General features: G+C 39.8%; 2 protein-coding genes across 13 annotated transcripts; one reads left to right on the top strand and one right to left on the bottom strand.

The window, feature by feature from the left end:
• Window positions 1-817: 817 nt before the first annotated feature.
• Window positions 818-10826, top strand: parvg (parvin, gamma). Of its 2 annotated transcripts, none has more exons than XM_084364133.1 (13): window positions 818-1009; window positions 1736-1820; window positions 3085-3149; window positions 3755-3857; window positions 4053-4196; window positions 4961-5076; window positions 5165-5220; window positions 5306-5343; window positions 5457-5518; window positions 6068-6136; window positions 6282-6383; window positions 7705-7777; window positions 10555-10826. In XM_084364133.1, exons 2-13 carry the CDS (start codon window positions 1757-1759, stop codon window positions 10629-10631), a joined length of 969 nt encoding a protein of 322 aa, XP_084220259.1. In that variant the 5' UTR covers window positions 818-1009; window positions 1736-1756; the 3' UTR covers window positions 10632-10826. The 2 variants fall into 2 exon arrangements, with proteins under 2 accessions (XP_084220259.1, XP_084220258.1); XM_084364132.1 differs by having other exon boundaries at window positions 1721-1820.
• A 13102-nt stretch (window positions 10827-23928) lies between these two features.
• Window positions 23929-129755, bottom strand: shisal1b (shisa like 1b; the record flags this gene model as incomplete). Of its 11 annotated transcripts, none has more annotated exons than XM_084363729.1 (7): window positions 129527-129754; window positions 85042-85162; window positions 65750-65994; window positions 44215-44425; window positions 39065-39278; window positions 35600-35902; window positions 23929-28243 (listed from the first exon to the last, which is right to left on the bottom strand). In XM_084363729.1, coding segments are annotated over exons 4-7 (585 nt in total). In that variant the 5' UTR covers window positions 44282-44425; window positions 65750-65994; window positions 85042-85162; window positions 129527-129754. The 11 variants fall into 11 exon arrangements, with proteins under 11 accessions (XP_084219855.1, XP_084219857.1, XP_084219858.1 ...); XM_084363731.1 differs by lacking the exon at window positions 23929-28243 and adding an exon at window positions 121777-121926 and having other exon boundaries at window positions 35596-35902; window positions 129527-129755; XM_084363732.1 differs by lacking the exon at window positions 23929-28243 and having other exon boundaries at window positions 35596-35902; window positions 129527-129578; window positions 129674-129738.
• Between the last annotated feature and the right edge of the window lie 1074 nt (window positions 129756-130829).

The raw sequence follows: 130829 nt of genomic DNA, 5'->3' as shown, positions 1-130829 counted from the left end.
AGACCCGGCCCCGCGGTGCCACCTGGAGACCTGCTAAGATGTACAGTGCAAGACTACTCATCCATTTTCGAGCCGGGGCTAAATTATTGAGAGAGTGGATGAGTCAATCTGTACTGCGCTCATGCTGGATGGCTCACCCCTGTGCAGTTTTTTTTTTATCTTGCCAATCAAGAAATAAATGCCTGGAATCAAACAGAATGAGAATTTCATTTTACTTCTTACTTGTGTGATAGGTTAGATTTGCTTTGGCTTTTGAGCGAGATTGGTTTGGAACAGCCAATTCCTGCAATTTGGGTTTAGCTAAAGGAATTATGGGTTTATTTTAGGCCTTTATTTTCTTGTCTCTTTCCTTTGTTGCTATGGTAACCTTCCACATCCCCCAAATTGCCCCTTCGTCTGGCTGATGGGTGGTCCTTTCTCTTTTCTTCAACAAGGCTGGTGCACATAGCCTATAGAGCCCGTTGTGAGCTTGTTGTGCCGTCGTATCTTGCTTTTTCTCCTCTTTTGTTGTGTTTGTTGGAGACCAGACGACAGCAAATTGATCCGGCCGGTCACAGATGGAGATGTGTTAGTGGAGCCTGAGTGGTTCAGGCCTCTGAGCGTCACGTTTCTTCTCTGCCCTCCTGAAGTGTGTCCAAACAATACCCGAGCATACTTATTATTAATCTCTCAACAGCAGTTTGCAACACAGAACATAAACGCCCTCATCTGAAAACACTGTGCAAAGCCACTATCAAAAAGAGGAAGTGCTACCTTCATCTCTGCCACATCCTCTCATTTGTGCTTATCTTCCCCGTCGACCCGGTGACATGTTATTTTCCTTTAAAGCAGCAGTTTGAAATTGAGTGCAGTCAGACCTTTTGTGCTGATAGAATTCACAAGAGGCTCTATTCCGATTGAGTTCAGCCCTCCACTTCTTATTTCCCTGTTTTGACAGTTGACATCAGCTAAGGAACTCAATTTTGCTGAAGTCGCCCGATTCTGTCGAGCCGCTCTAAGAGTGCTGAAGGTAAGCTTATTTAAAAAAAAAAAAAAGCGCTTTTGTTTATGACCTTGTTTGAAAGTTACTGTCAACCCCCAGGAAAAGAACGCCACACGCACATAAAACACGCACAGGAAAAGATAAAAAAGTTTCTCTCTTCTCCAGATCCAGGAAACAACAGCGTGACACGTTCCAGGTCACGTCTGTTTTGTCAGACTGTGTTGCTCTGTGTGTTTGCTGCGCTTTGTCTTCAGACCATGTGGTTCAAAATGTTCAGAGGGCGAGGAGCAGCTCTGCAGATCTGTGGGGATCTACAGTGCTTGATCTGTTGAGTGTGCCCACTGAAAAAGCAAAAAAGGAAGTGAGGAAATGTAACAACTTCCTTTTTTAGTTTGACGTTTTTGACCAGTTCAGTCAGATTCTGAGCTCCTCTGTGCTTTTAGACGGAAACGCTTTCAAAACACAACTCCAGAAATGCATTGGAGTCGAGCTGTGTTTCTTTGTAGATGAAAATCAGAAATCTGGACTTGCGAGATTTTCACACAACAGTAAGCAGCCTGGCAGTGCAATCAGCATCCACTGCTGGTCAGTGAGTAACTCCCCCTGCAGCAGCTGAAATTCAAGCAATATGGTCAAGGGGCTCCTGTTGAGAGAGAGAGACTTCCTGCCAAAGATGTTGATGAACAAAGAGTTTCTTCAGGCTTCTGTGGTTTAAATTTAAGCATTTTCTTCTCACAGTCGACTCCTCTGCAGGTTTCTTTGACAGGAGAGGCGATGGAGGCTGATATCTTTGAGTATCACAAAGAGGAAGACACTGTGGACTTAGAGGCTTTTCAGGGTACGTGTGCATTCGTCAAACTGATAAATATCCTGGCATTATGTTCAGATAACCACTTATTAAATCGATCAGTCTCTGCCAGTCAATCATGATTTGTATTGTACATTGAAGTTCATGTTTCAAACACATCTGCTTCCTCTCATTTTTTTTGATATGAAAACCAATTAGTACACTGAGTAATCCCTCACAGTGAACATCAGTTCTGCATCGGTACTTTTTTAGTCTTCTCAAACATTATCATTAGGTAATGCAGAGGAAGTTTTTCAGGTCAATCTGTATCCAAACGTGCAATAACTGACAGCACTGACCCACACTATAAGATGTCGGGTGAATTGTTAGCAAACAGAAGCATATTTACACTTCCTGCAGTTAAGGGACAACGTCCTAAAAGCTGCTAAATCCCTCTGTACTGCAGAGCTGGGTAATAATTCCCTGTGGGTTTGTCACTATGAATGATACCATTCACATTTCACACAGTCGTGTGATTTGTAATTAATATAAAAATATTGATTGCAGCAGTTTTAAACTGCGATATCGCACCCAAATAACGCAGAATGCAGATTAAATGTCTGGTGTGATTTATTACACAGCTCAAAGAAGTTTCAGGGCTCTGCTGATTGATTTTTTAATGAAAGGAAATTAATGGAAACCCGCTGGCTGGAACAGGAGGGATAATACACGTGAGAGGTGTATTAGAAAATTGGCAACAAAAATAAAAAGTACATGTGCAGCTGCGGAAAATAGATTTCCTCAAGTACTGCGCTTAAATACAGTTTAATGGTACTTTTACTTTGTACGACTACATTTAAAAGGAAATACTGCACTTTTTTCTGTCCTGTAGATTAAATTATCACACAGAATGTAAAGTAGTTCAGTTGAGCTCTACCTCCACCAGGTTCAACATTAAAATGCTGCTTACATATTAGACCATCAGATATAATATTCCAATAATTCACTCCAATCCTTTTGTTGTATGTTTTGCTGAGTGATCATCCCAGTTGTTTGCAATAATATTCAGACCCAGAGAAATCTGTGAGTTCACTCTGTAGTTACAACATCTAGTTATAACATATGGGAGAGAGTCAGAGAGTGAGGAGGGAAGTCGTGACTAAATGCAACGTGAATAAAACTTAAAATAAAAACATTACCTCATCTCTGAACACTTCTGCCTGGGTCACATGATCGATTTTCATCAGTCATAACATGATGTCATGTAAAATAAGAAAAACATCATTTGACCAATGCAGTTTGTATATTCACACAGGAGGGAAGCAGAAGCTGATTCAGCCAACGTCTTTAAAAGACCCCAAACTTGAGAAGCTTAAGGAGGTAAGAGATTCACTCCTGTCATCCACATATAGACATTTGTCTGCATCTCCGGCCTGTTCTACATGTACTGCGACATCAAAGCCTGTCCTGGACCACCACATGATCCAAGACTCCCTGAGTGGGCTGGAGATAAATGCTACACAGGAAGTACATTACAGAGCCTGCATGTATGTGTGCAGTGAAGGGCATGAATAATATGTGATGCAGGGAGAGAGGTGGCAGGATCAGTGAAATTTTAATGAACGTAATTATCAGAGGTGACGGGAGACAGATCAAGAAAAGGAGTCGGCGGAGGATCTGACTCTAAAAAACACATTTTGATTAGGAAAGATGGCAGAAGAAGTGCTTCATGCAAGCGGAAATGATTGAATCAATAACATGTCTCATATGTAGAGCTGGAAGGACAACCAAATGAAATATCGGTTACTTTGGGGTAGTACTTTGAATTTGTCAGCATTTCCGTCTACGTCAGGATCATATTTTATCTCTGAAAATTAATGGAGATGGTTAAAAAAATTAGGCTTTCCTGCTATTTTTTTCCATTTGGCAGCAGAAGATGAAAGCATTCGATGTTTCTGACTGTGTGATGAATTGTGTCTTGGTAGGTTTTGGTTTCTTGGATCAACAGAACTTTGAAACAGGAGCACATAGTGGTTCAGAGTCTGGAGGAGGATCTGTACGATGGACTGGTGCTTCATCACCTGCTGTGTGAGTTAACAGATGTTTGTATGATTGCACAGTCGTTTATCATCACCTCACCTCCACTTAATCGTTATTTTAGATTTGTAGATGAAAACTAACAAATGATTCCTCTTGTAGTGGACGAAGAAGCTGTCACGTTCAACGTCCAAAACTGTCCTTGCCAGTAAAACCTTACAGATGATAATAACCTGATGTTTGCAGCCAGGTTGGGCGGTGTGCACGTGCCTGTGGAGGAGATGGCGCTGACCAGCACTGCTCAGATCCGCAAGCTGGAACTGATCCTGGAGGAGTTGGACAAGAGACTGGGCCTGCAGGACGGCAGCGGGATCAAGTGGAACGTCAAACGTGAGTCATGCAGCTGACTGAGCTTCGACAAGAAGCGACAAGTCAACAAATGTTCTGTTCTTCTGGCAACGACTTTGATTACAGCAGGATTTGGTGCTAGCTCAAGGGTGCCATGTTCACTTACACCAACTGTGGGGGATTTGGCGGAGATAGAATTGACTGGCATCATTTTTCTGGAAGCAAAGAAAGGCCACAACAAAAGTTTTAGGTTCTCATCCATATTGTCCTTCATGAATCAGGACGTAACCTGATTGGATTGGACAGAAATGTGATTGTTTCCATGCAACATCTATAGCTTCTGCTTGGTGGCTCAGATCTTCAATTTGAGCATCCTAATTTGGATTGAATTTTGACCTTTTTTTCCCCCACAACTTAAAATTTGTAAGGTTTCAGTTCCCTGCTGTAATATTATAGTAAACACTCAGTGAGCAGCAACTCTGTCAGAAATACAAAATAAGTCATTTGATCTGGATAAGTCAGAATCTGACCCGGTACCAGGCATTAATAATAACTGTAACTGTGGAGAATCTTAATGCTGTTTGCTTATGGAGGTTAACGAGGCCTCAGTATTAAACTGATAACCAGTTACAAGTTCATGTAGTACATTTGAAGTATTCAGTAGTAATCAAATTACAGCTAGGTCTTCATTTTTCTAGATTCACATCCTTTTGGCATTTCTTTGCTTCTGTACCAGGAGGTGATGAGTTCTGTTATCCCCGTTCAAGTTGTTTCTCCTGTGTTTTATTCTGCTGCTCGCCTGTCAGTCATCCACAACAAAGACCTTCTGGCCACTATTCATCTGCTGGTTGCCATGGTGAAATGTTTCCAGCCTGAACTGGATTTGCCACCGAATGTTAAGGTTGACGTTGTAGTTGTGGAAGTGAGTTTCAGCTCAAACTTCAGCACTTTTTCTGATCCAAAATTGTTTTAATCACCCTTTGTCACAGCTCACTTTAATTTTCATCCAGGTCGGAAAAAGCGGAATCAAATCAGATAGAGAGACGGAGGTCCTGACAGAGGAAAGGTGAGCAGATGTCTGCGTTGTTTGATTTTCTTTTTAATGTGAGGAAAACACAGCGTTCACCTCATATATTTTTTGGCTTTTTCAGCAGAGATGCCGGCTCAGACTCCCTCAGCAATACTGAAAGTGAGTAGAGAGCTGTCGGAGGTTGAGCCGACTTGACATCTTGAATGTCATCGAAACAGCATTACAGCCTACAATGACTTTAACGCACTTTTCTGGCTGTCTGGTCACCCCAGGGGAAGATCCCATCGAGCAACTGCTGAAGCTTGAGGCTCACAAGGTCAACACGGTGAAGCAGGTATAACAAGGAGAGGAGGAGAAGTGCTGAGGTAGTGCGAGGAGTTAACTCCCTCGTCACCACCGGCAGCGGGACAGCAGATGTTTTGGTGTTAAAAATGGAAATAAGTATATTGTTTGTGGCCTTTGTGGCCAAGCAATTCACATTTATCATGATTTCACAAATATTTTATCACACAGATGTTGCAATGACGTTTAATAATTTAATTGCATTTATAAATTTAGACAACATTAGTGACAATAGTGAAAGTAGTATTGGTTCTGTTGTTTTACATAGATTTATTTGTTAATTGACAAATAATTTATGACGAAAATGTTGAATAATGTGTTTTCATCAACAAAACTGTATTTTAATAACAGAAAATTACATGTTTTTATGAGGTTTTTATTATAGTATTTTTAGTTTTTTACAGTGTGACTGTAACAATCTAAAGCTTTTGTCAAGTTCTGATGAAAAATGAAATATATTTGATACCTTAACACGTCAGCTAAACAAGGCTAACTTGTGTTTCAAACTATCTAATCTTAGTTTTTTTTTTTCCATTTCCAGGCCATCGTACACTTCGTCAACCAGAATATGTCGACCATGGGTCTGCAGGTGGCTGATGTGGACAAACAGGTGAAAAACAACACCAAGTGAACACTGACTAGGAGCTCTGGCAGACTCTCCTGTGAAAGAATAACTACGACTAATTGATTACTTCCCCTGAGATTATATCACCTTCCTTGGACGGGCTCTGATCTCCCTCGTGTTCTCTGTCTAGTTTGCTGACGGTGTGATTCTGCTGCTGCTGATTGGACAGCTGGAAGGCTTCTTCATCCCACTCCATGACTTTAACCTGACCCCTGTCAATCCCTCTGAGATGGTACAGTATGGATTCAGTATGGATTCCTGAAACACATTAGCAAGGGAGGTGTATCTCAGAGAGACGATAGCACACACTTATCATCATCATCGTCTTCATTGTTACTCTGTCTGTAGATGCTCACAGATGATGTGGGTTTCATTTGTAATGTATTTATTCATAAAAATCATCTTGTCAGAACAATAATTCACCAACTTCAATAAGAATTCAATTTATTTTTGACTGATATTTTATGAAAATGTAGAAATACTCCATTAATCTAATTCAATAGTAGTGAGATCATGACACAGTTTTTTCATCTCTAATTTGAGCTAATCTAATTTCCCACTAGAGCACATTAGATAATGAGCTACAGTACTGAAACCTGATCCACAACCGAGCCTATTACAATACATTATATGATAAAATTAATATTTTACAATTCCGCATAATAAAAGTAGATGCATAATTACTGCTGTGTCATGGCTCACTTATAATGATATCTTTGATCTCACTTTACTTGGAGCAATAGGATGAGTCTATGAAAAAGTTATGACTCTTTTATCACAGATATGATGAGTTCATGAATAACTTACCGTATAAGGACTCTGTGACACGATGTGTTAAAATCCAAGAGGCTCCTGGTGATAGACACATTATATATTAGCCATGATCTGTGATATATTTTGGTAGATTATGCCTCATACATTTATGATGGGACTATAATGTGCTTATAACGTGATTTATAACGCCATAGTTTAGCAGTTACCCACTTCTCTACCCGTTTATAACCAATATATTAAATGCGATTGTGATAAGATCACTGTAACTCAACAAATCAGCAAAAATATATACGTAAATATCTACGATTGGGTTTACTAATGAATACAATTTTAAGGAATCAACATTTTCGGAAAGTTGCCTTTTACTCGTTATCTTGCCAAGAGTTGAGAAGACTGTTGACGAGATTGATACCACTCTCATGTCTTTAAGTGTCATTTCTGCCACTATTGGTCTCTCAATTAAAACAAAACAAAAGACATAAGTACTGTCACATCATGGGAGTAACGTGGGAACTGAATAAAGTATTTCTAGTTACATATTTTGGTTTAAGTAGGCTATAATAGATAGTTAGTTATAGGCCTACTTAATGCCACCTACAAATAACTATGGTAACCACACAATATCACCATGCATATGGAGATAATACAGAAGGTTTTGCCTAAAGAAAGTATCTTCAGTATATCAGTGAGTGGAGTAAGATGTGAACATATTGAATACATTTAAACAGAATTTAGTTGTTAATGTAATTGTTAAACATTTTTCTCTCTTTGACCTCCAGCTTCACAATGTGACCTTGGCCTTGGACCTCCTTAACGACACGGGCCTTCAGGTGTCCAGCGTTGATCCACAAGGTGATGACATAACACACTGTTAACTTCACACAATACACACTCCGCCTAGTATGCAACAGATTTCACTAGAATTAAAATGCCAGGCACAGAAGCTGAAAGAAAACAAAAACCAGAAGGAGTGAAATAATTGTAGCAGAAAAAAACCTTCAGGACGGCTGCATCAAACTAATTCAGATGATATCCTCCATCAGGAGCATTTATCTGTATGACAGGTGAACGCCAAAATCTGTTTGTACGTGAGGCGAGGAGGGGGATCGCTCCGGCAGTTTGAGTTAATCTCCGCTGCTCGGTGGAGTGTGGGTTTGACAGTGTTTTGGAGGGAAAGATGGAATTGCTTGCTGAATATGAATGAGTGCGACTCTTGTCTCTCTGAGTATCACTGCAGATGATTGGCTCAGTCCGAGGTCATCATCATTCATTTAGAGAGGAGCAGCGAAGGAGACAGTCTCAAGGGGACGATGTCACTCTGGTGCCCGCTGATAGACACAGGAATTTAACCTCTCCGCTATGACTATATCGACTCTGTGTGTGTGTGTGTGTGTGTGTGTGTGTGTGTGTGTTTGTCTGGAGGAAGATATGTCATCTGTATTCATGAGCACTGCGACTGTATACCACCCAGCTATCAGACAGATCCCAGAAATATTCTGATTGTATCGGTGCGCTGAAATTTTGTGTTTGTCAGGTTCAATTTGTAACTGCTGGTTATCAGATCTCCAACTGTTAACTCTCAAGTTTATCATTTGTGGTAAAAACTTATTAGTTTGAGCTTTGCTCCAAATAAACGTACAACAAATCAGCATGAACAGTAAGGGATATTCCTAATGAGAAGGTTTAAATGGAAGTTTAAATTTAGACCTGTCAGCTAAACTAAAAAAAAAGAAAACACTGAAACGCACTGAAAACCACCAGAACACCCTTTAACTAAATATTCAGCATTGTTGAGTCAACGTGTAGTTCGTTGTGAATAGAAATACAACGTCATTATGTCTGTGGTTGCCTCTGTTCTATTGTGTATAGTTTGGGTCTGGCTAAAAAATCTGGAACGAGGGGCTCACATGTTTTTTTCAAGTCTTTCTTAGAACTATTGTCAGGTGCTCAACATCCACAATCCTCCAGTTCTGTGCAAAGATTAATTCAATATGAGGCTTTAGCGGTCAAATATCTGATAAAGTTACAGACTTTTTAGTGTGAAACTCCCTCTTTGTGTCACTATCTCTCCACCAAAGCTCAGCAAGGAATCAGCATCCAGGGAACCAAATAGGGAACATTTTTGGCAGACATCCACTTGATTTGTCGAACTCAGACTGCTGAGGCCAATAAAAACTTCAAATAAACTCTGGAATTTGTGTTTTTCTGCAGAACTAGGACTGTGGTTTTTGTTCATCATTTACATTTAATTCACATTAGGAAAGATCTTTTAATGGCCAATATGCTCAGTAGGAGTGATTACGGCGAGCACAGTATGTTTTTATATACTCATGGGCACGTGAGAATTTTTACAAGACAGACTTTATATTAAATATAGGAATTGTAGACGAATATTATATGTTACGATGTGTTTACAACTTTAGGGAAGGCTGTTTTTCTGTTTTCAAGACAATATATTTATAGAGCACCTTCAAAGAATACAAATTCAATCCAAATGCTTTACAGAGGAATTTAAAATGTAATTAAATGGATTTAATAAAATAGGAGTACTGCTCAAAGGATCTGAGGGGGTCTGGATAGAGATTTATATCCGAGATGTAAGATGTTGCCCAGTGCTAAAAAACAAATCTTTCAACACGACAGTGCACACAGTGAGCTCCATGTTGTTGTGGAAGAACTTGACAGGTCTGCACAGAGGCCTGACCTCAACCCCATCCAGAACTAAAGCCGGCCGTGTGCCAGGCCTTATCTCCCAGCATCAGCGCCCAACCTCACTAATACTCTTATGGTTGAATGAGAGCAAATCCCTGCAGCCAGGTTCCAAAAATGAAGGATTAGAAAGCTGTTGTAGCAGCATATTAAAGCACATACTTTGAGAATGAAATGTTCAATAATCACAAAGAGGTGTTGTGTTTGGGTGTCTACTTTTAGCCATGTGAAGCAAAAAGAGAGGAGGGAATTAGAGCGAGGGAGGAAGTGAGTTAGTGACTTGTCTCAGTGTGTGAATCAATCAGCTGCAAATGGATCCACTTCACTTCCCTGCAGATCCATTATTGACAAAGTGCTCTCTGTTCTCCCAGAGCTTGAATCTCACTTTCACAATCACTAAAACTTCCCTGCAATATTGCCTGTCAGCCGTATAGCCGGTAAAATGTGAATTAAATCTTTAACACGATAACTGTTGATGTAAGGACCGGCACAATTAATCTAAGCCAGGAGCAAGTGGCTAATTTAATTCATTTTTAGTGCCTTTTTAATTACCGGCATAATTGCTGTGATGGAATGAGGAATCCCAGCACTCAAGGTCTAAAACTGGAGCGTGCTGCATGCATTAATTAGGTTAGCTGGGGGTGGAGTCAATCTTTATGTCACATTCATTCAGTTAGTGCATCTCACAACAGGGAACAATTTTGTTGGGATCTCATCTCACCAAGGGCGTATTGATTAAATCTCCTTCTAATGCTATTTTTTGTCTTTCTGATCTATGACCTGTTGGGATGGATTGTGAAAATAGTTATTAGCTAATGTTGCTAAAAGCATCCTCACGTTTTCACTGCCTCAGTGGCTGGGTAGATGCTGATGGTGCGTTATAAATACTCACTAAATGTTTCTTGTGGATTATGTGACAGATATCGTCTCTCAGGACGTCACTGCCACCTTGAAGGTCCTGTACGCCTTGTTCAAGAAGCACAAAGGGAACAAATGAGAGAGGTGGAGAGGGACTCTGCAACCAGACAGTCTAGTTTTAAATCACTTTTGAAAACCCACTTTTTAAAAATTGCTTTTATGTGACATACTGTTCTACTTTCTTCATGTTTTATGTGTTTAGTTTTTTATGGCTTTTAACTTGTTTTATTCCCTTTGTGTTTTATTCTGTTCTGTAAAGCACTTTGTAACTGTGTTTTGAAAGGTTCTCTATAAATAAAATGTACTATTATTATTATTATTATTATTATTATTATTATGGGAGGAGTGTTTTTGGTCAGTAAATGGTTTCTTTTGTCTCTAAACTGTTGCAGATGCTGTACATGTAATAATTTAAAAGGTGCAGTTGACTGTTTTTAGACATTTTCTCAAGCTAATTTGTTGTTATCTTATGGTATCTACTGTAATTCATTTAACAGTATATTGCCGTAGTTTGGATTACAACATATTACAGTAGGATACAGTAGGGATGATTTACCATTATTTTACAGTATATGACAGCAGTTTGCTGTCTATGTAAAGGTAACAGTAATACAATCTGTTACCTTTGCATTAAATTTCTAATCATACATAATGAAACGCTATCTGAAATGTCAACAGTTCAATAATGGGGTAGGGTCGAAATAATATTTGACACTGCCAATTTTGGGGAATTAGCGTAACATTACCTCTTTGGTTGAGCTCCAGCATGGACTGCTCTCGTTAGAACAGCGGTGTTGACTACCAAGCTGTGCTGTCCACATTCCCAGTTGATGGATAGAGACTTGACTTGTAAGAAGATGATAGGACATATTTCCGTTGTTGTTAACTAAGTGCATTGACTGTTAATATTCAGTTATTTGAAAAGCTGTAAGATACTGTTACAGTTAGTGCATTTACTCATTGGGGATAAGTTAAACAGCTCAGTTCTTTATCACTTAGCTTGATTTTGAAGAACTTTGACATGTGATTTTGTGCTATTGACCAACAGTGACCATCTTGCTTCCATACTAACTGTGCTGCACCACCCACATTGACTCAGATGATGAGGCAGAGTACAAGGTGCTCAAACAAAAAAAAAAAAAAAAAGGTTTGGTTTGCAGTCGGTGGTAAGGCAGAAGTATGTGGCTAACAAGCATGTTGGTGATTAGCTCACCACCTGGCACATGTCACTGAGTCACCAATCCTCCAACACCACCTGTTTTGTTAGGACAGGTGAATACAAGGCTACCAATAAGGCAAAAAAAGCAATACAGGAAACTGCCCCAGGGCCACTAGAGCCCCATGTCTCCAGTGTGTCAACTAATTGTCAGTAATTTGTCTCATTTCAAAATTTCAATTCAATGCATTTCAAGTTAAATACTGTAGGTGCACATGCATGTGTTTTTTCTACTGCAACTCACCATGTGGCCATGGCTTATATAGGGGCCATGTGTCGTGATATACTGATATTGATGATTACAGTGATATAAAAAAAAATTAGATATTGATTTTGTGTTAATATTACACATGTGATAATATCGTTTTTATCAGTTTAGGTGGTTGCCATTTCAACATTCAACAAGTGTAAATGTTCTTTTTATAGTTATGGTTACAGACTCTCTGTCCACTTCCCCACACATGTATTTTTAATCTAATGTATTTGCTTAAAAAAAGACAAAAAGACAAAACACATAGTAAACAGAGTTAAAAATTAATTTGACTGATAACATTTTCTTTTTAAAAATTTTCTATAGATATATTGTATATCATGATAATATTGCAATCTTGAATATGTCTGGCCATGATAATCGTGTAGTTAAAATCATATATCATGACAGCCCTACCTTCAATTCTTATTGTTAGTGTAAGTGCAGTAAGGGCTGCGGTATACTCTCTCTCAGAGCTTGGTTGTACATAATCGTTTTGTTCCCGTTATCTCTGCTTCTCTTTCCTTCACTATATTTTCTTTTCAGTCTGACATTGCTGGAAGGTGGTGATTTTCATTTTTACTACAGAAAATCATCATTCATGAATGCTACTTGCCGTAAACAATGTGAATTTCTTTCCTATCTTCTTTCATGTGTCCCCGCTGACAGCCTGTGACCTCCTCTGTTTCTTGACTGTGAATGCAATTGTCATTTCTTCGAAACGCTGTGCTTTTTTTTTGGCATTGCATTGTTCACAACTCAATGTCAAACGCATGTGGAGAGGGTGAGGCAGGCAGCGATGGAGGGAGGCATACAGAATGAGACAGACAATAGATGTGATTCCATCAAAGCATATTTTGCAAATTATGTATTGAATTAAAAAAGTGGAATAGAACTGGGGGGAAAAAAATCACTTAATTTTCCTTTGTGTTGCAAAGAAGTGTAATTTATTTATTGAAAAGAAATTTATGCAAACCGTTTGTGACTTTTTTATCAGCAAGTTCCTGAGTGTTAAATAATAATAATCTTTACCTCTGCTGCCTGTCTGCTTCAGTTTTGAGGATATCGTTTGTGTATAAGCAACTTGCAAAGTGAGTTTCCTTGTTTTTGTTTTTAGGGTTAAAGAAAGATGTTTAGGGAACACTAAACAGTAACAACAACCACTGTATCGCTTCTTATTCCCTCAAGTTTGCATGCAGATGTGTTGGTTGACATTCAGGAAGCCAATTTACTGTAAATACTCTAAACTCACAGTGTATTCTCCCTGACATTTCATAAAGTTTGCATAAAATTAGCTTGGAAGTCAGACAGAAACATTGCTGCTGTGTCGAGAGAAACACTGAGGTGTGTGTGCGTTGCTCTTATTCATCATGTTAATTGGCCATTTTAGCGGACGACTGAAGTATTATCAAATTAAAGTGGCTTCTCTTCTCTTTTCCAATTTACAGCTCTTGTACGTCTCATCCCGTGTGACTGTAGATTTGCTTGTTGAAAATTGCACATTACTTTATGAAAGGCAAAACCTATTGGAGTACTCAGTCAAACCATGCATTAACACAGTTGTACTAAAGTGCTCTTATTATGCATTTTTAGGCACATATTGCACATATATGTGTTTGTTTATTATTGATAATATATGTTCATATTCATCAAATGTTGTGTGTTTCAGTCTGAGGGGTTTGGAGCTCAAGGACAGACTGGATAAAGCTTGTTTCAACGTGTTTCGGAGCATAAGATGTGTTTTATTTCTTCCGATAAATGGTTAAAACCTTTATGCAAGTGTCCTGAAGTGAAGTGTTTGTGCAGACCACTGAGCTCTCAAATAGGCTGAGTTATTGCCATGAGATGAACTATATTCATGGACAAACCAATTGCCAGAATAAATGTCAGCTCAGTATGTTTCTGCAAAAGCACAGATAAGTAAAATTTTACGTTTGTTTATGTTTCAATTTTAGGTTTGATTAGGGTTAAGAAAAAGTTAAGAAAAATACCTGTTTTGGTGCCACAGACATGGCTGGAAATGTCCCAAGGTCTCCTTCAAAACATTTGGTTTTGTCGCCAAGAAAAAGAAGATGGTCCGACTTTCAGTGAAAACAGTTTAGGTTGCCACAACTACAGCTGGAGATCCTCCTTAATTGCCATTCATCTGCTTCCCTGACACAATAGATGTCTTTTGAAATATTCCTCATGTCGTTAATATTGTGCATATTTGTTCTTTTAAGTGTCCTTCCCTCAATCAATGAAGATAAGGATGTGAACATTTACAGAACAATGACACAAGCAGGATAAATCCCAAGACCGTGTACGTGTATACAGTATGTGCAAACGTTTGTTTGTCTTTGACATGCATGAGCGATTATCTTTAGGACACACACCAACGTGATTGAAAGTCAAGAGAGATTAATGTCTTTTAGTCACTGTGTGCATATCGGCAAAAAGGTCACAGCTTAGTCTGTCATCAGTTTCTAATCCATCAGAACAAACAAGGATAAATTTAGGGAAGAACGTTTGAGGGATTAAACCTGTTCCGGTCCAACAACACCCTCCTCTTCTTTCATTAGGAAACCCTCCTTGACACTGTAAAGCAGTTTTGTCTAGAAATACATTTTTTGAGTGGGCCTGTCTCTTGCCTGGGGTGACAACGCCAGAATATTTCTCATAAACTGACCATCTGTTTGGGAGAAAAACAAATGATGTCAGCCAGCATATAAACCCACTTGTGTCCATCTAAAATGTTGACAGGAAACATGAGTAATAGGTGCCTTCATTGTCACAATGAACAGATGCATCTCCGAGCTGACAGAGCAGCGTCACACCTGCTGTTTTATATATACGTACATACAGTATGTCGAGGTGAGTTAAGTTTATGACTTTCTATTATGAATTTTTGCTCCATTGAGGGTTTATAATGGTAAAACTTTCCTCAATCCCAGAAAAGGGATTTGAAAACGTGATGTTGTCACAATGTAAAGTCTTTGGACTGAGTAGAAACTCACAGTTAGGGCCAGTGGGAGAAACTCACACATATTCAGTGGGCCGCATAACCAAGGAACCTAAAGAAAGAAGGAGGGGTCATTACATCACTGAATCTTTCTCTGGTACTACACTGTGGTGGCAGCTGTATTGAAGTCAATGGGAGATTAATGGGGAAACACACAAGCTGTAAGCACATCACTCACATATTAAAATCTTCTTGAGTGGTGTTTCTGCCACCTATAAAGTCCAATTTTCACTCTCCTCTGAGCTCTGTTTTGGTTTCCAACATAGATTTAATAGCAGAACTAGATACCCAAGGCAATTAATGTGTTTCTCCATGCGTCTCCCATTCACTTCAATACAGCTGTCTGGCACCAAAGCGAGATTTGGTGATGTAATGACCCTGATTTCTTTTTTAGGTCCTTTTTGTATACCCAGGATGTAAAACCAAATACAAGAAAACCTTTTTTGGCGTATGCAGCTGGCGAGCAATTCTCATTGGACTGAATAGTTGCCATCTTGCCTTTGGGTATCTAGTTCTGCTATTAAATCTATGTTGGAAACCAAAACAGAGCTCAGAGGAGAGTGAGGACTTTTTAATCATCAGGCGGCAGAAACAACACTCAAGAAGATTCCTGCTGCGTATCAGCTTTATAAGATTTTAATATGTGAGTGATGTGTTTACAGCTTGTTTCTACTGTCCCCAAGTGAGCAAAAAAGTTATTGCAGGTTTATGGGGTCATAATGTAAAAAGGGACGAAGAAAGGGGTAATGGCAGAAATGAATCTAGAGAAAAGTAGTCTTAAATGTTGACATTTAAAGGCGTGGCTGAACCAAAGGCTGGTTACTAATGAGACTGGACAACTGGATTAAATGGCACAATAGATGACAGATGGCACAGATGATGATACAGGAAGTGAATAATCCTTCATGTACACCTAACAACACAAGACCGAGCTGAGGGGAATGGTGCCTTTATGTTGAACTGTCAGTCTTTGTTTCTAGAATGAAATCAGTGACGAGCCGGAGGAGCTCAATTGAGAATCAGAGGCTGATAAAATGGTCAAAGGTCACCTCCCCCGTTGCTTTGGGTGAAGCTGTGGAAGCCACCCAGTTACAGGACTGTTCAAGGCTCCAGTAAAAAACATTGACAATCAGACTGCTTTACTGTTTCTCTGTTCATAATGTGTCTTAAATCAGTGTTAAAGAATAACAAGCACTTAGTGTGCGCGGCTACACTCAAGAATCATTATGGAGGTTATGATTATGTTTCAAATGCACTCAAAGTGGAGCCGGAAGCAGGAGAGGAAAACCACAGGAGGGAAATCAGTCATTTACAATAAATAGCGTACAAAATCTCTATGGATTGATCAGTGTATTTACTAATAAATTACAGTCTTGCTGCAAAAAAGTGGTGATTTATGATCAGGTTTTGTAAGCTTAAACCAACTTTTTAATTAAGTCACAAAATTCTTTGAAAGTAAAGAGCCCTTAATGTCCGCTGAGGATCCTGAACGTACAGATAGTCACGTCATTAATGCCATTTTTACCTGATCTCTAAGAGAATCATCATCAGTTTCTTCCATCAAAGCACATCTGTGATATTTGAATAATACCAGCAAAAAAACCCAGTCCCATTATTTTCTCCCGAGACTGAGCTGCTGAAAATAAATTAGACTGAATATCCACACTTCCTCTTTGGTGCTGTGACCTAGGAGGATATAATGAAGAGTGATGTAAGCTAAGTTCTGTTTACACTCATTTTTTAGACAAACTGCTGATCCTCCTGGGGGAAACTTGTCCTCTATATTTGACCCATACTCAGTATTAATAGTGAGCCGGGGCTTTAGCAGCTGATACCAAACATGGCCGTCCTTTTGAGGAGATCATAGAAAATCCACAAGGACGAGAACAATACTGAAATACAAACTCAGGACCTTCTTACTGCAAATTCATTCAGAGCTGTTTTACCACTGAAACACCTTCATATTTGATTTTAATTTGCAAAATAAATTGTTGTGCAGCTGAATCAATACTTCTTATTAAGTAATGTAACTGAAGAACTTGTGAATGATTGATTAAGATAAAGCAATTTGCTCCACTTTAATTTCTAGTTTTCAGAGGTCTGTCCTTATCTCAACCCTCACATCTTGTGTTGGAGACAGAAGTCAATGGCAACAGTCTGGAAGAGATTAAAGCTCAACCACCTGCGAGGTGCAGTATTGAGCTTCTGATCACATCCTACAGTAGGAGAGACACACTGAACACAGACATCGATCCAAACACTGCACTGACGCAACACGGGAGCTGTTGCAACCATCATCAGTGTTTTCATTTGAGGTGTAGGCTAGCTCAAAAACCCAGGAGATTTTAAAGGCAAGTTAACTTTCTTGTTTAATTAAAGAATGCCTCCTGTACATCCACAAGAGACAAACAGGCCAATATGTGAAAGACTGTTGGTCTAAATTAATGACCAGCTTTATTTTGTCTTGCTTTTTGTGAGGCGATCTGTGACAGCTTTACAAGAAAGGTGCAATGTAAAGAAACTTCATATAAGTGGCTCTGCTCTCTCTGACTCTGTGGTGAAACTATGACAAAAAAGTAATTGGGAAAATGGCATTGTGAAATATTACTTCATTTTTGTACCCAAAGTGTCCTGGTCCTGCCAGTGTTTTGTGTTTTCTGGGTTTTGTGGTGGTTTTTGCCTCCTTTTCCAGCATTTCTGCTTCCCTCCCATGTTCCCCCCCAGTTTGCTTTCCCTCCACACCTGCACTGCATCTTCGTCATTAACCTAGCCCGGTTCCAAGTGTTTTCCAGCCTATCAGCACCTTCCCTGTTTCCCTGTTTTTCCACTCATTCCCCTCACCTGTGTTTCTTCGCCTCACTCCACCTGCACCTCATCCCCCCATTAGTTAAGTTTGTATTTTAGTCCAGTCTTCAGTTCAGTGCTGCTGAGTTTCCCCCATCTTTGTTACCAGTATCCCAAATAAAACATCATCCATTGCACTTCCTGTCTGCCATCTCCTGCATTTGGGTCAACCTTCTCTGCTCCAGTGTGACACAAAGCAGTGCATAAAGTTAACATTTAGGACTGTAATCAGTAAAATCTTAGCTGAGGATTGATTGATGGGTGGATGGCATGATATTTGGTTGAAACAGGTTAGTACAAGCTAACATGAGCACACATGACATTTTGTTTTCCAGGAAGAAGATATGACTCGATTTTGATCGCTTTTGAGTAAATACTTCTGATTTAAATCGTTTGTTTTCTCTCCTGTGTTTATGACTTCAGAACTGGTAGAAAAAAAAGTTCTGCAAGGATAATTTTTCTAAATTCATTTGTTTTACCATCTGTGATATGTTTTTTTTTTCATGTGTGAAACCAAGTGAATTTTTTGTTTTTTCACTCTTTCACAAATTCCCCTCAAAAAACAATTTTTCGTATTCTGTTTCACACATTTTTCAAACATTTTCACAGATGGGGAAAAAAAACAATTTAGACAAAGTATCCAGGCAAATTTTTTTTCCTACCAGTTCTCAAGTCATAAACAAAGAACGGAAAACAATTTAGATCAGACTTAGAAAATGTATCACATTCTTCACTTTCCCCTCAGGGCTTTCATACATGAATGTTGTCGGATGATGTGTTGGCCCTGTTGTGCCGGTGTTATATGCTCTTATCAATAAGCTATGAGACATGCTTCTTTTATTTTTCTCTCAGATCTGCTCGATGTCTTTGCCTGTGCTGGCTGTTTACTTCCTTCATGCTGTTGTAGATTTATTTAAAGGTCTGGGGATGGTATGAAATGCAAATTAACTTCTTGAAGTGTCGACAGTGACACAGTTTTACTTTGGGTTGATGTTTGGCACTTTTTAATTCTGATGCTTTCATGTTGTTTTACACGCTGGTGAAATATGAACACTTGTTTGAGTGTTATGAATCTTAAGGGCTGAATTGATTTTGTGATTTTGCTTGTTGCTGTTGTTTAGAGGGCTCATTGCAAGTCTCGTCTGTTTTAGAAAATAATATTGTATTTTGGCTTTGGGGCTGTAAACATGACTGCACACAGCACATTCACATAATTACTTCCCTGTGATATTGGCTTCATGGGGAGCTCAGTCTGCTTTAAGTCACATTTTCTCCACACATTTCATATTCAATTGAGCATTAAAGCGATATGTCAACTCAAAGCGATGCGTTTAAGTGACAGCTTTTACTTATATTTATCCCAACATATTGATTACATCATATTCTACATTTAGCTGCACTCATGGCTTACACAGTATCTTTCAGCGAGGGTGATTGCTTTGCATTTTAGTGAGTTTAATGAGCTTAATAATAATAATTCCTCTGCATAATTGACGCGTCTTAGTTTGCTGCAGATCATGTGAACTGTGGAGTTTAGATTTGTCTATCTGAATTCACTTGATGGTACTTTCCCTGCAGTTTTGGGGGAATTAAATGTTTTTACTGTCACTCTTGATCGCTCAGCTGTGTTGTGAGCTCGACGAATGTTTGTGGGGAGTGACGACAACGTCCTATGCCAAATATTAACTTTGTGGATTATTTGTATTTACATAATAAATCTGTTCCATGTGAGATAGCTGGTGGAGCTCTTTTGCACACCAAAATCCATCAACGACTGCAGCTTGTCAGAATGTTAACTAATATAATACTCATAAATACGAAATATAAAACATTCCAACTGTTAAATTATATCAAATTAATGAATCTGCATAAAGTATATTTCAATTCAATTGTAATATATATATGATGACATTTAATGTTTCACAGCCTCAGGTTTTGGTCCCCTCTAGGGGTCGCTGAATCAGTCTGAAGAGTCGCAAGATAATTAACAGGATTATTACCTTTTTATTTAAGGTCATTGAAGGCAGGCCCTGATTTACAATGATGTCAAGTGAAAAGATCAAATTATCAAGAAATACATAAAATCATAAGTTAAGTATATAAATACACATACCAATATGAATACCATTATAAATACAGTTCATAGAAGATGCAAGATAATCTCATTAAAACGGGTATAGACAGGAGCTGAATGGTTTAAAATCATGGCATCATTTAGGACATTCTCTAACAACTTGTTCGAGGTAGTTGGGGCATTAAAAATAAAGGCAGATTTTCCAAGTTCAGTACAAACTCGAGGGACTTGCAATGACAACCAGTCATCACGCTGACTTTGATAAGGACCAGTGAAGCAGAGCAGATAAATACGGTGGCAGCTTCCCAGTAAGGTCCTTAAAAGATAAACAAAGTCAAAAGCATATTTTTTGCTGCACAAATAGTAATGTTTTTTTTAAAAGAGGTTTTTCTCTTATCTTTGCATTTTATTGTAAAATAGTGTTTGGAGGACCTTCAGACCTATAAAAAACTGTTCAAATGAATCAATGTGAATACTTGTCAGCCCACAGATATGTGAAACATCTGGGAAAAGGTTGTGAGAAGTAACTGAATTCAAAAGCAGGATTAGCGATTCTCCTGATATTTAACACTTAAGAGACGACAGCTTACTGGTAGTCTGCAGCTGCACTTTCACTTATCATGTGTACACAAAGACGATCGACTCAGACGGAGGTGCAAATGCCGTATTTATTCTCTTTTTTCGAGATCCTTTATTGATTTGTTTGGGAAAGAGGGTTTACTCTGGGAAGATTTGAGAAACCAAACTTTGCAACAAACTGAATGTCTATCTTTTGTTGTTGTTGTTTGTATTGTTGAATCCCTGAAGGGTGGTGAACTCTGGAACATTTATTTTTGGTAAATATTATTTGAACTTGCTTCACTCTAAATTGCAACCCATTAGAATAAAGTCAAGCTGCTGTCGTAAAGTTCCCCTTTTCTTTTTAAAATGAGATTGTCATGTTGTGGGTTTTGGTAAGGCATTTCCTGTCATGTCAAGCATTACTTTCCACTTCCTGTCTTTGTCTTCTTTCTGTGACTTTGTTCCATTAGTTAATCGCTCCCTGTGTATTTGAGCCTGTGCTTCCCTTCACTCTTGGTTGGTTTGGTCTGTTCCCCAGTCCTCGTGTGTTCCCTGTGTTCCTGATTTGTTCCCCATTGCTTTAAGGTTTGTCCTCTATTTTTTTTATTACTCGTTAGTTTTCTTAGATTCTTAGAAAAAAGTTGATAATGTTTCATGTGATTGAAGAAAATGTACAAGTAGACACCTCGAGTTCATCATCCTTTTCATTCAGTCTTGGTTTCTCTGTGTTGGACAATAACGTCTTGCATTCAATCTTGCATTATCCTGTTTATTGTTCTCATGTTCCTTAGCCTCAGTGAGGTGTGGTCCACTGCAGCAGCATTAACATGAAACATTGACATTAATATCTTCTTTAGATGGATCTTAATGCCGCATTGGTGCCACAGAAGATCCGGCCTGTGCAGACAGGCCAGTGGAGAGACGAAGCCTAATGGAGTTTTAATAGATAAATGTTGGCAGGATGTATCTCAGGCTCCTCGATAACAGCAGGATGCGGAAATCCAGACAATGTTTTTTAAATGGAGATTAATGGAAGCAATTGGTTTCATATGCTCAGATGATGGGAAGAGCGTTGGTTACAGGCTTACTGGAAGAAGAAGGACTCAAATGGAGAGGAAGCAGGCGGATCAGCAGAACATGGGCGGGATGATTGACAGAGGTGGACGAGCGCTGAGTAAAAGTAGAAGTCAGAGCTTATTAGGAAAGCTCAAAGGGACCTTAACAATGTGGTAACAAACTTCTTGGTTGCTGGGGGACTTTGACGCAGGCGAGCAGCAGCAGGTGCCTGATTGGAAGTGAGGTGTGGAGGTCTGACATGGCCTGTCGCTGTCTGTCTGTTTTTAGCCATCACCCCTCTGTTTTAATGATGTTTCTATGTTGGGCAGCTTTGGATGTGACTCAGTCAGCTTGAGAGAGTCACTACTTTGAGGCCAGGTGAATCATCTAATAGTGTATTGATTGACATTTAAAAAAAAGAAAACGCATTCAGAGGCTTTCGGAGCTCCACACAGACAAAAGGAAGTAAAAGGTCGAGTCGGAAACACTTCTGAATACGTCAATAACATGAATGACTGATGTTTTTCAAAAGTTGGTTAAAGAAAGAAGTGTTTTTTAAATTGTTTTCCTGTATCTGACATCATTTGATAAAATCCCTTATTTTACTCTTCATTTGACCACATGCTGCCACAAAATGTGAATGTCCAATCACAGATAAGCAATCATAACTAGGCACGGCATGCCTATTTAGCTCTACATTTCTCTATGGGACGTTACTGAAAGAGTTTGGATGATGGGGTCCATTTGTCGTCTTTCAAAAACTAAAAACAAAGAGCAGAAGTTGGCCTAGTTAAAGGAACAGTCCACTCCAAAAATGAAAATTTCAGTCATTATCTACTCATCCCTATGTTGATGGAAAGTCAGGTAAGGTTTTGTAGTCCACATTTCTAAAGCTTCACAGCATTCCCTTAAACAACTAAAATAACCGGGGTTTATCATAAAAACAACCGAAAAAAACACATTAAGTAACTCCATACAACTCATCTGGTGTAATGCAAGTCTTTGGAAGCCATGAGATCCCAAACTGATTTAAAATAAAGGTAATTTACAAGCTCAACATTCAGTCAAGCTTGTGCAGCTACTTCAGATGCTTTTAGCCTAGCAGCTACAATGAAAATTTTAATTAAAGGGTTTAAATAAAGTCTTTTTTGGGGAAATGACTGGGTTTTTGGGTGAACATAAGGTGCAAATGTTAGCATGTTGGGCTAACTAGCTTAAAACTATGTTAAAAGTTGAAACTTAGCACATTACTTCCAAGGCCAAGTGTTGGCATATCATAAGCTAATTATTTACTACAGTAGTTTGCGCAGCTTCTGTTTTACTTTACAGCCTGCTTCAGAACCAGCATATCCTTTGTGTGGGGGCCTGTCCTGAATGCTGCTTTATCATAAAGTACTGTAGGTAACTTGAAGGGTAAGTCTACTAATTTTACACATTAAAGTGTGTTTACAGGCCTTGTGGAATATGATAAATCTGATAAATCGCCTCCAGTGATGTCACTCAGAGGCTAAGTTGCATTGTGGGTAATGTAGGTACCACCTTTTGAAAAGGAAGACTGTGAAATAAAAAAGGCAGTTTTGATCATTTGGTGTTTAATTGTCTATAATGAGTCCAACAGTGTTACAGGAGTGCAATGCTAGACCAGTGGACTTCTTTTCAAACCTGGCACCTACATTACCCACAATGCAATTTACCCGCTGAGTGACATCACTGGAGGCAATTTATCAGATTACATGCGGCTTCCTCTGCAAAAGGATTTATACTACTTTTTCACATATGTGAAATGTTTAATTTAATGTGTAAAATTGTTGGACTTACCCTTTAAGTGCCTCTATGCTGCTCATTTTTGGATTTGGGAAATTACAGCAATTTCCTGAGATATTACACAAGCCATTCGTTTGCCAAATACATCAGTTAGTCCACCTATTTTCACGTTTCAAACTAAAACATGCTGTTTGAAAACACTAACAACATGGCATAAATCTAAACATATAAGCATTGCATTGAGTCCACTGGTGAAGATGCAGACTGTTTGCCTGCGACATTCTGATTTGGCCTCAGGCTTTAAACTTAAATCATGTATGTAGCCATTATGCGCATATGTGCATGGGAAACAGTAACTAAGGGGGGCAGGGCAAAGTAAATGGTCAAATGCTCTACCCTGTGTTCACCACCGATGTTAAACATACCAAAGGACTTATTTCTGTCCTAGACTGGAAATGTTGTGAGGATAATAGTAAACAGATAAATGGATTAACTGTGTGGCATCACCCAAAAAACTAGGAGAAAGGATGGGCAGAAAAATAGAATTAGCTGGTGGAAGATGAACGACGTTTTCTTTTGCCAAAGAGCACTTGACACAGAGGGATTTAAACACACTGGAAAAGATAAAACTTTATTTCTCCCTGTCGTGACAATACAAAGTCAACAAGTGCAATAACAATCCGACTGAAAACGGTACTTTACATTCTATCTAGTAGTAAATACATAGACAGAACGTGGTGCACATTATCATCACCACCACACCCAAAAAAGTGAGGTATCAACCACTACAAAGCTTCTGTGTACAGGTGGGTATTCAACTGTAAGGCAACTGTATACCATGACAACCTGGAGAGACTGAAACAGATGTGCGCTCCCTCCTTCCCGTCCTTATTTTATTTATTTTTTTTATTATTATTATTTTGTTTTGTTTTTTATTCAGGAAGAAGGTCGAGCTGATACGATTTACAGTACCACATCACATCAGGCCAGAGTCAAGACTGTTTTTTAACAAAACAGAAAACATCACAAAACAAAGTTGTAACATTTGAAGAAATGGAGGAAACATTCCTCCTTTGTGAATCTTGAGGGAATCCATTTGTGACCCTGCTACTGCATGTCAGAGGCAAAATGAAGTTATTTTCCCTGCGTGTGACTATTACTTTATAGGTGATAAGAACAGACCTTCTTTTACCTTATTCCAGGTCAGAACACACAGTACAGAGCCCTGAAAATAGACATGTTCTCCAACATAAGAGATTTTCCCACTTATCCAGCATTGGGGACTAATTAAATCCCCTTTCTGCTGCTGCACTTGCTATTAGAAACCTCTCCTCCCTGTTTTCTGTTGCTGTTCACACTCTGGGAATAAGGAGGCAGCTACACAGAGGGAGCATGAGAGTGTAATTTAGAACCACTGCTGGTCTCCGGGCCAATTATTTCACTTGGACACTTCCTATTCCTCTGCCCCTGAAAGTGATGGCACGAGCCTGCTGGGGCGCACACGCAATTAAACTTTAGCCACTGAAATGGGAATTAACTTGCTCTAACAACTCAGCAAATGTGAATATTATTGCTGATAACTGAGGACGACGAAGACAGGCCCCGCTTGCAGCAGCACTTGACTAAATCTGCTCAGTGGGTCCACTTAAACTTCATGAAACAGAGAGGATAAATATGACGGCAAGACCCAAGTTACATAGCTGTGATGGCATTTCTGTGTGTTAAAGCGAGGGTATTGCCATCCAGTTACCAGAATATAATGTTAATGTTTCTGCAAACCACAAATACGTCCAATGTTATTGGTATCAAACATAGCATATTATGTTGACAATATATGCTTGTTAGACACCCTTTACATCGGGAGGTGGAGGGGATGGAGTTGGCGTAATTACAAGCCAACAATGCTGCCAAACATCCACCGCAGACCAACTCACACCAATGGATATTTTTAAGGACACCTGGGAACTTTTCTAGACATTTTTGTGGCAGCCAAATCGGGTGTTTTTTAAGGAGACCTACAGACATTTGCTGCTGTTCTTGTGGTGACCAAAACCAGCTAGGTATAGGTATTTCAAACCAAAGCAGTTCAGTTTGAACTTGTCCATGGTTTTGCAGAAACTTATTTAGCTAACATTTATTCTGGTGATTCAGTTGACATTTCATTGTGTGCATGGACCAGAGTTTGTGTACTCCAACAGGCTCTGCAGCTGCCAGATTAACAGTTGCAGATGTAAGATTGGGACCCTTCTGCACCGACCGTCTGTCCACCTGGTCCTCTCACGCTGTCGCTCAGATTCAGTCTGGCACCAACAGCTGCATTGTTTGTTCTCAGACATAAATGACAACATTTCAGGGATTACAGAGAATTTATCCCAGTAGTTAATTCTGATTCAATTTGAACAAATTGTCAGTTTATGTAAATAAAACCATTCAATGCCGAACAATCCCCTAGTTTCAGTTTCTCAAATGCTTCTCACATTGAATATTTTTGGATTTCTGACTGTTGGCTGGATTTAAGACATCATTAATAAAATGATTTATTGATTAAGAAAATAATTGGTATATTTAGATGAATCAATGATGAAATTAATCTTTAATTGCAGCGACTGTGATTTGATAGTAGATTAACTGTTTCACTGGTTCCCAATGTAAAGATTTTATGCTTTTCTTTGTCCTATATGATAGTAAACTAACAATTATTGGGTTTAATTGTTTTCTCTTTTCGCTTTACAAAGCTCACACAGAAATAATTTGAGACCCTTTTCAATATAAGTTCAATATCCAAAACAGTTTGTCTGTTTCATCAACCTCACCTTAAGAAGTAAGCTGAGCTGAATCATCTGTGATAAACCTCAATGATTACCCAGCCCTCATTGGGCTGGCACATCTGACTTTCACATACCATGTCATCCATCTGAATAAGCTACTGTACATTATTGCTGACAGTGAAGGGGGTTTGAATGTGTTTTTGTCACTTTTCCATTATGGCTAATCTCTTACAATTGTCTATTACCAATGTGGGATGAAGAGTGCTCCTTATAAAGGAACCAAATTGATATTCATTTGCACCATATTGCTAATGGAGCTGTTTGTCAGGCATCTCCGGTAATGAGGAAGGGCAAACAAGTCGTTGGATGAGGATACCCAGGCAACTGTCTCACACTCACTTTTATAAGTCATGGTCTCAAATGGGCTTGTAGGCTTGTTGCCAAGAGTTAAAGGTGTAACTTGTAAGATATGGCCACTTGTCAAAGGTAGCTCCCAAACTATAGGAGGCGGCATAACCGCAAACCGCTGCTTGCTATACGCTTTGCTGTCATGACAGACTACCATCAGCTTGGTTAGCCATGCAGATCAGAGCTCCTATTAGCTGACTGTAGTCTGCTGCATGTCTGGACCGCAACTTCAGATCATGGGGGAGTCACGGTGGGCAACAGAGTTCAGTTCAAACTGGCTTAGCTGCCGACCAGTGAACACGGCTAGACACCATACTGGAACCTAACATAGCCTCCAAGACTGATAGATGCCAAATTTAAGACAGGAAACTATACTGAGGTGATTTAAAGTGGCTATGACCAGGACTACAACGCCGGAGATGAGAAGATACGGCAGGCGCAGACAAGAGAGAGGTGAAGTGAGAGAGTCTGGCATCAGCAGCGAGGGGAAAAGTGCGTCGAGCCTGAATATTTTCACATCTTACTTGTGAAATGAGAATTTATCTCGATCAAACCAGAATAAAGTGTGTTTAATGATGAGTTAACAGGGCAATTAAGCTCATCTTAGTTTGGTAAAGTGAGTGTCTTAGACTATCGCCTCTTGAGGTACAGGGTGTTGCAATAAAGGACAGGCTGGGGCTAGCTGGTTAGCATGCTCACTTCAGTAGACATTTCTGTAACACAACACATAGACGTCTTGATGATGTTAGTTAATTTTTTTTTCATGTTTTAAACTTACATTCTGGCCATATCTTACATACTGCCCCTTTAAGGTAATGATTAGCTAAGCATAAAGCTCTGTTTTTGTTGTGAAAGCATCCCTGATCATCATTAATGTTTCGGGTGAATAACTTATTGAGAGTCAGCTCCCTTTCCTCGCCATCACTATACCAAAGTGAAACCTTGAAGTCCTAATGTAAAACCTTTAGATCTACAGCAGTTTAACTGTATGGCGTTTGTGTCCTCGTCAGACACGTTACAATATAGAGAAAGTACTTGCTCTGCAGAAAGGAGACCTAAAACATTTCATACAAGATATTGTTTTTCAACATGGCTGCAGAGACATTTTGTGTCTGGTTTCAGTAAGTAACAAAAACACTCTACTCTAAGTGAGATGCTCAGCATCAACCTAAACTGTTACATGTTCCGAATGTTAACCACTCATATATTTCTCTGACTAGTTCACATAAATTAATCACCAAATAGATAACCCACGACTGTGTCTAACTGCTACTGAACACAAACTGACACAGCAGTGTAATAAACATTTTATATCTAGAAAGATGAGCTTCTTTTTAAAAACAGGCAAGCCTCCTCGCTTCTGAGTACAGTTAATCCAGTTCAGCTCGGATTTGTTTGGGACACTCCAGGCCTTGGCAGCCATTTCAAGGGATCACTGAACACCTGCGAGCAGTTGAATGTGTCTGTCGTTCATCCGCTGTGGCGGCAGCACTAAGGTCCTCTGTGTTTCCTGACAGGCTTTCTTCAGCTGGGTTTCTAAATGCCAGATCAGCCTGCGTCTGTCAGTCCATGGGTGATTTGTGCTCATTAGAAAGGGGGCAGTAGTCACTTCTAACTACTACAGTATGGCTAGCCCACCACTGGTGTTTGTCTGTGGTCCAGAGAGGGGCATCTGTGGGGCATCTCCTCTGTACCACGTAAGGAAACAAGGTGTTGCTACTCTTCAGTTCGTCCACTCGCAGCATCATTCTGCCCGGAAAGAAAAACAGAAATGAAACATGAATGTACATTGATGTGCACAAAACATTGTTATCACAAGGTCAGCTTTATTGATTTTTTACGAAGCTTTCAACCACATCTCTTGAGTAAGGAGTTGACGTATTGTTATGGTTTATGTGTGATTCTGTGACCTTGGTAAGGGATTTCTGTACCACAATAACTGGTTCTGTTTTTGGTCTGGATTCTGGTTTTCATTAAATCACTTTAATATCCATAATGAACCCTTCTAATCTTTTTAGGCTGCTTGTTTCCCATGTTTGTGTTTTTCTATTCTTTGTATATATATATTGTGCTGATCTTTGATTCTTTGTGATGTGCTGTGCTCCCATCCACAGATTGTGGCTCTGTACAGCATTAAAATCATTCTGTAGCCAACTTCCCAATAGATAGACGAATATAGATATAAGATAGTCCTGTCATTCCATAGACCATATTCACACAGTGGCCATTTCCCTCTGACGTCAGGTTCAGGGTGGGAAGCTCGAATCCTGGGATCATTTTATAATGCTTTTTCTGACAAATCCATTTCCTGATAGATCAGCAACTGAAAAGATGATGGATAGTGAAAACTTGGAGAGACATCGGGCTATACTTCAAGGTATAATAACATATCTGATAACCCATTAGCTAACATTAGCATTTAACTTCTTTTTTGCTAACATTGCTGTTTGATTACATCCAGTGTTTAACTTCCAGGCTCACATAAATGTGCCCAATAAGTGTATTGATCTTGTTGAGTCAATCAAAAGACTATGTTAGCTGGGAGCTGGTTGGATGCTAACGTTAGCTGTTGTCTGACAGAAGCTAATCAGGCAGCAAATATGTTGTTATACCTTAAAATACGGGCCTATCCATTGTCTTTTCCTGTGCCGATCAATGACCAAGTTGTGGTTGACAGCAATTTGTCAGATTCCCACTTTTATATGACCATCTCTTTTTGTGACACTAAATCTTCTGCAACCCAAGAAAGAACCACATAAGAGAGCAGAAACAGTAACAGAATAAAACCGCTTCAAGCTCATACTGAACATCTGCATCATCAAAGTTCCTTCATGAGTTGTTTGGAAAAAAAACTCCTGGATCCGTCTCAGCATCAAGGACGTGGCTTTTAGTTGCATGGCTAAAATTGTCTCAGATCGCAGTGTGTGTGCTTTACAGGCCACATTGATCTTTATTTAACAACATATTGGCTTGAAAATCAGCTCAAGGCCCGAAAAACACAAAGACCAATAAAATGGGGCAGCTTTGCTTTTCAAAAAGCAATCAGATTTAAAGGAATATTTTACAAGTCTGTAATTCTCGTAACGACTTTTGGCTCACCCCACTCCATGAATCACATCCACCGCACCCAATCATGCTGCTCAAAATAATGTAACTGCATTTTCATGGGAAAATAAGTTTCTACCTCCTCACCCTATTGATTTAACTCTTATTGTACGGAGCCAGGAATACGACCTGAAATGAATGCTTTTGCTCATTAACATGGGTGCTTCAAGGACATGAAGGTAACTCTAATGCACTCAAGAAAAATGACTAAAATGCAAAGTAAATGAGTGACAACAGATCTAATGAAAGATCACAGGCACAGCCCAAAAATAACATTGCACTTGCTCATGGCAGTCCTAGAAGTCATTCAACAACTTGCAAAAAGAGCTAAACCTGTTCTCCTGCTCTTTCCCTTCAGCCTGCAGCACAACTCTGAGCCTGGCTGCCTTTGTAGCATCTATGATGTTAATTAACTCACACCACATGGAGTGTTGCTTTAATTGGACAAGGTCTTGGCATGCCGCTCTGTGGACAGACAGGCCAGGAATAATTTCATAATGTACAATTCTATTATTACCACAGAAAGCCAACCAGGGAGTTCAAAGATGGATGTGAATATGCAGGAGACACAGCCTGGCTTTGATCACACTCGGATAAAAAAAGATGTGAAATGCTAGTTCAGCTTCCAGGGTAGAGCTAAATGTCATTTCCCGAGCAGACAGAGCTGCAGATGTTTAAAGTTCCCATAAAGACAAAAATCGATGTTTATGTGTTTTTATCACATAAGTCTTCCTCTATGTCTCACCTGTACACCGGTATCAGCCCCAAAAATGGAAAGTTGTTGTCTAGGTATTCTTAGTGGTATTTTAGAGTTTGTAACTTCCTGAAAAATGACAAAAAAATGGTGATAACGGTAGCTTTCTTGCTAAAGTAACTGCTCACTGAGCTGCTGTTACTTTGTTGGCTCGGTTAGATGTGCAGCTAACTTAGCGCTCAGCCCTGTAGGCTGATAAAGCTCAAGAGTGTCCTTGATAAATAGCAGCTACCATGCTCAGATGAGGGCTTGAAAACTGTTTCTATTTTTTCTTTTCTACTTTATCGACAGTGACAGATGTTGTTTCTTTCTTGTGTCGCTGTGGACAAAAGTGTCTGCTAAATGCCCTAAATGTAAATATGTCAGGAGTCAAAGAGCCGGATGGCAAGAAAAACACCAAGCTACTGTAGTCCCTGTTGTCAAATTGTCCCTCCATCTTCTCTGCCAGTCCGAGTGATGAAGGGGGGCGTAGCACAGCGCACATTCAGTGCAACTGGCTGCTGTAAACACTTACAATATCTGCAACAAGTGCCTCCCTAGCTGCCTGTTTTTATAACAACCACATAAATGTGGCGAAGCAAATAACACTCCAAGAGCTGTTTCATGGGAACTCATTACACTAGTTTTAGAGATGTTTATCTATAACCGAAGAGATGTAACAGACAGACCGAGCGAGTGATGGAGACTCCGTTTACTAGACTGGGTGATATCACCGAATCACTGACTGTAAGAGGCAGTGTTACCATCGCTGGTGAGTCAGGTATGTGCTGTATGTAGTGTCAGATGCCACCTCACATGGACTGCTCTGTCCATGGATGAGATCAGCTGACCAAATAAGCTCTCAACCTTGAGAGAGTGGGTGTGTGGTTACTGGCACGAGCTGCTGCTGTTACTTGGCCAAGTGATTTATGAATCACCAAGAGACTCTTTGACGTGTTCTGGTTGATGCACAGTGGTGTCATTTGATGTTGCCCAACATCTCGTTTCTCACCACCTAACACGAGCCAAGGAGCAGCTTGTTTTTTTATCTTGATTGCACAGCAAGTTTTGATCACCTCTGACTGAAGACTAACTAGCTAAATGTATTTAATATATGCAGAAATGACAGCAGCAGATCAAATACTTCATGCAGTTCTTAGAAGGTAGAGCATCAGAGCGGGCACACTACAAAAAGAATGTAAAATAAGTAATAATATATAGGAAATTCTTACTTCCACTGCCAGCTTCGTTAAATTTTCCTTCTGGTGTCAAGATTTCCAGATGATGCTGCTGCTCCTCAGTGCTACTAATTGGTAGGGGTGGACCACTGGGCAGAGAGGGTTGGCCATAACTGGGAACAAGGCCAAGCTTTTAATGTCCTAATAGCCACGAGCGGACAACCAATCAGGTCTTTAATGCTGCTGAGCACTTTATGGCAATAAGACACGAGTTTCCAGGAACAGCTGAGTTTACTGCTGTTTAAGGGTAGCATGAGAGCCCTGCTCGGATTTGTGATGTCTTGTTTTCCCTTTCCTGTGGCAAAGTGATAGTTTAGTGCAGCTGTTTCCAGTAGTTTTTGTCTGAGCCCCCTCAGCCCTGCCAGATGAGTTTAAGTACCCCCGACATACTGACCGCTAGAGAGAGAAAAAAAACGCTGCATGTTGGTTCTGATTGATATAAGTTAATACTATGGTAACAGAGGGCTGAATACACAACTAATAATGAGCATACGATGAAAACAAACGGTCTTTTCTGTCTCTGTCTGATAAAGATCAGGATAGACAGATACAGCCAGAACTATTTTAAAGGCCAACTATTTTCATAATCGATTAAAAGTTTGAGTCATTTTCCAAGTGAAAATGAAAAACATTCGCTGGTTTCAGCCTCTCAAATGTAAAGACGGCTTTTCTTCGTCATTTATAATAGTGAATAAAAGGGTCGTTGGGTTTTTGACTGTTTGTTGGACAAATGAAGCAGTTTGAAGATGTCACTTTGGGCTCTGGGAAACTGTGATGATCGTTAAAATGACCTGCAGATTAACCAATAATGAAAATAATTGTTAGTGGATGCCTTAATTAGAGGTGCATAATGCGAAGTTGCCCTATTGTAGCTGGTATTTAGCTGGTTGATTATTGTGACACTAAATCTACAAAAGATTGTAATCCTAGTTTAGTATGCTTTTTGGCCTCACCAAAAGTACGTGGCTATATTTTGTTGTTTCATTTTTTAAATTTTATCTTTATTATCAGTGCTATTCAGCAATCTTTCAACTGCAGAAGTACCCCCTTGGGTAAAATACCTCTGAATGGGTATAGAGGACTAAGGTCTTAATTCTCTGACAGTATACCTGCTTTGTTGTTCTGTGTAGATCAATCAAACTAGCAGCACTGACTGCAGGGATTAAGCACTTCCAGTACCAATGCCATGTGCTGCTATTGTAGAGAAAGACTGACGTTCAGATGGCGCAACTGACTGTGCTGTTGCTGTCATTAAGTGCCACCCTGTGAGTAAACGCCCATCTGCTGTCCATTCCCTGCTCATAAAGAAAAAATGCATTCTTCCTATCAAGTGAAGATAAACTGTAGTATCTGGCTTGACAGACCTGTCGTTCTTCTCTCACCTCAATTGCACATCATTTGGTGAAGAATGACACCAGTTTAGTTTCTTTTATTTGTTCAAACTGGTCTGAATACATCAATAGGAGATTTTAATAAAGATAGAAAGTAATAACAGTTACCCAGGCCACCCATACTGAACCGCCAGCAGATCTGCAGCAGTATATACCAGCACGCTCATGTACCGATATGGTAAACAGTATTCCCACATGCTGAACGGCAAGCTGCACTCTCTCTGAAGAAACAGATCTGTGCGTGTAGAGAAATTATTTGACACTGACTTGCTCTCAGGATTGCTCTGCTGAGCTGGTAACCATTTCTGCTAGATTCCTTGGAGTTGCTGTGCGACTGGGTTGTTTTTAGTTGTGGGACTTGACCCCATCTCTGTTTGTTTACATTTGGCCAACAGATGTTTAACTTGGTGGACCCAGTTTCTTGAGCCATTTACTCGGCATCCTCTCTGGGGAGAAAGATCTGTACCCCCGCACATAAACCATAGGCCAGCTGATGACGCACTGAGTGGGCAGAATCATGTGTGGTGTACGTACAGTATCTTCCAGCATGGTGTCTTAACACATTTCTTCAAAAAAAGTGTGAGCATTATCTAGATTGTGAGAAGTGCTCCACTGTGTGAAACTGCTATTCTAATCTTGCCCCAGAAACCGCTCGTGACCAAATTTAGCTCCCTGCATCTGTCACATTTTTAACTGATGTGAGTAATTTCCTGAGAATATTCTTAGTTTGGTAAATGCCGTCCTGTTTATTAAAACGCGGTTACGCTTTTTATAAAAAAAGAGATGCACAAGATTCTCCCTCAGTGCTAGGCGCCCTGCAGCAGTTCCCATCAGTCATCATAAGCATGAATTACCATGAACTTACCGTGCTCTCATTTTCAAGGCCCACTTTATCAATGAGCATCTTGCTGCAGCTTCACACACCTTTTTATAGATATCTTCTGGCTTAAAGCTGGAGAGCTGTCAGATCAGGTCAACCTCATAAGTCTAGGATTGATGAGTCCTACAACACTGAACTGACTTCGTGTCTAATGAGGAGGCTCCATGGATATGTCCATTCTTAGCTAACCATGTTTCCAGCAGCGAAGCGGCCCCAGGATCCCTCTGCAGCATTCCAACTCCTCCTATCTATGGCACGCACAGTCCACACTGCTTCTAAGAGCCATTTGTCAAACCTCTGCCCACATTAAATTATCATGACCCGAGAGAGATATCTACCTCTAGGAAGAGACTCTGAGACCCAGTCAGACAGATAAGGAGTACAGTATGGTGTCTAAGACGGAGAAGTGAATGAAAAATTGACTGCGCAAAAGTCTAGGTTTGTTCACACTGCGGTCTACTATTGTGTGGCTCTGTTATGAAAGTCTGAACAATGTCTGTCGAACGAAGAAAAGTTCCCTGCGGCTGCTGGGTCTTATAGATCACTGCTGGCATCGTAAATCATCTCGTATGTTTTAATAACGGTCACATGCAGCCCAACGCACCTCGAGACACCTGTGACTGCTCTCGAAGGTAACATAAAGATAAACTGAAAGGACAGCAGATGGTGTTTCGCCACAGAAACTCCATGAAAGGTTTCTAATGGGACTCAGAGTTGAATCATTCAGGTTAAATATGAGTTAGGGGCTCCCGGCAGGCAGTGAAGCTTTCACATTATTCAGCTCTTTTCTATTCATTAATAATGACAGCTCCCTAATGAGCTGGTCAGACTTAAAACCAAGAAAATGTCTCTTTTGTAAGAAGAGGTTGATGTTGGGACAGAGTGCAGCTATTTTGAGATGAAAGACAAATACAGATCAGATGCTTTGCAGAAAATTATCCATTAGCGGGTGGAAGGGCTGGATTCTTAAAATATTGATAAAGGCAAGCATTTTCCTTAGTCAGATGAAAACCAAACTAAAATGAGTGAATTATTTCCCAGCAGAGATGGCGATATCATTGCTAGGCAGTAATCCTGTGTGTGTGTGTATCTTTGTACGTGCACTGCTGCACTCTTAATAAGGAATTCAAGTAAACGGGAAGCCTGGTGTTTGAGCTTCCTCCCTGTTGGCTTGGGAGAAGTATGCTTGAAATGCTCTAATTTGTCCTGCTAGACACGCAGTTTCCCTGCCATGTTTCTCTATGTTACAAAGCGCCGAGTACAAAGAAGAACAGAAAAGAAAATGAGACACAGAGAGAAACTGTGTTTTAAAAAAAAAAAAGAAAAGGAAATTAAGAATCTCTGAAAAGAGATCCTTGAATTTCTTACTAAGCATCTGTTACACACATTGCTTTTCCAAACAACAAGAGTCTCGCACTGTAATATGATTATCTGAGTGGAACAAATCATATTTTGTATTAGTCAGCACAGAGTTATGTAACAAATCAAACTGAATGGGTGACAGTTTGGCTGTCTTCAGTTTTAAGTTTTTTCTTTGAGCTATAAAAGAAATTAAACAGACATTTGTTTTTTTTGTTATTTTAAATAAATATGCACCGAACCCTGACCCCAAAACCAAGGGATGTACTGAACTGTCACTTCTGCGTACCGTTAACTCTCCCTTGAAGATACCAGCTATGGGGAGGTTTGTGTTGCAAATCTTAGTTCACATGCATGCCAAACGAGTTGGCAGTTGTCGTATGACAGACAGCAACTCACCATGCGGTGGATGTGTTGTAGGGCAGGAGTGTGGGGCTGTGACTCTCCCCTCTGAGGCTGTGTCTGGGCTGGTAGTGGCTGGGGACCATAGGCTGAGCTTGAGCCTGGGCTTCGCTCTCCTCCGGCATGGACCTGTGCCACTGACTCCGAGCCTTCTTCAGCCAGCGTCCTCCGAGGCCCCATTTCTCTAAGTAGACCCGGCACAGCTCGTAGTTTATGGCTGAGTAGTAGAGAAAGTCTAGCGCCAGCAGCACCATGACGAAGAAGCCGTAGATCCACACGCCGACCAGGGCTGTATAATTACTGCGGGAGAGACAGACTGGGAGTATTAGTGCTGTGTAATCTGAGAGAGATGATGATAAACAGGCCTCACATGCTCAGAGCTGCAGCACCACCCAGTTACCCTTAAGCTGATCCACGATGGAGCTGCCAGGTGTCAACGTTTGCTGTTCATGTAGCAAGACCAAGACAATCATCAAATCCTCCCTTGATAAAAACTAGTTAAATAAATATATTAAAAACTCCTCCATCTGCTCTATTTGCTGCCTTTTAAATACTGCTTATTAAATTGGACAAAGCATTATTAGCACAAAAGTCTTTTTAATCCATCTCATATTGGCTCCTCCGTTGTTCCTCTAAAATGTGTGCTCCCAGTTTTCACCTCTCGTAAATTTTTCCCGTGTATTACATGATCCAACTGGATTTACGTGGCAGCATTTGAACTTTCTTTTAGTCCAAAGATGTTCCATAAAGCACAGCAAGGTAAATGAGCAGAAATAGCTTCCTGAGAGTTTTGAGAAGCAGCCAAAACGAGATACTGAATACAGTACCTGAGTGTGGTGCCTCTGTATGTATGTTCCCTGAGGACTTTTAGTTGCTTGGAGAAAAATTGGAAGTGATTCAGTCCTATTAGGATGCTTTGATTAGACACGATGACGGACAGAGAGGGCACAGGCTATTACTTCGAAATAGAGATTTATTTGAAAGGAAACCAATCTTTTTAATCATTTCGGCACATTTTGCAATTTTTCTGACTGCATCGATAAAAAGCCTTGATGAAAAAAGGAGCTTCAAGGTGCTTCTAGTTCAGTTAACCGAGGGAAGCGACTTCTGTCTGAAAAATGATTTGACCTCGTGGATATTTATCTGAATAAATGGCTTTTAAATGAACATCTGCTCAAATGAGCACAAAGGTACGCGCATGCTATGGCAGCACTCAAATTGGAATATATCATTAACTGCACTTACCTTTCCTCTCCTCTGCGTCAGAGACATTAACCTATAATTTAGTCTGTATGTCTACTTAGGTCATTTCAGCATGCAACAGGATTTCCATGCAGGACTTTATATAAGTCAACCTGGGGTTAAGCAAACTAGAATATGTGGACAGTCCATCGATCATGACCACACAGCTAAAACAAATGTTATTCAATATTTAACGCACTTTCCTCAGAGAAGGAAAGCAGATGCAATTGATTATCCGTCAAAGGTGTGCAGCTTTCCCTGTTACTTTTTCAAAATTTTACTCCCCGATGATTCTTCCACTCTGAATCTTTTTCGATTCTGCAGAATTTCAGCTACTCTGAAACCCTCAAGAGGACGAACGGCTTTAGTTTTACCTTGAACTGCAGTAAATCTCCAACTATAATACCACTTTCACCGTGCACAGTGAGTAGAGAGCAGAATTATGGCCAATTTAATTTGCTTGGCCAGTGGTAAATACCAGAACTGACAGTCCCATCGCCCAGTGAGGCAGGATAAAAGAGAGGCCCGACAGGCCATCTGACACTAAAATGAAATATCACGACCTGCTGCAGGGCAGTGTAAACCGGCCGAGACAGAGGCATGCTGGGAGGGCATTAGCACAGAGAGCTGTTGTTTTGTCACCCAAACCTCCCATTGAGAGCTCCCACCAAACATTTTGCTGTGTCCTTCAGTCAGCTTGAATCTGGTTATCCGGCAATGAAATACGTGTGTCATCAGGTGTATGTGACTTCTGTGAGAATATATGTCATATCATGGCATGTGTTGTAGTGTGGTTTACTATCAATAACATTAAAAGGTGCTGTAATTCTTGCATGGATATATATATATATTGTGATAGCATACCACAGTGATGCTTGACAGAATAGCCGGCACTTAACACCTGCTTTGTGAGCGATCATGTGGAGGTGTCACACTCGCAACACAACAACTGCTTTCAGCATCTGCTCTCCGCTGTGGTGGTTTTGAATTTCTCTGTAGGTGTGGATCGATGTCAACGAACCCTCCGAGTAAGAGCAAACAGTGTCAATGAGTGCCATACTGTCAGAGGAGCGAAGCGCATGAGAGCAAGCAGACCGTAACCTGCTGTTTTCATCTGATCTGAGGAAATATCATCTCTCAGACTGTTTGTTCCACCATAGCTATTCACATAAAAACTCTACTTATGATTCATTTTTACCTAATTACTGCCACCAAGACAAGGAGGTTACGTTTGGGGTCCTTTTTGTTTGTTATTTGGAGTATAACTCAAAAACTACACTACAGGTTTTTAATGTAATTTTGGGGGAAAGTTCTGCCATGAAGAAGAACTGATGGGTTTTTGGCTCATTAGTCCTGAACTGAGGGGCATGGAAGTAAATATCCTGCATTACTTCACAGCTGAATTGACAGAAAAATAACAATTGTGGAAAATGTTGTTTCAGCCTCTATTAAAAAATGGTGGAAAATGTTTCCCAAAGCTCAAGATGACGTCCTGTAATGTCTTATTTTGTCCGCAACCCAAATATATTCATTTTACTGTCATAAAAGGGAGTAAAGAAACCAGAAAGTTTTCACATTTATGAAGCCTGACTCAGAGAATTTGGACTTTTTTTTAGGAATTACTCAAATGTATGATTGATTATCAACTGGTGATAAATTATCACTGCAGCTCTAATCACTAATGAAAATATTTACCTAGCAACTCACAGGACTCAAAGGATCTTTTGCTGACGTCCCAGTGCCAGACACCACAGGACACCACCAGAGGTCCTGTTTCCAGGCCTCAAAGGTTCAGAGCCAAGTTGGACTTGCTCCAGCACGTCCCACGGATGCTCAATCAGATTAGGATTTGGGGATTTTGGGAGTCCAGGTTGATACCTTCAGCTTTTGAAAGGTCATTCCTGAACACAATGTCCTGCTGGAGGAAGGCCACGGCCACCGGGGAGTGCACTACTTGGTCTACAGCGGTGTTTGGTTGGGTTGTGCATGTCAAAGCGGCATCCACATGAATGACAGGACCCACATTTTTCCAACAGATCATTGTATAGTAACAAGATGATAACTGATCTTTTTATCTTTTTTTTAATCTTTTTTTAAAATCTTTTTTACCTAATTATCACAACAGTGATGGCCCTTTTTTCACATCTTTAGTAAGGGCAGATGCACAGTGTAAGGGAGTCAAATAGGGTCAAAAGGCAGTGATTTTCTTTTTTTACTTACTTGTGTGCATAACCGTCTGAGGTGGTGGTGAGGTTGAGCTGCATAACCATCTGGAACTCAGTCTCGTTGCAGCAGTATTTGAAGGCGGTGTTGTTGTGGTGGCAGCAGAACACGTAGGACTTGTTGTCCGAGAGGCGTGGGCAGTGAAAGCCGAAGTGGTAGCGCCCCTTGTGGTCGGAGTAAGGTTCACACACTCGGAAATGAGCTGAGAGGGCTGCAAGAGAAAGATTTTGATGTAAGATTTGCTCAGAAATTGTAAGGAAGGAAGTAAAGGGAGACAAACACTCAACACTGAGTAAGAAGTTTGTCGGCCTACTCTTAAAAAGAACAACCCCTTATTAGAATTATTGTTGAATAGCTCAAGGTACCTTCAACCTTTAGCAACCAAACTTCGAAACAAGTACTGAAAGCTTTTTCTTTTCTTTGGAAGCCTCAGAAAAGACACGACTGGAGAGAGTACATGTCATAATAATGGTGTCCATTAAGGAACAAATAACAGTGTACTGGCAAAAATAATGAGATAGAAGACATCACATTAAATCCTGATGGGAAGAGCACTGTCACCATCTTTTCAAGACGGAACAGAACAACCCAAAACACATACATAAATCGAAATTGATCTCATCTGTGAGGACATTATTTCAGTCATATTACAAGTCCCTAGATGGTGTTTTTGGTCAATGTTAGAAAAAAGAGTTACACGGATGAGATAAAAGCCAGGAGTGTTTCTTTCCCCACATTACTGCATGGACTGAACTCAAATGAAAGGCTCAGGGCTGCACCAGTCTCTTTACCTGTTCATCAAAACCCTCCAAATTCTCCTTCTTCTTTTTGGCAGCTGGAGTCATACAGGGTAACAGAGCCAGATCATTTATTATGAGGCAATGCAAAGAGATGTGGTACAAATCGTAATCTGTTTTATTTGCATTTAAGTCCCTGCAGCTTTAGGAGGAGATAAATCTGCACATCGTTGCTGTCACAAGGGGAAAAACATCATTGTTTTTGTAACAGAATCTGGCAACCAATAAACTTTTGCTTGAAAATGAAACCACAGGAATCTTTCTCAGCACCTGCTGAGACTCCACCTGATATGAATAAATTATCAATCTGTCAGAGAAACAAAGCAGACATAATGAGTGTCAGATTACGGGGCTGATGGTAGTTAATGCGCATCACAATGGACCAGGACATATCCACCTATTCAGCTCCTTCATAACTGATCAGTATCAGCCTTCTGGCATCCTTTCACTTCCTATTACTGGTAATTAGACTCACAGTTAATTTTCCAGTTAACCTGAAGTCAGTATCCTGTAAGCTGCATAGAAATGATATAAAAACTGTACAAAACAAACATTATACATTCTGCACGAAAATATGTGGTCATACACATGTTCACTCACTCGCAGCCAAGAGCAGGCTGGAAAACAAATAAAGACACACTTGTTAAACACTACACTGCTGCTGGTGTTTCTCTGCTTCATACATGGTGTGTCATTGTATTTATTTCTTATATTACCTCCGTCCAAGGAGGTTTTGTTTTCGCCTGTGTCCGTTTGTTGGTTAGTTGATTTGTCAGCAGAATAACACAAAAACTACAGAATGGATTTCCACGAAACTTGGATGGTGGATGGGTCTCAGCCCAGAGTTAGACCCCATTAACTTTTGGTGCGGAAAAGAAAAACTTTCTTTATGAAAAGTGCCAGACAGGGCATTTTACGATGATGGATCTTCTTCTCCTTCATCGTATTTATGTCGTTGTCCAGTACAATACAACTTGATGGCCATCCAAACAAAATCCAGATATAGTGGATTTTAATTTGTTTTGTTTTTTGCCTGTCTTTGATGCCAAGACAGGCAACAACAGCAGTGAGTTATAGAAAGACAATATAAGACATGATACAGAATATGCCAAAAATCAGATTAAGACAGAAATTTAATTATCAAATTAAAGCCCAAAACAAGATTTGATCTTAGAAACAAGCTAAATAGCACCTTTAAACAACCCAATAGTCATTTAAACTATGGGAAAAATGGGATGGGACTGGGCTGAGGGAAGTGTGTATGGGTTGATAACTCTTTCTAAAATTGGAAAACTTGATACATAATTTTACACTTGATGTATCACCATTTTGTTCCAATAAAATATTCTCAAAAAGTTCTCTTTTTTTCCATACAACACATCGAGATCTTAAAATACCACATAACATTGGCACCCAGAATTGTGAAGACACTTGCTGAAAAGTTGAAAAATAAACCTGTCTGCTCTCTCCAATTAAACTGTTTCTTAATAACCATGAATATATATTTGGCATTTCTTTACTGCAAACACTTGTTGCTGATATACAGATACACTGACATGATTTTGGGTGCCAAGAGCTAAAATCAGAAGATGATATCAGCCATGCTATTTATGCGTGTCATTTGCTGATTTTGTAAAAAATGAACCTCTTTGATTTTTCTTTTCTGCTTGATAATCAGTTAAATTACGCCACTTCATGTGAAGTGCACCCACATTCATTTCATTGTAAGTGATTTGACTTGTGTGTTTCCTTTCATCGATGCAGTCTAAAATTCTGGCAGCGTTGTCAGAAAAAAAACTGTTGCTGTGATTTAGTTGAAGGTCCACTTGTGCTGCGGGATGATAGAAGTCTTTCAATAATCTCAGGCAGAGACAGATCAGCATTTGAAAGGCGAGAGCTCTTTCAGGTTATAATGAGCTTGGCGTGGCAAGCCATCCTCCTTTCCACAACCCCCTAATTTTAGCAGAAGAGGGAGGAGGATTAGAAGTCAGGAGTGGTTCATACAGTGAGAGAAAACTCATCATTTGACCTATGCATCGACTCTACTGCAGTGAAACGGTTCTAAAATCAACTCGTGTTATTTATATCCCATACATCCTTGCACGTAAAGGAGGGGTCAGCAGTTGTAACGACACATACTGGCAGTAAGAAACCAGACGCCCTAAACATCTGAAGTGGACCATAAAGTCTTCTTACGATGCACGACCTGAAGGTTTGTAAGAGCAGAGTTCGGGGGAAGTCTCTGGCTTCTCAAATGAACAACAGCTGGTTCTGGAACGCATACAGCTATAAACACACCCACCTGCTTAATTTCATTAACACCTCTTGAAATTTAGGATACAGTTAACGGCTTGGCTCTCGCAGTTCAGTATGTTTACAACCTGCGGTCTGAAAACTGCCATGACCCTCTCTCCCACAGTCCCACAACAACAAACAACATCAGTCAGTGAGCACACATATGCATTTATTTATGGCTACAATTACACACCCAGTTTGATGTCTTATTTAGAAACTGAATAATAGAAGCTTAGAAAGGTCCAAACAGGATTGAAACTAAGTTTTGAAGGCTGTGAAGACATTATTTTGAATTTGAGTTCTTCACAATTGCAGCACCCTTTTTACAGTGTTTCTCAAACACATTTTCAGAGTTACAAAATTGTCAACGTAACCTTGCAAATCATGATCTTAAAACCCGAGTTTCTAAAGGGCCGGTTTTCCTCATGTGACTTTCTTTCAGGAGAAATATGTACGGTGGTGACAGCGACAAGAGACATAATATTCTGTGTGAAGCCTCAGCCAAATACATCATCATGCTCAATATATGTCACCAACACAACATGGCTGCGCCTTGGCAAAGACAAAGTGTTCAAAAAGGTTAAAATCATAACAAGTCTGGCCATATTGACAGCTGCAGTTATGCTAAAGTAGAGCTCTAAGAGGTTTCAGTTATGGGTTTTTGGTGAGCACTAAACAAGCAGACGTCCTAACACAACCGTTGGGTGTGTGGTCTTTCTAATTACGCACAGTTTTATACTTCAACAGTTGTATGACTAACTACGACTTTCTCAAGTTCAAAAAATATCTTCTCAATTGACAAACATCATATGTGAACTTCAGCACGCAATTTAAACAACAGTATAAAAAATATTAGTCTCTCACCATTCATGATAGTACATATTAACAAATCCGATGGCCTTTCACGTACACTGGGCACACAGGAAGCTGATTGTATACTCTGGCTGGTTGCCTAGCTACAGAAAATACTATGAACAGGGAAACATACTGCAGGGAAACATACTGCTCTACACAGAATCTTCCTGGATATTTTTCAGCCAAACACTGTAAGCAGCCATTTTTTATCTCTCTTCTCCATCATTGTACTATCAATGCCTGTTTGTGTCCATTCTGTCACCGTCCAAACTCAAATATTCCAATATCTGATAACCATGGGTGTCTGTGCATCACTGAAAACAGAGTTTCTGTATATTCACCCTGGAAGAAGATTTCAACAGGTCCATTTTCACTGACCTGAAATGCTGTTTATGTGTTTACACAAGACCAAAATGCATAGAAAAAGATTTGATTGAAGAATTACCTTCGTACATATGGACAGGGCCTGAAACACACAGGTTACCCTAACAAGATGCACTGTTCTCTGTGCTGTCCACGAGCAGTGCCTGTGGCAGAAATCCAGAACCTGTTCCTGGCAAACTCTTAATGCATTATTTTGTAAATGTATTCAAGTTAAAAAGTTAACGATATTCACACACTCACAGTGCTGCTGATTATTCCAAACTGCTACATGCTCCTGATTTTTCCCTCCAACACTCCTTCCTCCTCTTGCCCTATTTTGTCATTTTTAAACTTGACTTGGCATCTTTTCCCTTGTGCATAATGTATATTCCATATCTCAGAGATATGTGTTGGCCGGGTTCTTCTCTTTGTACCTTTTGGGGTTGTAATGTGCTCTCTTGACAGTTTTATGCTGCATGGCCTCATTTAGAGAGTGCCTGAAGGTTCAGAGATTTTCCTGCCAAGAACATTTTTTTTGGCCTTTGATGTCAAATGTGCCTGACTTAACTTCTGGCCATCAGATGTCAACTTCTATCTATAAAATTGTCTCTTTTGGGGTCTTTTCCTGTATTTAGTTCATGGCACTAGTGTCTTACTCTGTAAAGGGCTCAGACCTACATTTTAAAGCATGTTTGTAGAAACTGCTCCTAGCATGCCTGATGTGAGCACACCCTGAAACTCTTGTGTGATTGTCTCTTGGCTCCTGTTATTAAAGAAATATCTTTTGAGGACCAGACAGGCAGACTCACTGATAAGCACACACTAAACTTTACAGACCTGCAGTGGACAGCAGGAGGAAGATGATCGTCAGGACATTGAAGGACTGCCGGTTGGTGATAGTCATCTTCTCGTCCTCATATGGGAGGAAGGGAGGGAGCAGGTGGGAGAGAGGGAGTGAGGGGGGCTGCTCTGCTTTAGCTGGGCGTGGGCATCCTCTGCTTGTCGACAGCTTCTCTCACATGGCTGCTGCTGCTGGGAGTCACGACTCCTGATGGGAACAAGGCAAGCAGAGAGAGGAAAGATTAAGATATTTGATTTGGATTTCGGAAAGTGCCGCCCTGCTGTGTGGACAGCTTCTCTGGCGGCGAGCGCCCAACACGACATCTGAAATCGGTCCTTAGGTTTACATAATAGGATGGCCTGGGCATTAATATTAATTGAAATTGGCACTCAGGCAAGACGGGGGATCAGATTTGTTCCATTCTTGCAGAAATCCCATTAGTGATAACAGTTTTGCTGCTTTTGACAGGGGAAATGTTTGCCCTTGATACAGTCATTAAAAAAGTTTGGAAATCATATCAGAAATTTTGGCAATGAAAATAGTAGTCACTTGAGCTGCGCTTTCATTTACAGGTCCATCATTTTTTTTATTTTGTAATTTGGCATGAATTATCGGGAGAATAGAGACAACTGCTTGTCCACGAGTCATCTGAACATGCAAAAATGTGAAATTTGTCTTGAAGCAAGCAGATGAATCAATTTCCAATAATAGATAAACGATTAAATAATATTAATTTGGGTTTGAATTACACTTTTCTTTCTTATAATGCAATTTTGGCCCCACAAAATAAGCATTATAGTTAGTTGCAGCCCATACTGTATTTTGCACTTATTTTGCCCTTTGACTAAACTTCCCCCTAAGAACACATAATACTTTCTGATGCATCATATCAGCAAAAACTTCAAGACAGAACTAAGAACAGATAGTAAGTATATTTCTCTGATGTTTACCAAATCGAATAGCAAGTAGATAATTATATGACTCTGCTTAGTACTGTGCAAGTGTAGTGTTCTCAGAGAAAGTGTTGTTTTCACCAAATATTTAATGAATTGCGCAAAACTTGCTCCCTCAGCATGGTGTACAGAGTTTTGCTGAAGAGCAGTTTGCTTGTAAATGATGCATCGTGGTAGTACATGAACTTTTCTTCTTCCACCTGAGTATCACTGTACACTTACTATTCAAAGCTGCATCATGGCCACTGATGCTAAGTGAGATTAATGGTGTGGCTGCACATTCTGCTTAGCCACGCTTGTTTCTGTGCTTTGGCAAATTGATTCCTTCCATAGCACCGGAGGAAATTACACATAAACGGTCCCCGTCCCTGAATTATTTAAAGTGGTGATGTTTATGGTAATTTATTACAAACTTTGTCAATGAACTATTTCATAGCATTTAGTAGTGGTTTTACAAAGTTAATGTGAGCAATAGGATTGCTATATAGAAGAAAAGACTCTCATTATCTGCAAAGTGCTGTGCTAATGTACTGCTAACGCAAACCTGCAAAATGCATTTCCCACCGCTGCAGCTTCACATTAAAAGCATTTAACTGGCCACACAGTACTTTTATTCTGAAGTAGGCTCCACACGGAAATGTTATGTGTTCAGTGGGTTTGCCCCCTTATCGCTCATCCAAATTCTTTCGACAGAGCAAATCGACAGTCATTTTCTACATTTGTTGACAGCAGATCAATTTTAAATTTGTCTGGGAGTAGTTTTATACAGTCTGTGGGAGTAATGGAACAAGAAGGAGCTGTTAGATGAAGAGCTGCAGGTGACAGACTGCACACCTCCAACTTCTCAGTGAGGCAACAAACTCATTTTCCCTCTTTAAAGCTATCAGGTTTCCTGTTTGTATTATGTTTAAATCCAAACTATTGCTAAGTAAAAAAAAACTATGGAGTACACTGGGAACACAGACTACCCAACAAGCCTAGTAAGAAATACCTTGCAGTTGAATGTGACTTTGAGGCTCTTATTACATGTGACAGAGGAAGCCAGCACAAGCAGAATAACATGTCAAAAATGCCTAAATCTAAGGCTGACATTGAAGACACTAAAGCTCTCTGTCTGCACTCGTCATACCAAGTAGGTTGTCAGAATGGTTTGGAAAATGTATTTGCTCCCAGAAACCATAAAATCTACAACTCCCATATATATATGAAATAAAACTATAGTATCAGAATCTGTCTTTGAAAGATGACCCCGAAATCCACAGAGGGCTTCAGCTGCAAGGTTGTTCAAAGAAAGTTTTAGCACCCTCTCTGTAGAAGCTGCATGGAAAGTATTACAAAACCCAAGTCCTGAATTATTGAGAAGCTGACAGCAGCTGACAGCAAGAAAGAAACCACATATAAGGAGCAACAACGAGGGTGTATAGACGGCCGTCAATGTTCTTCTTCCTGTGACGAAAAAGAATGCAACGGTGGATCACATCCAGTTTAATGTTGCATCACCACATTCTTTTGTTTGCCTTTTTCTTGACTTATTTGCAAGCTGTTTTGGCAACACGTGTACACATAATCAAAAGGCGGTGGGGGGGCAAGAGTGAAGAGAAGACGAGAGCAACAGCCTAAAGCCACATACATGCTCAGAAAAATGTACAGACAATACGTCAGTCATCAGGCAAGAATGACCGAGTAGTACTTTCTTTTATAGAGCAGCTACCTTTGAGGTTGAAGTGATGATGTGGTTGTCATAGTGAGGAGGAGATGATCATAAAAAATTAAGATTAACTTATTAATTTAAGTAAATCTTATTTACAGGCTCCACAGGGGAAAATTCATCTGTGGGCTACGGGAAGTGTTCCTTTAAATGTTGTTCAGGACTTGATTAAGATTTCAGTTGCACTCTTAACTTTAAGCGGAGACATGCAACGATTGATTAATTACTAGATTAATTAATGGAAAACATGATTAATCAATTATTTTTAAAATCGAGTAATCATTTAAGTAATTTGTCAGGGAAAATACAAAACGTTTGATTGTTCAAGGTTGTCAAATGTGAGAATTAACAGTTTTTTGTTGTCTGCAGTAGTCGTGAGTTGATTATTTTTCAGCTTTGGGCTGCTGGTCAGAAAATATAACTCACCTAATGACATCACATTGTGCTGCAGGATACTGTGATTGCCATTTTTCGACTTTTCTGATGTTTTATCGAACAAACAATTAATCAAGAAAATAATTTGCAGATTAATCAATAATGAACGTGCACTGCCTTCAGTGCTGCCGTAAAGAGTTGATTGATGAGGTTCACGATGGCTGTGAGGAGTGTAAAGAAAGAAGCAACCGGGACATGAGTGTCTTACTGTGTGTTTGTCATCATGGCAAAATGTGTTTCTGGAGACACGTATTGTAAAAGGGACTACAACAGCAGCAGTTTTGACTAAATTGCCAGGTGTTTATATGTCTGTCTGTCTGTTGATAGATGCAGGATGTAGTGGCTCTGTGTGGTCTGAGCAAGAGTGCTGGAAGAAGCGGGTAGGTAATAAGGAAGGGGCCATGTGTGCCCGACATAACGCTCCTGGACCATGTTCACTGTAATTCACGGATCACTTTATCCCAGTTTCAATCATTACCATTCACTATAATACCCCCTTCACACTGGCCTAAAATGCCAGTAACACCCACTTACATACGACTTTTGTTTTCAGTGTGAATGTTTACAATTGGCATTTACTCCCAGGTCAATGACTCTGCAGTGGTCATGGGTGTTCAGTGGCTTCATCTTGGATTGGCTGTGATGACACCACAACAGCCTGGCAAACATGTTAATTTTTGCCCCTGAAATAAAGTATTGCCTGGTCACTGGCTTCCCCTGTCATAGCCACCTGCCTCATTGCTACTGTGCATGTGCAGCTCTCTACAGCGATGAGAAAGAAGTCAGATGTCTCATTCCTTGGTTTCCTCCAATCAAAAGTCCCGGAAAAAATGACTTGTCTAATTCAGAATGTTATTGATTAAGACTTTTTAAAACACGTCTAACATGAGGTACATGATCTGCTGCTTTGTACTGTTCCTGCTTTTTTCAGCGTGTCTGTGATAATGAACTAGAAAAAGCAGAAAAAAAATTCTGCCGGTTTACCCATGTTTTAAAAAACCTGCATATACACGCTCATTCTGGTGTAAAAGGGTTATAAGACTTTGGGTTAAACTAGCAACAGTTTTGCAATGGGATCACACCAGCCGCAACGCCAAAACAGTGTGTTTGGTGCAACGTAATTTGTGCCGACAGAGATGTGAGTTTGGTGAAACAGGTGAACTGTACCATGTTTAATATCACACATTCCTTGTGACAAACAAGGGAATATTTCAGCAAAACACATATATGTCCATACACACCGATATAGTATATAGCCACGTGAAATTGAAGTCAATTACTGGAGAAATCTGTGCCTGTTTAATTTAGCCTCCAAGGATAAACATATGTACTGTGTCACTACAGTCATGTTAACACCTTGGAGAATCCTGATCCCTGTCACTTACTGTTGTTCTACCTGTTCCAGCTCCTACTTGTTGCCATATTTGGTTGCACATGACCAAATCGACATACAAAGCCGTTACTACGGGCTGCGTGGACAGAATATGTATGTATCGCACAGCGGGCTGCTTCTGTTTGAGTCTTTTAAAGCATTTTATATCAGACAAGCTGTTCCCTCTTCAGAAAGCCAGGCAGCTGAGGTCCCAGGAGGCTTGTTAGAGTGGCATTTTATATGTTTTTTTCTCCAATCTTTTTACTCCTGGTGAGAGCTTCAGTGTACTGCCAGATGACAACATGTGCAGAACGACCAGGGATTCCCATTCTCTCAAATCCCCCTTCTTCCTTTCTACTGCTGTGAAGGGTTTTATATACATTATTCCACCCTCTCTCAGTTTTTTCTTTTTTCACTTGGAGTCACATCATCGTCACTTTACTCCCCGTGCTGTACAGGCACTAAAAGGCCAAGGTTCGCGTCATCACAGAGCCGGGCTTGTTTGCAAAGACGAAGCGACTGTGACGATTTGTGTAATGAGCCTGATGGTAGTGAAGCAGAACATGAACTGTAAATACGCAGGCGTGGATGCAGACAGGCACGCAGTATAGTACACAGTGCATAGATCCTTGGGGCTGAAAATAGAACATACCGCCCAGCAGAACAGGCGTGCAACACAGATGGAGGGTCTAGCTACTTGCTGTTTATGTCTGAGATCAAACTAAAATATACATAAAGATCGTGACAACCCTGCGTTACCACTCTAAGAGATAATGTAAAGGCTGTTATGAGAGGCTACTAAAAAATTAACAGAGAAGGCACACAGAGCTTGTTTATTTGTCGACATGTTACTCACTGTTGTTGCCTGAGAGAAGAAGGAAATATTAAGTGACCAATTACTGCAGCAACCACTGTGAATATAACAGCACACTCTTCATCAAAACGCAGCAGGAGACCCAAATCTGTCAGAGGTTTGATGAGGGAGAGTGCAGTGGTGGATTCTGGGCTATTTGGAGATTACGCACAGTGATATACTGGGCCTCATCTCATGAACATTCTTGTCCGAGTCTTATTTTTGTTCAAACATCGACTTCAAAGTCTGCGACACGTTATTATGCTTTCTAAAAATCATTATTTATTTATTTTGGACTGCTATGTCTTTTATCTGAGAGGCTTTCAAGTTTGTAAAGGCATGAGCTCGACATAACAATTCTCTCTCTCTCTCTCTCTCTGCAGCATAACTTTATTTTTAGGCCTGTTATTTTAGGTATTCACATAACCTTTTTCTCTCATAAAGATGACAGTAGTCGTTTGATATTAAGCACCCTCTGTGCCTCATTATTAGGTTTGTGTTATACTCAGAACACATAAGTACACTCTCTGTTGCTGGCCCCGAATCCATGTTTTGAGTCACAAGTACAGTTTAGAAATGAGATTCCCACTTCACACATGGAATGAGTGTGCATGAGCAAAATGCATCTCATATCTGGGTTTGTTGATGGGCTTGCATCCAAATACTGATCAGTATTCTGCTGCAGCGAGCCCCGTGCCTAATTGATGCTCCCTTTGACTGTCATCATAATGAATTGGGTTTCATTCACTTTTGATGACATGAGAGCTTCACTCAGAAGCCCTTCAGCGATCCATTAGGGTATTAGCCCACGATGGAGACTTAGAGCCGAGACCTAATGATCATCATTGGCACGGAGGACGGAATTGTGTGCAGCGCAATTGTCAGAGAGTTAAGAGTGGCAGCCTGAGGCCGTGAAGTGGACTATTGCTGAATGTGTAGTGCAGCATGTGTGCTACAGGTGGAGTTGTGAATTCAGTTTTACATGGCTGTAAACCACGGCCACACCTTGAAATGGGCCACCGATGGTAAACTGAGTACTAGAAAAGTCAATGATCTGAAATTTAAAACCCAATTCTCAACATTAAGATTGTTTGTACCAGGTGGTTCGTAGTCGTAAGCTAGGCTAATTCTCGAGTTTCGGTGAAGACAGCTGATCGTGAGCAGAGATGAGGGCGGTAAATGTGATTGTTGTAACTTATAGAAGAAACACAGGACTTTAAAATGACGACAAAGATCCAAGTATTTATATAATGTGGATTGGTCACGTCTGTCCAAGACCCGATCTAAATGAGGTTTGTATTGGCCATGATACCCATCCAGTGGTTTGGATCAGTGCACTCCTACATACCTTAGAGGTTGCCAGTCTTTTCCAAAGGATGACACATACAGTACATACATATACGGACAAACAGGAACCATGCACATTTGTGACTAGACAAAGAATTGAAATTAAAGGAGAAAAAGGAGAAGCTGACAGAACAGATTATGCAAAATATCTAAATGAATATGGTGTTCAGGTTTTTCCTCACACTACCTACACAACGGAGGCTGTTGTTTTTCTATCGGTGGAACTGAGAAAAATTCACCAAAGAAGTCAACTGTAGGTCAAAATCTGTTTAACTCAATGTTAATATCACTTTAATACTATTCACTGTAAAGAGTTTACTTTTCAGATTCTTGCGAAGAACATGCATCATGTGGAGACCTTTACGAGCCTCCTGTGCCAGCTATAACCTCAGGCTCTGACCTGATTTAATGCTGGGCTGAATGATGCTGATTTGAATTTGATTTGTTGTATTTAATACTGACAGGCGAGGAGGAAATTCAATTTCGTTCATTTTGTTTTATTGCCCTGAAAAGCTTTTACAAAAGGTCCTTAATGACTTTTATAACAAAACCTGGTGAGTCGAGATAAAAGGGCAAGCTGATTCACAGGTCTTCCTCTTCAGTTATTTGAAATTATCTAAATAGTCATAATTATACTTAAAGTAGCAAGTAAAGTTTAAAGAAGTCATTTAGTAACATGTTACACAACGACCTATCTTTAAGGGTCATTGTCTAAGATGTTACCTGATTTTTTCCTTTTTTTAAGCTATTAACAAAACAGAGAAGGCACTGGCCGTTCCATTATAAGCTGAAGAGGCACTGTCAGAGTAATAACTGTGTATTCATTTGTGTGGTAACACTCCCAGCTCAGAGCTGCAAAACGCAACATAAATTTGACTGATGAACAGAGCTTCTTCTCTGGTTTATATGATCACTCGTCTGAATACATTTTTCCAGATCAAATATTCTAAAAAAGGCCAGAGGCAGAAGCGTGTTTTGGTCTGGCGGACTGACGTTGCTCGGGAGACTGTACCATGTAAGATATGGGAACACAGTAACATGTAATAATGTGAATATAATGATAATTAGCACCCACAATGTAGTGTACAGGAAATGAATACAGTCGTCCTAAAAAAAAAAAAGAAAGAGCGAGCCAAGGGAGAATAACACAGCAGGGTTGCCATAGAGCTTGTTGTGGAGAGTTTGGCCAATATGGAAACATAATAGACTCAGCTATTGTGCAGTGCAGCCACCTTGCTGCATGGGTGGTCTGTTTCTGTTTTTGACTTTGTAATGGTTTGTTAGCCTAACACAAGCAGAAGATGGGCGAAAGGCTGTAATCAAACTTACAGCTGCTGCTGGCTCGCTGCGTTTCTACCTGCTGAGAGCTGTCACGTTGATGGAAACCATTCTGCCTCCGTCTTCACTTTGTCTCACACCCTTAATTCATCAACAATTTGGAATGACGAAGGCAGATTGGAAAATAATAGATGTATTTGTCTGTTTATTGATAGCTTCGATAATACCCGGTACTAGAACTGGCAGCACAGACTTTGAGTTGGTATTTTTTCAGAGGGCAATATCGGCAACCATCTGGAAAAAAACACTCTCCCAGAGGTGGTTCCTGACAGATCCGAGCGTTGCTCATTTCACCTCGCTACACTGCTTCAGCCTCATTTCAACTTGAATAAGCAACTCATTTCAAAACTATGGAGGTGACTGGAGAAGAAATCTGATACATTTCCTGAAGTTTTAACCACACAGAAACAGTGAAAGGGGAGATTATATAACATGTCAAAACTCTGGGGTGATTTGTCTCATCAAGTAGCTGATAGGAGGAAGTCTATTCTTGACCAAATGGGAATTTAACAGGGCAATTCTTTCTTCAGTAATTTTTGCCTGCCAGTAAATATATGCATGCAGCGAGGGAAAGAGAGAGAGACAGCTAATGAGACAGCTACTGGAGTCTAATAAGTTGAATTCATTATACAATCAAGGTCTCTGAGTCAGTTGGGGGATGAACACTTCTCGTCTAATATAATGCAGAGCCATGAAGTGATCCATGTGATGCAGTATGAATGAATCCTGCTCTCTTGTTGCTGCAGGTGTCTTTGCAAGAGACTGGATACTCAAGGTTACTGATTAAACCTTTATCAGATAACAACACGAGTGCTCAGCTTCTGTCTCTCTTTAACAACACTGAGGTTAATGGTTGATCAGTTGATTAGTTCGCAGGAAATGAATCCACAGCAATTAGATCAATGCAAAGATTAACTGTTTTCCTTTGTTTAATATCATTGAAGTTGCATATCCTTAGCTGATGAGGTCCATTTCATACCTGCTCTGGAGCTTTCAATTGTATCACATGATTTTTCTCAGCACATGACGTTTGTTTAGTGGTTGATCAGTGATCAGTTAAATGATTAGTACTTAAGAACTGTTCACCATTGTTGACCTAAAAGTTGAGAAGTTTGTTCTTGACCTTGGAAGCTGACTAAGCAATCTCATTACAAGGTCCATTTAGTAGCTTCACTGGATGTTTCTGCTGATCATACAGGACTTGAAAGGATTTGCAAATGTCACTTTGGGTTTTTAGAAAACTGCACTGGCCATTTGTCACAGTTTTCTGACACTTTATAGACCAAACGATTCATCAATTAATCCAAAATGTAGTCGACAAAATCGATAATGTAAATGTTACTTTTGATTTGAACTTGCAGTCCCTTAGCAGCATCTCTACTATTCAGATTTTTCCTTTGATCAAGCCAATCCGGGGGCTGGATGGTGTTGAGTTTGACTGCCAAATGTCACACAGATGCATTAGCTTTCGCAGTTAAGTCACTTTCAAGGCCACAAAGAAGCCTTCAAGGAATTGTTCCACAGCAGCTCCCAACACTTGCGGTTCCACCAAGGATTGAGCTGCCTGCAGGCTACACACAGGCCTCATCTGTCAACGCATCAGTGCTTTGGCACCCATATTCAGTTTTCTTTGGTAGCAGGACTGTGACTCATGCAGAATAACTGGACTTGTTTTGGCTCCAGGCTTTGGGAGACATATCCCGTGGACTACTTGGTGACTGTGATGCAGACAGACGCGACAGTATCTCCCAGACACAAGCAGCATTGTTTGTTTGGATATGCTTTAACACCCCACTCTGGGCTCAGTTGGTTTCTCTTGGAAATGTTCCCCATCATCTGACCCTGGATTTAAAATAGCTTCCACCAGCAGACAAATAGCCTTCTGGGAATTTCAAAAATGAAGAAAGAGAAAATCATGACATGGGACAGTAATGCATGACAAAAACTGCAGCTGAAAAAACACAGCAGCTAGATAATCTTTGTTGTCTCCCCTATGGCATGCATAAATATTCTAGGTTTACAGACCTCCATGGTTGTGAGGCAACACTACATCAAAAGCTGGCTCCCAAAAACACAATAGTCTGTGTGATCCAACATTAATCTTGCACTATTAAACCATAATAAACCAACCTTAAATAGTGAAAACATCAATCTGAGGTAATAGTTTGTGTTTGGTTACACACTTTGCCCAGCAAAGAAATGTAGGATAAGAAATCCTACAGCCTAGACTTCAAAATTTGTATTTCTTCAAAGGGGTTTTTGCCCTTTAATTTTTTCCATATTGGCAAAAGATGGCTTAACATACTACAAGGAGTTTTGATCTGGTTATGAAACGGTCTCAATTTAATAACGATCCCTCTATATAACTTACAGAAGCAAGCAAGAAACTCCGTGAGACGATTTGCTTTTATCCATTTTCAGCAGCAAACTGAGCAGACCAGAGGGCCTGAGCGAGCACACTGAAGAGTGACACACGTCAGGCAGGATTATTTACGCACGCTCACCTCTGCCTCTGGGTTAAATTGCCAGGAACAATGACACATATTGCGCAGAAACTGAGAAACAACCATTTGATCTGAATTACTAGGAGTTTAACTGGAGAAATAACCGATTGGGAGCACAGTCGAAGAAAGGGTTAAAATAAGGAGACTCTCGTGAAAATCTGAAGTGTTAGCAGGTATGTCACAGCCTGCTCTACAGTCTGGTGGTACGGCACTACAATAAAGTTTACAAATAGATACATTACCTCATCGCTAGCCATCCTGCAGCTGTGTTTAAAAAAGCATAAATAGTTTCACTCACTTTCAGAACAACTGCACGTGCTAGCCAGATTAAGATCTTATATACATGGTGGTGGATATCATACCGCTTTTCTCCACAGGGGCCTTCTAAGCTGCTTTAAGAAATAAACATTTTTGGTTTAAAAGTTGATTGTCTTTTTTTGCCTTCCGTTTGGCTGCTAGCAAGAGTGCTATCTTACAGGGAGGGCTGCAGGCATTCCTACAACAAAGGACAATTAAACTACAAATGTATATGAAATAAACCTTAACTATAATCTAATTGAGAAAAAATATGCATCTGTAGGACACACAACTTACTACATATGTCACTGGAAGACCCTGTTCCTATGTATGTTACCCACACTGCCTGAAAACATTAATAGAAACAAAGCTAGGAGAAAAAAATCCTACTCAGCACTGACTTTTACGAGTGTGTCAGATCCAAAAGTAGCACACTGAATGAGAATGGTGTCAGTTTGCCCCCAGATAACCTCACTGAACAAAAGTCTGCTTTAAGATGTTTAACACTCCAGACCGAACCCCATGCAACTTTGTCTACAAATAGTCAAGATAGATACACTGCAAAGACCTGGAGAGCTCTCACACACCTCGAGGTCTCAGAAGTCACAGAGGGCAGCGGTCACAAGACGACCTCCCACTGTACTGCCAAGAATACCTCAGATGAGAACGGATAATGCTCCACACTGCTCCACATCCAAACGCTAATGGTGTTTTGGCAGCCGGTTTATATGGCCTGTTAGAAAAGCCTTAAAATGCAAGGAACCATTTGTGGGCTGTTCCAGCAGTCATTATGGGAAGTGTTGGTCGACTGGCCATCGTAGTGGGATTGCACCTCATTAATGAGGCTGTCCTGCTTTTGACCCACGGAGAGTGAACTCACCTCGGCTTGCATGAGTTTGGCGGCTTTCTGTGAATAATAACTTCCTTGTTATGTCCTGAAATGCTCCCTCAATGCCACTGAGTTCAACTCTAATATTATAACTTTGTGCTGAATGCTATTGAGCCAATTTCTGTGACTGTGGATGATTTTTTTTCTATTATCAGAATGAACACTAGCAGAGTTACCTGCTGCTATTCACTGATAATACGTGTACGTGATTATCGTGCCTATTTAAGTTATTAGTCATTATCGGAAAGAGGGATTACAGTGAGCCATTATATTACATGGTGAATCAAAAATTACAGTCATCTGAGACCATAATGACTCATGGATGTCTATACATAGCACATTATTTCTCTCAGCAGTGAGTACATACATGTGTTGATGCTACAATAACAGATGTTCACACACACACACACACACACACACACACACACACACACACACACACACACACACACACACACACACACACACACAGCAGTTCAGTTTACACACCCCGCAATGTCGTTTTTCTGATGTAGCTGACTTAAGAAACAAAAGCCCAATCACCCACAGACACACAGCTTTTATCCACATTCACGCTTTACCAGTCTTGTAACGACGACACAGTGTGTTCTGTTTTAATGATCAGGTCCACTACCAGTGAAAAGATTGTTTTCAGTGAGGACGACAAACCCCTGAGATTTGCTGGCTCAGAGGCCCAATCTGTACTTACACTCTAGTAGTCCCTTTCAGAAGAGGATGTATTGTGTGAGCCTTTGATACTAGAAAATAATGAACAAGCGGAGGTTATATACGCATTTTAAAGCTGTAAATGGTTGCTGTTTGTAAATTGTAAACTTTAAAAAACAGTACTTCCATCTTAAAGTTCAAATCCTTCAGGACATTATGTGAATATGCCTTAAATAACAGAAGTTGATGTAAGAAAATAATCTCAACTCAAATGTCTACTGAGTAGTTTTTTGAGCTTTTAACTATAATAAACAGTTAAAGTTGGCTCAAAATGACCCGTACTTAGATCAGGTGGGCCTTAAAATGGAGCTCCAGATCAATGTTTTTGATAACAACAGTAAATGAGCAATCCAAATTCCCGACAACCTTAGTTTCTGTTCTATCTTTTCTGGCTAACAATAATTCATGTAATCGGAAAAATATGTCACAAGGAAACCTGGCTGATGTTGGTGATGTGACATTAGGCTATCTCCTATTGATGTAATGTTAGCTGACTGGTATACGTTACCTAGTTAGTTAGCTAGAGTTTTGCTTACACTAGGTAACCTAAATTGTGACTATGCAGTACAATGTGATGTGTCTGTGAAGATCATGGCATCAATATAATGTGACATTCAATGGTAGTGGCACCCTTGAACAAACGTTAGTGTCGTTGGTGACTTCACAGCCTATTCCACCCCTTACATCAGTTTTGGCAACAGAAGAAACACAAAGACTTCCGTCCCCCAGCAACATCTTTTAACCATAGCACATATCATTTTAACAGAAAATGAGAAAGTTGACGGAGGAACATCCGGATCCCGAGCTTGCTCAACTCTAACTGGAACACAGAGGGAAAGGGAAGGGACAGTTATTTGAAGAAAGTTATTTATAAACTCAAATGAATAAACTTCAGTCAGCTACCCAATGAGGATTTGCCTTCATCATGATTACAGATAATGACACATTTTACACGGATGATACATATTCTCGTAAAGAATATGTCATCTGTAACATATACTCAGCCGAGTACTCACTTAACCTTTTGGTCCGGCCTGCAACTTTGCTGTTTTAGTTCACTGTTTGTTTTTTTTTGCTGCAGCAGGCAGCTGTTTCCAGTGAAAAAGCTCTAAAAGCCCTCTGTACATTACCTGCTCAGCACCAAACAGCAGACAGAATGAGTTAGCGACTGGCTTGTGACCATAGATGAGCACTTAGCAGAGCCAGATATTTCCCTCAGGAGGAAAAAGACCAAAAAACAAGAGCTAAAACGACTGAATATTGTGCTCAGGACATTTTTTCATTTATATACTGTTCCTGAAGATCAGGAAATAAACGTCTATGCTCAGAAAGCCTTTTCCATTGATGATCCATCCAGGAAAACTGCCAAACAGACAACATGTCTGAGTTTGACACAAAACAAAGATATTTAAATCAATTTATAACAAGAATAAAGCAAGCACCTTAAAAGATGATCCAGAGGCTGCGTGTCCAGTTCTTCCTTCAGTCCTTCACTTGCCACTTCTTGTTGACACTGTACAGTAGATGCATTTAAGCCGTTACCTCGACATGCACCTTTTTATCTGGTGATAAAAGCTTTTGTGCTACGTTGCAAAGCTGAGTCAAAGTGACAGAAGCGCCGCTGCACCTCCGGCTCTATAATTTACAGCCAGTGTCCGACATCGCCGTTTAACCCTTCGTCCACCCCCCGTGCATCTCTGCTGTCACTTATTGGCTCTATCACCACAACACCTCAGCAGGACAGGTCGGTCAGACGTATGGCTTTATATGGAAGTTGTTGAGAGTAGAACATTTCAATAAGTCTTCTCTGCTATGGGTTTGCAGGCACAAAGCTTTTTTAGAGATTCTACGGATGTTATCCTGCCTTTTTTATACTATCGGTAGATTAAGGGTTTATACGCTAGATCTTTTCTTCTAGTCCCTTACATACAGAACTGTTCTGTCATCCATTGTATTTGTGAGTTGAAGCACCTGATACCTTCTGGTAAGATTTTTAAAAGTATAGTTATTATAAAAACACTCAGATCTTAAGGTTATCTCCAGTAGTAGAATTAAACTATTTACTTGGGTATTTGCATTTTCTCCTTCTTTATACTTCTACCCCTTTATGATTCAAAAGGACATGATAACAGCCAAGTTAAAGACTTATGACCTGGCTTGAGACATGATGGCTGAATGACTTGTCTGTGTTCGTTTTACCTTTTCAGTTTAGTTGTTTGTATTCTGGCATTCAGTTTTTCATTTTTTTTTTTTCATTCTTAATATTTTTTGATTGAGAAAAAATTAAGAAAGCTTTTCATAAAGTTTCTTGTTTGATTACATTTGTTTCACTGAATAAATCAATTCAATTCTTTGTCATACTTTTTGAACAGGTTAGTAAAAGATACACAAAGACCTGGTACTACAGGTAAGACTGAAGTTTCTTTCTTCTTACTTATACAGTACATACAAGCCTCATGTATACCTTGAAATTAAAGTATACTGCAGGGCTCAGCAGTATATACAGTATACGATATGTATCTTGTTTTTTTGAAATCTTCTCAAAAAGACTTAATAAAAAATGATAGGACTAGGAGACAAAATCAAAGATCACGATTTTTTTTTTTCAAATACAAGATATAAAGATATAATAATGATATATATATATATATATATACATATATATATATATATATATATATATATATATATATATAATGATAATCATCACTAATGTGAATATAATGGATAATTGGGTAAAGGCAAGTATAAGACCAAGTAGAACAGTCTGGTAAGTTTTGAAAATTAAATCACTGTAGTGCAGCCTTTAAAACCTTAAAAATATGAAAAATAAGATGTGACATACAAACAAGCATGTTTATCATTACAAATGTCCACTTGTTACTACTCACACATGACATCGATCTATGAGGTGATGTAACAAGTTAACTGAAGGTTAAACACAAGTGGAAAAGGAGGCCGCGGGGATTAGCTGCTTTGGTCACAGGTCACATGCCGGTACACCAAATAATGAGAATTGAGTCGGGTCAATGAGAAAACAGTGGGGTCATGCATAAAGGTTTAAATGTCAATATGTCAATATTATGGTTATGCTCTGTGCATGTTCTCTCTTTCAAGATCACCCTTGGGATAAGACCCCTGACCTTCCCTCCCCAATTAAGGTTGTGGAGAAGGTGATTATATCGGAAGAATACAGTATACAGATAGAGAGCACATTATTCATGCAGGCGAATGAACAATAAGCATAGATACTCATTTGCATAATGAGTCCACTCCAGTAAATATTTGCCAAACCTCTGATTTCCCTAAAGTATTCTTTTTTTTCCTCTCATGAATGATCATTCATGCGTGATTTTAACTCTTTCAGCTGGGTCGATGCGACAAGATCTGCAAATGAATCGATGTAGTTTTTCCTCACGTTTGTGTTGTCCACACGTACACATAAACACAAAGCAAACAGTGCATTAATATTCATAACTGCCACTGGGTGAACCTGTGTCTGAAATTCAACAGCTTGTTCCCGATTTGATTCTTCCTTCAGCCTCACATTTCAGCAGCTGCACAAAAGGAGGTAATGGCAATGAAAACACCTCTCACCATCATCGGAAAATATAAACAGCAACAAAGCTCAAAGCAACGTACATACATACTGTATAAACATTAAAGAGAAGGCCGATAATAAATGCACTCCTCACTTACTGACATTTAGATATGCTGAAAACATTTAATGGGCTGTTTTAGAAGAGAGTAGAAAGTGCTGCAGTGTTTGTGTGTTGACTTGGGTGGCTGTTAAAAACAGAAGTGTTACAGTTCGCCCAAAGGGGTCGGGATGCATAGTTACCACGAGAGCGGGCTACTGATATTAGCATTGACAGTATAATGGGACAAAGTGCTAGCTGGCTTTCTGCCTCTGGCATCTAATGGTTACAGCACTGAAGTACACGGAGGCCACATGGAGGGAGAGCGAGCCCTTACAGCTGATGAATAGAGACAGAGTGTGTGTGTGTGTGCGTGTGTGTGTGTGAGAAAGAGAGAGAGAGATTCGCTCTACAGGCCTCTGCTCGACTATCATCTGTTCAGGGGAATCTGATATGGAGGAGAAGGCGGCATCAAAAGGCACCTGCTTCTATCAGCCTCTATCTCGTTACTTTCTTCCTCGCTCGCTCATGCACATACACATAATATGGCCATGCACACTCTCACACGCACACTTACACACTTACAGTATATTCTCAGCCACACAGCTGTAAATATATGCATACTGTACACACTCTTGCTTTCTTTCTAACTAGCACACAGACACACATGCATGTGGAGATCAAAACAAATTAAAGCACACATAAAAAACCCACACAGCGACTGTACACCCACTTGTACGCGCACACCCAAGCACACACACACACACACACACACACACACACACACACACACACACTCACACAGAGCCGGGGGCAGGGGAACTCGGTGTGAACCCTCGGGAGAGAGATGTCATGATGACAGACAGGCCAAATGAAAATGAATGCAGAGTTTTCTGCACCGCAGATCGGAAAACAAGACCCTTCTGCGCACACTGAGTGACTGCATGCTGCTGTTTATTTTGGGTTAGAGAATGTAATTATTTGGCTGCCGTTGCTGCTGTTGGTGTTATTAATGAGTTATACTCTCAGTTGGAAACTGTTCAATATGATATGTGGCGGGGGGTAAATGTGGGATGAGCACTCAGAAAGTCAGATAAAAAGCCTTCGTTCAGCTCACATTCAAATAGATGTATCTCTGTGCCGCACTTTTTTGTTTTGAACTGTGTTGAATCGCTGTTTCAAAGTACAACTCAAGGATAATACTCCAAAGAGCAGGCAACCTTACACTGAACATTAGAATAAATATTTCAGGGTCTTCAGGGGCTTTCACACTGGCAGTTTATTCTGAATCATGTATCAACATTCATGTATTTTATATAATGAAAACTTGCTCTGAGCTCAGGGCCAAAACTTAAGATTGTACTCAGGTCTACCTGACTTAGCTGGTAGCTGGTCAGTTCAAGTTAAACTTCCGTATGGCTGGCCAGCCGTCAGAACACAGTAGAAGAAAATTCTTGTACTCGTGTCACGGTAACATCATTAGTCGCATTCTTACATTATATGCAGAGAAACAGGCATCGACAAAATGCCTTATGGTTAATTATGTGACATTCAAGTCAGCTAAGTGCCATGTGATGATTAGTGCTGAAAGTTGATGAATCGATTAGTTGATTGTCAGAAAATGAATCTGCAAAGATTTAGTGATTGATTGGCATTTATCAAACGACACTCATTTTCCAGCTGTCAGGACTTGCTGGTTTCTCCTGTTTTATGACGACGGGTAACTGAGTAGCTTTAGGTTTATGACTTTTTCGGCTGGATTAACAAGCAAACTTGAAAAATTGTGACAGACGTTTGGAACATTTTTTGAACTAAACAAAGAATAGATTTAAGGTTTTTTTTTTTATCTTAATCTTTTACACATTTTGTGGCTTGCACACGCAGCTGTTACTTCAGCTGGGCTCATGTTGCCACATCCACCTGTTGATTGCTCTCCATTTAACCTATGAAGGTCAAACAGGTGCAGACGTGGTTTGCAGCTGCACTGTGATAAGAGAAGCATTATGCAACGGCAGTAAAAGTCTAAAGCAAACAAGCTGAGTAAAGAGTTTTAGGGAGGGGGGGCAATCAAACTTGGCCGATCAAAATCAAACAAATCCAGAATCAAAACAGCCTCGTGGTATCTGTCAATGGCATCTGCTACTTCTACACTTCCCTTTTTTGTTTGTTTATTTAGCAGCTGTGCAATGCATTCTGGTAGCGCTGCATTGAGTTCTCTGAAACGGGGCTTCATGCAATTGCACAAAGTTAAGGTCTTAGGGGCCTAACCCTACTGTAACTTCCCCCAAAAATGAAAATTAAGTCATTATCTACTATGCAGAGTAAGTAGATTTGGAGAGACGTTAACACCCTTTTTAAAGTCAAAATATTCACTGTGGCTGCTGAGCTAAAAGCATTAGTACGCAATGTGGTTGTGGTTGTAAATAACATCTTTTCAAATAAACTTGGGATCTCAGGGCTTCCAGGAGAATGCTGTGACGCTCCATAAATGTTTTGTGGACTATGGTATATAATGACAGAATGTTCATTTCTGGGTGAACTTATGCTTTAAGCAACTTATACAAATCAGGTGGTGACACACGATATATGTATTCGTTTTAGATTTCAGAGTTTGGGAGGCAAAAGGAAGATGTTTACATAGGAGTAATTACGTAGTTAAAAATAAAATGCTTGTTGATACTGTCGTGTAGTTAAGCTTCCAGTAGTTTTCTATTCTTCCTAGGAGCTCATGCAGATTTAGTAGGATGGCAGTGTCCAAAGGGTAATTAGATTTCTGTCAGGGTATGACTCAGTCCTTTACACTGGAGACATTTAGGAAAATACAGTTTCAGCTGACAAAATGTTCAATTCCCAGTCAGAAATTGTCTCCTGTTTGTGTGTGATAAACTGTGGACACACTTCAGTATCACCATGAAACACAGTTTCAGTTTGTGCTCCCTCCTAAATAACCCAGTCTGCCTGCACTCTGATATGTCCAGATATATGGCTGGATTAGGCTTGCAGTGATGATAGCTGAACAGAAAATGCCGCTTGGTATAGCCGCAAGTTTTCTTGCCTCATCTGGACCGTGATAAGAACCACCATCCGTGAGATGACGATAGCACAGTCGTATTAATTTTAGCTCCGCGCCTCTTGACTTTTATGTTTGAGATTCAGGCACAGAAAACTCTTCCTCTGCCAAAAGATTGTCTGCATCTGGTGCCGCCAGCTCCTCTGCAGTTTGACACTGGTTTGATCATCTGTTCTGAATTTGAAATGCTCCTCACTCAAAATGTTCACCTTGAGGGCTTCTGCCAAGACACTGGTCACGATGTGTCTCCCTGCTCCTCCTTCCCTGGCAGGAGTGTGAATGTGTGTGTGTGTGTGTGTGTTTGTGCGTGTGTGTGCATATGCCTGGGGTGAATGTGAGTGTGCATACTGTATGTATGAGTTAATGTGTGCACCAAGCTGACATTAACACCCTCTCAATGTCAATGACTCCTCCTAGTCGGGAAAGTCGGTGAGCCACTGATGGACTCAGGATAACAGTCCCTGTGTGGCAGCAGTGTGGCTGAGTGCGTGTGTGTGTGTGTGTGTGTATGTCTGAGACAAGGTGACACAGGAAACAGTCTTGCTGATGACTGATGGTCAGACTCAACTGTTCTCCCCTCACTTATGTTCGGTCACTCCTGTGGAGGTGATCGTATGACAAAAACACACACAGTCCAGACTAAACACAAAGCGAGGACGGTCACTGCGCTAATCTGCTGCTGAATGACCCTTTTTAAAAGCGAATAGTATAAACACATCCTGCTGAATGTGAATCAACACTTGGCTGTCACTGAAATGAATGGACAGTAAGGCTTAGGCTTATGCAATATCTCTCCTTCTGTGTCAAAACACAGACAGTTCAGAGTGACTGCACCATGCGCCTCCACCTGTGTTTACACTGAGAACATGATAGTCTCTGTTCTCCGTCCCTTTCTTTAATACAGTTTTAATCAAACTACCCCAACCCTCCACCCAACAGTGAATCTTTAAAAGACATCGACACTAGTAGAGCTGCAATTTAAATGATGACCTCAAAATTATTAAGTGAACTGCCGACAATTTTTATTTTATTTTTTAAAGTCAAAATTCCCTGATTCCAGCTTGTTCTTCTTTACTCCTCTATTACAGTAAATTGAATGTTTTTGGGCTGTGGACAAAACAAGAAACTGGAGGGCGTCATCTTGGGCTTTGGAAAACATGAAACGACTGATCGAGAAAATAATCAACAGACTAAACGACACTCATCAGCCTGCGTCAGAGGCCTTTGTCACCAGGAGCCAAAGGCCAACCTTGCTGTCTCCAGGCACACTTATATTCTCCAGGATGAAAAATGGCTGCGAGAAGCCTTTGTGAGAAATAGTGAACACAATAGGTCTTCATTGGTTTCACGGAGAATTTTTCCAATCACATCCTGAACATAAATACAGCCTGAACAAAGGCAGAGTCCTTGGGGAGCTCATTTACTGTATAAATTACACAACTACTCACCCATTCATTACAGAAATTGCACAATGGTTCATCCAGGCATCACAATATTTCAAAGGGTTCATGATGTTTATATTAATTTTCCTATTCTCTGACTGTCTGACGAGTTCAAAGTGTGAATAATTTTATCCACTTGTTGTTACGGAACGTGAAGACTCACCTAGGAGACCTTCTACCTCCCAATATTCACCAGAGACGTATTATCCCTGTGCATGCATGAACACACATGCAGCCGCACACTAACACACTTTCTACGCACATGTGCTTGCAGTACACACACTCGAATAATGTTCACTGTCATGCAAAATCATAAAAGCACCCAACTGCTGCCCCAGGGCCAGTTTTCGCGCAGACACACAGGCGAGAGCGGGGTTTTTCTGAGGAGCAGGTTTTTGTGTCACTGAACAAAGGGAATCTCCTTCCTCCTCTCTCCCCTAAATCCTATCATGTGCCACCATTCGTCTCCCACACGCCTGTTTCCAAGTTACCGGCAGCGTCGGCTGCCAATCTCGCTTAATTGCCTCCTGTGTAAAGTGACGGCTGTGGAGCGCAGATGAGAGCGAGCTGTCCTCGCCTTTTCCTGCAGCTCACTCACTGCTACCTCACCAAAGCATAGAGACTCCACCTGAGAAGCGTACTGTACACCTTTGGGAAATTACACAGTTGTTTTGACCTAGTGGGAAACTTGGAAAGTAACAAACCTAGAGGCTTGCTGTGTGAGAAATAAAAAATATCTAGGGGACTGTTAATTTTGAGAGAGAAACTGTTCAATTTAGAAAACTGCTCTGTGAGGACATTTCATTTAAGCCTTAAAAGACACTAATGGATGGAAAGCACATGAATATGAAATGCTTTGAATAGGAAATGTCTTAGAGCTTACAAAGTAAAGAACAGAAGGTAAAACAACAACAGCAGACGGCGTTTGTTTTAACGATAAGCAGCTTTTCTCTACTAACCTTTTCTTTTCGCTCACTCCTGGTGTGCAGAATTCACCACCCTGTTGCTCCTTGTTTCCTCTTCCTTTGTTGTGTCTTCCTCACAAATAGATCCTCCTCATCCTCGGGACCGGGGCTGGAATTAACAGCTCATGAGGAAAGCCAGGCGGAAGAGAAAGAAAACACACCAGAGAAGAAAAGAAACACACTCTTCTCGCCCCTAAGTCCTCCTTGGCAGTGTATCCCCATCCGTCAGAGCACAGCGACTGAGTGTGAGAGAGAGAGAGAGGGGAAGAGAGAGATGAAATGATACTGAGTAAGTGGGCGAGTGAGAGAGAAAGTGAGGGAGGGAGGGAGGGAGGGAGGGAGAGAGAGCTTGTGTGTATGCACTGGAGGGTGATCCTCTGTACTGTATGAGCTCCTGTTTATCTCTCTGTCTGTCTCCTCTGCATAAATTCCTTCCCGACAGAAGCCACGAGGTCAGTTGCTTTTACAGTAACGAGTCTTGGTTTCCTCTTGAGGAAAAGACTTCCTGTTAGCTCTCCGCTCAACTTCCTTCATGAGTGAAATCCCTCTGCATTTATGCCTTTTAAAACCCTCTCTCTCAAGCTTTCTCTCGCTCCCTCTCGAACACAATCTCAGTCTATATTTCCCCTCTCTTACTTTATTAATATCCTAGTGACAGTTAATCTAATGTCCTGTCTCCCAGCACCGCCTGTCCAGAGGTTAGGTCCCCTGTCGAGGAATGTGCTGCAATTTAATTTACAATAAACAAAAACAAACACGCAAACAAGCAAACAGAGGAGGGGATACAGTACAGCTGCAGTTTGCATGCATAAGGAATACGAATGCACAATAAACTGATGTACCGTATGAAGAGAAAACTAGGTGGTTTGTACACATGGGGGAATCAAAATTGCATTAATGCAGCGCATGACACAACCGCATCATCAGATACTGCTCTGCCCTGAGAGTCCTTGGTCAATGAGAGCAAAATGAAATTTGGGAAAAGTACCATCAATGCAATGGTAATGATTATAAAATAATATAATTGAGAAAATAAGAGATTCTATTAATTGAAAAGCCCTGCGTAACACAGCAAAAATACAAACAAACTGAATGATTAGTTAACTGGGTAGCCAATTTCCAGAATACTGGTTGATCATGCAAAAATGCCAATTTTTTTCAATCGTCAGCTTCTCAAATGGACTTGGTGTTTTTCTGTATAACTGGAAACTGAATAGCTTTAAAAAAGTTTTCTGCAAAAACAAGCTCGTAGAAGACGTCACTTTGAAATGTGGGAAGTTGTGGTCTACAATTTTCACGGTGGATGTGCCCAAACTTTTTCCCTGAAGGGCCAAAACTGGTACTTGATATTTGACCAAGGGCTAAAAGCAAGCATCTATGCCTTTTGTTGTGTACTGTTAAGATGCAAACTGGTACATTTTCTTAGTTGAATCTAAAAATGATTTTTTTCTTTTATTATTTAGGAACAGCTGACACAAATGGCAGGATAATCATTCTAGGTTGCTTTTTTTTCATTTGCCTCTCAGGGCTTCCGTAGTACAACGATCACAAGTTCCCTTAAGTAACTCACTTCCTGCACTGTGTCACTCAGATCATGAAAAAAATATGGCAAAAGTAAAACAGCACGAGCAGCAATTCATGTTATAATTTTTTAATAACATTTATTTTCTGCTGGAAACATCTTGTGGACCGAAACAATCCTTACATTGGGCCAACTTTGGCAACTTTCAAGGAAAATGGAGCACGACTGATACTGAATTTTTGGGGCCAAAGCAGATACCGCTATTTTGGACGATATTCTTTTATGTATATAAACATAGAATATATATGTAAGCACACATTTTTTGCAATTTCCGTCAAATGTAGTTATCAGTACACTGGTGGGAACTGTTGGTTTTGTAACATTTAAAGGTGTTAAGACAAACAAGTATTGTCACCGGTGACTTGGTCTTGCAAGTGTCAGCACAGCCTGTGTGTATGAAACATGGCGTATCTGTGATACTCTGCCGTCCTTCTCTGCTCTGATGATTCCTGATGTGACATGGCAGCCACAGTGCCTAAGTGTCTCCCCTGAGTACAGTGCATACTTGGGTCAATATGCACATGAAGCAGTGGATCAATCAGGTCACTCACATCACTGAAAGGTGATTCAGGGTCCACCCTGGCAGCTTCGTCAGTTATGTTGATAAAGTGCCAGAATGTAATGAATCACGCGGACAGCCAACGCACACAGCAGGCAGAGTGACAGAAATCCTCTGTCACACCGCAGATGAAGTGATAAAGAATCTCTCTGGTGCAGGTAAATGCAGGGTATGAACATATGGCCATGTCATCTTGACACTGCATGTTCGCCCACCAAGAGGTATTCCCGTGGAGCACTGTTGGTACTGTGCTGTCTCGGCCAGCGGGTGATGCTCCAGGACACATGCAGCAGGAGGAGGGAGCTCTGATGAACGCCAGTTTCTGTCAAAGGGAGGATTGGCCAACAGGGAGGCTTCAGGCAGGTTGTGTGGGGAATGGGCTGTATGATGTTCAGCCAGGAGGAAGTATGCACAGGAGCGATATAATGTATCCTCAGAGTGTGTGTTTGTGTCTGCGTGTGTGTGTGTGTTTGGAGGATGTAACTGAAACCACTCAATGATAGTCATTTCCGACCCAGCACCCTCTTCCACATGCCATCTTGTGCTTCATTCTCCTTTTGTGACCAACATAGCCCAGCAGAATAAAATGTTGGCAGTCAACTTTTCTGCAAACCATGGATCCGTTCATATTTGTACATGTCATAGGCTTATGTGCCATATTGACTTTTAATTTTAGTGTTAATGACCTGACTGTCACACCAGGAGGTGTTTGGGATGGTGGTGGAGCGAGAGGGTAGACTGTGTTTCAACATTTACAGGTGTGAAACAACTCGATATATTTGACTAGGGACTGTGGCGTTTCAACATTTGTAAGCATCACACCACTGGATAACTTTAAGCAGACCTCGGGACAATTGACGGCCATGTCAACAAAAAACGCATTTTTTTGACGAGAGGTCGGGACATCTCCAGCCATGTTTGTGGCAACCAAAACAAGTATTTTAAGCCAAAACATGATCTTTTCCTGACCCTAACCAAGTGGTTTTTTTTTTGCCTAAACCTAACCAGGTTACAAGTACAGCAGTCTCACAACATGAAATAGAAACTTGAACATAAAGAAACGTAAAGTTTCAACATTTCAGTGGTTTGCAGAAACGTACATTGCTAACATTGCATCTGTACTGCAGTTGATACAAAAACTAGAGTGAAACAATCAATAAACCATAAAAAAAAAAAATAAAAAAAAAAAATTTTGTCAGAGAACAGAGCTGTGATCAGATTCTTGCCAGGATTTCTGTTTTAATATGGCTCACTCACTCACAGTTTCAGATAGTAAATATTACAAGTTTTCCTTACAGTTCTCATGAAATATTGAGTGGCTTGAAATGTACTGGGGAAATTAGGTCATGATAGATGAATGCAAAGCAGGGAAGCTGCGCAACTCGCTCGCTAGCGGCACTTAGTCACAAGATAATGTCTCTGATGACTCTACAACACCAAGTACACTGAAGACTTTAATACTGTAAATACATCAGTCATTTCTGCAGCAGCAGGACACAGGTGAGACCTTCTCCTCCAGGTGAGTGCCCTCCCTGTGGACTGGAGAGTTTGTCAGTGGCTGTCAGTGTTGCGGTGAAGGTTTATATTCATGACAAGCTCCTTGCTTGAATTGTCTTCCCCACAGCTGGGCTCATTAATAATATAAATGACAGTGAGCATGGAAGTGTTCAACACCTCTATCATACCTGTACGTTCTTACAGATGGAATTAAAATGATCTATTCCAGTTCCCTTTTCTGTTTCTGTTCAACGTACCTCTCTCCTCTGAGAGATTCAAATGATAGGAGTTATTCTCTCTAGCGTGACCTTTCCTCCTATTCACCGAGCTCCGGGAGATTTCTTTGAATCTTTTTAGGAGGCTCCATAAATGTAGAGGATCAGCTTACACGGTCCACCATTAAACCTTCAGGGTATTTGATACAGATGTGACTTTCAATCTTCAAAAAATGAGATTTGGGCTTAGCTTTGTATTATATGGTCCAAGTGTAAGGAAATGACTTTTTGAAAAGGGTGGTCTGTATTTCTTTTCGATTTCCCTCCTGCAGCACAGCCCTCTGAGCTGGGTTACCCTCTATTATACTGATGGCTTTAAAATGAGTTTAGGTTCTTATGCAAAATGTAGCCCAGCTATGAATTAGTGTCCTGCAGCTGATGCTGTACAGTCCCATGACAATAAAGTGAGTGAATGTTGTTGTCAAGCTTTTCTCTGGGGCCCTGCTTAAGCGCACTAGATAGAGGTCAGAGGAGGCATGGGGAATTGTGCAAATCCCTGCAAGTCATTGCATGTCCTCTGGTCTTTAGATGGATGCTGCTAATAGAAAGTTGCATCCTGCTGCTTTCTAATGACACAACCAATCATCGTATGTCTCTTTTGGACATTAAGGTGCAGTTTTTGCTTCAGTCAAAAGCAGAGTTTGAATTTTGCACTGGGGGCAGGAAACCAGCACAGTTAACAATTAGAGTTTCAGAACATTTTTAACTGATACTGAATACAGTAATAGAAGACTTGCCATAAAGCCAAACAACAGAAGTGTGTTAAAAGTTTTTATCAATTTGTTTAGGCCAATATTATACTGTTAGGCTTTCATTTTTTCATGAAGCTACCCTTTTAAACCACTAAGCGTAGGCGTACACATGAAACTGAAAATTGAAATATGAATACTCACTCATAGATCACTGGTCATGGTATAACAGACTGCAAAAGAGAGGGAACTTGACACTGACATTGCACATCTTACAATGATTTTATATTTTGATGGTTAACCAAAAATATTTTTATATATTCAAGAACTATTTGTATTGGACCTATTTTGGACTCAATGTAGTGGCATTGTTTAGCTGCTGGGGAGGTTGGGCTGGTGGTAATGCCCCCCTGCCTTCCAACAAACTCCCCCTGTGGCTTTGGTTAAATTTAGACAGGAAGAGGAAAACTGAATTTAGCCATTTAATTCCCCAAATTAGCTGGTTCTTGTACAGCTGATTGTTCTTCAAGAATAAGCATGAAATACGGGCCTCCTCAAGGGGAAAGGCTTGTAAGGACACCCCACCTCCAGTCTTTCATGTGATCGTCATATGTCTGTGCTCGACCAAGAAAAAAAAAAAAAAAAAGACACAACATCAGCTCTTTGTCAGCCAATACCCCAGACAGTTGGTCGTCTGCATGCTTTCCCTCACTCAGGGAAGTGTGTCCTCCTAATTGCCTTGAAGGTAGTGTTGCTTCTTGAGAAGCTGTAAACCCCATCTTGAAAGCAATGGGGTGTCACTTAACATCAGCAATTACAAGATTCAATCATAAACTGCTCAGCCATCTGAAAAATATTAGGATAATCATTTTTTCCCTCCTCGAAAAACAAACAAACCCAGTGAACACACTAATATGCTGTTGAATGGGCAATAGCTTTTATGGCTTTTTTCTCTTTGAATACTTTTTTTTCTGAGCTGAGCAGCTCCATTTCTCACCAAACCCAATGTCTGGAGGGAATTACAAAGTTAAATTATATGCATATTTACACACATAGAAATTAGCTTTCATTGTTGCAGAATATAACTTTAAATGCCGTTTTGAGATCAAATTGTTTGGTGGATGGAGTTTATGAGATTCTGTTGGAGTCGGGAGAAAATCCTCCAAGTCAACTCTCCCTGCTTTTTCCGACTTCATACTGTACGAAGGTGGAAAGGCTCTCTGACAGGTTTTGAGTCATACATCCACTGTGTTTTGTTTTTCTGTGAATCAGTTGTATGTCTAATCGATGTCATCCCTTCTGCATGTGAGGTGACAAATCTGTCCTGGCATCACAAAGAAATAGCTTTGCTCTCTCAGTCAGTCAGTTTGAACTCAAAACTTCTGCAACTGTCATAATGTTGCCAAAGGCACAGGTAGGCTACAGTGTGACTTCTTCTATTCCACTGTCATTTCACCATCATTATATTATTACTAACATTTGTACTATCAAAACAACAAAAACAACGACTGTTCTTCAATCTGAGCACTGTGTCGGCATCGTTTGTTGTTTCAACTTAGCTGCCAATTAGAAATTAGGGAAAGAAGGATATCGACAGGTTGGATACAATTAGCTAATTAATAGATTAGCCAACAGAAATACAACAATCAAAAGTTTGAACTTCTCAAATGGGAAGATTAGCTACTTTTCTCTATTTTATGTCATTGTAAATTGAATATCTTTGGATTATAGACTGTTGGTGGGAAGAAACAAGCAATTTTCACAATTGTCTGATATTTTACACACTAATTAATTAATCGTTAATTATAAAAAATTATCAGAACGATTATGATATGTTAACGATATATTGGTTGGCTGATATTGGCTTATCACAGATATATCAGTATCAGTATAACAGTTGTCCAACTGTTATTTTAAACTGTTGTTTACTATTATTGTTTACTGTTATTACTCAGTGCACTGACGTCATTTTAGACAATAAAATGTATTGTGAAACTGTAAAATATTCTGCCTCCGGTACATATTTTTGTGTTCAAACCACTTTTGAGGGATCCCTGCAAAATCCCACTTGCACTTCTCATATCGGCATCAGTCGGGCTCTAATAATAATTGTTAGTTGCAACCCAATTAAAGTACTTATTTGAATAAAATGCTTTGTCTCATAGACAAATTCTCCATTTTGACATGAAAAAATGTATACATTTTTATAATCATTATTTGAGAGTAAAAGTATAACACTAAACACACTGATTATAAAACTTTTCCAGACTTGACCCTCGATAAAGTTAAATAAAAGTTTCAAGGACAGAGTTGCTTTCTCTTTACTTATGTGCAGTGTTTACTTTATTTAATAAATTATAGAGGTAGTACAGGTTTGCACATCAAGCTCTGAGGCAGGGTGAGGGGATTTAATTAAGAGAGGTAAATATATCATTTCGAAAGACAAAATGCTAAGAAACTTAAATAACTCAAATGACTTTGTCCTCAATGATAACCACTTTTATGGGCAAATACTCCTAATTTATTAAAGGAACCCTCCCAAATCATAATGTGCTCTTCCAGCAGCGCCAGCTTCCTATTCTGGGCAGTTGGCATCCATTTTTTATAATGGTAGATAAATCATTCTGGAACAAAGCTCATCAAATCTTTTGTGTACAACACACTCAAAAGATTGATTTTCATTGTTCTGAGCACAATGACAGTAAAGATCTATTTCTATTCTATTAAAATGAAGCGGTCAAGAGTTAAGTCAGAAGATGAAAAACAGCTCCATTATATTCACCACCTGTCAATAGTATATCTGCTCTTTTCATCCCCGCCTGTGTGTAAACAAGAAAGACTCTGAGCACTGTCACCTATTCATGATACTTCACTCTGAAGCCTCAGAGGGGAGAGCAACTGTCAGTCAAACTGATAGAGACTAATGAAACTGGAGGTCCATGTAAATTTTGTATGAGGTTTTGGGGAAAAGCTTTCAAAATGAATTTACTTGACTACCTGCAATGCATCTAATGCGAGAGCTCACTTTTGGCTAAAACAAAATAGCAAAGCTTCTCTCATTGCTTTCATGGTCACCTTCAAGGCCGAGGCACTGTTATTGCTGTCATAAAGCTCTAGATTTACTATTGCATTTGGTGAGTTAAGATGATGCATTCTCACAACAATCCTCCCCTTCGATTAAGGGGATTTTCTGTGCGAAAGTTTAATAGCTTTTCACCTCAAGAGGAACCGTGTCTTTCGTGGTGATTGATGCCTTCACTGTTGATTTGGTGCATGATAATTAGTGAGAAAACAATGTAGGGATTCTCAGTAGTGAAATCAATTTCACTCTCTGAGACCCACTGGCTGCAAAGGATTTGTGTGTGTGTGTGTGTGTGTGTGTGTGTACGTTCTCTTTGTCTTTAGATCATGGATAATAAAATAACACAGTGCCTCAGTACAGGCTGTAAAACCGCTGTGACTGTAGAATGACTTAGCAGCAGGGATATAAATTAGCAGCTTTTACGGTTTTAACTTAGCCATTGATAAAGTCATGCAATAACAAAGAATGAGACAAAAAGATGGGAGATAAATGGAAAGTATCAGCAAAATTGAACCTAAAAATGTAGTGTGTTCAAGTTCAGTTAATTTTATTAGGTTTAAAAAAGTCCTTCAGAAGCCGTATCATAAAAGCAAAGATTAATTAGGAAAAGCAATCGTGCGCTGCCTTCAAAGCTTTTAATAACAAACCAGTTAGATTTGGTTTTTAATCTTATGTAGTTAAAGAAAGGAAATAAACTGAAACTCGTTCAGCAGCCCTCTTTCACACAGACCAGTACTTCAAGAACTTTCTGCTTCACCTCTAATAAGCCTTTTACAGCTCAGCCTTCTGTACCATGCCAACCCTTCTGATAGCTTCAGCAATGTGGTGCCGCAAATTAAAACCAGATAAGCAGTGTGGGAGAGACCATCCAAGACGATACGTTGAAATGCAACTCATTCTGGCATTAACGCAAAAATGTTTAACAGCAACAATAAGCTGCAAATCTTTGTGGCAAGAGGCTATTGTTATGTCTGCCCGAGTCAAATCTAACACACCTGGAAGTCTGGCTCCTCGCGTCTCGGAGGGTTATTCACAGCTCTCTGACTTGTCGGCCTGGCATGCTTCTCCGAGAGGAAAAGTTGATCAAACATTTGAGGAATTGACCTCCTTTATCAGATTTTTACCACAGAGAGCCATTCTGTAGCAGAGGCAAACAGTGCACTTCCACATTCAAATGTAAGTGGCAGCAATGAGGATCTTACACCTCGTAATATGGGTTTCTCTCGTCATTTAGAATAATATTATCTTTCTGATTCCTGAAAATGAAATTAAAATTGTCTCTGCCTTGGTAATCTGCCTTATACTGAGTAAAACATAGTAAGCTCCTTGCAGGCATGCACCCATTTATAATAAGCAATTTAACATGTCAGTCACATGAGTGATTAAGCACCATTTTGCATAAAAGTCACAATGGCAGGCTATCTAGGTTGGACTTAATAGCCTTTTCATATCACTTTAAACATGTCACAAGTGAACAGAATATGGTCAGATTCAGGGGTGGCAAAAGTACACATCTTCTTTACTTAAGTAGAAGTACATACTTGTATAAAAGAAGACTCTGGTAGAAGGAGAATAAGTGATACAACTTTTTTACTCAAGTAAAACAAGCCTTTTCTCCCCTTTCAAGTCTCCCTCTCTGTCTGTTCTTTGTCTTGTTACGTCTATATGTACTGATAGGTTGGAAAATAAAAATAAGATAAAAATAATTGATAATTCCCCTCAAATGCATTCAAACTAAAGTAACAAGCCTCTTCTGAGAGTGTAAGAAGTAGAAAGTACAGATATTCGTGTTAAAATGTACACAGTACTGATACCTGAATAATCTATGTACAGAAACGAAGAATTTGTACTTTACCTCCCACCTCTGGTCAGATTAATGCAAACGCAAAAAAACAGTTCACATACCAGAACAGTCTCTAAAAACAAATATGTTAAAGAAATTCCAATGTTTCTTTAATCCATCTATGTGGATGAATACATGAATACCTAGAAAATGCTTTACATACAGCATGTAAGAAAATAGGACATAACCAAGATTTTCAAAATGCCATCTCTTTAACAGGTAGATGAAGTTTTCCATGTCAGAAAGGGCCTTTTTTATAGCAGTGTGGAGGTCTAAGACACGAACTGACCTCCTGACCTGAACATTTTTGGCCACTTCCAAGAAATCCAATTAGGCTCTGCCAACCTCGAGATGTCTCATCTCCAGTTTCTGTTTATCTGCCCTAAGCCTCAGTGCTTTTCAGATTTCCCATGTAGATTTCAGCGTACATTGACGGAAATCACACAATTATCCAGCACCTCCATGTTAGCTAAAAGCTTTAAAAAATATCCAAAGTTTGTTTGATCTTTCATTTCTGTTTTACAGTTTCAAGTTGTGGCTTGTCTGCACAGCAACAGCTTGTTAGGTAGCTGGGCACCATCTTCCTCGGTTATTAATTGCTTATGGAGGAACAAATAGAGTTTAAGAAAGCCTGCACAAAACCACAATGGGAGGCTTTGTGAGAGAGTTGTGTTGCAGTTGCAGCAAAAACAGCCAGTGATATTGTTTTAACAGCAGTGATAAAGCTAAAAAATCAAATAAATCTGTAAAAGAAAAAGGAAAAAAGTAACTCAACCATAACTTCTGTCTACAGATACAACTAAAAGGAATATATGTAAAATTATTTATATGCTAAAAGACCAACTTTTTTCACTAAAAACAAAACAAAACTGAATAGTAACTGACAAATTTATCATATATAGAGTATCGATACATAAACGAAATACCTGCTCGGCTTAGGAATTGTAGTGCTTTGAACTAAATGGAACCTCAGCATGCTAATATGCTATCAATGACAATGCTAACATGCTGATAGCAGGTATCATTTTTACAGTCATAATTTTGCAGGGTAGCACTTAACAGAAAGTTCAGATGAGGTTGATGGGAATGGCGTTCGTTCCATGAAAAGTTGAAGGATGACAGTCCATCAAACAGTTGTTGAAATTTCTCATCTGACTTTTCTACTAACGTCAACCTCTTGGTGGTGGTGGTAGAAAAGTCAGGGGATCATCATAGTCAGTAGGATTTATCCTCTGGGGAGCATGAATGTCTGTACTAAATTTCATGGCAATCTATCAAGTCATTGATGAGATATTTCAGTCTGAACCCAAGTACTGGACAGATTGACAGACCAACATACCTACCCATGGAGCCATTCTGCTAATATGGTTAAAAACACTTCTGCTACCAAAAGTGCGTGAACTGAACACTAAAGTTGCCACAAACAAACTGAAATGAACCTGAAAACTGCAGAAAAACATATCTCTAGGAGATCCTAACAAAAACTGTGAGCACTGCTAAATAATATTTACATAATGTATACGTTTCAGCCGTTTAGAGACATACTTATCCAGAGAAACGTAAATGAGTCAGTATGTAATGGCTCAGGGACACAGCCACACAATGCACAATTGCCATAGGGAGCAAATCTCTCAAACTTCCTCTGTAACTACAACACTGTCACTGCACTGCGGCCTTTCCTGGACAGATTTATGGAAAAACAGACACTTGTAAAAAAACAACATTGTCACACACCTCTTTACACTGTGAACCCTCTGTCTAAAAACTCAAAGTGAGAAGTGAGAAAAGCAGCATACTATTGTGAGGCTCAGAGGACAACACATTTGTTATTTAAAATATCATAAATCAAATTGTTCTGTGTATTGAGCGTTCAATATTTCCTGAGACTAAACAGTGATTTTCCAATTATAGCCTCGAAATCAGGCACTTCAGGACAGTCAAAAAAATAAAAGCAAAAATGTTAACTTTGAGTTTATTTGCTCTAATCTATGCCTCAAGTATTAGCATGTTTAGCTAACTAACTTATCAGCCTACAACAGAAAACCTAGTATTATTTCCAAAGGAAAGGGTTATGTAATTAGCTAACTACATTATTCTGTGGGGTTACACATTACTTTAGAAAATTGGCTTTTCAGGACTGAAACATCCACCCTGCAGGAGCCAAAATGCTACCACAGTACTGTATGTTAAGAGTTCTCAGCGCTGTTAGGGGCTCTGTCCTGGAGACATTTGCACTCAAGCAACTGAAACCTGCATCAGACAACATTACGTTTACAAATAAATGGTTAGGGGCTAAATTTTTGGTCTTTAGCTAAAAAAAGCTTTAAAAAATTGCTTAACTTTGAGCGGTAAATCTTCCACTTTGAACTGTATATGTGACGTGACAAAATCTTAACAGAAAATGAAGCAAAAACATACAGTGTGGTACAAGCAGGTTACATTTGGAAGAACAGATGAGCAAAGAGCCGACATCTGTGGCGAAGTTCTTGTCTGAAATTGCCGTTGATTGAGAAGGAATGATGATCAGCACTTTAATTGTTAATCAGCGTAAGGGCCATTAGATGTGATTGCACAAGGTCGTTAGACAACCATTGAGACGCATTCAAAAGCCCCCTCGTGTGTGTGTGTGTACGTGTGTGTGTCTTTAAGTGTGTGTGTCTAGCTGCATAAAATCAGGATGACCTGAGGATGTAAGTGCGGCTCTTTGGAGCACGCTCCTCATGAATGATGAGCTGACCTCTGACCTCAGTGTGTGCGGCAGCATTGCAAGATCTTTCTGCCTATAGAGATTCTGCTCATGCACTGATCTCTGAGATAGGAAACTGATATGACATGCTGACAAACTGATGGAAAATTTGGTTAATATTATTTCATTATAAACAACTCGAGCAACTTGAAATTTGAAACCTCTATCATTTTTTCAGGCTCTAATTAGATAAATTACAGTACGTTTTGGCAGCTCAGAGATGGTTCTGTTACATCTAGAAAAGGCTGATGAGCATAACAGAAGCAAGTTGTTAGAATACCAAGGCCAGTCTCTGAACATATACTCCTAGCTGTGCTTTTATAAGAAATATCAGAAAAGAGCTGTTCACTATGAGTAGCTAAATTGATAAAATCTCAAAGCAGCTTTGATAACGGCTGATAAACACTGCAAACCAAAGATCAGTGAGTGAGTGAGATGCCTTTAAAAATGATGTGCCACTACAGTGATGGTTAATCTTCCAATGGTATAAAGGAAGCACTTTGTGCTGCGGGGACCGGTGGTGTTTGCAACTTGATAACCAGAAGCGTGTGGTGAAACAGCAAACTGTATAGATAGATCAGAATAATTCATAACTATTGATTCAAGAGACCTTCTCTAACCTATTGACATGTTTCAAGTGAGCATACTCTATATCTGTCTGTATCTGATCTTTGATGGTCTGTATGAACAGGTGTGTGTGTGTGTGTGTGTGTGTGTGTGTGTGTGTGTGCTCCAGTCTGACTGTCAATCACGCACAGCCTGATTAGAGTCGCATACTATTTGCTGAGTGACTCGTGGAAGGTCACGTAATGCTGATGGCTGACAAGACCTTGGATAAATGAAATATGAGCTCATGTCATTACTGGCAGATCACAGTTTTTGATATAGTACAGCCCTTCAAATACGTCTGCAGGTACACAGGAATGAAAAAACAATATATTTAATCACTGTTACGGAAAATACTTGGTTGTTTTTGGATGGCAGGTGTCTCTTAAAAATGTATGACAGGAAACCCTTAAACATAGTTTCAGTCGACGACTTAACCACTGTTCTCATTCAGTGCACGAGGTATATTAACCTGGCGGTAACCATAGCAACAGTACTTCTACTTCATGCTACATTACCAGTTAATTTTCACTGGTGAAACTGGCTCACTAACTATGGGTTGAACGGAGTTTCCCCTTTTGCCGGTGGTAAAGTGACCTTGGTAGAGTCGTCGATGGCATACAGAATCTTGACTTGAATTAAATAAAAATACCACAATGAAAAATGCACATAAAGCATCAGAGCATATGTATCATCTGCAAGATGTGCTCTGAAAAGTAAAAGTGCTCCTTATGCAGAAGTGCCCCTTTCTAAATGTTTTTTTTTAAACTATATTTCATATACTAAATAACTGGAATATTTGTTTTCATGCATTAAGATGGAAGCAGTGATTGAGGTGGAGGTCATTTTAACAGTAAACAGTTGTGAGGTTTAATCCAATAAATCCTATTTAATGATGAATGATTAAAATCTTAATCTACAAAAAAATGGGTAACTACAAGTCTAAAATAAATGTAATGGAGCAGAATGTTAAATATTTGCATCCTTAATGTGGCATTCAGAAAATATTCAAACAAAGTACAAATACCTCTAAATTGCAGGAAGTCCAGTTCTTAAACCAATATACCGTATAAATTTCAGCCATTAACATGGTATAAAAAAGCTTTAACTTTTCTCAAGTCTCAAGAATTTTGAAATAGTTTTATAGGTTATAAATGTCTCTCATCGACTTAAGATAGTTTATACCATTTTTTACACCAAAATCAGCAAAGTAGGCTATTGACTCCTCTTTCATATTCAGAAAATGAGTTTGCCTTGCTTTCGATCTGTTTTTCCCCTGGTGTGTCACCCTCTGGTGATCTCCCCAAATGAGAAAAAAACAGAAAGCAGCATATAACTAAAAAAAACCCTAATAACCAATAACATCCTCAATTGGACACACTGTCTTTTTCTTAAATGGATGAAGGACATTGCTGTAGAGTAAGATATCATCAACACTGGTCCAGCAGCCGGCAAGGATCAGGTCTTGACATGGACGACAACATTAAAGTGGTTATTATTTTATATCTTTTACTTCCGTCTCTCTTTCAAACTCAATGCAGACTGAACGATATTTGAATGCTGCTTAAATGGAGACGGATGGAAAAGCTCACCAATGTCCTCAACTCCTACGTGCATAATAGGGGCGAAAATTGCCAATTGCAGCTGGAGCTAAAGAATACCTATGATTGCTGCAAAGTTATTTCACCTAGGAATGTATGCCAATTGCAACCTTTCCTACGGGAGACAGAAGCCAGATCTTAGTGGTTTATAGTGGATTTTTTTATTCAGTGTGAAAAGCGTATTACTCTGTACAGTGCAGCAAATAGGAACACACTCTAAACCCCTACCAGCCTATGGTTTCTGACTCCTAGAGGAGAGAAACAAATAACAAGGGATGTTTGGCAGGATCAATATGCTATCACAAAAAAACATTACCTACCTTGGGAGAGAGGAAAAAACTTCCCGAGGACCTGCAATGACTCTCTGCATTTGTCCTTCAGGCTCATTCCTGGATTACTTTAAAATGGTGTCCTTGAGTAGTTGGCCTAAAATCAAAAGAAGCAGGCTCCTCTCATACGCACAGTATGAACCTTTTGTTATTCCATCCAGTGTTTGGGTTTGGCTGCACAAGACAAAGCTGTCAGATCATCCGAGAATGAATCATCATCTCCAAGATCATTTGTGAAACCAACAATATAATTATAGTAGCTCACGGGAAAGAGAGGAGTACAGGGAAAAGCAATTAAAGGGTGTTCAAACAACAATATGATGATAATACAACATAGCAAAAAAGAATTACTGTAAAAATGAAACACTTGGCACTTAGAACGGATCCTATTTGGAAAGTTTGTTGAAGCTTACAGTGCAAAAACAGATGTTGCACGGTCATTTCCAACAATCCTGTGGTCAATTCCCCTTGTAAACTAGTCACATACCGCTAATCTAAGTCTTCCTCCTTTACTTTATTGCTTTTCGGGGAATCACCCTAAATTAAGGCCAAGAATCCAGTATCTCTGACACCCCCAACGAGGAAGACAGATGGGCGAGAGATTTATTAGCGGTATAGATCTCATTGCCCCCAGCAGTTCTGCAACATGTCATTTATTGAGAAATGTCACCAACGGAGACATGATATAAACCTTGTGTAAAGTCTCAGCAAATATCAATCACCCCGTTCTCCTCCCCCTTGCGCTTCGACAATATTTGAATTATCTACGACTATGTGAACGTGGTAGAGCTCAGGATTCCTCAACCTTGGTCCTGAATCACCCGCGGGCCATCCAGGGATTACTCTACAGGGTAGAGAGAGTGATAAACCAAAATCTGATTAGCAAATATATTATCCTGTTCATTATGTATGTGATAAATGCTTTGTAAGCGCTGTGAAATGACGCGGTGAAACGATGAAATCTCACAACCGCAAGGCTTCCGACAGGGGTCTCCAAATTAGATAAGAGTAATGTTTTTATGTAGCCGTTTGACAAAATCTAACATGTGAAGCTGTCTGTCTTGACTTTTCTGTAACCTCCTTTTCATCACATCGAAGACTTGATATACTGATTACTCTACAAGCCTCTTCTGTTGCGTTTGAGATATTTCCTTTTCCATTTTGGATCTGAAGTGCTGTGCATTATGTTTTAGTTTCCCAGGGATCTGAAGAATACTGCAGATCTAATCATAGCATTGCATTCACACTCGAACCTCTGCTGAGCCAACAGTGACACTGTGTTTTTGGGATCGCCTTGAGGGAAGCGAGATTAGCTTTGATCGTACACACACACACACACACAATGCACGAACAGACATATTGTGCCCTGTCTTTCATCTGTTCTCACTGTTTGATTCCATCTGTCAATTCTTCTGACTTAATGCACCTCAGGGTCTGTGTTTTGTCTTTGTCTCTCTCTCACCCTCTGTGTGTGTGTGTGTGTGTGTGTGTGTGTGTGTGTGTGTGTGTGTGTGTGTTTTTGTGTCCCTTTGAGACTGGTGGGAAGAAGAAGAGAGAGACAGACTCTCCTGCCCTCTCTAAGGCCTTGGAAAAAACAGACAAGGTGATTTCGATTTGATTTGTCGTGAATCACAAAACATTAACTCAACATGACACTAGACAGACACTACATACAGGCTGTGACCAAACACTGCATGCCGAGCAGTATCCACTGCATGCTGACAACGCTCAAAGCTTTTCAGCCTCTTCTTTTCATTTGGTTAAACTTTTTATTATTATGTCAAAATTCAACAGCCTACTGTTTAACTGAAACTTCAACAACAAAAATAATGTAGTATTATCAGTATTACTGATAGAGGCGTCCTGAGCTGATGCTAAGGATCAGTAAAGTAATCCTTTCTCTGATGCACCCTGCTGTGTTTTGTCCACGTCAGTCTGCCAGTGCTTTATGACGGCCGGGCTCTACACTGCAGTATTTCACCCTATATGTGAAAGACATCTGGAGAGTGTGAATGTGAAAAATGATTTGGGCAGTGTAGACACAGAGGTTGGCGAAAATGTGCAGACTTGCAACAGTGTGTTATTTCTCCACCTTCTTTCTTATTAGCAAAGCAAAAAACAGAGTACAAAACATCCAGCTAGCAGCTTCTTATTTTTGGCTGATGTGCACTGTTGCTTTCCAGAGTTAAAACAACAAATGGCGGCAGTTCATATCAGTAACGTCTGTAGTTACATTTATGATAATTGAACAATTATACAACACATTTTTAGAGCAAAACTGACATAAATAGTTGCTGTTTTTCTCTGTTTTCTCAGATAATGAATGGAATCTATCTTTCAGTTTTGGGTGGTAAAGACAGACAGCTGAGGACTGGTAAGTCAATCAAGAAATTGTTCAAATAAAGCTCGGCATAAGTTTAGTATACCACTCATGGCTTCACCTTCCCTCTTAAAATATGGAATTTAAAATGGATATCACAATGGGGCCAAATCACCAAAGACTCATATTTCTCATCTGATGTGCACACAAAAATATTATTTCTCCATTCAGAAGAACATCTATCCGGTAAAATTGTTTTCTTCTGGCCATCCATCGTGACCGATGATGACTTCTACTTTTGTTTTGAGTTCTTTAGTGATTGCAAAGTCCAATGCGGGATACACACTGCCTTCCATAGGCAGTGCAAACAAAGGTAGAGGACGGTGTTAAGATTAGCCACAGCCATGGATTTGTGACTCCTGTGCTTCTTTGCCAGGTACTTTTCGTTCCTTTTTTTCCTCAGCCATCTTCACGCCTTCATAACAAAGTCGGCGCCAGTTGGAACGATCAGCCGCTGCTGTTTCTAGTGTAATTGGATGCTTTCGCACTTCTTAGAAGAGATCTTCAGGCTGGTCTTTGAGGCCCTTTTCTTTGTCCATCAGCTGACTGGCGTCCCAGCCTCTGCTGATCATAGAGGACCTTCCTTGGGATGCGTGCCTCTGGCATCCTGATAAGGTGGTCAAGCCATCTATGGTGGTGGTGTAAGATGGATTTTAATGTTTTGTTCATTTTTAGTTTTGAGGTAATTCTATCATTGGATCTTGTGTTAATGTTGTAATTGTCTACTGTAGATACTGTAGATTAAGTGCAAATATTGTTTATATATGTATTTTAATTGAATATTGACCACAGAAAGCGTACAACAGGAAGACGTGAATACGTCACAATAGAGTCTAGAAATCTTGGATTCATTTTTTAGATTAATCTCCACTTTCTAGTCAGTATTCTTTTATAATTCTTTAAAACATTAGGCCTTAGTATTTTGATTTGACAACATAGACTGATCAGCAGGACGATTTGGCAGCAGTCCCCATTCTCTGATGTATTGGTAGGTAAACACACACCACACACATGCACAGATGCACCTGAATGGAGAAGGAAGAAAAGAAACCAAGTGCAATTTGATTGCTCTCTGAAGGGCCGAAGGCAGATGAGTGTTGACAGCATGCAGGTAAAGACAGGCAGCTGCCTTCAGCTTCATTGAGTACAAGCAGCCAGGTGGAAATTCACAAATACAAAGTTATTTGATTCAAAAGCACTTTACTCACTGAAAAACACCCTTCTTTTGTTGCGGCAAATTGTTCAGTCTTGAGTGCTGTCCATTAAGCTTGTTGAAGTGGGCAATATTACTGCTGCCATATGGTGCACAAGCCCACATCGGTGTAATTTTCCCTTCATCCACCCTATTATCATTTAATCATCTTTCTGTGAAATCCAGTGCATTCAGTGAACCTAACGAAAAACATTCTGCAAGATTTAAGAATCAAGAGTGATATCGACAGACGTAAATGAAGGCTGCAGTGTGGATGTGTTGAATCCATTAACTGTCGTCATACTGATTTCAGATCAATTATGGATAAAATTGCACCAATTGTGTTAAGAGTTTTGTTAAGTGTTCATACCACTACTCTGCTCTGGCAAGAGTTTTTAAATTCAACATGTTTCTCAGAGCTGCATTTTATTTTTCTTAGACTTAAAGTGTCTATACTAAGAATTTCAAGTATGTTATTAAATATTTGTAGTTTATTTTCTACTCACTTTTTTATGAGCTTGAGGCCATAAGAAACCAATTCCACTTTGAGAGTCAGGACCCTTATAACAACAGTGGGGTTTCCATGTCTCCATGACCTTGGAAGTTTTGTGATTGGGGTCAGTAGCTACTGGATGTGTCTCCCATGTCACACTGAATAGGCAAGAGGCCAGATGAAAAATGATTCAAAGTCCATAATAAAGTGGCCAAAAGAAGACAGATGAGGGACAGCAGGCTCTCCCACTCAAGTATGGCCTGAGGGATATGGCCAGACTTAGACCCACGGTGCTTGGCCTGAGCAGACGACATAGATCTGCCTTTCCACCCACAAGGAGAGGAATGTCAGGGAGCCAGAGTTTGTGCGGGCAGTTGAGCAGTACCAATGATGTGCATTGGCTTGAGCTTACCTCTGTGAGCAGGGCTGGCTCTGCAGTAAATCTCCACAGTCGGGGCAGGACTCTCTTTCCATGGTGAGTTGAGACAGGGTCAGTTGGGGATACCCCAAATACCCTGGCCGTAAATCCCATCCTACAAAGAAAAATAAACACACCAAAAAGCAGCTATAATATTTTCATGATAACAACAGTTCAAATAGGTATGTGTATTTTGAAAGAGTCGCTGGTAGGGATAAAACCATAGTTTTTAACCCGTATCTGCAGTTCCCCTCAGGTTTACGGGGCTTTACAGCTTCTCACAGCTCATTGTTTTGATTTTGGAGCCCCTCAATTTATTGTTTTGTTTCACTTTCACTGCTCTTACAGTGTAATACAAAGCCTTGTGAAGCTTGTTTAACCCAATGAAGCATTTGACAGCTGAAGAGACAGATATTTTCCCTCAGGAGTTGGTGGAGAACAAAACTGTGGTAAAATAAGAGCTAATATTAGACTTACATTCACCAGGTGACCAGAAAGAGAACTTAAAGGTGCTCAGCCACTAAATGTGGCATCCCATTTCCCCCTTCCTTAGCATTCATGTTACAACACTGCTATGGTTTCAATCATCTGCCTTGTCAAGTGGTTGCCAGATTGTGCACTAGCTAATGTTGCTAACACTAGCTAGCAAATGTTATTGTTGCTAACGCTGGTTAATGTTAACATTGCTGACACTAGCTAGCTAACATCAGGGCAGTACAGTACGTTGGGTGCATACTGTAGAACTCAGCCACTCTTTTTTCCACAAAGTGGCAACTACCAAGAAACACAGATACCAACGATGTTATACTATTGGCTGACAAAGTTAGTAGAAGGTGGAATTATCCGTTAGAATTCTCACATAGACATAAACAAAACAATCATTTTGGATTGTTAACCAACATTGGAAAATGATTGATTCACAATCATAATTATGTTTTTAAGGAAAAAAGATGCTTTGATTTTGCACCTTTCTACAAGCTCTGTAGATGTACTTATTTTTAAAAATGATTTGCATTCATAGAAATGCTATCAATATGACCGTTAAAATTAATGCTTATGTCATCCATATCTGTTGGAAATAGGAAAAGGTTTGCTGGCAAGTTCGACAAAAAGTCAACTTTAAAGTGATATGTCAGTGCTATGTTGCCCACTAGTGGCCAAAAAACATTAATTGCGGGTTAATATACAAAAATATTAGATTAAGAATGAGAACTGGGACCCAGTGTGCTTGTCTTGGTGCACTGTTCGACAAATCAAATCTAAGTACGTCCCTGCTGGCACACAAACATCCTTCAGACAATCCAGACAGATGTGCAGTGACACACTGAGTGTCTCACCAGGCTGATGAAGCAGAAATGCATCTGTTTACATTGATCACTTGACGGAAAAGTGCGTTCTATCTGCTCGTCACTATTTCTAAGTAACGCTTCTCATGATTTTGACATAATCAAAAGCACCACGTTTGTTTCTCTCTGCTTTGCCACTGCAACAGTCTCCTTTAATAGTGAATTTCAATTTCATGCAACCTCAATTAGCTCTCATCTGTAACAGCTGAGACACAATGGTTTGAAAATAGAGGCACTGTTCATATTGTACAGAAAGAGACAGGGGGTGGGTGGGGGGACAAATAAAGCCTGTAGATAATACTGTGTCAGTCTCTGCTGTCCCTTATGTACGCATGTTTACTTCTTCAATATGTATGTTAGGACGCTTGTTTTTTACGTACCGCAAACAGAATGCAATTAGCAGTATTGGCGTGGACAGCTTTCTTTGATGTTTATGAAAAGAAACGTTTGAAGAAGAAGGGGAGACGCTCAACAGCAAAGCCTGGTTGCCATGGCAGGGCTGACGCAAAAACAGGACCATCCGCACTCCCTCCTCACACACACACACACACACACACACACACACACACACACACACACACACACACACACACACACACACACACACACACACAGTTGTTGGCTATTTTAAGCACCACAAGACTGTAATTTGAGTGCTCCATTTTTGACCATCGTGACTTTGGGTGCAGGTGGCGAAAAGAGAGTCACGGATCAGAGGCTGACAGGGGTGGAGGTTGGGGTTGGAGTGTGGGGCTATCAGGAGAGGGTATAATGGGAACACTACCAAAAGTGCCAGCAGGCAGGGTCAGGGGAGCCACTTGTTATCCCGCCCACCTTTGCCCTGTTAACACTCTTTCATCTGCTTTCACAGAGAAAGCCTTCATGTACGCAGACATCCTCTTGAACTGCCTGTCGAATGCAGCCTTAAAAGCATTTTCCCAGCATGAGGGAAAGTTTTGTCTCGGATGTGCCTCTGTAGAAAACATCTTAAATTGCTATGTTTCTCGTGCAATCACAGATTCTGGACAATTGCACATGATTGTTCATAACGCCTGTTGGTGTTTTCATGCTGCTGATCACAGTGGGGGACCTTGTGCCAGTGTGTGTGACACAAATAAACACCTTTGTGACTCATTCAAGTGTACTATACTGTAGTCATACGTTGTACCCGTACTGACAGGAAGAGCAGCAGCACTGGACAAATGCCACTTTGGATTCCTTGCGAGAGTGAGTGGGTGGGAGTCAGATCTATTCTCGGACCTGGACAGGTTTGCTTTTCAGACATCAATTAGCCTGGAAATAGCAGCAAGTCAGAGGGATTATTACCAGGATGAATCAGAGAGGAGGCTGACACCTGCGCCACGCTGTTTATAATGAAAGATCTCAGGCAGCTGTCACGAACATTTGGCTGAAGTCAGAGAAGCTTACACGTGACTTCATCTGAAAGCCTGTGGGAAACAGTCATTTTCTTCTTTCCTTTGTCTTTTTCTTATCATTTGTCTTTCTATTACTATTGATATTAATATAGATTATTTATGGAACAGAGGAGCTTAAGATGAAACCAAGACAAAGCCATATTATCAAGCTGTGGTTAGGGTAAATCAACAGGTTTAATGCAGTTAATATAGACGTCTTAATGTATTTGTTGAATGTTGCAAATGGTTATGTATAAGTATGAAGAGATAATTAGTTCAATTATAGGTATGTTGCCATTAAGGCTGATGTAAGAACAGTCTATCACTGCGGTTTAAAAGCCTTTCAGTCTCTCAGCTGGATTCTCAGTCTAAAAATGGAAGTAGTCTCCACTAAGTTCCCAAGCTCAGCCCCACATTTTCTAAAACAGGACTGATTCCTTTTGGGCAGCAACTAACGATTGTTTTCAACACCGGCTATGGCTCAGGAGCTAGAGCGGGTCATCCACTAATCGCAAGGTCGGTGGTCTGATTCTCAGATCCCCCAGCTGCATGTCATAGTAGTATCCTTGGGCAAGATACAGAACCCCAAATTGGTCCTGATGGTCCTGGTTGGCTCCTTGCACAGCAGCCTCTGCCATCAGTGTATGAATGTGTGTGTGAATTGTTGAATGTGACAAGTGTTGTAAAGCACTTTCAGTGGTCAGAAGACTGGAGAAGCGAGTCTATTTACCATTATCGATTCATCTGCTAATTATTTTCTTACATTACACCTATAATTGTTTTTTAAAGAATGTTGTCTCTCTCTCTTTAGACTCTCTGGAACAGATTATAATGTAGCTAATGTCTGACAGGTGTTTTAATATGTTCTGCACCTCATTTATATCAGCGACAGCAGGCTGAATAACAGAAACACCTCTCTGTATAATGCTATACAGTTCACTAGCACCACAAACTACATCCTCCAAAATGATCATAAAACTAAAGCCATATCTCCCTTTTCAACAAAAACTGAATTTTATAACCTTCATGGAGGTAGGACTTATTACAGGACCTTTCAACATTAAATTCTGTAATGGCTGAAAGCTCTTCCTGTTATGATTTTTAATCACTAATGGCTCTGCTCCAGGAGAGATTAGCAACTAATCAACGTCTCACAGCAGACAGCCTGGCTCAGTTTTCACAGTCAGTAGGAGCAGCATTCACATTTGGTGTGGACACGCTGCCCCACTTGGTGCTTCTACTCCCACCCACCACCATTATCCCATTGCTTCCGAACCAACTCTATATTTCTCGGATTATCTGCTACATTTATGATTTGTAAGAAGGAATGCAAGAGAAGATGTCTAATGAGTTTTACTGTGGCTGGATTCAGGTTATACCTGCACAGAACAAGCCTGCCATGACAACTTAGCAACTTAACATGGCAGCTTAGAAAATGTCATTATCTAATTGGTCCTGGTGGAAATGGTCGAAAATAATAACACTGGCTGAACCAGTGCAACTGTCTCCTGAAACAGATTCTTCAAATCAAATCTCTTCCTGAATACTTACATTTCCAGGCATACTGTGACAATGTGCCTCAGTTTCATTCAAATACTGTAAGAACACCACATGGGATAACATGGGTTTGAGTGTACTGAGTGAACTTTAACCAGTCTATGGATGAAACTGCAAATCATCATTAGTTTGCAAATGGCTGCCATTCAGAAAGAGGAAGAAAAGGAAGGAGAGAGAGAAAAAAAGGAAAGGTTTAGTGGGAGTTCAAAGTCAAGAGGAAATATGAACCATCTGTGCAAGACCTAATTTCTTGGTTGTAAAAAACATTTTTGTATATTTTTATTTCTAATAACCGGGCAGAGTGCCCTGTGGCTGTATTCAGGCGCAGACTTCAGAGTCTACGGGCAAACAAACAGTCAAGCAATTAGTCAGTGGTAAAACACACTGTGTAGAACAGTAATACCGCTCAGAAATGCATTTGTTTCTCAGAGGTCACGTGTAGTTTATAGCCGCAAGACATTCCTGTCAGTAAAAATCTGCCCACAGTTTTGCATCTTCAAACACGAGTGGCAGAAGAAAAGTGCCCTTCATACAAGAATTGCAGATATTTTTCCCCATTGTTTCTTTTTATATCTAAGTGTTCTTGTGATAAAACTCTTCTGAGTCTTATTTCACTTCGTCACAAATTGAGCACGTTTCCATGGCAACCACACTGCCGTTAACCAGCTGTCCAATGTGAGGTAACATAGCAGTTAACAAGGAATTCTATACATTTCATTTGTGATCACATAGATTAAGGAAAGCTGTTCTCAGTACTGGTGGAGGTGAGTGTTTTCCTGGCTCACATTACCTGGGCCTCTGTCAATACAACTAGCTCAACACTGCCTCATATTTGCTGATATTTTCTGATTAAGAGTCAGGTCAGGTCTAGAAAGATGCAATTAATTTTAATAGAGTGATATACTTGTAATTATTCATGCAGTTTTGCGTGCATGTACACAGAGAATTCAAACATTGATGCAGTACACAACTCATAATTCATAAGTATTCATTATTTGTTCCCACGGCTTCCCTATGCATTTAACACCCTCTCTGAGAAAGTACCACTGTATTGTGCCAGTGCATGCCCTATGGCGTGAATGCATCAGTTAGACCACCATCTGGCAGCTTGTGCAATATTTGTCCTGCTGTGCTCTGCAAGTGCCCCTGCTGAAATGGCAGCATTGGTAATGTAGAAACAGCTTGTCTGAGATGTACAAGTCTTATTTACATGCCTGTCCCCAAAGGCAGAAACCAGCTTGCAGGCTTAGTTGAAAAATCTATAATTTAGCATGAAGGCGTTAATGTAAAGCAGATATTAAAATACATAATCTAAGCACAGGTCATTGGTAATAATGTGTGAATGTATACCACGCACAAAAATATGCATTCACAGATACAAACGTGAAGTATACCGTGATATAATTGAACAAAAAAGCCAAAAAGACTGAAAAGTGTGCATCCCACCACTCTAATAAGTTACCATGACAACCTGAGAGTGGAGAGGATCGCCCTCGTTGCGCTTGAGCTCACTTTTGTTGGAAAGGTTTCCCTTTCTCTCCTGTGGTCTGGAGATAATGATACATCATCTTTATGAAAAGAATATATTTCCCACAAGAATGTATTATAAACCAAACAGAGAAAACAACGGAAAGATGTTGGTCAAGAAAGGTCAAGTTAGAAATCATCCACAGTGACTCATTATTCACTCCTGAAAAGCTCAACAATTTTTTTCCTGACTGACTGAATTTTAGGAAGACGCAGAAATATAAATAAACATAATTACATATCCAACTTAAAAGAGAGAACTAAGACAATAACTATACAAGAAAGAAAAACACAAGTGAAATAAGGGTAGAAAAGAGCCTGGGTTGTAATTAGGAGCAAAGTCTGTTAGTCTGGAACATCTCCGTTAATTTTCAATTTCCAAGGGGCGCTGTCAGCTCTGACCAAAAAGGACTCTGGACGCAAGTGGATAGACCTCAAACCAATCAGAGCAGTGAAACGCATTACAAAGCGCTGACTAAATCGGGGTGGTACTTGGTCCATTTTCAAGTAGAAAAAAAAAATGGCAGTCTTGTCACAAACAATCACATATTACAGCTAAAAGATCTGAGGTGAAAAATAAGAAATGCAGACACAGAATTTTGATTCATATTTTATCAGCACCACCTAGTCTGTCAGTTTATTTCACTTTTGTGAGCCTGGTTCAACTGGTCAGAGCAACAAAATGTCCGACATGTGACTTTTTAAATCTGGACATATTCGATAAACGCTTATGATTGGCCCAACACTAAACAAAAAATTGGATTTCAGCAAACTATGAATTTGCCAGATATGCAAAAATGTTGTGCAACTTAAATTCAGCCTGTAAATCAGCAAAGGAATTGAGGTCCTGCTCTATGTTGAGGAGCACTGAAATAACCTACTGCGAAAAAGGATTTACCAATACATAGGCAGGGGTTGAACCAGAAATTGAACCCAGAACTAGAGGTCATGTTCAGGAAGGGGTCAGACCTGAGGATCTTTGCAGTCTTCCTCCAAACTCCCTGAAGGATGGAAAGTACGAGATGAGACGAGCGCTTGGGGGTAGAGAGGAAGAAAGATAGGCAACCAAAGGAAGAGCCGAGCAACGGTGTGCTTCTACACTGAACTACGGGGCACCTGCTCTGGAGGGAGAGATCACTGTGCCAAGTGCTGCAGGAAAAAGTAATAATGGTACAGAAGTACGCTCAGTATCCCGAAGCCTTCTTGATCCACCCTATTTTGAAGTTTAATAAGCAGCATCCGAGCTCGTTTACCATTCCAAAGAAAAAGGCCCCACAGCTGATTAAACTTGTGGAAATACTTCACCAGGACTGTCACAGGCAGTGATTGCGAAATATAGTTGAAATTTGGGATACATTCATCTTCAATATATAGGCCTTTGCCCAAAGAGAGAGAGATGAAGGGGTGCCCATCTTTCAATGTCTAGTTTAAATACACACTCCTACACTCCTTTTACTTGAGCCAACAGAGTAAAAGAATTGCACCACCCAATCCCTGTTCATCTTCTTATTCTGTAGCTCTGAGAGCTGCGTGGCCTGGTGGAAAACTCATCAAATCACTTTTTCTTGCTTTGAAAGGTCTGAATATTTTCTTCCTCTTTACTAAGTAGCCAATGTATTCCAACTACAGAGCCACCCCATTGTGATTGCGCTTGATTTCCTTTTATACTTTGTACAAGTTTGGTGAATCAGCTCTTAATTTTGTACAGCTGCGGCTGCTCTGAGCTACTTTGTTTCTATATTGGTACAAAGACAATATGTGAGACTGCTCGAGTTGACTTTTTCAGTGGAAGAGTGTAAGGGGGGTAAAAACTGAATTAAATACTAACTTTAATAATGTTTTTGCAATGTTTTCCTTACTGGGAAATCAAACAACGATGACTAGGCAGTCTGTGCATTTCTCTGCCTGTCATGCACTCCTGCTAGATGTTTGGAAAGATTGTTCCTGCTTCAGCCCTCATATGCAAAAGAGTTGTCCACATTGACTCTAATGAAGTTTAATCAGACCTTCGAGTACACTGTCATTAGAGCAGGGTCTCTGCTCTCAGCCTAGCTTTCAGTCTAAGTGGCCATCAACCAAGAAGCATCACATGACCGACCAGCTAGACAATGTTTTTTCTCCAATGTTCTTTGAGTATGAACATGTCCTTGTCCTGCTCTATGTCCTGTAAATAAAACAGTAGTGTATTTCATTTATGCGTTTACAAACAGAGATTTTGGTTGAGGGGATTTTTGTGTGTCGTAGCAAGCCTAATGTAAAACACATCACAGTCTCATCATGTTTAAAGACTTAATATCTAAATAAAAAGAACATGAAGCTTTTTCATTACTATGCAGAAGCAGTGAAGAAACATTCATTGCACTACTCATAGCATTCCTGCAATCAACACTCCTGCACCTGTTGAAGAGGATTAGCATTTGAGCCCACTTTCACGTCTATAATCCCCCTTTAATATGCACTTCATGTAATAATGAGCTGCTTGACTTCTCTGATAGCACGGCTTGAATCTGATTCAAAGCCACCCCATGGTTTGTTGAGCTCGTTTTCTGCCTCAGCAACTAAACTTTGTACAGTTTTTTTGTTTAAAAACACTCCCCACCACCACCTCCACCCCCCTTCTCTCTTTCACTGCCTGCCAAGGAGGCACACATCTCATACAGAGAATCAGCTACTCATCTTCTGGCGCTCTGATCTGAGTAGGCTCCAACTGATGACTTCGGGGGCACGGGGCATCATTTACCAAATGCACGCTGATGTAGAGCGAAAAAACAAATGAAGTGGGCAACATCTTCCTGTCCGTTTCTGAGTCACTAGTGGGACAAATTGAAGGAGTTTTAATAGGACTTAATGTTTACTTGTTATAGAAATGTTAAGTTGGAATGTAAACTGCAGATTACTGTAATTGCAAAATGTAACCATCATAATGTGAGCTAAACATCAAGGGAGAAATGTGAATAGCATGGATTATCCAACATACAACAACTGTCGCACTGCAAAAACTGACCCGAAGAAACATACAAATCCAAATTGAACCAAATATCCTGTAGGATTCAGGCTCATTTACGTATTCTTACATCCCTACATGATATCAATGGCAGTGTTATCTTCACTTTAGTACAGTGCAGCCGCATTAATACCTGCACTTAAAAAGGGTCGCAGTTTAAACAGCCATATCACTTTGTCACAAAATCAAATTTTAAATTAATCAGGCCACTAATGTTCTCATTAAATGACCCGTGTCAATTAACTGACATAACAACCAGAATGACAAGCACATATTACATTCAGTGCTCAAGCATTACTGACATCATACAGATGTATTACATTCAGTGATAACTGAGGAGGCTGAGAGACGTTTTATTTCTCTCTCACTCTCAGTGAATCCCAAGAGCACCTTATCTGCCTTTGTTAGGGTATCCCTGGTTTAATTATGAACCGCTGATTAAAATTCAACTCGTCCTGTGTAGCTTGCATCTCAATACCGAAGCATGCAAACACTCGGACAACAATGCAGATGCTGACATTTCAATATCGATTCCTAACTTCGGCAAGGAGATGAAGGATTGTGGCCACAGGAGAGCAGGGAAATTCATCAAGGTGAGCTTGTGGTAAATGTGAGTGACAAATGTTGTGACGCAAGTGTTAAAGGTCATGTGTGACATTGTGTACCTCTCCAACTGGGAGAGTGAGCCATGTCATTATTTCCTCTTCCAGCTCAAAGGAGGGACCAGCAGGACAACGGCCGGCTAAATGTCACATCTGCCCTGCCAATGCGTGCCGACGGAGCACCCTGAAAGCCCTGCGAAGCCACAGGCTGCTGCTGCTGCTTTGCCAGTCCATTATAAAGTATCCATCTCAGTACTGGCACACAATAGCTGCTGTCATAATGTCACCAGAGTGCCTCGCCTCCAGCAGACAATGGGCACCATCACCATTGCTTGGATGGGAGTGTGTGTCCAAGTGTGTTTGGGAAGATAACTGAGTGTAACCTGGACCTTTTCTCAGCCAACCCGAGCGCCCTCCTTCTCCCTGCTCTTTGCTGAGCTTTCCTCCTCTTTGTCCTTTGCTAGAAATCCCTCTTTGTTCAGTGAGTTAAATGTAAGGATGCAATTTCTCTTTTAAAGCATTATTTCTAGGAAATCCGGGAGAACTATTATAAACTAGCATGAAAGATGGAGAAACACTCAAACTGCCACTTTACTCCGAGAGACAGATGTCAAGCTATTTGCGCGAGTGCAAACCTGCGACTATGCTGCAGCAAACACTTGAAACGTGTCTTTTACTCTGTAGCTGATGAATGAGATATTGCTGCTGATGTCTGAAGGCTGTTGGTTGAAAGACAAATGTATTTTTTATACAAACGGTTTGTGTTTCTGCACAACTGGCATCAATCGCCATATTTATTTATTGTCTGAATTACAGGGCGGAGACTTGAAAGCCATTGGGGGGGAAAAAAAGAAGAAAAAAAGTGACAGTTATTGAGGGATTATGCGTCATCATTGACATTTGCAGAACATTTTTATCGAGCTGTATTCATTATCTGGTGAATTACTCCCTTTTTAGCACCTAATCAGGCTGCCACGGATTAGCTTCAGCTCATGTAAAATTTATTTCATGCTTCAGCTTCCATGGAAGCGAGGCATGAAGAACCACTCAGACCAGTGAATGTGCCACACAAATGTTATGCGAGAGTATTATTAAGCATAAAAGCAATTATCTAGAATTTTTTAAGCATACCATACTATTTCACCAAGTACTTTTGATGCACTTCGGAAAACTAAAAAAATTAGGGGGGAAAAAACCTTTCACAGGATGTCAAAGCTTTGCATTCCTTCAGTAACTGGTATTCTTTTGTCTTTCATGTTATTCAGACAAGTTGCACTGTGACTGACCTTTGAATGGTGAGAGAATTAAGCTATCCACCAGGCCTATTTATATGCAGAGCAGCACATCATTAATATGTTAATACCTGCCAATTCTTCCGTGCTTCACATTTAAGAAAGGAATAGTTTGACCTTCAGTGACAACCTGCCATCAAAGTCAAGCCGTCTTAATTTAGGAAGGTTATTTAATGTCAATTGCCCTTTGATCCTCACGGCAAGACACTGATGTGTAAACCTGTGATGTGACTGGGTATGTTGTAGTATTAATGATGTAGTGTTATACTTACAAACTGTTGATAGTGTCCTGTCCTGAACTATTTCATTATCACAGCATTCACATTACCAGATGACAAAATTGCAAAGTAAAGAAAAGGAATTTCACTGTGTGATGATACTTGTGTTGAAAGCAGGTAAATATAGTTTCATAACATACTGTATAAAGGGTAATGTATGTTCATTTCAAACTTTGTACCTACATACGTCCATGCGTCCTTTACGTTGGCATAGATGTTAAGCAATCCATCCACTAAAGGGCAGCTCAGAGTCAAGAGTTGCTGATAACAGACATGGCCACAATGGAGAAGGTTGTGTTTAGAAAAAGGCAAAAGCAGAGGCAACGTTGTAGTGGTCTGTGAGGCCATTAAATTTCAAAACAGTTATTTTTACTTTACCAATGAGAGAAACTAACAACGTAATTTCCAGTACTTTCCAATGTCAAACTTCATCATGTGTTATGGTCATCTCTCACTTAAACTATTGGCTACACTACCCCAACGACTTCCATTGGTATTGCTCTAGTTCATCTGCATCCATAAGCTTTCAGAGAACATGCACAAATATAAACAAAATGAACGCAGAGTGCGGACAAACAGCTTTGTCTCTATACATTCCTAACGTTGAACATAGGTATATGAGTCATCATAAAAAACTAATCTTGAATATTTAGCTTTAGATAAGTATGATAATGAATGCCTGAAACAAGATGAAAAAGATTGTAATATAAATGTTAGATCATTATACAGCGCACACATTTTTTTCCCTGCAGAGTTAAAATGACCTTTTTTGCAAAGAAATTCAAAGCAATATTAAAAAGACTCTCTATAATTGTTCATAGTTCCGGCAGGGTTTTATTCCTGTCAGCAAAGAGCTGCTCAGGTCATGATCACCTGTCTATAATATCTTCATTTATGGCTGCACAGTTGAATAAAGTGAATACAGGCTGATTTGGTTAAATTACGGCGCCTGAAGCTCCAGTTTGAGCTTCGTGATTTAGACGTTAGCAGCACAGAAGGCGAGTCGTCCTGCAAAGAGTCAATGCCTGGAAATGATTTGAGTGACTCAAAGGTCAATTTAGACACTCTCAGTACATTCTGTCCAGAAGGCGAGCTATGACTCATGCTCAGGGGGTTCAATTCAGTGGACAGAATTCAGGTGGCTACAGTTACAAAAGAGAGGAAAATTTATTGAATGTTACTATCACTTGTTATTGGCCGAGCAGTGTATAAACAAGAAACTCCTAATGATGCCGTATCCACACGCTATCCCCGTTATTGTTTTTAAGACTCCTTCTCCACGAACCTGCTATGATCTTAAATATATTCTCATTTCTGGGAAAAGAAATGTTATTGAAAAACCAGTTTATAAGCGACTTCATTAGAGTGCTGCATAATATTTGACTGAGGCGCCTTTCACACCAGCCGTGGCATGAAAAGAATGGAAGTTCAGGCCACTGAGAGTTCTTTGTTTGTGTCAAAGCACATAGTTACGGACATTCGTGTTTAGACAGAGCAATAAACAGAGATAGGGCTGCCGTGCCAAACTAATAGACGGTCTCAGAGTTTGGTAAGGTGGCTGGCAAATGGAACTCCATCTCTTCTCACTTTTAATGATCTCCCTTGTGTGTTCTGGCAGATATGGAGTTTGAACATCGTTCCAACAACTGAGGCAATTTCATTACACCACATTGTTTAATGTGCACACTAGTGTTAAGTTTAGACCAAACATGCCCAGGCATGAAACAAGATTTCAGCTGTTGTAATTTAATATACTTTGACCTGGGGGGGCATTATGTAATATATTGCATATTTGACCTCTACATGAACATCATCAGAACTGATTACCTCCCACACATTAACAGCAGAGCCCCCCTCCTATCTCTGTGTAGGTAGCCTATAACTAAAAAAAAAAGAAGTAATATTTTCACAACAGAGACACAACAGAGACAAGTAATGATTCTAACATTAAGAATTGATTTATTGTATTGAAAGAACAATATTTCTCTGTTTAGAGGTCTCTGTGTTATAGAATTGTTGCCTTCATTGCATGTGTTGTGGGGTAAGTTCTTATAAAGACAGAGTGTACTAAAATACAAGCAGTGTTTAACGAGACAAAAACTTGGCAATGTTAAGCTAATTAATATTCCAGTACTTATCAGCTCCTGCATGTGTCATGAATCATTTGGGGCATTGTGGGGTAGCAGAACAACATTTGCGAATGTATTTTAAAATTGCCAAAGACAACTTCAACGGTCACTTTGACATCTTATTGGGTAATAACAGGGTGCAAAATTTATTCATGGACACATTGCAACCTACATTGTATTTTAACTGCCACTAGATAACTTCACTGCAAAATTTAGAGGCTACTATGCAAGGTGCCACCTGCTCATCAGGAGCAATATCTATTCATATGCATACTCACACCAACAATTTGGGGTTCAGCATCTTGCCCAAGGACACTTTGTTATATAGACTGCAGGGACCGGGGATCAAACCGCCAACCTTTCGATAACTGGACAAACCACTCTGCCTCCTGAGCCACAGCAGCAGTGCGCAAGCATGGAGGATGATGTATGACTCACTATATACTATATTATAGTCATACATCTACAGCTTCAAGTTTTTAAATTTACAAAATTACATTTTTTGTCAACAAATATTTACCAGAAGTGTGGCTAATCAACATTGCCAGAAAAAACATGAAATATTATCAAAATGCCAAAATACACTGGAGTTGGGCCCGTGCTTGTAGTACCATACTATAATTCCATATTTATCTTGTTTCATGAATTGAGTAAAACAAATAATGCAGCTTCTTGTTGTTGAAATCCTCCAGATGTATTTTAAAAACACTCAGGTGTGAGAAAAGTAATAATAATAATATATTGACATTGTCGTTTTTAAATCAAATTAAATCTTAAATCGTTTAGCCCTGATGAATAATAAGCTGAGGGGCTGCCGAAAAGACCAATAACAAAATCAAGGCATCTAGCATGCTCATGTTTAACTGCCTTGCTAGAAACATTTCCGACAACCAGATTCAATTTGCTTTGCTGGGATTCCTGGCTGACAAAACAATTAGTGCAGCTGTGCCACAGAGATGTACACCATTTCTGCTGCCAGACGCTGGTCCCAACATGACACTGATGGAGCTCAGAAAGATGCACTGCCACTCCACAGGTTTAGCTCTGTCATTCGCAAACAGGCCTCATTAGCTAGCCAACACTGTGTTTGTACTGAAAAGCATCCATTAAAAAGGATTTCTAAGTGTTTAGATAAATATATGAGCTGTGCTATCAGGATGTTACGCATGATTTTAGCGAATGGGTTCTCAACCCTGAAATTATCAATACATGACTAAATTCTGAGTCAAAGAAACAAGGACAGAAATACAGTTACATCCACACCATTTTCTCTTCAATTGTCTGTAAATAATACTGATGATTCATGAAGCCATAATGAGTGATCCTATTAATTCTTAATTATAAACCCACATCCAGAGGAGAAATGGATAAATTGAAGTGTTTGCTTGAAACAAAGCAAAGTTTTCAAACCACTTTCACACACAAACCCTAATTATGAAGCACAATAATAAACATGTTCAACAATGAACTAATGAGAATTGGTCACAGTATAATGATTAAGACCCTTCAAAATGACCTTTTCTGGTCTATGGTGTGTGGATCTTATACTGGCACACAACAGAAATGCAGCACAGGAAGTAAATTGTTGTTTGTTAAAGTTACATCTACACATAAAATTACAATAACTATATCACAGAGTCAGACATAAACTCAGTATACAATTAGTCTAACTTCAGGGATGCACTGTCACCTTTTCATCAACTGACTGGAATCAAACCACCTCTGGATTTCAATCCGTCTCGAATGCTTCTTCGATGCATTTACGCTTAGCTTTTTTGAGATATGCCCAAGATGCCCAAGTGTAAATGGGGTCTTTGTCAGGGCTAATTGTGAGGGTCTCATTTACATTTTAAAATCCAGTCGGAAAAATTAATCTTTTGCTTCGCAGAGCAAAGCTTTGGCCTTAAGGGACCCCGACATTTTAAATATGCCCATCATTCTCAAACTGCCTGTAAAAACTGACACAACAATTATAATTTAAATGCAGGTTTGTCAGAGACTTATGTCGCTGAAAACATATAAGCATTTAACTTACTCTCAGAGCGCTAGTGGTGTTGTCCACAGGATGTTCTTAGAGAACTCTGGCTCTTCAGTTAATTTCCCAAATGGTTTTAAGGGCAGAGATGGAGCAAAACTCCCCAGTGACAGAGGCTGCCGTTTTAAATGGTATTTGTTGTCCTCCTCAAGACCCATTTAAGCTGTCAGCTCAAGAGCTGAAAGCACAAAAGGGGGAAAGTGATGAAGTAAGACAGAGACCGAAAAGGTGTAAAAGAGCTTCAGAGTAGACACTGGCTATTGTTCTGTGTAGAGAATTTATGTCCACGGCATTTGAATTTGAATAGCAGGAAAGAACAAAAGTGGAAAATGTGGCCACCAGCTTCTCTATTTGGATAAAAGGTCATTTTTAACCATCATTCTATATTTAATGGCTGTCTCGTAAATGTCGCTTGATTTTTCTATTCATTTCATTTAAGCTGCACCAATCAATAAGCTTTTATCATCAGTGGAAAAAATGTTAAAAAAAAGGCTGTCTCGTTGTGGGGAAACCCAGAGAGAATTATCGCTCGAGCATGGCAGCTCGTCTTTTCACTTCAGAGAGTTTTAGGAAGCTTCTTTTTTTAAAAATAAGGCTCTAATAAACCCACTGTACACTTCCTGACCGGCACCAAACAGCAGACTGACAAAGTTAGTGACTAGCTGGTGAACATAGTGGAGCATTTAGCACATCATGAGCTAAAACAGTGTTTTGAATTTACTATCATTTATTGTCATTCACTGCCTTCACCAAGAAGGTTACGTTTTTATCCATGTCTGTTCACTGTTTGTAAGTTGACTGGTTTGTCAGCAGGATTTAGCTCATCAAGATCCATGCATTGTTCTCTGAGAAATTAACAAAAATGTTGAAAACGCCCCATCTTGCAATGTTAAAGAAACTGAGAAAAAAAATCCTGGATCTGTCCCTTTATGAGGATCCACACCAAAAGTTAATGGGGTCTATTCTGGGCTGAGACCTATCCTCCATCCAAGGTCTGTGGATATCCGTTCAGTAGTTTGTGTGTAAACCTGCTGTAAAACCAGCCAACAAACAAACAAACAAACAAACAGACACGTGTGAAAACATAACCTCCTTGCTTTTGGCTTCCATTACAATTGTCTGACATGGTGAGGCCTATTTTGCACATCTGTATGGCATTGCTAATCAAAACACAAACTGTATGTGCATTTGTGAGGCTTTGGCCCATTTTGAGTGATACATGTTACTCTTGTCAGTGTTAATAAAAGATCTTTGATCTTCAGTTATCTCAGACAGTTTAATGGGATTTTGGACTTACATTTGTCAGGTGCTCCAAATTAATGCTTATGTTGCTTCATGTCTGCAGGATGTGTAGAGGCCACGGTTGGCTAACACATTCACCATGTAAACTGCATAAGGTGATAATATGTCACAGCTGTACTTAAAGCTTGTTTCTGCTTCCCTAAAGGGCCAAAAATGATGAGGCTGGCAGTATTCACTGTTTTTCTCATTATCAGTAAATCCCATGTTAAGTATTTAAGCACTCTGTGAAGCAAAGGCTTGATATAGCTTATTCCTCTGTAGTTTATTTTGAGTCAGTTCTGTTGTTGTAGATACTAACTAAAGCACACTGTGTTTTAATCCACTGATGTAATGTAATGTAGTCTCTAATAACTGCACTTTCCACTCATGTCTGAGTTACTTTATTGCCCAGCTGAAATTTAAAAGTATATACTTTTAGAAATATTTTGTCTTCAATAGGAGCAACTCGGCATGGGACTTTGGGACGAGCTACAAACAGGGTCGGGAACAGACAAAAAATATGGATATGTAACACCATTCTTATCTGTAAAAAAAAAGCACAATTTGATCTTCAGACATGAGTGATGCCAAAGAGCTCTGTGTCGTTTACAGTCCTTGTATGTGTCAGCTGCCACTCCACACTCCAATGCCACTGTTCCTTTCTAGCCAGTCACAGGGGATTAGTGAGTCCGTCAAATGCCTTTGATCAACAAACAGGCTTGAAAGGGACAAGACACTCCACTTTCCCGCAGCCAATTATCTTGAGTGAGCTACCAGGACAATGACAAACCCAGTGCCAAAGCAGTCAGCTCTCTACTACATGCTTATCATTTGCTTTCACAGATAACATACCATTACAAGGTCACAGCAGTGAGTCACTGCATCGTGCTTGGTTGTAAATATACTGACCTTTGAATTAGGAAGTTCCACCTGACATTATGGTCTAAAAAATGTCCTGTTTTATAATATAAGACCTTTCACAATTTTTATTTTGGAAAGTAATACACATGTCAAATTTAAAAACTTAACTTCAATTAAACTAAAAGCAAAAGTTTGTGGATAATTTTCTTACCCTCATTACATTTATGGGCTTCAAATCAGTTTCAAAATGTTATACTCTCTCCACGGTTACACCTGCTAAAAGTTCTTAAACCTCACAGTATGTGGCCATGAAATTTCAAAAGCATTTAAGAGCACATCTATTACCACAGGGCACCAGGAGACTGTTCCTATTAAGCTGCTTTGGGATTTTTTTCTTAAATAAAAATAGACACTTCCATAAGCCAAGTATTGCTGATACGTTAAGAAAGTTGTTCTGATTTCATCCTTAGAAGAGAGTGACTTAAGAGGAAATTTACAGGCCCTCCAGAGAGTCAACCTTACTGCTCCTGCTTTCAGTTTTTATCTTAGATGTGTCCACGTACACTTATGTTACTTTTCTAAGAATAGCATTGTCTGTTAAGTCAGAACAAAACCTGGTTTATTGTAGCAAAACAGATAAAGCACAACAATGAATGGGACATGTTTTTTAGTTTTGCAAGACGGACCGGGGTCGAAAGTGAAGTAAGGTCAAACCGAGCTAAGCTGACGGCTGCCTGCTTGATGTGCAGTGGTAACCATGGACACATCCTCCAGCAGAGCCGAAAGGACGGAGGCTGACCTTTAGCCTCTGCATACGCGACACCATTACTGCAGCTGAAGAGTCCCCCCTATGGGCGTAGACACGGATGTGTGCGTGTGCCTGTGGGCATTTGTAGGAAAAAGCTCCCGTCCAAGAGAGGACACAGGCTTTCCATCATTATCTGTCAAAGAGGAGAGCATCACTCATAGGTGCAAAAGTGGAGTTAATGTGTTGTGAAGCAACGCCGCTGTCTTGTTTTGACTGGATAACTGCTTAGACCAACCACAACAAATGTTGCCCCCAGAGAACATCTGAGTAACTGGAACTCATTATCAGATGCAGGTCATAAAGTGTAGCTGAATTAATGAAGAGGTTTTTTTAATCAGGCCAAGTCTGTAATTAAGAGGTTGGAATATTTATGACTTTTAGTGAGCCAGAATTGTTTAAGCAGGACCACGCAGGTGGCTGTACCCAGTGTGAACTCACGATGATGTCATCGATTGGTTTGTGGACTACTGTTTTGAAGCCTCAAGTTTGGCTCTTTTTCTTGTTTTGTTTGGAGCCAGAAGTGACCATGTTTGGACGAGAGAGTGAGAGAGGATACTCTCATTGAATCAGACTGAGAACCTGAGTCAACGCCCTGGTAGCAACTTGTCAATCAATGTAGCCAAGCCCTAAAGCATACCCTGCTTTATCATCTATTCTACTCTAAATGGGGCCATAATTTACAAAATGAACATCATTCCGTATTGAAGAAGAATCTAAACTAGCGATTGAGACGTATCCTAAAGTTCAATCCACACAGTCCGTTTTGTTTTCCCCACAGCCCCAAAACAGTTCAGTTCCAACCCAGTTCACACCCACAAAAAGAAAGACAACTTGAGATTCTGCAACAGGGCATATCCCCACAAAACAGCTCAGAGTAACTCCTGAGAAAACTGGACTGGAAAAAACCCAAATCCAAAGCATAAAGCAGTCACCCGTAAGCACTACTGGCACTTTTACATTGTCCTCTTGGGTGTACTGTGACTTTTTCTCACATTTCTCACGAGCTACCGGTACTCTTTTCTGCTCTCTTTCTCTGCCCTCTAAATAAACTGGGGAGATACTACATGACAGTTACATTTCCGTTCTCACCTTCCTGCCCTTCTGTGTCCGTCTGTCTGTTGCTTCGTTTGTGTGACACACTAAAAGTGGAGTGTCCAAGGATGCACATACACTAACATGGAACTGCTAGTCTTACCTGGTGGCTCTGTGGGCCCCCCGTGCTGCCGTGAGCACCTTCCCCCGCCTCGCATGCCAACATGTGGCACTTGTTTTTATTCACTTCAAGCACAGCCCATCCATCCAGATTTATTCCTCTTCCAGACACAGACACGGGAGACAAGGCTTATGTTTTACGATGAGTTCTCCCCAATAATGCAGACTTTACAACACAATCTTATGCTGAGGAAACCTGGTTTCCTACCTCTCACCCTCGCTGTCTATCACTTGCAACAAACTCTGTGTATCCAAATGTAAATTATATCAGACTTCTCTTGTAAATTTGCAAATGACTAAAGGCCACCTTGATTAGTGATAGCTCATTAAATATAAATATGTTTGTTTTGTTATTTTCTACTCCTTTTAAATAAATAATGGGCAAACAGGTTAAGGTTGATATCTATTTATTTATTTCGAATCCCTTATTATTGCAGCGCTGTTCACAAAAGTCTTCCCAGATTGTTATCAATGACATTTACAAAAAGTTAATATTTTGAGCCAGATGTCAGATGATGTCATTTCACTACTTTCATTTGCAGGAGCTGGAATCAGCAGGGTCACCAAGCGTCTCAATCTAATCACAAGGTAAGTGAACGATGAAACCCAATGGAAAAAGGATTTATGTGGGCCAACAAAATAAAGAAGCAGCCACAGGTGTTCCCATTTTAAAATCGATGCCCAAGCAAGAAAAATGAGGCGCTGATGAGAAATTGATGTGGAAAACAGTGTCTCCCCTTTTCATCACAGAATATCTTTGATTTGCAAGTAAACCTATTTTCCCTGCTTTGATTGGCTTGAGGATCTGGAAAGGTTTCAGAGATGATGAGCAAAAAATAGAAATGATTGGCAGCTGAGGAGAGAGGCCAAGAGGCAAGTGTGTGCAGTGTCACATCAGTGAACTAACTGCAGCCTGTAAGGCCTGTCTGCTCAGACTCAGAGAAGTGTGTTCACAGCTGAAACACACATCAGGAAACCCCCGATCCATTGGCTTTGCACAGGCGTTGCGCCATTGGCTGTTGTTTACTGGTATGAGTTCAGAAAGCTACAGTTCAGGTGTTTGTGTGATTTCTGTCTCTTTAAACACAAAAAGAGATCCAATGTGCGCCTCATTTTGCCTGTTTTATTCATGATGAAAAGGTAGATGAGGGCATGTGCAGACGTTTGTGCGCATGTCTCATAAACTGTAAGACTTCCAGCGACTTGGGAACATACTGTATCACCAAGCTGAGTACACTACACTGAGACACTACACTGTACACTACATAAATAATTGCTATCATTCTGATCCTGACATTTAAGAGCCTTAAGTAGGCAGTCATAGAAACTTACTGAAAGGATATTCCCTGTCATATCATATCTTTCTCAAATACACCCTCAACAAAAACTGTGTTAACTTGCCCCCCAGGAAGGTAGTTAATAGATATAATTTATGCAGCTATAACCACTTTTACTGACAGAAACAACAATGGAAGACCTTGAAATGCTGCCAGCTGTGCTACCAGTGATGTTGCATTAATAAGTGTGGAGCTGGCTACATGGCCAGATTAACCTAAAAAAAAGGGGCCCCAGGGCAAAAATTAATTGCTGGGCCCCTATTAACCATTTTTTTTCCTCCCACTCAATCTGTGTATTGTTTATTGTGTACAGTATTCCTGTACTGGAATAGTAACTGGCCCCAGGTTTTCTGTTCAGTATTCAAGCACAAATTGATTTAGCAAAACATATTAAGTAAGTGCAATATAAACTACAAAAAAAATCCCTAAACATGTACTTTCTTAATCAGATTCTTTCCGTGAGGGATGAACACGTGGGGTGGGATGTATTTTTTCTAACATTTAAACAGTTTCGCCTAAATTACTTCTGATTTAACTGTATTTTGTTGTTTACCTGCGCTTTTCTCACTGGTTTTAAGTGTTGCTTTACAAAAGGTGTCATCATGTACTTCTGCACACCAATCAGGTTTTAGCATGCCAGTTTCTGAGTTGTTTGGTTACTGTCAATCAAACCTGATCAATCCACGCAATTACTGATACCACTTCATTTCATGCACGACCCGCACTTCTCTGCCTTTGATTGGCTCGCATCTAACGTTGTCCTATGTCTGTTTCAACTGCTCACGTTGTAAATGTAAAGTCAAAGCTGGGGCACTTTTGATGACCCTGGTTGTCCTGCACTTTTCCATGGTGAGCAATAATAAGGTAATTCATTCATTCAATCCAATTCCAAGTAATGTAAATCTGTAGGAACTGCCAAACAAAAGGGGATTGAATGTAAGAATGAGTGAATACTGTAGGAGACAGACAATGCAAGTTCTGCTGGACAAAATGGAGCAGACTGCAGTCATTCAGTTCTCACTTGGCAAGTTGTGACAGCTGTTATATTCATTGTGGTAACAAGCTGTTACAGTGTCTGCTGCGTTTCCCGCTGAATCCTGATGTAGACTCTGTCATTTTCTCCATCTGAGAATTCTTCTAGCCAAAATTGTTATAACACTTATTTATATCACATCGCTGGCACTGCTATCTTTTATTTGGCTATGCCGGAGGTCTTCCAAGGGGCTCCATTAGCAGACTCCTCATCACTATGTTTACTTTGGTTCTGACACATATGCGGGAATGCTACATTCCCCATTCTCTTGTCTCGCCATCTCATGTTGGATAAATTATTCACAAGTGATCAGATTCCAGTAGTATAATTATCACTGTCCGACACCAACACCTCAGCAGTTTCTTAGCAACTGCTATCGGCACATTGTCTGCTTCCACAACAGCAGTATTTTCCATCGATTTGAAACCAGATTAATTGCTTGTGGAATTTATGAAATAACGCCATAGGGATTGTCCCAAAGACAACTGCACTCAATGTTCCTCATAATCAAGGATATCTTACTGTTATAGCAGAAACTCCTCATCTGATGTCATAACAAATATTTCAGCTTTCTCTTAGATCACACAGACATCCTTGGCAACACTGGCTCTTCATGTGGGATTTATAGACAGCGAAAAAGAGAGACAACAGCTCCATGCACACTGGTTGGGGAGATGAAAAACCTCTGGACTGTGCTCGTCCATTATTCATCCACACTTAGAGCTGGCCTGGGCTGTGTATGTCAGCATGGATGGCAGACAACCACCGCAGGCCACAGGCTGAGGGAGTCAGCCTTGGTCTTAGTCAGTGAGCTGGTGGCTCAGATGGCTGTGTGGATGGCAGCCAAAACAAACAGGAGGGAGGTTCAGAGAACGGAGCAGGGAAATTGTTGAGGCTTTGTTTTGGAAGATTTCAGATCGCTGATTGCCACTTGAAGAAGTTTGTGGGCCTTTTTGACTAAATAGTCCGCTAAGAATTCAACTTTGGACCCAAAACAGAATACTTGCTTACTTTTTTGTCATTGGATTTCCAACACATCTCAGGAAATGTGAATATTAGACTAATACCAGATTAAAAACGCTTTGTTAGAGAGGTCATTTTTGCATGGAATGTGCCAACAAACTGTTTTGCAATTGTGACATTAAATCAATGTTGGAAAGCTGTGCAAGGTGAGGATGAAAACACCAGAAAGGCGAGAGCCTAAACTGCTGAGTGTTATTTGTATTTATTTTTACTGCTTTTTAGGTAACTGTATTGAGCTATCTAGAGCAAGACCGATAAATTGGTCGATGATATCTTATTGCGGATTAGGAACCCTAACCCTAAGATAACCATCACAGAAAATATCATAGTTTAACAGCATTACGGTATACAGAAATACATTATTATTATATGTTACAATGCCCGTTAACCAATAAAAACAGAAGAGTGTTTTATAGTTAAACAAACGCTTTATTATAATTTCACAAATCATTATTTTCCAACAGAAACTGGATATAATCTTGTAATGTATTTATTTTTTATGAAACTACTACAGTAGAATTCAATACCTAAGATGACCAAATGTACATGGTATGATAACTTTCAGTTTTAGTACCACGTTATAGATTAAAACCAACATACCACTGCAAACTTTTCGCAGGTATATCATCTGTGTCGGTTGACATATTTCAACAAATTTCAGTATAGAAATGCCAAAAACCTGGTTGAGGTCACCAGGCTTATGATAGAAAATGTTTCTGGGACGAACATAGATCTCTTCCTTGGTTCGCCTCAGGGATGAAAGGAATTTTAGTATGTGTGTATGACTATCGCATCACAAATGAGAAACTGAACGAAGCGCTGACTACATCAGAGCACGTCTTCTCATGCTGCTTCAAAAGTTACCTTCACTGGCTGGCTATTCTGGGGAAAAATCATTTAGAAATAGTGTCACTGTTTTTTTTTTCAAAAACTAATTTAAGAGATCCTCATCAAAAATGTCAGATTCCTTTAACTCTCAAACATTATCAGTATTTGCCTAAAAAATCCAGTCACTGTCAGGAAACAAAATTCTCATCCCAAGTCAAAATACTGATACTAAGTAACAATACATCTAGAGCACCAATCTTGCATGGGCTGAAAGACGCTGCCCATAACCCTAAGCTGCAAGTTGGGTCCTGTGGTCAAAATGCAGGCACAGACACAGGTAAAAAGGTTTCCTGTAAAGGCTTCTGCACTCAAAAAAAGGTAGAAGGAAAATTGCTCCCATGGTTCATGGAGAGTTAAGGTGATCACACATTACAAAACACTTGGGTGATCATTTTGGCTGCCTACAGGGAGGCGGTGAATGGGAGGTGATGTGTTCTAAATTTAACAGTTCAGCAATCTGTCTCTGGAGGAGGCCATTTATCGCACCCAATGACTTTAACACGGTTGTCGCAGCATGGACCTATGTTTGACTGAGATCCAGATTGAGTGGAAGCAACTTTCCTCACTTCCTCACAGGATCTATAATCAGTGTCTAGTTGCTATTTTGAGGAAGTGTTCAAATAGGAGCTGACGACTCAATCGACACAATAACCAATCTCCTGTTTCTGTTTCTCTTTCGCATCGGATATTAAAGCTTGAGGTCTGCACAGTGCTCTATTTTCTTATCAGTGTACCATGGGAACTTCTCTGTGCTCGCACTTATATTGACATTTAAGGGATTTCGTCACATTGATATTAATGTGATACCAAACAATTCATCTCCTTCTGGTTAAATTGCATTTTCACAATTGATTTCCTGTTAAGTTTTTCAAAAGACTGATGCATTCTGAACACAGCAGACCAGTAAAAATGCTGTTCGAATTAGAATCTTCATTGTTTCACTGCATATTTTACAACATTTCAATTTAATTCTGTACATTTGCTGTTCACAAATAAATATAATGAAATATAATGTATTCAAATGCAGTACTGAAATGCCTATGCCCTATAAATCACATATTAAATCACATATTAACCCTACACTTAGCAGGCTGTGCAACAGTACAGAAAGGCGGAATTTCTGTAGCATGGTTTGAAAGTCTATTGTACCTAGACATAAAGGTGCCATTTGTAAGAAAAGTTGATTTTTGAGTCACATTCCTAACTCGTCAAAAACTGTCTCTTTGGGACGGCAGCCGGAAATGAGTCCTACAATTCCAAAGCGTCGACATCGACAAGTTGGGAAACCCAGAGCATCATTATTTGACGAGTTGGGATGGAGGGGAATTATTTTTTGGGCTTTTAGCCTTTATTTTGATACAACAGCTAGGAGAGTCAGACATGAAAGGGGGAGGGAGAGAGAGAGAAAAGCAAGGTCCAAAGGTCAGAACGGAGCCGAGGCTGCTGCCATACATGGGGCGCATGCTCTACCAGGTGATCTATCAGGGTGCCCCTTTAAATTATTTTTATGTGTTTGAGACTATCTGATAAGCATAAATTCAAACCGCTTTACAATTTGCCTCGCATTCTCCCATTCACAAACACGCCTCACCACAAAAGCGTCAGTATTTGATGACTTGGGAATGAGACTCAACAATCAAACAATCAACTATTGTTCTCCAGGAAGTTACATTTTGTTGCTTTAATCAGGGGTTTTGTGTCACAACTGCTCATTTAAATGCAGCTGAATCATGCAAACAGAGGCAAAGCAGCCACAGCAGGACTAGCTCTAACTACTGTGGCCATAGGTTGCTATGCTAACACCAGCTATTTACCCTACATTTTACATGACAAAGAGGAAACTTGATGCCTGAAAGTCTCCACACATTACCTTCTTCCCCACCGGTCAGCCTCGTTTCAACCCACTGTTGTGGTTTCATTTGAGGCTTTGGGTGACAGAATGTGCATAAACAGCAGAGAAGAACGAGATGGATAATGCATGTATTGCATTTGTCAAGTGGTATTGCATTGGCAGACTGCAGCAGGGAGAAGAACGGTGCTATAGTAGCCTGTGTCACAGTTGATCACTTTTGCATTCTATGCATGTTTGCAAATTTAGAAAACAGCCAAAAGAAAGAGACGAATATCCTATGCTGAATTCAAAGTCATACCCAGTCACCTCTCCCAAACTTTTAATAACCAAACTGCTGTGTTGATGGTGTTAAAGTATTGTTTATGTTAATTATTTTGCACAACTCAACAAAGCTGCAGTAAACAGTTTACTGTTCAGTGTTTGCTCTACGGCCAAACATAAAGTAATTTTTGTATATTTAAACAGTAGTTTATAAAAGTTTGAAGGCTATTTTACTAATACTGTGAACTGTGATATGTTGGCTGTACCATGTACCGAGTATTACCGTCTCACATAAAAACCTTATCGCATTTCTGAGTCACAACCTCCTTTCTTTGACATTTAGGTTGCTGCTGGGTTTTTGAGTCCTTGCTTTTTATTCAGCTCTTCACAGCAGAGAGAAGAAAGCGACAGAGGACCAAAGCTCCAGGCCAGATCAAAACCAAGGACACATGGTATGCACTTTCACCAACTTTGTACCCAGAATACAATGACTCACTTTTTTCTTAAAAGGGCATTATAGATACACATTAATCCTAATTTACTCAGTGTTCAAAAGAAAGAAAAGGTGTAGAAAATGTGAATTTAGACTTCAAAGGCGTCAAATGCTAGGATCCTAGTTTGTAATTAATCTTGATGATTTAGTACAACTCTGGCTGCCTTTCTCATTAAATGGGATTCTCCAGAGAAGCTTCTTCAGTGTTTAAGTGAAAACTGTTAGACAATTAACCTGTTATTACTTTTCAAAGTCAATAACAGAAATAAGATGATGGACCAAACCACCAGAGAGTGTCGCTTTATTGTTTCAGTTTGTTTACAAGATGGTTTAATACTTCTGGACTTCCTAAACTGACCGAATAATAAACATTTACTGAATAAATTCTATAAATGTGAAACTTCAAAGTCATGTTTGTTGGTTGGTTGGTTATTTGTAATGTTTTTATTTGATGTTTCTATAATAAAAGAGCACTTCAATATTCTGAAGAACCATTTAAGATTAGATTCCCAGAAAATACATCACCAGTAATATAGAGTGTAAACAGAAGTATGGCCAGATGGTGTTGTCTGCTCACAGTTTGCATCTCTTGCTGTTTATACTATTGTCAACTGCATGCATCTCATTTCATCCATAGGCTTTACTCATCACTATTTGTTACGTAGGCTTTCAGATGGGTTTGTTATGCTCCACACTCTCCAGTTGGCATTAAATTCTCTGCTTTTCTACAAGAAGGTTGAGTAATTTCAATACACTGCTCCAACAGTTTGTGCATGACTGTTTCAGTTTAATGGTTTTGGGTGTTTTATCAAGTCTTAATCAAAGGGTTTGATTTTTCGTCATTTTACACTATTATGGCAATTTAAGAAAGACATTTTCCATTTGTAATGCAACTTGGTTCCTAATCATATTTATATTTGTCAAAGTTTTTTGTTGCCCTCTCCAGCTTTGGTTGCAGTTTAGCCACTTGTGTCTTGAAATACTGGAGTGTTGCCTCCGAGATAATGTTGTGCCCCTCGTGTTTAGTCAGTGGAATGAGAACCTGTCTGACAGGGGATTTGTCATGGATGTTGACCATGTACTGACGCTCCATCACTCCCAGGTCTCTGTGTGGTTGTTTGTGACCTACCAGGCCTGGACGCAGACCCAGATCAGCCTGCTCTTTGGGAAATAATAACCACTCTCACAGAAAAAGGTTGAAGGTTAGGACAGATATCCAATAATAAAGCTGGCTAAGTCCTTGTTCCTGCATGCTGGTTTCTGCATTGACATTACCCATATGTCAATAGATCCACTTTATGATAGAGCTGGCTTAGTGGTGTTGACACTGAAGAGCTTTGTACGGCAAATGTCAAAACCGGCTGGTTTCATTGACTGACCCTCGGCCCCCACGGTTCAAGTTGACACCAACGACAATGATTCTCTTACAGAACCTCACGACACGCTGAGTCAGTCAGCAGAGTTGAATGGCAAACCTGTTGGAGACGTTCAGATTTTCTATTTTTAACAAATTTTATGCAAGTACAAGTCAGCTCCCATTTACTGACTGTTTCTGACATGTTCAGAATGAGTTCACATCAAATTGTCAGTCAAACTTACTTGATAAGCAGAGGTATGTCTGAAGATCACTCTGGTCAATGAAATTTGTATACCAGAGTGTGTACTTTGACCACTGCCACGCAGCAGTGCTGCTGAGGGTTTCATCTGCTGCATCTGCTGCTATTTTTAATGAAGTGCAAGGCAAGATAAAGATCAGATACAGTTATATTCAGCCCTCACACTCTCTATGTCCCTTAGAGACATGATGACTGAAAAACAAAACATAACCGCAAACTGTGCTAGCAAGTGAAGTTAACACATCTACTAGTATGCACACTGCGAGAGGGTCGAGGTGTAAATCAAGCCCAGAAAGTCAAAACATCTTACAAAGCGCCGAAAGCCTAAAGAGGGATTTATCATTGTGTTTTAAGGGATTATTGTGCATTTTCAAAGCCTGTACACTGGCTGAAAAGACAGCCTGTGGAGACTGCCAGAACTCTGATAGGTCAGCTTTGACTGCTTGTGTTTTCTCTGACGGGTGAAGATTGTTGATAGTTAAGGAACAGTCAGTAATGTTCTCCTTTTCAGTAACACATATCTAGTAAAGCCATCTGTACTGCAAACATTCTGCTTGCTTTGATCACTGCTCTTTACCACAGTGAATTAAAAACTGTAAACACAGCAATGCATGGCAGTAGGCTCCAATTATCAGTAAAGAGACAAAGCAAATTTTCCCATCATTGCTAGTAAAAAAGTATGACTACTGTGGGGATTATGATTAAAGCACAATACGGCCTGATGATGCACAATTCATCTGGTTTGCGTAAAATCTATGAATGCTATATACTATACATCAGGACGTTCATAATGATCAATAATGATGATGATGTGATTTTCCTTTACAATCGCTCAGAGATAGAGTGAGTAAGAGAAACAACAACTGCACCTAAAAAATACTGTCCTTCATCTGGTTAGTATATTTTTTTTATGTCTGTGACGTATTCTACAGATATAGACATTGAAACTGTAGCAAGACGCTGGTATGATGACTTTCCATAGATCATTTTCGGGTTTATTTTTGCCGAGAAAAGCATGTGTGAGGCGGAATACATAAATGAGACTCAGATTCACGGAAATGAAACGCAACATGTGTCATAATGTACACGTGCTGCTCATGCCGTGGAGATCCGTTTATGAAAATGTCTGTTGAATCAAAAATAAATTGAATTTAAAGGAAAAAATAAGTATATTCAGTGCATGATAAACACAGCTTCAACATATAAGAAGCAAGCAAGGGGGAAAAACAAAGTTAGAAAATAAACTTTCTAACACAAATCCCGCATGAATCCCCATCAAACAGTGCTAATAACTAAATGTGACCAAGATAACAAAGCGGCACAAAAACACTTTTCTATATTGTGTCAGTAAAAGGCCTCTTTCCTGTTTTTCTCTGTGGACTACATGCTCTCATAATAAATACTGTGGCAGTCCAAAGACCTGCGGGGCCCTGAGGAGACTGATTTAGCTGCCAATAAAGGAGCATATATGATTATGTCCTCTAAATTTGATTTGTACGGAAGGAAAGATGACTTGCACTTCCGATGGCTCTAATTATGCTTCATGGGGGCAATCATCACAACATCAGTGGGAATGTACTCTCCTTGCCATATTAAACATCCTGCTTCAATATGAATTATGCATGCCATATAAATGTTAAAGTGGATTAAGTGCCAAGATTAACACAAATTAAATTAAGCGAAAAAATCTTGTGTATAGAGGAACACTTGCCATCCCAATCGCAAAACCTACAAACCGACAACCAAATGCTGCCTATCAGTATCACACTTTGTATTCTGTTGTTTGAGCCTCTTACTGGATTTTCCACTTTGATGATAATGAAAGCACTCTGAATAACCCCCCCAGAAAAACCTTGCTCAAATAAAAAGTTTACTCAACGTACTTTTTCCAGACGTTTTGACTGAGATTGCATTTAAAAGGTACAGTGTGTAATATGTAGTGGTATCTAGCAGAACAGACTTGGCAGAAATGGAATGCAATATTCTAAAGTATGTTTTAATTAGTGTATAATCACCCGAAAATAACAGTCATTGTGTTGCCATGACCTTAGAATGAGCAATTTATATCTACATACGAAGCGGGTGGCTGCTATTTCCTGCAAAACAATTTCCATTGTTAGAAGTTTGAAAGCAAGTTTGAAACAACATTCTGATAAAGGATGGCAGACCATATTTATTTTGAACAAGAAAATCACAGGAGCATGAAGAAACGAAAACTCCAAGACACTAAACAAAATCAGGACAACCGGCAGCATAAAACAAGAATAACACTGGAGTTGCCTTTCAAAGATGGAAATATTTGCAGACTGATGCTGAAGTTGCCTGCTTTCTGCTGGACAGGTAAGTGTAACGTTAAAGATTACAACCATTGGTGAAGTGCTGCCGGAACGGACCGGAGCACTGCTCCGCCACTTTTTTTCTCCAAGTGAGGAAATGAAAATGTTCAGTTTGCATAATCCGGTTAATTGTTAAAATATTAAAGTGATGAATTGCTAAAACTACTGAGTTTTATGCCATGTTTTGAACAAAGGTTGGCATCTTCTCATTAGCAAAGCTGAACAGCTCTGCATGCTCGTTACATTACGTGAAGTATACTGTATGTAACGAGCTGGGCAATCTGTGTGCGAGGGTCTGCATTTCCCCGACCTACACACTCAAAACAAGTAACTAGTTACAGCACAGGAACAGAAGCAGCAACTGTGTTTAGGACCGGAGTCAGCAAATTATTAACATATATTCAGTTAAAACATGACGTGTCCAGGCTTTATGCATAGAGTGAATTAACATGACATTTTCAGTGGCAAAAATATTCGGTCCCGTCTGAATAAGAAGGCAACCAAAAGGAGGCATCCAAAAGCCAACAAAACCAAAACCTCAACAGAAAATTACAAGAATTTAACCACGTCTTTGGTAGCTCAACCCTCTGATTCCTTGCCCTTTAACGCACTGTACACACATTTTCAAATGTCCAAATGTTGTGTTGGGTCTCTCTAAAGTACATCACAAAAATGACAACATGTAGGTCTAATGAAGAACCCCTGCTTGCAATGTTCAAGCCTATTTCTTGTGAAAGAAAACAAGCACATCCTTGTCCAAAGCATCAACAGTCTGTTAACCACTTACCCCGCAGTGTAAAGCTGTCTCTGCACGCACGGCGGTGGCAGAAATAGCAATGTTCTTTTTGGCAAGGACATGAAGTCTCTTGAAACGACTTTGCCACTAATGAAGTGCATTTTGGTTGGGAAATATGGCTCATTTAAGTAAACATTCTGTAATATTTACCTCTTCCTCTGTAGCACAGTAGCTCTACACAAAAGGAGTGTAAAATCACAACAGTGCTTTACACTTGGGGCTCTCATTCACTCCTGAAGTTTTTCAGGAACTCGTAGAAGCTTCCTATACATCTGCACCATGAACACCGGTCAAACCCTTAAACAAACCATCTTTAGATCAAGCCCGTCCTCTTCAGAAAACTTTCCATATAGGTCAACTGTGAAAACAACATAGTAACAAGGATGAAGTCAGACAAAGCAAAATAAGAGATGGATGGTCGGTTTAAACAAGCACAGGATTCAAGTGTGAAACCAAAAGTTAACGTTGAGTTATTTTAACTTACTGACGTAGTTAAGTTATTTTTACCCAAACCACAAAGTTTTCCTGAACCTAACCAAGTAGTTTTCCTGCCTATACCAAACCGAAGTGCGAGCGAACAACTAAGGCCCAGTACGCCTGCTGATAGGCTGCAACACTTTTGGGAACGCTGATATATGTCATTTTGGAAGTGACTGGCAATCAACCTATTCAGTCGTTTAGGTATGAGGATCAGTTTCGTTTAGATAGGACTCTGTTTTTACTTGTGCAAACTATGTCTAACCCATTTATACAGATTACTAAGTGCCTGAAAAGCTGGTCAATGATTACTCGAACTCTGACTTGAGTAAAAACTTGTCTCAACTCAGGGCACCCACTATCTCACCTGGTAGAGCATACACCACACGTACAGAATGAGTGAGTCCTTAGCAGCAGCACAGGTTCAACTCTGACCCAAGGCCCTTTGTAACATGTCTGCCTCTGTTTCCTGTCAACCCCCCCCCAAAAAAAACATGATTATATGAAATATGTCTCAATTCAGAACTTTCTCGCCTTTGATACTTTCAGATTTTAGTCAGGCATGGACCTCACACTCCAAGTTGTTCAACACCCCAATGTTCCCTCAAAAATTGTATGGTGTTAGATTAGTGCACGCAACACCAGAGCCCATTTTTAGCCGGCGTTAACAACTGGCGAGACAAGAACAGATGAGACACAGCACGAAGGGCATGACACAGTGAAGTCAGAAGTAGTGCCTTAATAAACTCCCACCTGATGTCCCAACCTCAAAATCCTGTACCTTGTTAAAACTTCCTGGCTGAGCTCAAAGAAAAGTAGCCTATACGTCTCACTTTGCTATCACTCAATTACTGCAGAGCCTCTCAGCAGTACTCTGACCGAATACCATCTAGGACCCAGCACCTGCAGACAGCTAACAGACTGTATGCTCACATGAGTTTAATAAGTATATAATTTAACCTTGCTTTGACGGAGACAACTCTCTGGCTAAAGTAAGTACCTAACAAAAATCTTTCTAATTGAGCATTTTCTAAAGCATTTATACTGGTACACCTCCTGAGCAGGTTTTACTTGTTAGTGTGTCAAATCAAATTCAATAAACATACTCCATTTATACTGCATTCATTTTAGAGCATATTTTTCTTGCATGTAGTAATACACACAATTTGGAAATTAAATGTAATATTATCATCCAAGTATAGACAAAAGGCTCTGTATTAATAGTCCATGGGAAAGCCTCGTCTTTGATGGGCACAGAGTAGCCTAGCACAATTATCCTAAACAATAAAACATTCAAATTGTCATGATACGATCTTATTCTTTGTCTTTATCAATTAATGTGCCCATTTAGACAGGAAATTTTGCTCATTTTCTCTGACTAATTGCTTTGACCAGGCTTGGACCTGCTATGCTGTTATAATAGGATTTTGCAAGAGCCATTTTCTAAGGGATTATAGGGCTGGTGCTGCCTTCAGTACGAGCTCTTACTTAAGCCAGTTTCGCTTAAGAAGGTCACAATACCTTGGAGGGGCTGGGTCCCAGGGAATAAATGTTTTTATACAGTCTTTACATTTGGGGACTTTAATTGATTCCCTAGTGGAGGTGGTTGTACAAAATTGCTCTGAAAATATTCTTTAGTGCTGGGTCTGCCATTTCTACAAAGCTGCGATATTACATGAAGAAATACAACATGTATGTCAGACTTGATTCACGATATGTAGCTTGATGAAGTCTCAGCAGGCTTGATGGAGGATTACAAGGAATTGCACCATTGGCAAGGGTGGGGGTGGGGAGGAGGGGGGGGTCAACATTTGGTCATATTATAATTTCTAATCAAATAAAAGTTCTTTGTGAAGTTTGCTTATGAGTAAAGTTGGTATATAGGCACACTTGTTAAAACTACACACCACACATCCAAGTTTGACCTGAGAGCAGGCAATAATTTTGTCAAAGAAATCCAATTAAAAGCACCTGGATCCTGAGGAAACAGGGGAGACTGATACCTTTTAAAAAGCTATTTCTTAAAGCCGCAGGCTACTGGGGGCTACCGGGGCTCTGGTTCTAATAGTCTGAGGGAGACGTGGTTCCCTGTTCTGACAAACGATACACTGACACGTGTAAAAACCAACACACAAGCACACCATTACACAAGCTAGGAATGTTTTTGGCACTGATCCTGATCTGAGTTCTTTCAAACTGGGTATTTGCGGCTACAGACTCCAATCCAGCACTTATGTTTACCTAACTGTTGATTAAATATGTATCTGGCATATTTAAACAGCTGCAGTGTGCTTAATTTGGCATATCTTACTTTTCACAAGCTTCTTGCTCTACATACTGAAGTTCCTGATTCAAAACTATGAAGTTGATAAGCTTTAAATTTTGATATAGAATTAAGTTTCACCAGGATGATGCGACTGACACAGATAAGAAGCGATCAACACGATTGTACAGTGGTTTTGCAAAGTGATGCTTCTTTTACCTCATAAAAAGCTTTTGCAAGAGTACCGTCAGTGGCTTGCAGAGAGAAAGCAAACCTTACAACAGAAAATTATTATCTTGGCCTGCCATCAAGTAATACATGACAATAACATGCCACCACTGATGCTTGTTATCTTTAAAGGTGCAGTAGGCGATTCTGGAATAACATAGATGATTGTTACATCGAGTCATAAATACTGATGTCAGCAACAGTCAAAAGCAACATGCTAAAAGTGAGAAGTTGCTTGCTGAATGTTTTGTACACTGCTCATTGCTAATAAGAGAGAAGAGATGACAGATTCATTACTGTTAGGATCTAGAAAATATGTGTATTTTGCCAACGCAGGTGAAAGAACAGAGTCAATCACCGGTGCGACAAAATCATTTTTCACATTTGCATGATTGATTTCACCCACATAAAAATTAAAATGCTTGCAGTGTAGAGCCAGGCTGTCATTTAGTACAGCAACACTAGCAGAGTGAGGTCGACAAAACGCAGTAGAGTTCAGTAAAGAAAGGATCTGCTTTTGATCAGCTTTAGTTTAGTTTATATGCACAGATTAGAGTGGCACTGATCGTTAGCACTGGCTTGTAACATCCCTATCTCAAACTTATCAACCTGCAAAAACTATTCACAGATATTCTGACTCATTCATCAACACACAGTTGACGCCTTATCAAACATAACTAGAAGAGTTCTGTTACCGACATCCCAGTTGCATCGCAATTATACAGTGTGAATATCCATTGTTTACTGCTGAGCTAATTAGACGGATTAGTCCAGTTTTGCACATAATAAAAGATGAAAAACACAGCTGAATAGTGTCAAAATGTGAAATCCCCACAATGATGTAACACAGAATGTAACTGTAGCATGTCGGAGTCTGTTCATTAAATCACACTACCTCACTCACCTTTACGACAGGTCGTTTAGGTGTTTGTGAAGAAGGAAAAAATCTTAATTACAGACAGAAAAAAAAACAATTTAAGAAACTTTTACTGGCTGTTTTGTTTATGTGTGCCTCAAATCTCAGGAGATGGACATTTGCCACCTTTTGGTCTAGGATGCATGTGAAAAACATGCATTGTTTTGGCTATGAATTGCAGTCTTAAACCCTATTTTTACCAGACTTGTATAACCTCTGGGCCTCTAGTAATTTGTAATACCTGCGGAGAATATACGTAATCTTAATCCTGTGAGAATCTGCCAAAAATTCCACCTAAAATTACCACCCATATTTTGCCAAACACAGTATTATCCTGTGATAATATTAGTCCTGGGCTAATCTGCATGTTTTTCTTTGGTGTTGTTTTTTTATCAAACATCTGTTTTCTGTTGCCAGACAACAGAACAATTGTGAAATATGACTGCAGCTAATAATATGTCGAACAACATTCAACAGCTGTGCTGTGAGATCATCTATACTGACATTTAAAATTAGTGATGACAGAAGGTTGTGAGCAACGAAAGGTTAGTACAGCAACAAAGCATCCGTTACTTGATCTAAATGAGCTGTGCATTCATGTGTATTTATGCTTCTAACACATGCAGAAAGTGAACAAAACAACTGTTAACTATACTATCAATGTGGCTGTTAAAGAACGAACACTCCGCTTCTGAAACATTGATGATACATTGTTGCCTTGAAATCATATGCGGGGGAAATTGTCAGTTACTTAATCCTGTACGAATGCGCCACACAAAACACTAATGCAGCGGGGTCATCTCTAAATCACCTGAGGTCCCTCAGTAATATCAGTACTGTATGAATAGGGCTTTAAGTGTGCAGTGTTGTGTTATGGACATTGTACCCTTTTGGTGCAATATTAATCTTTATGATGGTGAATAACACAGTCTGGTGTTGAACAATTCTCAAGAAAATCAGCTAGCAGCTAAAGTGATTAAGACAAGAGACAACCAGAAAGACAAGAAACTGCTGTACCAGATCTGGCTGTGTGGTGCTGTTGGCAGTGTAATCACAGACTCCATTCTCAGTGACACAAGAAAAGTGTTATGCATTTTAAGGCCTTTCATCATCAGTTATGCTGGTATTGCTGGTAAATAAAGCTGACTGATAAATAATTGATCATTACTTGCATCTGTCTTCACCAAATTCCACTTCAGAACAACATTTGTATGTTTCCTTCCTTCTCTGTGGCCGTCTAATATTGCTAATTCTCACACTTTTTCAAGTTGTCATGGCAGAGTATTAGGTTAAGCTTTCAACTTGAAATGATCACACCTCAGGTTATCCCAATAGATTGTAATACTACATAACACTGAGCATGACTTATATAATATAAATACTGTTCAGCTGTTTCATCTGCACAGAACTGCCAAGCATTGCACATAAAACTGTAAAACATAATGATCGCTACAGTTTATGGCTCCTTTATTCCTAAACATGAAGGACTATCTTTTGACAACCCCTATGACTCAAAAGAAGGGGAAAATGAGCAAAAGAAAGCAAAAATTAAGAGAGGAGGAGACCAATCACCTCTGCCTAAAGGGTTTTCAGAGTAATTGAAGCTGAAATACAATCACGATGCAGCAGGGTGTCAGGGTGTCACACGAGGCAGCTAATTGGGGGCAACCCCTTGTACACCACGTAGTGATTAAGCGGGAGATGGCATTAGAGGATTGGAGCAAGTTTAATTGGGTGTGTTGAATAACTTGATAACTTTTGAGGTTCCTGTTCATTCGTGTGATCTCTTCATTTCTGGTTATCTACCAAGAATAATGGGCTAATTCTTCTGATCAGCTCTGAGGAAAGAGGAAAAGTACTCACATAAAGGTGATGCAACAAGGATGTCCATAATTGGCCGCAATTCAAAGCATCTCTTTCAGATTTGCACCTGCTTTTTTTTAATAGAATACGCTGTGATGTCTCCGTCTTTGAAGAGAAGCCTGGTTTTCCATTTGGAACATCGAGTTGTAACTGGATTTGTGACAAACAGAATCAAAACAAAAGACCTGCTGTGAAGCAGATTGCAAATTAGCTTGCAGAACAAAAGATCTGAGGAAAATGATTAAAACTAGTTTTTGTTTACTCTGATCTTGAAAAATGTCTTCATTTGTAACAGAGTATAGGCTAATTATGTTTTTTTCATATTATACTAGTTGGGGGGAAGTATGGAAGCAGGGCAGCTAATTGCATGGCGATGTACAAAAGTAGTGTTCGTATTTCAGAAAGCTTTGTCAGCTCTACCAGTTACATCTTATCTTCATCCACAGTGTCTTTCCCTGGTGTATAGCCTGCCTGAATACATTCTACAGCTTGTACAGAGTATGAGGGGAAATTACTTTCTATGACGTGAGAGTGTCTTCCTCCATAACTGTCAAACCTTGAGAGTAAAATCAATTCACAGGAAAGGGAATATTCTCACACATTTCCTGAAAGAACTAAAAGACAGAGAGAAAGAGAGAGGGACAGTGAGAGAGAGAGAGAGAGAGAGAGAGAGAGACCAAGAGAATACACTGGTTTCCATAGCAATTGTCGGCACTGTCACATGGTTACCTAGGAACTAGTCCTGTGATGCTGTGCAATTTATTTGTTTATGTTTGGCAAACGTCCAGCTGTCGCTTACATAGAACAAAGCCATATCTTCCCATGCCATTTCTGACAGGTAAAGAACTATCTGGAGTGACAGAAAACTCCTGCTTATCTCACATAATATCTCTACGTACCATAATTACATCTTAAAATGTAGAAAACACCGGGTCATATGCAGGTCAAGAGGACTGCACACAGGCAGCATCAACCCTGAAACTCCATTTGGTGCGGTCTGATCAATGCTCAGTGGATGTAAATGCAAGTGCATCATCGGTCACACTGAATGAAGATTAAATGCAAAAGCTGTCTCAAGTAATTTATGTAAATATGAATCACTCTTCAAAGCCGTAGTGTCACCTTTGATAAAGACTACCAATGCTCCATTTGTCTGAAAGCATGTTCCATTTGGCACAATTTGATTACCAGGGATGGGGAAAGATACATTACAAGCAGCTGGATTACAATAATCACATTAGTGAACTTAACTCAGAGTAATGATTGCTCACAACCAATGCAAAGTAACAAAATACAATTAAACAGTTGGGTTGCAGATGAACACATGCAAGCAGACAACTTAAAAGAACTTAGATGAAGTCCACTGACGTTAGTTATGATGGTACAATGCCTCATGTTACCGTGACTTATAATGAAGACTGAAAGCAGCGAGTCCAATAGAACCCAATGTGACTGAAAATAGAAATACTCAAGTAAAGTATAACCTCAAAATTGTAATTAAGACCACTATAAGAGTAAACTCTACTAAAGCCCAACAGATACTTGATTTTCGGGGCCGATACCAATAACGACATCAGTCAATTAAAATTTCCAATATCGATATACTATCGATTTTTTGTATTTTGTGATTTAACAATGTTGTTATCAAACTTTTGTGTCAAAGATATGTAACAGCGGCAGGTGATTTCACAGTTTAACAATTAACCTTGTTGTCTAAAATGACACCAGTACAATAAAACAGTACTTGCTGGGAACTTAATGACTATAAATTATCCTAAGCATCTTTTTCTATATTAGAACCTATTTTAAAAAAAAGTCTTCATACCAGCACATTTGGACAACATATGCGCCAATACCGTCATATCTGTGAAAGACCGATATTGGCCAATAATATCCTCCAGCCGATATGTCGATCAGGCTCTATATTGTACTTAATTACATTACATTAGTGGTTATTCTAAATTTTCAGACAAAGATTTTCTCTTTTACTTCATATGTTTATATTACAGTTCCAAATTTAAGTAATTGGTACAGGTATCCGCCCTGAAAAAAAATTTCAGTCAATCACAAACTACAATTGATAGCAATCTAAAAATGTTCTCAACCCTACTAAGTACTCCTGCACTTAGGTACAGTTTTCTAAAGCTAAATAATACTGACTAATACTAAATAAATATACTATTTCATTTACAATGTTGAAGGTTAGGTTCCAAACAATGCCACATGACAGTTACAATTATGGAGAGTGAGAAAATGAAGTGTGCTTATATAACAGCGAGGGTGTAAGAGAGTGTTTACAGGGTGACAAGAGGTTTTGAGCTCATCTGCCTAATGAGTAGACTGACTTGATTACCCCTCCACCCCCGTGACTGTCTAAAAATCCACCCCTCTTCTAATCAGAAATCACTGCAATTATGCTTCTCTACGGGGTGGTAAAACATGACTGCACAAATGTTACTTTCACTTTAGAAAGAGAATTTCAATCACAGGAGACTGTTTGAGCAGTAACTTTCATTACGCAGCAATCATCATCTGGTTGCAAATAAGGCAAACTTTCAAATTACAAACCCAAATTGTTCTTTATCTTTAAAATATAGATTTTTTTTTTTATCATTTAGATAGAAAACACACTGACTTTTGTGTAAATATTTTAACAGAAACAACTGTATGTTCCTCTACTTCACAGTTCCTTTTTTCCTCACTTTCACCATTGCATATGCTGTTCAAGAGTGCCCTCTGCTGTTCTAGCAGGTATATTACACAATAACTAGAATACAGAGTATCACCAACTCTTTTATGTTTGATTTCTTCGTACATAGAAGTGACTAAAAAAAAGGAAACATGTTTTATAATGTACAGTATATCCACATATATGAATCAAATCAAACCCAAATCAATTGTATTTATATGGCCCAAAATCTCAATCACAGTGCCTCAGTGGGCTTTACAATCTGTACAATAGCGACATCCACTGTCCTTAGGCCTTTGAACATGCCACAACCTACAACTATCAAATGAGTGACAGTAAATACAAAGTTGATCAGAGAAGTTAAGTATCACTCAACTACTTTACTCAACACAAAATGACTTAGGGAGGTTGGGGTGTCGATAAAGGTTAAATTAAATGTGTAGCATTATTTTTGTAGACCAAAAATATTCACAAAAAGACAAAAATAAAAACTCTGATATGTCATACAATGATCGACCATCTACTTTAAGTAGAGTCATTAAAACATTTTTTTGAGACACATCCCACAAACTACTGTAAGATAAAGACCAGTTTTTATTTCACATGTATAAGAGTCTCCTTAGAGACCGTCAAAAATTGCCGTCGCCGACTATATTTCAAGTCGTCTAGGCGGGGTATTGGGTAAAGTTTTCAACTAGCAATAATCGCGCCTCGGATAAACCTCATAGGCTACGATACTGCCACTGCGCAAAGCTGACGAACAGACGGAGACGACAGGGTAGTCTCTCCGGTCCATACACGTCTCTGTCATGGTTTCAACAGTGGGCGTGGTTACGAGTATACGACTTTATAATATATCGTTATAATTATGAAGAAATTTTATCCCGAGAGAGAGGGCATGGATAGATTATTCATGCATCTCCAATGTGTGTGAACAGCACATGTGTCGAAGACAGAATAAGACTATAGTATGCATAAAACAGTAGTGAATGTGTAATCGTGTAACCACGCAGTCGTCATAATATCTTCTATAACATCTTTTTGTTTCAACTTTGTGGTCGGATCATGCAGTTACTTGCTATCAGTTGAAAAAGTCACGAACAAGCAATCCAACATACAAACTCACCCATAACGTTAAAGAAATACACAAGAATTGTAACAAGTTATAAAAGGAAGTGACGTACCCCGCGGTCCGTCTTTGTTTTAGCCCCCCCGAACACAGACAAATGAAAAGCTGCAGTATAACCGGGAACTACGAGAATTGAGAACTATATTGACTGAACGCCTTCCGATTTTGAACGTCCTTTCACCATGAGGAAACGGCACATTTTCACTGTGAACATTATAAGAGTCTCCTTAGAGACCGTCAAAAATTGCCGTCGCCGACTATATTTCAAGTCGTCTAGGCGGGGTATTGGGTAAAGTTTTCAACTAGCAATAATCGCGCCTCGGATAAACCTCATAGGCTACGATACTGCCACTGCGCAAAGCTGACGAACAGACGGAGACGAGAGTGTAGTGTCTCCGGGCCACACACGTCTTTGTAATGGTTTCAACAGTGGGTGTGGTTACGAGTATACGACTTTATAATATATCGTTATAATTATATAGAAATATAAACAATGTTATCCCCAGAGAGAGGCCATGGAGAATTTATTCATGCTTCTCCAGTGTGTGTGAACAGCACATATGTAGCAGACAGAATGAGACTATAGTATGCATAAAGCAGTCCTGAAGTGTAATCGTGTAACCACACAGTCGTCATAATATTTTCTATAACATATTTTTGTTGCAACTTTGTGGTCGGATCGTGCAGTTACTTGCTATCAGTTCGAAAAGTCACGAACAAGCAATCCAACATACAAACTCACCCATAACGTTAAAGAAATACACAAGAATTGTAACAAGTTATAAACGGAAGTGACGTACCCCGCGGTCCGTCTTTGTTTTAGGCCCCCCCAACACAGTCAACCGGGATACATGATTACGTTCTGACCATGTCACTTTTATTTCTACTCAAATATTAATCGCATTTTAACAGAGAGGAAATCGTGTACAGATAACAGAACGAACCGACACTACAATCGCCTTTAGACGTACATACTGATATACAGACGGACGAAAGTGAAGTGCCAAAGCACAGCCAGACACTACAACAATAGAATACTGTGATTAAATAAACGCTTTTCGATAAAGACACTTCAGCATCATGTTTTCACTGTAGACATTAAATGAGTCTCCTTAGAGACCGTCAAAAATTGCCGTCGCCGACTATATTTCAAGTCGTCTAGGCGGGGTATTGGGTAAAGTTTTCAACTAGCAATAATCGCGCCTCGGATAAACCTCATAGGCTACGATACTGCCACTGCGCAAAGCTGACGAGCAGATGGAGACGAGAGTGTAGTGTCTCCGGGCCACACACGTCTTTGTAATGGTTTCAACAGTGGGTGTGGTTACGAGTATACGACTTTATAATATATCGTTATAATTATATAGAAATATGTAGAAATGTTATCCCCAGAGAGAGGCCATGGGGAATTTAATCATGCATCTCCAGTGTTTGTGAACAGCACATGTAGAAGACAGAATAAGACTATATAATGCATAAAACAGTCCTGAAGTGTAATCGTGTCGTCATAATATCTTCTATAACATATTTTTGTTGCAACTTTGTAGTCGGATCGTGCAGTTACTTGCCATCAGTTCGAAAAAGTCACGAACAAGCAATCCAACATACAAACTCACCCATAACGTTAAAGAAATGCACAAGAATTGTAACAAGTTATAAACGGAAGTGATGTACCCCGCGGTACGTCTTTGTTTTAGGCCCCCCGAACACAGCCAACTGGGATACACGATTACCTTCTGACCATGCCACTTTAATCTCGAATGAAATATTAATCGCATTTTTAACAGAGGGGAAAACGTGTAGAGATAACAGAACAAATCGAAACTACAAATACAATCGCCTTTTTCACGAGTATTCATACAGACGGACGCAAGTGAAGTGCCGCAGCACAGCCAGGGACTACGAGAGTATGGTACAGTAAATAAAAGAACGCGTTTCGATTAAAAACAGTCGATTACTACACGGCAGCTTCAACGCATTGTTTTCATTTTCAACATTATATCAGTCCCCGTGTGGAGACCGTCAAAAATTGCCATTGCCGACTGTATTTCAAGTCGTCAAGGCGGGGTATTGGGTAAAGTTTTCAACCAGCAATAATCGCGCCTCAGGTAAACTTCATAGGCTACGAAATTGCCTCTGCAAAAGGATGCAGCGAGTAGATCACTGAGGTGGTCTCTCTAAGATCTACATACCCCTATGTTAAGGGTTTTAACACGCAGAATAACTGTTAGGAAACCAGTCCTTATACGGATGTTAACTTTCATGATTGGTAAAGCAACGTTTCAAACAAAGGTTTTTACTGTTCGTGTAATTATTTATTAAGAAGCATTATTTATGGGTGTGTAAACATGCCTGATTTCTGAAGTTGAGAAGGTGGGGGCATAAACTGATCGTGGTTTGGAGTGAACAAAAAGTAAAAACAAAACAAAACAGAAGGTAGTTCAGACTAGCTCTACTGAGTAGTACATTTTTATTTTGGCACATTAAACTATGCTTTGGGCCAGATGTAGTCTAATTTTTGTTTAATGAAACCGATAAGAATACAGCACAACCTCAGACTTGCTATATAAAAAGCTACACATCTTATTACAAATATTTAATACATGTACGTAGTGTTTATGTGAGGACTCGTCTAACAAGAAAATAAACACTATACAACTGTAGATACAGCAAGATTAAGAGATACTGCTTTCAAGACTTCAGGCATAGTATACATCCTGTACACTCGTCGATAATACCACTGCTGCTAGCTTATGTTTTCACTTCATTGACAAATAATCCAGTCTCCTTAGAGACCGTCAAAAATTGCCGTCGCCGACTATATTTCAAGTCGTCTAGGCGGGGTATTGGGTAAAGTTTTCAACTAGCAATAATCGCGCCTCGGATAAACCTCATAGGCTACGATACTGCCACTGCGCAAAGCTGATATGATGTAGGTATAGTCAGGAGTGTTGTTCTGCTTCATGTAATATTAGGTTACGGTTTTTTAAGTTTTAATTTGGGGCGATCGCACCGTCTTCTGAGCACGATCGTCATATCACAACATATACTCCAGAATCCAGCTGCTATGTGTAAGCTTAAATTCCATTTTATGTTAACATTTCATTCAAACTATCGCAGTGCATCATGGGATACAATCCCTATATTTTCTATCCAGCCCTAGCGTCTGATTTTCCTTCACTTAAACGCATACTAACATTTCATATTGTACAGAGATTGCGCGTTTATATATAAAAAACAACATTATTGTAAGTAGTTTACGTTTTAAAGCAAATCGGACGGTCTACGGTGGCTCCTTTGGCTGACTTTCTAATCGCGGATTTGTGTTCGCGAGGGCTGACAAACGCGAACACTCGAGTTTAAAGGTGTTTCAGCCTTGCAACAGTAAACAGCCACTGCCCTCTACGTATACATTAAATATGGTGTAAATTCAGACATTTTTGTTAGAGGAAAAGCATCTCAAACGAGCAGGAAAACGGATTTCTGCTCATCATAACGCCAGCCTCAACATGGCTATGCCACTGAAACACCACCAGATGTCGGTAAAAACAAGGGCAAACTTCTTTTACTTTCCTCAATAGGGTCTGTTGATTTGAAAAATTAGCAAATATATAATATTAACCTACTTCCGGACCAAAAATATGTAATGATTTACAATCTTATAAAGGTGTCTTTGCGGAACTAACGCAAACGTTAGCGACGAATTTATTTAGCTAGTACGTTCACCTGAATGTTTACGTAACTTTCACCGTTGGGATAATTTACGTTATCTGTCAGGATTAATCGCCGTCCAAATAAATTTAAAACTGTCATAACAGACAATGACAAAGCAAAAGTTGTGACACATTTGAATGCCATCTTCTATTTGCGAGTGCCATACCGTGACATTATGTGACATGCGACAGTAAGTAGTTAGATTGACCTTTCCTCACCTGCTAATTTAGCTGCTGCGGCCTCCGTGAAAAGTCTCTTGAAGAAGCAAAACTTTCAGGAGAAAAAAACGTGGAATTTGATCCAAGTGTTACATCCAAAGCACAGAGAAATTAATCCAAAAGAGGGCGGTCAGGGTGATAAGTTACCTTCCACCTGGTCAGTACCTGTCAGAGACGATGCCCTGCCTGCGGCCGGTGATGCTGGGCTGAGGTTGTGTAACAGGAGTGAAAAATGGCGGACCGGAAATTCATTAAACAACTGTTTGGTTTTCGTGCTTTTACTTGTGCTATGTTTATAATGGATTGCCTTTCATAGCATTGCCTTAGACAAATTCAGTGTTTGCAGAAACCCATTAATTTTAAGCATTGGGCCCCGGACGACTTTAGACTGTCAACTCTGGAAGTACACGCCGCTGAATATTTAATATTCCTGGGAAAGTCTAAAAAGGTGAACTGTGCTGTTGTTAGTAGTGGCAAACTAGTTTTTGCCAATTATTTTGCTGTTAAAATTTGTCACGATCATCTTCTCATTTCAATACGGAACAATGTTTCAAAGTGGACGGAGCTATATTTTTCAGAAATGAAAAGAAAGATACAGACAATAAAAAACAAACATCTAGAGGCCTACCTAGATTAACAAGCACAGGTCTTACTAGAAATGTAAATGTGTGCACAGAGCTGATACACAAATTTCACCCTGAAGAGTCAAAGTTTGTGGACCGATACAGTACATTTTTGTTCATGTTTGATCATCAGTTTGGCTCAAGGGATTAACTACAGTTTTAAGACTGTGGTTTGAAGGGGGATGTCATGGTAACAGTAACAAGGGCTAGACCATTCATTCATTTAAAAAGAAAGTAATAAGACAGATTTTTCAGTTCTAAAATCCCCTCGGAGCCACTTAATTGGGGATGTCTGATACTGTACATGTATTCTGATCAGGCTTTAAGCACTTAGTAATGGTATGCACTTTGCACACTGTGTGTTTGTGGTATGACGCAAACTGTAATTTCACTGTGTGGATATTAGAAGCCCTTTCGCTTGTTGTGAGGCTTCAGTGGGATAATGCAGGTGCTTCTGGGTGCTCAGCAGATAAGCATTGGCGTGCCAGGTGTTAAAGCTGCCTGGGCTGACACATTAGACAGGGATTTTCTCCTGCCAGAATGTCAGGCCAATGAGGTTCATAGAGGTAGGCTTGGATCACTGTCAGGGACAGGTAAGTACGCAGATAAGGGGATTACACCATGTTTGCGCCAAGTAATCTCAAATGAATCCTGCCAGCCTCTGTTTCATCCTCACCTGG

This window comes from Pagrus pagrus (genome assembly GCF_965226575.1).
Source record: "Pagrus pagrus genome assembly, chromosome: 10".
NCBI lineage: Eukaryota > Metazoa > Chordata > Actinopteri > Spariformes > Sparidae > Pagrus > Pagrus pagrus.
The sequence above is the reverse complement of the archived record's forward strand: the minus strand, read 5'-3'. Positions and strand labels throughout refer to the sequence as shown.

What these genes read in the sequence shown, in the direction of transcription:
- parvg (XM_084364133.1), top strand. Translation starts at nt 1,757, where the DNA reads ATGGAGGCTGATATCTTTGAGTATCACAAAGAGGAAGACACTGTGGAC. An exon ending in GAGGTCCTGACAGAGGAAAG is followed by an intron (nt 5,221 to 5,305) that starts GTGAGCAGATGT and finishes TGGCTTTTTCAG; the next exon opens with CAGAGATGCCGGCTCAGACT. An exon ending in GTCCAGCGTTGATCCACAAG is followed by an intron (nt 7,778 to 10,554) that starts GTGATGACATAA and finishes ATTATGTGACAG; the next exon opens with ATATCGTCTCTCAGGACGTC.